The sequence below is a fragment of the Neoarius graeffei genome, chromosome 9 (genome assembly GCF_027579695.1).
Source record: "Neoarius graeffei isolate fNeoGra1 chromosome 9, fNeoGra1.pri, whole genome shotgun sequence".
Taxonomy (NCBI): domain Eukaryota; kingdom Metazoa; phylum Chordata; class Actinopteri; order Siluriformes; family Ariidae; genus Neoarius; species Neoarius graeffei.
Window position 1 is genome coordinate 6,972,245 of NC_083577.1, and position 144,179 is coordinate 7,116,423.

The 144,179-nt window shown below is 43.8% G+C and overlaps 1 protein-coding gene across 2 annotated transcripts; it reads left to right on the forward strand.

The window, feature by feature from the left end:
- Positions 1-41,533: 41,533 nt before the first annotated feature.
- LOC132891444 (CASP8 and FADD-like apoptosis regulator) lies at positions 41,534-89,183 on the forward strand. 2 transcript variants are annotated; one of them, XM_060928993.1, is made up of 10 exons: positions 41,534-41,585; positions 60,120-60,410; positions 60,739-60,844; positions 67,417-67,552; positions 71,878-71,942; positions 72,147-72,210; positions 75,478-75,524; positions 76,461-76,542; positions 76,625-77,138; positions 88,710-89,183. In XM_060928993.1, the coding sequence occupies exons 2-10, from the start codon at positions 60,124-60,126 to the stop codon at positions 88,837-88,839; spliced, it is 1,431 nt and encodes a 476-aa protein (XP_060784976.1). In that variant the 5' UTR covers positions 41,534-41,585; positions 60,120-60,123; the 3' UTR covers positions 88,840-89,183. The 2 variants fall into 2 exon arrangements, with proteins under 2 accessions (XP_060784976.1, XP_060784977.1); XM_060928994.1 differs by lacking the exon at positions 41,534-41,585 and adding an exon at positions 54,138-54,219.
- Positions 89,184-144,179: the final 54,996 nt, after the last annotated feature.

Consider the following 144,179-nt stretch of genomic DNA (forward strand, 5'->3'; position numbering starts at 1 on the left):
AATGAAAAGCATTAGATCAGATTACATGACACAGTCGTGGCCTTGTAGGGGGATCCGGGGGAATGCTCCATGTAATTTTATTTTATTTTTTAATTGTGTAAAATGGTGCATTCTCCTGCATTCCCAGTGCTGTATTTGAAGAAGATTGCGCGGGAAATCGGATTGAAGTACTTCACAAAGTGCATGCTTCTCACCTTGCCTCAGTGCTTTGATGCTGGATGATCTGACGACCAAGTCGCCTTGAACTTGTTGCCATAGCAAATCTTATTTTTTCTTCGGAGTTTTTGTTGTTCACGATCACCAGAACGTGTTTGGTTTTTACAAATAGTGACGCAGTTTGTTGTAATACAGTGGCGCTTGAAAGTTTATGAACCCTTTAGAATTTTCCATATTTCTGCATAAATATGACCTAAAACATCATCAAATTTTCACACAAGTCCTAAAAGTAGATAAAGAGAACCCAGTTAAGCAAATGAGACAAAAATATTATACTTGGTCATTTATTTATTGAGGAAAATGATCCAATATTACATATTTGTGAGTGGCAAAAGTATATGAACCTTTCAGTATCTGGTGTGACCCCCTTGTGCAGCAATAACTGCAACTAAACGTTTCCGGTAACTGTTGATCAGTCCTGCACACTGGCTTGGAGGAATTTTAGCCCATTCCTCCATACAGAACAGCTTCAACTCTGGGATGTTGGTGGGTTTCCTCACATGAACTGCTTGCTTCAGGTCCTTCCACAACATTTCGATTGGATTAAGGTCAGGACTTGGCCATTCCAAAACATTAACTTTATCCTTCTTTAACCATTCTTTGGTAGAACAACTTGTGTGCTTAGGGTCATTGTCTTGCTGCATGACCCACCTTCTCTTGAGATTCAGTTCATGGACAGATGTCCTGACATTTTCCTTTAGAATTCGCTGGTATAATTCAAAATTCATTGTTCCATCAATGATGGCAAGCTGTCCTGGCCCAAACCATGATATGACCACTAACATGTTTCACAGATGGGATGAGGTTCTTGTGCTGGAATGCAGTGTTTTTCTTTCTCCAAACATAACACTTCTCATTTAAACCAAAAAGTTCTATTTTGGTCTCATCCATCCACAAAACATTTTTCCAATAGCCTTCTGGCTTGCCACGTGATCTTTAGCAAACTGCAGACAAGCAGCAATGTTCTTTTTGGAGAGCAGTGGCTTTCTCCTTGCAACCTTGCCATGAACACCATTGATGCTCAGTGTTCTCCTGATGGTGGACTCATGAACATTTAACACTAGCCAATGTGAGAGAGGCCTTCAGTTGCTTACAGGTTACCCTGGGGTCCTTTGTGACCTTGCCGACTATTACATGCCTTGCTCTTGGAGTGATCTTTGTTGGTTGACCACTCCTGGGGAGGGTAACAATGGTCTTGAATTTCCTCCATTTGTACACAATCTGTCTGACTGTGGATTAGTGGAGTCCAAACTCTTTAGAGATGGTTTTGTAACCTTTTCCAGCCTGATGAGCATCAACAATGCTTTTTCTGAGGTCCTCAGAAATCTCCTTTGTTTGTGCCATGATACACTTCCACAAACATATGTTGTGAAGATCAGACTTTGACAGATCCCTGTTCTTTAAATAAAACAGGGTGCCCACTCACACCTGATTGTCATCCCATTGATTGAAAACACCTGACTCTAATTTCACCTTCAAAGTAACTGCTAATCCTAGAGGTTCACATACTTTTGCCACTCACAGATATGTAATATTGGATCATTTTCCTCAATAAATAAATGACCAAGTATAGTATTTTTGTCTCATTTGTTTAGCTAGGTTCTCTTTATCTACTTTTAGGACTTGTGTGAAAATCTGATGTTGTTTTAGGTCATCTTTATGCAGAAATATAGAAAATTCCAAAGGGTTCACAAACTTTCAAGCACCACTCTATGTGAGCTCATTGCCGATTGGCTAGAACCATAATGAAAACCAATGGAATGGTCCGATAGAGTGATACAATTTAGATTCAATATCATTATTGCGCCGTTTCATTGGCTCTCGGCTTCACATAATGACTATTTGATACTATATACTTGTATCCCATGTGCCAAAAACAGCTGTCACGAAATCAGAAGAGTGAATCCAACAATGTTCGCTAATTATTTTGTAATGCAGTAGTTTTTAGAACTAAAATCGGTCGGCAGTATTCACCTCCAACTACTGCGTGAATCGGTAGAGTTGGCAAGTATGCTAACATTATGCATGGGGGGGTATTTATATACTGACTGATATACAGTACTGTGCAAAAGTCTGATGTGCATGTAAAGAAATGCTGTAGACCAAGAATGGCTTAAAAATAAAGAAATTAAATGTTTCAACACAAAAAAATACTATAAACAGCAGTAAGCCATAATAAATGAAACAAAGTCAATATTTGGTGTGAGACGACCCTTTGCTTAAAAAAAAAAGTAGTCTCTGGGACAATGAGTGCAGTTTTATAAGGAAATGATCTGTAGGTTTTACTGAGCATCTTACAGAACCAGCCACAGTTCTTCTGGACACTTTGACTGTCACACTTGCTTCTTAATTTTGCAGCAAAACCCAGTAGCCTTCATTATGTTTTCTTTTTTAATCTGAAAAGTGCTCTCTTATGGAATATGCTGCTCAGATACAAACATTTTTTTTCTGTAACATTTAATTTTGTGGGGCGGCACGATGGTGTAGTGGTTAGCACTGTCGCCTCACACCAAGAAGGTCCGGGTTTGAGCCCCGTGGCCGGCGAGGGCCTTTCTGTGCGGAGTTTGCATGTTGTCTGCGTGGGTTTCATCTGGGTGCTCCAGTTTCCCCCACAGTCCAAAGACATGCAGGTTAGGTTAACTGGTGACTCTAAATTGACCGTGAGTGTGAATGGTTGTCTGTGTCTATGTGTCAGCCCTGTGATGACCTGGCGACTTGTCCAGGGTGTACCCCGCCTTTCGCCCGTAGTCAGCTGGGATAGGCTCCAGCTTGCCTGCGACCCTGTAGTACAGGATAAAGCGGCTAGAGATAATGAGATGAGATTTAATTTTGTGCTGGAAAATGAACGTTTGTTACTCTAAAATGTTTTTGTACTGGCTTGATAATGTAGAAGTCATAAAATAGAAATCTATAATAAAGTTTGTATGAAATAAAAACATAGGGTGCCTAAGACTTTTGCACAGTACTATATATGGAGTTTCACTTGACTTGACTGGGGATGCGAGGGAATGTCTTACACACTACAAAACAATGACAACAAAACAATCATTCCCTTTGAAAAATGCCACCCTACTTTTCTATTATTCCACATTGCTATTGAATTCTCAAATCTGATTGGTCAGAAGGTGTTAATTCATGTTCTAGAACAGCATCTCTGATAGCAGTGCCGGCTGTGAGGTTTATATTAACACCCTCATTCTAATACCTTATCATTCCCACAGCTCACACTGGGACAACAGCTCCACAAACAGATTTTTAAAAAGTGTGTAATTGTAGATATGGTGATGTTTTCTCTTAGGAGACTTTTTTTTTTTTGGAAGTGCCAGGGTCGGAGTTAGAAGTAAACCTATAACTTTAAGACCAAGAAAAGTCTTCAAGATGGAAGACTTTGTGCTTTACAGTTTCTCTGTAACATGGCAAACTGTGTTTGTTGTTGTTGTTGTTTGTCTTATTCACTTCAAGAAAGTAAAGAAGAAGAAGAAGAAGAAGTTGATGAAGACAGGAACTGACTTGTTTCATGGGTGTGCCGTAATATGAAATGTAACCATAACTGGATCAAAAGAAAATGTTGGTCTTTAATATTTTTAAAGGGTTAGTATAGAAACATTGGGATGTGCAGGTACTGGAAAGTGCATCAACTTAATCAATTACACTAAACAGCTTGTCCTGTCATTTGTTGTTCTTTTATGTATATGTCACATTAATTACCGTATGCTAGTGTATACGTTATGTAGACTAGCTAGCTGTGTAGCTAACTGGAGTCTATGTTTTTACTCCTAGATTTTTTTATGTCCATTGGGAATGATGGGTGCCCTGTATTCTGATCCCATTGTCCCGCCATAAAAACCTTTTTACAATCTTATAGCCTTCATAGTTCGGCTGGTAGTTTGCATGATGTCATACTGTCTTTTGTCTGCACTGTTTTTGCAATTTCATTTTATGTTATGATGTGTCATGTTGTTTTATGTTAGGTTGTGGTATATTATGTTATGACATATGGCTGATTTACAGCGCTGAGCGTAAATGAGTGCACCCCCTTTGAAAAGTAACATTTTAAACAATATCTCAATGAACACAATTTCCAAAATGTTGAAAAGACAAAGTTTAATATAACATCTGTTTAACTTATAACGTGAAAGTAAGGTTAATAATATAAACTTAGATTACACATTTTTCAATTTTACTCAAATTAGGGTGGTGCAAAAATGAGTACACCCCACAACAAAAATTACTACATCTAGTACTTTGTATGGCCTCCATGATTTTTAATGACAGCACCAAGTCTTCTAGGCATGGAATGAACAAGTTGGCGACATTTTGTAACATCAATCTTTTTCCATTCTTCAACAACGACCTCTTTTAGTGACTGGATGCTGGATGGAGAGCGATGCTCAACTTGTCTCAGAATTCCCCATAGGTGTTCGATTGGGTTCGGATCAGGAGACATACTTGGCCACTGAATCACTTTCACCCTGTTCTTCTTCAGAAATCCAACAGTGGCCTTAGATGTGTGTTTAGGATCATTGTCATGTTGGAAAAGTGTACAATGACCAAGGGCACGGAGTGATGGTAGCATCTTCTCTTTCAGTATAGAGCAATATATCTGTGAATTCATGATGCCATCAATGAAATGCAGCTCCCCGACACCAGCAGCACTCATGCAGCCCCACATAAGGACACTGCCACCACCATGTTTCACTGTAGGCACCATGCATTTTTCTTTGTATTCCTCACTTTTGCGATGCCATACAGTTTTGAAGCCATCAATTCCAAAAACATTTATCATGGTCTCATCACTCCAGAGTATAGAGTCCCAGTAGTCTTCATCTTTGTCAGCATGAGCCCTGGCAAACTCTAAGCGGGCTTTTTTGTGCCTGGGCTTTAGGAGAGGCTTCTTTCATGGACGGCATCCATGCATGCCATTCCTCTGCAGTGTATGCCGTATTGTGTCACGGGAAATAATCACCCCAGTTTGGCTTTCTACTTCTTTAGATAACTGCAGTGAACTTGCATGCCAATTTTCTTCAACCCTTCTCATCAGAACACGCTCCTGTCAAGGTGTTAACTTCTGTGGACGACCTGGACGTCTCTGTAAGATGGTTGCAGTTCCATCTTTCTTAAATTTTTGTACCACTTTTGCTACAGTATTCTGACTGATAAGTAAAGCTTTGCTGATCTTCTTGTAGCCTTCACCTTTGTGGTGGAAAGAAATTATTTTCTTTCTCAGGTCTTGTGTCATTTCTCTTCCATGTGGTGCCATTACTGACAGCATGAAATGGGAAGGGGTTTTCTTTGAGTAGAAGAAGAAGAAGCTTTATTGTCATTGTACAAGAATACAACGAAATTCTGTTTGGCAGCATCTCTCTTATAGCAGCTACATGTCACAGTCACAAGAAAATATCTCATCTCATTATCTCTAGCCACTTTATCCTTCTACAGGGTCGCAGGCAAGCTGGAGCCTATCCCAGCTGACTACGGGCGAAAGGCGGGGTACACCCTGGATAAGTCGCCGGGTCATCACAGGGCTGACACATAGACACAGACAACCATTCACACTCACAGTCAATTTAGAGTCACCAGTTAACCTAACCTGCATGTCTTTGGGGGAAACCAGAGCACCCGGATGAAACCCACGCGGACAACATGCAAACTCCGCACAGAAAGGCCCTCGCCGGCCCCGGGGCTCGAACCCAGGACCTTCTTGCTGTGAGGCGACAGTGCTAACCACTACACCACCGTGCCACCACAAGAAAATATATTAAACATAAATAGTAAAAACAGTAAAGTGCAGATAAAATGTTATATATAAATAGTCTGTATTAAAGGTGCAGTCTATATTTGAGGTGCAAGAGTTATTGTCCATTGACTAGGAGGTAGTAATGTGTGTGTGTGTGTGTGTGTGTGCATGCGCGTGTTGGGTGGCGGGTCATGATTCCTGCAGCAGTCTCTTCACAGCCATGGGGAAGAAGCTGTTCTTCAGTCTGTTGGTGCGGGATCTCATGACTCTGAGTCTGCCAGAGGGGAGGTTGGAAAATAGAGAGTGTCCTGGATCTTTGTGGCCCATTGGAGAAGCAGGCTCAAGTAGATCTCTTCTAGGCATAGGAGTGGGAAGCCGATGATTCACTGAGCAGTCTTGATGGCCCGCTGCAGTTGTTTCTTCTCAGGCGCAGTGCAGCTGGCATACCACACCGTACATCCGTAGGTCAGGACACTATCTATTGTGCAGTGATAAAAGTTTTTCAGCAGAGGTGGATGGAGTTTGTTCCTCTTCAGCATTCTCAGGAAAAAGATACGCTGCTGGGTCTTTTTAATAATGTGGGTGGTGTTCACAGTCCAGCCCAGGTCCTCTGAGATGTGCAGTCCAAGAAACTTGAAGTTTTTGACCCGCTCCACTTCTTCCCCATTGATGCTCAGGCCTGAGTGTAGTGTGGTCCTTGTCTTCCGGAAGTCAATGATGAGTTCTTTTGTCTTCTTGGTGTTGAGGTGGTTGTCACTGCACCAGGCCACCAGTGCTCGGACCTCCTCCCTGTATGGTGCCTTGTCATCATTGTTGATCAATCCAACAACGGTTGTATCGTCTGCAAATTTAATGAGGGTGTTGGAGCCATGGGTGGCAACACAGTCATGGGTGTACAGCGTGTACAAGACTGGACTCAGAACACAGCCCTGAGGAACATCGGTATTGAGGACGATGTGGAGGTGCCCATCCTGACATGCTGGGGTCTGTTAGTCAGGAAGTCCTTGATCCACAGACAGAGGGAGGTTCCAAGTTGCAGTGTCTGCAGTTTGGTGATCAGTCGGCTGGGACTGATGGCGTTAAATGCCGAACTGAAGTCAACAAACAGCATCCTGATGTATGTTTTGGGACTTTCAATGTGGCTGACAGCAGTGTGGAGGGCGATGGAGATGGCGTCATCTGTGGATCTGTTGGACCTGTAGGCGAACTGATGTTGGTCAGAGCCAGGTGGAATATGGGCCTTGACATGCTGTAACACCAGTCTTTCCGTACATTTCATAATCACTGGTGTCAGGGCCACAGGCCGGTTTGCTGTCCTCTTCAAAGCGGGAGAAAAAGATGTTAAGTTGGTCTGGAAGAGAAATGTCAGTGGGGGAGGGGGTGTTGTGGCATTGTTTGTAGTCTGTAATGTTCTGGATGCCTTTCCACATGGAGCAGGGGTTGCTTTCCCTGAAATTGGCCTCTATCTGCTCTCTGTATTTTGTTTTAGCAGCCTTGATGCCTCTGTTCAGGTCCACTCTAGCCTTCCTGTAGGCCTCCCTGTCTCCTGACCTCAGTGCTGAATCCCTGGCCTGGAGTAATGCTCTAATATTGGTGTTAAACCAGGGTTTCTGGTTGGGGAATATTTTCCCCATTTCCTTGTTGTTACATTGTCCATGCAGAAACTGATGTATGACAGTACAGAGGAGGTGTGGAGCTCAATGTCTGGTTCCTCAAAGAGCTCCCATATGGTTTCCTCAAAACAGTCCTGCAAGGATAGTGTGGCCTCCCCAGTCCAGCACTGCATGGACTTGTACTATGGCTTAGACCTGCAGATGAGGGGCTTGTAAGCTGGTGTTAGGAACAGGGAAAGGTGGTCTGAGTGTCCGAGGTGAGGGGAGGGGCAGGCTTTGTAGGCTCCAGAAATGTTGGTGTAGACCTGGTCTAGTGTTCTGCTCTTCCTTGTTTTAATGTCCACATTCGTATAGAATCTTGGGAGCACAGTCTTTAAATTGGTGTGGTTTAAGTCCCCAGCCACGATGAAGAAGGCCTCTGGGTGTTTGTTCTGCTGCCTGCTGATGCTATCATGCAGCTTGCTCATAGCTACATTAGCATTAGCTCGCAGGTGGATATACACAGCAGCTACAAACACTTGAGTGATTTCCCTGGGCAGATAAAAAGGTCTGCACTTTAACAGTAGAAACTCTAAGCCTGGACAGCAGTGTCTGTCAATAACGGCATTGTCTGTACACCAACCGTTGTTGATATAGATGCACACACCTCCTCCTCTCATCTTACCCGAGTCTGATGTACGGTCCGCCCGGAAGATTGTACAACCTGCTAGCTCCACAACTAGGTCCGGGTTTGTTTTCATGCAGCCAAGTCTCCGTTATCACCATGATACAGCTGTCTATCCAGTTGTTAACGTCCCGTAGTTTAATCTCGTCCATCTTGTTGACCAGGGAGTGGACGTTGGCGAGAAAAATGCTTGGAACTGCTGGTTTATGCGGAGTCTTGGTTAGCCGAGCTCTGATGCCGGCTCATTTGTCCCGCTTCAGGGGTCTTTCGCAGCGCCGCCATCGCCTCGTCTCTGTCCGTTCTCGCCGGCGTATCCTCTCCGGGAACGAGTCGAACCCTTCTGGGGTCCAGCCAGTCCAGTGTTGTTTGAGGCTGATAAGTTCAATTCAGGTATAAGTCCTTCTCAATGTGTAGCTGCTAACTAAAGAGGAGCACCGGGTCGCTGCGTCTACACGCGCCGCCATGAGTAGGGGAAAGCGGGGTATGTTGTCACTCCTAAGTGTAATAAGTAACACCCTTTTATAGTCAACTGTCTGCTGGACACCTGTGTAATGACTAATTAGACTCACCTGTGATTGTATTCTTGTTAAATTAGACTTTTGTAGTCTACAATTTAGCTTTGCTCCAGAGACTTTCAGTGGGGAGTACTCAATTTTGCACCACCCTAATTTGAGTAAAACTGAAAAATGTGTAATCTAAGTTTATATTATTAACCTTACTTTCACGTTATAACTTAAACAGTTGTTATATTAAACTTTGTCTTTTCAACATTTTGGAAATTGTTTGTGTTTATTGAGATATTGTTTAAAATGTTACTTTTCAAAGGGGGTGTACTCATTTATGCTGAGCACTGTATGTCAGTTTGTTATTTAACGGTTATTCCATGAAATCGAGTCATACATGAGCTGATAGCCATCCTTGGCCAATCCCTGCACAGGAATTTTTTGATGAGGGATATAAAATGGAAATATTCAAAACTCCCATATAATGAAAGTCTAAGTCAAATGAAATGAAATGAAAGTCTAAGTTGTTGAATTATATTGTAACAACTTTTGAGCTTGGGGAAACAGAGGAACAGGAAGCAGGCTTCAGAACAGGTGAGTTCTTTTATTTTAATACACTTTTCAGTGTCAAACATGCACAACTGGGGTGTCACAACTCTGTTTCTCATTCCTGACTGCCTGAAAGACACACAGAGACACAGGTTAATAGGCAGCCAGTAATTTGACACAGGTGCACCTCATAAGATAAGATAAGACAAGATAAAATAAGATGAGAAGACCTTTATTATCCCACAATGGGGAAATTTCCTGTTTGCAGCAGCACAGTGGAACATATCAAGCCACATAAGTTAAAAAAAATTATATATATATATATATATATATATATATATATATATATATATATATATATATATACACACGGTGGTGCTTGAAAGTTTGTGAACCCTTTAGAATTTTCTATATTTCTGCATAAATATGATCTAAAACATCATCAGATTTTCACTTTTCACACAAGTCCTAAAAGTAGATAAAGAGAACCCAGTTAAACAAATGAGACAAAAATATTATACTTGGTCATTTATTTATTGTGGAAAATGATCCAGTATTACATATTTGTGAGTCTACTGTGAGCAGTGCTGGTTGTACAGTCTAACAGCTGCAGGAAGGAATGATCTGAGGTAATGCTCCTTCACACCCTTAGGGTGGCGCAATCTCCTGCTGAAGGAGCTCTGCAGTCCAGTGAGTAATGCTGTAGGGGGTGGGAGTCGTTATCCATCATATATGACAGCTTAGTCATCATCATCCTCCCACCCACTACCTCCTGCTGGTTCAACCTGCCTCCTTGCTGTTCACAGCCGACGCTCGACCACAGCCCTGCTGCTACATACCCCTACCGCCTGACTCAGATGTCCGGTCTGCAGCTGACTCCCCCCCCCCCGGCGGGAGAGGTAATCTGCCACCACCATCTGCACCCCTGGCCTGTGGACCACTTCGAATTTAAGGAGCTGAAGGGCCAGATACCCACAAGTGATCCATGCATTGGCATCCTTCATGCAGTGGAGCCACTGGAGCAGGGCATGGTTGGAACAGAGGGTGAATGGGCATCCTAGCAGGTAGTAGCGGAGAGTGAGAACTGCCCACTTGATGGCCAGACACTCCTTTTTTATTGTGCTGTACTTCAACTCATGCATGGAGAGTTTGTAGCTGATGTACAGCACTGGACACTCCTCCCCCTCCACCACCTGGGACAAAATGGCCCCCAGCCCTCTGTCCGATGTGTCAGTCTGTAAAACAAAAGGGAGAGAAAAGTCAGGAGAATGCAACAGTGGACCCCCCACAAAACTGCCTTTACCTGAGCAAAAGCCCGTTTGCATGGCTCTGTCCACTGGACTGGATCTGGCACCCCCTTTTTAGTGAGGTCAGTCAGCGGGCTGGTGATGTCTGAAAAGTTAGGCATGAACTGCCTATAATAGCCAGCCAGCCCCAGGAACCGCCTCACCCCCTTTTTGGTCTTGTGTCGCGGGCAGGCTGCAATCTCTGCAGTCTTATCAACTTGGGGATGCACCTGCCCATGACCCAAGTGGAAGCCCAGATACCATACTTCCAGCTGCCCAATTGCACATTTCTTAGGGTTTGCTGTGAGCCCCGCACACCTCAGCGACCTCAGAACCACCCTCAGATGGACAAACTGATCAGGCAGGCCGGCTCTGTGGTCGGCATGAAGCTGGACTCTCTGGTGACGGTGGCAGAGAAGAGGACTATGGACAAACTATTGAACATCATGGACGATACCAGTCACCCTCTACACACCGTCATCAGCAACCAGAGGAGCCTGTTCAGTGACAGAATGCTCCTTCCCAAGTGCAGGATGAACAGACTTAAAAACTCCTTTGTCCCTCATGTCATCAGACTGTACAACTCCTCTCTGGGGGGGAGGAGGGGTAACAGGAGGACAGAGGATGGGAAGGAGCAGTAGCCTAGCCTAACAATAAGCAATACTGGACAATGTGCAATATTATGTGCAATATAAAGTGCAATATCTCTCCTGCTGGCCCCTTCCTCTCTTCATCCATATCTTATTCTTTTTATATTTGTATATGTAAATACTTAATTTAATTTAATTTAATTTATCTAGGAGTTTTTTTTCTCTATTTTCTGTTCTCTGTTTATCCTGTAATGATGCTGCTGGAATCCTAATTTCCCTGAGGGAACCCTCCAGAAGGGATCAATAAAGTTCTATCTAATCTAATCTAATCTAATCTAATCTAATCTAATCTAATCTAATCTAATCTAATCTAATCTAATCTAATCTAATCTAATCTAATCTAAGATGTTTTAGATGCTGCTCCCAATCATTACTATAAATGATTATATCATCCAAGTAGGCTGCCACATATGCATTGTGGGGATGGAGGATTCGGTCCATGAGACACTGAAACGTCGCTGGAGCCCCAAACAAACCGAAAGGAAGGGTGACAAACTGGTGTAAGCCAAACGGAGTGGAAAAGGCTGTTTTCTCGTGGGATAATGGAATCAAAGGGATCTGCCAATATCCCTTTGTCAAATCCAGTGTCAAGTAAAAGCGAGCTGCACCTAACCGAACGAGCAGTTCATCAATGCAGGGCATCAGATATGTATCAAATTTAGACACCACATTTACTTTTCTATAGTCCACACAGAACCGGACTGACCTGTCAGTCTTGGAAGCCAAGACCATCAGGCTGCTGCTCCAGTTGCTGTGTGACTCCTCAATTACTCCCATCTTAAGCACTGCTTGAAGTTCCTCCAGAACCAAATTTTTCTTGTGTTCGGGGAGCTGATACAGGTGGCTCTGCACCACCACCCCTGGGGGAGTTTCAATGTGGTGTTCTATGAGGTTAGTGTGACCAGGGAGGGGCAAGAACACATTGGAGGATTCCTCCTGCAACCTAATTACCGGTGCTCTCTGGGATGGTGAGAGGTGGTCTCCACAGGGGACTGGGTTGAATTGGGCTGCGCTTTTTTGACCTCTGGTCCCAGCTCTGCCTTCTCTGGAATTACTGTCACCAGAGCCACAGGAACCTCCTCTCTCCATGGTTTCAGGAGATTGAGGTGGTAAATTTGGCATGTGTTGCCCCATCTGGCTGTTTGACCTCATAGTCGACCTCCCTAATTTGCCATGTGACCTCAAAGGGCCCTTGCCACTTGGTGAGCAATTTTGAACTTGAGGTGGGCAGTAAAATGAGGACTTTATCTCCCGGTGAAAATTCCCTTAGCCATGGCCCTCTGTTGTATAAGCGAGCTTGATGTTCTTGGGCCTGTAGCAAATTCTCCTGGATTATGTGACTCAGTGTGTGGAGTTTTGCTCTCAGGTCAAGAATGTACTGAATTTTATTTTTACTTTGAGAAGGCCCCTCCTCCCAGTTTTCTTTGATGATGTCTAAGACACCGCAGGGCTTGTGCCCATACAGCAATTCAAACAGGGAAAACCTGGTGGAGGCTTGTGGGACCTTGTGCACCGCAAACAACAGAAGGTCGAGCCACCTGTCCCAATTTTTAGCATCCCTGTGAATGAACTTATGAGTTATGTTCTTAATTGTTTGGTTAAATCATTTGACCAGCCCGTGCATTTGCAGTATGAATCGATTTAATCCCCAATAATTTGTATAATTCATGCAGTGTGCATGACATAAATGTAATGCCTTGATCAGTCAGGATTTCTTTCAGAATCCTGACTCGGGAGATAACGTAGACGAGTGCCTCTGCAACACTGCATGCTGAGATATTGCAGAGAGGCACTGCTTCTGGGTATCATGTTGCATAATCTACAATGACTAATACAAAGCAATACCCATGTGCAGATCAATCTAATGGCCTGATGAGGTCCATGCCAATTCTTTCGAAGGGGATCTCAATTAATGGCAATGGGCGCAATGGCACTTTTGGTGTGGCTGCTGGATTTACCAGCTGGCATTTGTGACAAGCTGCACACCACTTGTGGACATCAGCACAAATCCCTGGCCAATCGAAATGGGCCATGAGATAATTCAGTGTTTTATCCTGCCCCAAATGCCCAGCCATAGGATTATGATAAGCTGCATGGAATAAAAATTCCCTGCAGCTCTTTGGAACCAGCAATTGTGTCATCTTTTCTTGAGTTTGAGTGTCCTGCATCACTCAATACAGCCTATCCTTAATAATAGAAAAATATGGGAAGGAAAGCACAATGTTAGGCTGGAGAATTTGGCCATCAATTACTTTCACTTGGTCCAAGGCATGTCTCAGAGATTCATCACATGCCTGCTCCAATGGGAAATCCCCTAAGGGGTTCACCAGAGAGAGAGGAGGGCTCTCCCCACTCTGTGTCATCATGATGCAGAGCTGATGCGGGTGTGCCTGAGGTCGCTTCCCCAGCTAACATTGCAGCAGGATTCCCCCGTGATGTGTTACTGCAGGACTCACCCACTACTATTTGTTTCATTAATGTCAAATCAAATCAAATCAAGTTTATTTGTACAGCGCTTTTAACAATAAACATTGTCGCAAAGCAGCTTTACAGAATTTGAACAACTTAAAACATGAGCTAATTTTATTCCTAATCTATCCCCAATGAGCAAGCCTGTGGCGACGGTGGCAAGGAAAAACTCCCTCAGATGACATGAGGAAGAAACCTCGAGAGGAACCAGACTCAAAAGGGAACCCATCCTCATTTGGGCAACAACAGACAGCCTGACTATAATATTAACAGTTTTAACAGGTATAACCCTCAACTGTCCTCATGGGGCCGTCCTTCACAGGAGTGGGGCGATAAAACTCCGACCAGACACAGGGCACCAGGATGGATCAAGCAGGTCCGAGGGGCAGAAGAGGCCAGCATCTCAATCCCAGGATCAACATGTAACTCAGAGGGACAGATGGGGGGGGGGGAAGAGAGAGAGAGAAAGAAAACACGTTGTTAGGTATGCCCTAAAAATGACAAGTATTAAATCTGTGTGGTAGGCTCGCAGAGACGAGAGTCTTTACATCAGGCATAACACACAATGGCATGTTAATATGGTAAAAAATATATCATGACCTGCTCTGGCTGGATGCTTGATTGGGTGATGGGAGCACACTCCTCAGCAATGATGAGATGCAGATGGGACCCTTAGGCCTGGCCAAGACAATTCAGTTACATTTCACCGGGTCTGGGACATGCGACAGAATGTCTGACGGCCGATTCCCTGCAGGCTACGATAGCCAGTCGAGGTCCCCACCGTCTCCACCAAAAGATTTCCTGTTGACTCCATGTAACTCAGAGGGACAGATTTGGGGTGGGGGGGAGAGAAAGAAAACACAGGTGGTTAGGTATGCCCAATGTCACCTGAATAAGTAGGAACAGTATACATATTGCACTGAGTACAAGCAGGGACTCCGGCAACTAACTATGACAGCATAACTAAAAGGAGAGAGCCAGAAGGTAACACAGGCATGAGGGAGCCCCGGGACATAAAGCAGCCAGCCACTACACCGTCAACAAACTTGAGTGAGCAAGCGAGTGGGGACTGACAGCATCCATACATCCCAGTTCACCAAAACACTCTATGTCTGAGGACCCTCCAGATCTACTCCTTTACCTCATAAACACCATTAACAAAAGGCTTGACTAAACAGATATGTTTTCAGCCTAGACTTAAATGCTGAGACTGTGTCTGATTCCCGAACATTACTTGGAAGGCTGTTCCATAACAGTGGGGCTTTGTAAGAAAAGGCTCTGCCCCCGATGTAGCCTTCACTATACGAGGTACCAGCAGATAGCCTGCACCTTTTGATCTAAGTAGGCGTGGCGGGTCATAGAGGAGCAGAAGTTCACTCAGGTACTGTGGTGAGAGACCATTTAGTGCTTTAAAGGTCAATAGTAGTATTTTATAATCAATACGAAATTTGATTGGGAGCCAATGCAGTGTGGATAAGACAGGCGTGATGTGGTCATATTTTCTAGTTCTAGTAAGGACTCTTGCTGCGGCATTTTGAACTAACTGGAGCTTGTTTATGCACTTATTGGAACATCCAGACAGTAAGGCATTACAATAATCCAACCTGGAGGTAACGAAAGCATGGACTAGTTTTTCTGCATCATGCAATGACATTAAATTTCTTATCTTTGCAATATTTCTGAGATGAAAGAAAGCTATCCGGGTGATGTTATCAATGTGAGTTTCGAATGAAAGACTGGGGTCAATAATCACTCCGAGGTCTTTTACTGCTGCACGTGAAGAAACAGAAAGGCCATCCAGAGTTACTGTGTAATCAGAAAACTTACTTCTAGCTGTATGTGGTCCTAGCACAAGTACTTCAGTCTTGTCAGAGTTAAGCAGAAGGAAATTTATAAGCATCCAGTGTCTAATGTCCTTAACACATTCCTCAATTTTATTAAGCTGGTGTCTCTCATCAGGTTTTGCAGAGACATACAACTGTGTGTCATCAGCATAACAGTGGAAACTAATACAATGTTTACGAATAATATCGCCCAGAGGTAACATATATAGAGAAAAAAGCAGTGGACCCAAGACAGAACCTTGTGGAACACCAAACTTTACCTCGGTACGTCTAGAAATATCACCATTTATATCAACATACTGATAACGATCAGTTAGATAAGACCTGAGCCAGGAGAGGGCCATTCCCTTAACTCCCACAACATTTTCTAGTCTATCCAGAAGAATGGAATGATCAATGGTATCAAATGCTGCACTAAGGTCAAGCAACACAAGTAGCGAGACACAGCCCTGATCAGACGCCAACAGTAGGTCGTTTACTACTTTAACCAGTGCTGTCTCTGTGCTATGATGAGGTCTAAATCCTGACTGATACATTTCATGGATGTTATTCCTATGTAAATATGAGCATAACTGCTGTGCCACAGCTTTTTCAAGGATCTTGGAGATAAAGGGGAGGTTTGATATTGGCCGATAATTGGACAGCTGACAGGGATCAAGGTCAGGTTTTTTAATCAGGGGTTTGATAACTGCTAGTTTAAAGGATTTGGGTACATAGCCAATCATAAGAGAAGAATTTATTATTTTTAGAAGCGGTTCAATTACTCCAGGCATTATCTGTTTGAATAGATGTGTCGGTAAGGGATCTAGTACGCAAGTTGAGGCTTTTGATGTAGAGATTAATGAAAGTAATTCAGTTTCTTTTAGGGGAGTAAAACATTCTAACTGATGATCTGATACAGTTATATTGTTAACTACAAGGTCACTTTCATTGTCTAACCTTAAATTAGTAGTTTGAATTTTTTGTCGGATATTCTCAATTTTGTCATTAAAAAAATTCATGACGTCGTTGCTACTACATACTGCAGGTGTGCATGTGTTGATAGTGGACATATTCCTGGTTAATTTTGCTACAGTATTAAATAGGAATCTAGGATTATTTTTGTTATCTTCTATTAGGGAGGAGAAATATGTTGATCTCGCAGCACTAAGAGCTTTTCTATACTTCAGGAAGCTCTCCTTCCAAGCTAATTTGAACACTACCAATTTTGTTTGACGCCATTTACGTTCCAATTTTCGAGTGGTCTGTTTTAATGTGCGAGTGTCATCATTATACCAGGGTGCTAATTTTTTGTCTCTGACCATTTTCCTTTTTAGAGGAGCTACATTATCTAAGGTATGGCGGAATGTTGACTCTAAGCATTCAGTTGCCTGATCAAGTTCTGCAGGGGCTGACAGTGACCCAATCAAAGTTGACAGCTCTGGGAGATCATTTATAAAGCTCTGTGCAGTAGTTGACGTGAAAGTACGTTTAATACAGTAGCGTGGTGAGGTGCATATATTATTACTCAGACATATTTTGAATGAGATGAGACAATGATCTGAGATAACTTCAGACTTAATGTCTTAAACCCTGGCCAGTCGGTTCCCAGGATCAGTGGATGAGTGAGACTCAGACTAACTGTGATCTCTACGTGATGCTTTTCTCCCTGGAAGTGGATAGTGATGGGCACCAGCGGATATTAGTGTATATCACCATGCACACATTTCACCTTCACCAAACATGCATTTTCCCGTACCCTGCATTGAGTCAGGCTTTGATGTATGGAGGTCTGATTACAACCTGAATCCACTAAATTCTGATTTGTACCCCCTTGAATACTCACAGTTATCCTGTACACCCCTGCTCGATCAGGGGAAGCCTGAAGCACATTGGGGACGTGAACCAGCAGCCCCACCTCCTTGCAGAAGTGCTGATTCCCTGCCTTCCCTCCACGCTCACAGACCTGCCCAGGCCCACTCACGGTTCTGGTGGGCATGGATGAGTTCAACTGTGGAGAGAGAAAGGGGGTTAATGGTGGCACAGACACAGGAGAAGAAGGGAGAGTAGAAACACGAGGATAAACACAGGTGCGGGGAGCGGGTTTTGGGGGCGTTAGCCCCCGTTTCCATGGGGCTGGGGTAGGGGTGAGGAGAGGCAGGGGAAGAAGGAGAAAGCAAAAGTGAGAGAGATGAAGTAATAGCACAGCCTGCTTCCAGATATGCTATCAGATGATCCTTGGCCAATTGACCGCCTCCTCCAGTGACGTTGGTCAGTGACACTGGATCCACGCTGACATCCTGCTCAGCAGCTGGGCAGCAAACCGCTCCAGTGTCATTTGCTTGATGATGGAATGGAAGTTGCCCTTGCTGGCCAACAGCCACTGCCAGCAGGCATCTCGGAGCTGTTGGGTGAATGCGAACAGGCGGCCCCCTTCACCGTAGGCCAGCGAACAGAAGCGCTGGCGCTGCTCTTCTGGGCAGTGTCTGACCCGCTCCATGATGGCTCACTTCAGGTGGGGGTACTCCAGTATGTTGCTGGCTGGGAGCTTTCGAGCCACGAGCTGGGCTTCCCTCGACAGGAGTGGCAGAAGACAAGCCACCCACTGAGAGGTTGGCCATGAGCTCGCCTCTGTGACATGATTAAACAGCTCGAGGAAGGCATCAGGGTCATCCTGTGGGCCCATCTTCACCAGATGGATGGGCACGTTGGCCATAGGAACGACTGCTGGAGCACCCACGGACTGGCTCCAACTCTGTATCACCTGCCGGTCCTCTGCCTGGGCTTTGAGCAGAGCCTTGAAACACCCGTCCTGATCTACTGCCAGTATGACGAGGGTGTGCTCCTGGCACTGGAGGTCATCGACAATCGTTTGGAGGAGCTCTTTGACTGGTTTGGATCCCAAGGCGGCGTATGTTCCTCAGTCCTGAGTTTCAGCACCAGTGTAACAACTTTCGAGCTTTGAAAAACAGAGGAACAGAAATCAGGCTTCAGAACAGGTGAGTTCTTTTATTTTAATACACTTTTCAGTGTCAAACACACACACACACATGCATGACCAGGGTGTCACAACTCTCTTTCTCATTCCTGACTGCCTGAAAGACACACAGAGACACAGGTTAATAGACAGTCAGTAATGTGACACAGGTGCATCTCATCACATGTTACCTGCTGGTTCAACCTGCCTCCTCGCCATTCACAGCCAGTGCTCGATCATGCCCCTGCTACCACAATATTTAAAAATAAAAAAACAAGGTAAAATGTGCCCTCTTTTTTTTGGTAAAACACTAATGAATTCTGGGTGGCACGGTGATGTAGTGGTTAGCGCTGTTGCCTCACAGCAAGAAGGTCCTGGGTTCGAGCCCCATGGCCGGCGAGGGCCTTTCTGTGCGGAGTTTGTATGTTCTCCCTGTGTCCGCGTGGGTTTCCTCCGGGTGCTCTGGTTTCCCCCACAGTCCAAATACATGCAGGTTAAGTTGACTGGTGACTCTAAATTGACCGTAGGTGTGAATGTGAGTGTGAATGTGTCTGTGTCTATGTGTCAGCCCTGTGATGACCTGGGGACTTGTCCAGGGTGTACCCCGCCTTTCGCCTGTAGTCAGCTGGGATAGGCTCCAGCTTGCCTGCGACCCTGTAGAACAGGATAAAGCGGCTAGAGATAATGAGATGAGACTAATGAATTCTTCATTTAGGTGTAAAACAGTCTCTAAAATTGTATAATTTTTATATAATTTGTCTGTGGATGCAGAAAAAAAGCATAAAAGTTGGGGGAAAGCATACACATCTGAAATGACTTATTATTGTGTTGCTGCAATGTTGGAAAGTTGGATATAAATGTGATCAGCTGTGGTAAAGACTTTCTCTCATGTCTGTTTATCTTTACTGTTTTTGTAAAATAGATATAATATTGAATTTGTGTTATTTGAAATGTTTATTGGTGAAATCAAGCAGCAGCCCTTAGACTATGAGTTCAGTGGTGAGAGGTTTTCTCAGTGAAACATTCTTATCTGTAGTCATCACATTAATGCTACAGATGCTGCAAGATAGAGATTAGACTGAAAAACACTGCTTTAAATGGTACCTTTTTTTATGTTGAACATGTAGAACTGTAATTCTGAGTAGTACTCAAACAGCCAGTGAATCATTTTGTCTGGATCAACATCAGACGTTTCTTCAAAACCGTGCAAAGCTCAGCTGTGGATACTGTTTGTTATTCGACTCACATATCCACCTCTGGGCGGCACGGTGGTGTAGTGGTTAGCGCTGTTGCCTCACAGCAAGAAGGTCCAGGTTCGAGCCCCGTGGCCACTATGAGTCCACTATCAGGAGAACAGTGAACAACAATATTGTTAGTTTTTTTTCTTTTTTATCAGACATCTAATTTTTTAGGTTTGTTTACCTGACATGTTTCGACGTATGACTGTCGTCTTCCTCAGAGTGTCACCGGATGTTATGGGTGACGCATCTTTTATCAGCTGATGTTTCCGAAGGCGTGGCCTTCCTGTCTGGATTGACAGGTCGGTCACGCCTTCTACTGTCAGTTCGTCCCCTGCAAGATGGCACTCCAGGTATGGGAGAGCATGTATGCTCCCTCATCTCGGTTGATGGTCCTCGGGCTTCGCTTACGGATCTCCATGGCCTCCCTGATCCAGTGCTGATGTTTATTATCTTCTGTGCGAATGACTCTGGCATTCCGCACAGAAGGCGTGACCGACCTGTCAATCCAGACAGGAAGGCCACGCCTTCGGAAACATCAGCTGATAAAAGATGCGTCACCAATAACATCCGGTGACACTCTGAGGAAGACGACAGTCGTACGTCGAAACATGTCAGGTAAACAAACCTAAAAAATTAGATGTCTGATAAAAAAGAAAAAAAACTAACAATATTCAATATAAGACATAATGAACGTAATCGAAAGATTAAGAATAAGTTATGGAGATGAAAGCATCAAGGAGTTTCGCCGCCTTGAAAGTTTGACACGGAAACGGGCACGCTACAGGAATCACCTGAGGTTCAATCTGCGCTGCCGGGATGAGGAAGTCGTACCGGCCAGCCTGAACATCAAGAACCCGATTCCAACCAGAAACGCGGAAAAGGTGATCAGGAAAGTGCGGATGACTCTGGTAAAAGAACGGATACGATGCACAACTGACAAACTCAAAAATATCAATAGAGAACTACATAGGGAGACGGAAACTTTCAAACGCCGGTTTCCCCAAAACAAGGAAATGAAAATAGCAATACACGGACATTTGGTAGACATACACGAGCAGGAATTCACAGAGACAAAAACCCGACAAATCCGAAAACTGGACAGACTCATTGCACAGAAAAAGAAGGCAGAACCGGAGCACGCACACATCAATGAAAAAAATGGATTCACAACATATCAAGGTACAAACTCTCACAAGCAGAACGCAGTATATTAGCAAAAGGACTCAACTACGCTGTCACACCGAACAACATACCACACGACGAATTCATTCTGGCAACTGAATTAGCATGTGAAAAAATACAGGATCAGGGACAAAAAGCAGCACTAAGAAACGCAATAGCTGGTATATTGAAAACGGCCAAACCACCACCCAGTAACATCACCAAACAGGAAGCCAAAGCCATGAAAACGTTAGCAAAAAATAAAGACATCACAATCCTCCCAGCAGATAAAGGCAGAACAGTAGTTATCATGGACACCAAAGAATATGAATACAAAATGAGGGAATTACTCAGTGACAATGCCTTCGAGATATTAAGAAAAGACCCAACAGAAGACAAGAAAAAGAAACTAAAAGCATTACTCAAACCACTACTCGATGAAAATAAAATAGATAAACAGGCATATAATCATTTAGTACCCACAGCCAATGTCATCCCCAGGATTTACGGCACACCAAAAATACACAAACCAGGAACACCATTACGCCCCATAGTAGATAGCATTGGTTCAGTTACATACAACTTATCAAAAGCACTCACCGAAATAATTAAACCATTACTAGGACTCACAGACCAACACTGCAAAAACTCAAAACAACTGGCAGAAGAACTAAAAAACATAAAAATGCAACAAGACGAAGTTTTCATTTCACATGATGTCATATCTCTTTTCACCAGAACACCCACGGAAGCCACCATACAGATAGTACAAGACAAATTAAAAACAGATAGGACGCTCAAGAAACGCACAAACCTCACCGTACAAGACATCACTCAGCTCCTTCAATTCATCGCCACATCCACATACTTTCAGTTAAGGAACACAATTTACAGACAAAAGGAAGGGTTTGCCATGGGAGACCCACTATCAGCCATCATGTGCGGCTTTTTCATGGAAGACCTGGAGCAGAAAGCACTCACTACAATACCAGTGGAATACAGGCCAACACTCTGGAAACGGTATGTGGACGACATATTGGAAAAAGTAAAGAGGGGACACACTCAACAACTCACCGACCATCTCAATACTATAGACAATACCGGCAATATAAAATTTACACATGAAGAGGAAACGGAGCAGTCAATAGCATTTTTGGACTTAAAAATACATCACACAGAAGAGGGGGATATCAAAATAAAAGTACACAGGAAATCCACACACACCGACCAATATTTAAACTGGACTTCCAAACACCCCATAATGCACAAAATATCAGTAGTTAGAACATTGCATGAACGCGCAGCAATAATTACAGATGCACAGGACAAAGAACAGGAAGAACAACATATACAACACGCACTGAAGGCATGTCAATATCCACAATGGGCAATATCCAAAGGGGAGGAACAGGTCAAAAACAATAAAACACAGAAGAAAGAGAAAAAACAAACCAACAAACAAGAACACAGGGGAGTAGTGACATTACCATACATCAGAGGAATAACGGAACGCATTCAAAGAGCAATGAGGAAATACAACATTAACACACCTGTCAAACCATACACAACACTCCATCAGATCCTGGTTCATCCCAAAGACAGAATACATCCGGACAACAGATGCAACACCATATATGAAATTCCATGCCAATTATGCAATAAAACTTACATTGGGGAGACAGGAAGGAGTTTCAACACAAGAAAAAATGAATATAAGAAAGAGTGCGAAAAGGAGACAGCTACAAGACAAACCCGAACAATAAAAGAAAAGGCACAACAGGAAAATTATAAGTCAGCCATAACAGATCATTGCAAAAGGGAAAATCATGTTATGGACTGGGGGAATGCCAGAGTCATCCGCACAGAAGATAATAAACATCAGCGCTGGATCAGGGAGGCCATGGAGATCCGTAAGCGAAGCCTGAGGACCATCAACTGAGATGAGGGAGCATACATGCTCTCCCATACCTGGAGTGCCATCTTGCAGGGGACGAACTGACAGTAGAAGGCGTGACCGACCTGTCAATCCAGACAGGAAGGCCACGCCTTCGGAAACATCAGCTGATAAAAGATGCGTCACCCATAACATCCGGTGACACTCTGAGGAAGACGACAGTCGTACGTCGAAACATGTCAGGTAAACAAACCTAAAAAATTAGATGTCTGATAAAAAAGAAAAAAAACTAACAATATTCAATATAAGACATAATGAACGTAATCGAAAGAGTGAACAACAATGGTGTGCATGGCAGGGTTGCAAGGAGAAAGCCACTGCTCTCCAAAAAGAACATTGCTGCTTGTCTGCACTTTGCTAAAGATCACATGGACAAGCCAGAAGGCTGTTGAAAAAATGTTTTGTGGATGGAGGAGACCAAAATAGAACTTTTTGGTTTAAATGAAAAGTGTTATGTTTGGAGAAAGGAAAACGCTGCATTCCAGCATAAGAACCTTATCCCATCTGTGAAACATGGTGGTGGTAGTATCATGGTTTTGGCCTGTTTTGCTGTATCTGGGCCAGGACGGCTTGCCATCATTGATGGAACAATGAATTCTAAATTATACCAGCAAATTCTAAAGGAAAATGACAGGACATCTGTCTATGAACTGAATCTCAAGAGAAGGTGGGTCATGCAGCAAGACAACGACCCTAGGCACACGAGTCATTCTACCAAAGAAAGATTAAAGGAGAATAAAGTTAATGTTTTGGAATGGCCAAGTCAAAGTCCTGACCTTAATCCAATCGAAATGTTGTGGAAGGACCTGAAGCGAGCAGTTCATGTGAGGAAACCCACCAACATCCCAGAGTTGAAGCTGTTCTGTATGGAGGAATGGGCTAAAATTCCTCCAAGCTGGTGTGCAGGACTGATCAACAGTTACCGGAAACATTTAGTTGCAGTTATTGCTGCACAAGGGGGTCACACCAGATACTGAAGGCAAAGGTTCACATACTTTTGCCACTCACAGATATGCAATATTGGATCATTTTCCTCAATAAATAAATGGCCAAGTACAATATTTTTGTGTCATTTGTTTAACTGGGTTCTCTTTATCTATGTTTAGGACTTGTGTGAAAATCTGATGATGTTTTAGGTCATACTTATGCAGAAATATCAAAAATTCTAAAGGGTTCACAAACTTTCAAGCAGCACTGTATGAGGACTCCATAAGCTTTAGTACCAGAAAACACCAGAACTGGTTTGATGAAAATGATGGTGCAATCAGTGACCTCATAACTGAAAAGAGGAAAGCTTTCTGCGCCTGGCAGTGTGACCCAGCCAACAAGGGAAAAAAGAGAGCCCATCAGACTATAAAGGCTGACGTTCAAAGGGAAATCTGTTAGATCAAAGACCAATGGTGGGCTAACAAATCCCAGGAGATTCAAGATCTTGCTGACAAGGGTGACCGTCATGGCTTTTTCTTCAGTCCATGCTCTCATGGTGTAACATCTGTGAAGGATAAAGATAATTCTCTCTTGAGAGACGCAGGCAGCGTAAACCACCATTGGAAAGAACACTTCTAAGAACTCCTAAACCCCAAATCTTCTGTAGATGAGTCTCTATTCCTGGAGATCCCCCAGCTGTCAGTAAATATCGAGCTGGGTGTGGAACCCAGTTTCACCGAAGTTAAAACTGCAATCAAACAAGAAATGGTAAGGCACCTGGTGGTGACAACATTCCGGTCAAAATTTTCAAGCATAAAGGAGATGAGTTGGCTTGTTGTCTTCATCACTTCATCCTTCTCATCTGGCAGAGAGAGGAGATAATGCTGGATTTAAGAGATACAGATATCATTAGAATATTCAAGAAAGGAGATCAATCAGACTGTGGTAATTACCGTGGCATTTCCCTCTTTGCTCTTGCTGGTAAGATTATTGCTCGAGTCCTAGCCAATCATCTACACCCTTATGCAGATGAGCTTCTCCCAGAGTCCCAATGTGGTTTTAGACCCAATAGAGGAACGATTGATATGATCTTTCCTGCCCACCAACTACAGGAGAAGTATTGGGAGCAAAGCCAACCGCTCTATATGGCCTTTATAGACCTGACTAAGGCCTTTGACTCAGTCAACCGGGAAGCTTTGTGGTGAATCCTAGCAAAATACGGTTGTCCTGAGAAATTTATCTCTATACTTAGACTTATTCATGATGGCATGACTGCTAAGGTCCTCAGTGATGCTGGTGACAGCGAGACTTCTGAGGTGCGGACAGGGGTCAAGCAAGGCTGTGTGATTGCTCCCACTCTGTTCTCCATATTTATATCAGCTATCTTTCACCTGCTGAAGAACAGACTCCCAGGCAGTGTGGAAGTTGTTTATTGAACAGATGGAGGCATTTTCAATCTGAGGAGACTAAAGGTGAAAACTAAGACATACACTACATCTGTGATTGAAATTCAGTATGCTGATGATAACTGTGTCTGTGCCACCACTGAGGATGATCTTCAAGCTATTCTGGACGCCTTTGATCATGCATACCAGAGACTCAGCCTTTCCATCAATGTGAAGAAGACAGAGGTCCTCTACCAACCAGCCTGTCAAGTATCAGCCTGGTCAAGTATCAGCCTGTCCTTCTCTTAAGGTTGACGGGACTGTACTGAGGAACATTCAGAGTTTCCCCTACTTGGACAGCTTTCTCTCAGTGAAAGCAGACATTGATGCTGAAATCCAACATCATCTTCAGGCAGCCAGCTATGCTTTCAGTCCTTTGCATGACAGAGTCTTTGAGGAAAGGGGCATAAGAACTGATACTAAGATATGGATGTACAAGGCAGTTGTATTACCATCTCTCTTTTATGGCTCAGAGTCCTGGACTACTTACAGGCGCCATCTGAAGACCCTTGAAAAGTACCATCAGCGCTGTCTCCGCTGTATCCTAGGTGTCTGCTGGCAGGATCGATGAACGAATGTCAGCATTCTGGAGGAGGTCAACTGCACTAGGATTGAGGCCATGGTGATTCAAAGTCAACTCCACTGGTCATGATACGTATGTCAGAATGGAAGATTTTTGTCTTCCAAAGCAAGTCCTCTATGGTCACCTCGGTTCAGGGACAAGGTCCAGAGAAAACGTTGTAAGGACAATCTAAAAGCTTCTCTGAAATCATGCAGCATCAGTATTGACAACTGGGAGGACATTGCCTGTGACAGAGCAGGATGCCAAAGGGCTGTCTGCGAAGGCGTTGGTTGCTTTGAGCTTGAGAGATGCTGAAAAGCTGAAGAAAAGCAATCATAGCACAAGGAACGTGAAAGGGCTCCTTTGCCAGCTGCTGCCAATTTTATCTGTGCCATGTGTGGAAAAGTCTGTGCATCCTGCATTGGACTAGTCAGTCACCTTAGGGTACACAAGGATTGACCTATAGTGGGCAATCTTACTCATCTTGAGGGATTCCTGAAGATGATGATGATGATGAGGTTGCTCGCTGTCCATGCTCACAGCTCCAAGATTCCTGGGTCGATCCTGAGCTCAGGTCACACCCCCACCCTCCCCTAATATCCATCCGGGTTTCTTCCGGGGTCTCTGGTTTCCTCCTTGTAACAGGTGTCTAAGTGGGTGGAGCACAGAAGCACGGCAGGTCAGAACTGAGTTCTCAACAGACTCTTTTATTACAGCTTTTCAGCTTACTATATCTCTCACACACGCACACACGCATATCAGTATCCAGGTTGGGGAGAAGCTCCCTTCCTCTGCTCTCCCTTTCCTCTTATAGGGCGCGGTCACTGGGGAAGACACACAAACACAGGTTAATTCCCGTCAGGTGCAGTGATTCCGCCACTTACCTTCCCTGACTCCGCCCTCCATTCACAGACCAACGCTTGACCACGCCCCCGCTGCCACATACCCCCACCGCCCGACTCAGGCTGGGCAGCCGTCCAGCCTGCAGCTGACTCCCCCCCTTGACGGGAGAGGAAGTCCACCACAACCATCTGCGCCCCCAGCCTGTGGACCACCTCGAACTTAAACGCCTGGAGTGACAGATACCAACAGGTGATCCATGCGTTGGCATCCTTCATGCAGTGGAGCCACTGCAGGGGTGCATGGTCTGACCAGAGGGTGAAAGGGCGCACCAGCAGATAGTAGCGGAGGGCGAGAACTGCCCACTTGATGGCAAGGCATTCCTTCTCTATGGTGCTGTACCTGCCCTCGTGCACCGACAGCTTGCGGCTGATGTACAGCACTGGACAGTCCTCCCCCTCCACCTCCTGGGACAGAACAGCCCCCAGCCCTCTGTCCGATGCGTCCGTCTGTAAAACAAAGGGGAGAGAAAAGTCAGGGGAGTGTAACAGTGGCCCCCCACACAGTGCAGCCTTTACCTTAGAAAAAGCCTGCTGGCATTGCTCCGTCCACTGGACCGGATCTGGTGCCCCCTTTTTAGTGAGATCAGTCAGCGGGCTGGTGACGTCCAAATAATTAGGTATAAACCTACGATAGTAGCCAGCCAGCCCCAGGAACTGCCTCACCCCCTTTTTGGTCTTGGGCCTCGGGCAGGCTGCAATCGCTGCTGTCTTATTGATTTGGGGATGCACCTGCCCATTGCCCAAGAGGAAGCCCAGATACCGTACTTCCACCCGCCCAATCGCATGCTTCTTCGGGCTGGCTGTGAGCCCCGCTCGCCTCTGCAACCCCAGGACGGCCCTCAGGTGTTTTAGGTGCCGCGGCCAGTCATTACTATAAATAATAATGTCATCTAAGTATGCAGCCGCATAGGTGGCGTGGGGGCAGAGGACCCTATCCATAAGCCGCTGGAACATAGCGGGCGCCCCAAACAGCCCAAATGGAAGTGTGACAAACTGGTGTAAGCCAAATGGTGTGGAAAAGGCAGTTTTCTCTCGGGATAGTGGAGTCAAGGGGATCTGCCAATATCCCTTTGTCAAATCCAGTGTTGAATAAAAATGAGCCGTGCCTAGTCGATCGAGCAACTCGTCAATACGAGGCACTGGGTACGCGTCAAATTTAGACACCGCGTTGACTTTTCTATAGTCCACACAGAACCGGCCCGACCCGTCGGCCTTGGGAACCAAGACCACCGGACTGCTCCAGTCACTGTGGGACTCCTCGACAATGCCCATTTCGAGCATGGCCGTGAGTTCTTCCTGAACCACCTTTTTCTTGTGTTCGGGCAGTCTGTGCACTACCACCCCCGGGGGCGTCTCAATGTGGTGTTCTATGAGGTGGGTGCGGCCGGGCAGGGGCGAGAACACATCAGAAAATTCTGTTTGCAACCGGGCGACCTCCGCGAGCTGGGTCAGGGAGAGGTGGGCTCCACAGGGGACCGGAGCGGTGGGTGATGCCGATTTTCCCTTTTGAACCTCCGGCCCCAGCTCCACCTTCTCTGGAACCACCGACACCAGTGCCACGGGGACCTCCTCGCTCCAACGTTTTAACAGATTGAGGTGGTATACCTGTAACGCCCCACCCCTGCCCGTTCGCCTCACCTCATAGTCGACGTCCCCGACTCGCCGTGTGACCTCAAAGGGTCCTTGCAACCTGGCGATTAATTTAGAGCTCGACGTGGGCAATAACACGAGTACTATGTCTCCCGGTGTGAATTCCCTAAGGCGCGTGCCCCTGTTTTACAGGCGGACTTAACATTCTTGAGCCTGCCGCAAATTCTCCTGGGTTAGGTATGTGAGTGTGTGGAGTTTTGCGCGCAGGTCAATAACGTATTGAATTTCATTTTTGCACGGGGAAGGTCCCTCCTCCCAATTTTCCCGCAGCACATCTAGGATGCCATGCGGCTTACGCCCATATAATAATTCAAATGGGGAGAACCCTGTGGAGGCTTGTGGGACCTCTCGCACTGCGAAAAGCAGGGGTTCGAGCCATTTATCCCAGTTATGTGCATCCTCGCTTACAAATTTTTTAATTATGTTTTTGAGGGTGCTATTAAACCATTCGACTAAGCCATCCATTTGTGGGTGAAAAACACTGGTGCGGATCGGCTTGATTCCCAATAACCCATACAGTTCGCGCAGTGTGCGTGACATGAACGTAGTGCCTTGATCAGTCAGAATCTCTTTGGGGATTCCGACTCGGGAGATGACGTGGAAGAGTGCTTCCGCAATACTACGTGCAGAGATATTGCGAAGCGGCACTGCTTCCGGATATCGCGTTGCATAGTCCACCAGAACTAAAATAAAGCGATACCCTCGTGTTGACCGATCTAATGGCCCGATGAGATCTATCCCAATTCTTTCGAACGGGGTCTCGATTAATGGTAGAGGGCGCAAAGGCATTTTTGGGATGGCCGCTGGATTTACTAACTGGCATTCGCGGCATGCCGTACACCACCTACGGACATCGCCGCTAATCCCTGGCCAATAGAACCGGGCCATTATTCGGGCTAGTGTCTTATCCTGCCCTAAGTGTCCAGCCATGGGATTAAAGTGAGCCACCTAGAATACCAATTCCCGGCAGCTCTTTGGGATCAAAAGTTGGGTTATTTGTTCCTTAGTTTGAGTGTCCTGCGTCACTCGATATAACCTATCCTTAATAATGGAAAAATAGGGGAAAGACGGGGTGGCGTTTGGCTGGAGCGTTTGACCATTGATTACTCTCACTTGGTCAAATGCATGCCGCAGAGGCTCGTCTCGCGATTGCTCTAACAGAAAATCCGCGAGGGATTCCCTGAGAGAGGGAGGAGGAGCCTGCTGCTTCTCACTCTGCCATGGTGATGACGTAGATGGCTCTGTGACAGCTGCTCCTGCCAATGCCACTCCGGGACCTCCCCCCACTGAACTATGGCAGGACCCACTCTTCACTAAGTGCGTCATTAAATCCCGAAATCCCTGCCAATCAGTCCCCAAAATTATAGAGTGGGTGAGGCGAGAATTAACCGCCGCCTGTACTCTAAATTTCTCCCCTCAAAACAGAATGTGGACCGACACTAAAGGGTAGTTGTGAACATCCCTGTGCACACACAACACCTTCACCAATTGTGCTCTCCCCAATGCCTCGTTTTGCACCAGGCTTTGGTGGATTGAGATCTGATTACAGCCGGAGTCCACCAAAGCCTGATACGTATCCCCTTGGATACTCACTGGTATGCGATACACTCCGGCCCGATCGAGGGCGGTTCCTGGCGCGTCGGGAATCTGGACCACCGCGCCCACCTCCATCGCCGAGCACTGATGCTGGAGGTGCCCCGGCTCCCCGCAGCGCCAGCACACCGGCCCAGGCTCTCTCTCTGCACCGGTGTTCTGGATATCACTCACCTGAGGGGGGGAAGACACAGACATGGAAGTAGGAAACGGTAGGACACCACAGGTGCGGCGGGCCAGCTGGGGTGGAGCCGGGCCCTGCCTCCGCGGTGGGGGAATGGGGCGAGGGAGAGGAACAGAAGGGGAGAGAGAGGGAGAGGGGAGTGGAGAAGGGGAGACACGCTGTCCTGCCATTGGAACGGCCGCCATATGGTCCTCTGCCAGCTCAATGGCCTGATCCAGCGACACCAGGCGATGGCACTGGACCCACTCCGCAGTTTCTTCTGGAAGTCGAGCGACGAACTGCTCCAGCGCCACCCAATCGATGATCTCCTCGGCGTCGCGGTTGTTGGCCCTCAGCCACCGGTGGCAGGCGTCCCGGAGTTGCTGGCCAAACGCGAATGGCCGGCTGACCTCCTCCAGGCGCAGATTGCGGAAGCGCTGCTGCTGCTGCTCCGGAGTGAGACCCACGCGCTGGAGGATGGCCCTGCGGAGGTCCGCGTAGACAAGCCGGCTGTTGGCGGGGAGCTGTAGCACGGCCAGCTGCGCCTCCCCCGTGAGCAGGGGGAGGAGGCGCGCCATGCGCTGTTCCACCGGCCAACCCCACGCCTCTGCTGCCTGCTCAAAGAGAGCAAGGAAGGCCTCGGGGTCGTTGTGCGGGCCCATCTTCGTTAGGGTGAGGTGGGAAGGGCCCGCGGCGGTGGAGGCGGTGGACCCCGCCAATGCGAGTAGGTGCCGGAATGCCTGGCGGTCTTCCTGCTGCGCCAGCACCAGGGCCTCGAACCTTTACTCCTGTTCTTCCTGGAGGGTGACCAGCACCTGGTGCTGGCTCTGTTGGGCCGTGGTGAGGGCATGGATCAGGTCCTTGAAGGGGGAGGACTCAATGGGGCTGTTCTTTCTTGCGCTCCCCCGGGTTTCGGCACCACTGTAATAGGTGTCTAAGTGGGTGGAGCACAGAAGCACGACAGGCCAGAACTGAGTTCTCAACAGACTCCTTTATTACAGCTTTTCAGCTTACTATATCTCTCACACACACGCACACATGCATATCAGTATCCAGGTTGGGGAGAAGCTCCCTTCCTCTGCTCTCCCTCTCTTCTTATAGGGCGCGGTCACTGGGGAAGACACACAAACACAGGTTAATTCCCATCAGGTGCAGTGATTCCGCCACTTACCTTCCCTGACTCCGTCCTCCATTCACAGACCGACGCTTGACCACGCCCCCACTGCCACACTTCTGTTTCCTAAAAACATGTCGGCTGGTGAATTGCTAACTCTCTATCGCTCCCTAGTTATGTGTGTGTGTACATATGGTGCCCTGCAGTATACTGGTGCCCCATTCAGGGTGTGTTCCTGCCTCACTCCCAGTGTTCCCAGGATAAGCTTGGGATCACCCGTGACCCTGAGCAGCACTGAGTGCAGACGCAGGAATGACGCAGATCCTGCACGTGACCACATTAAACATCTTGCTAGGAAAATTTAATGCAAAATTTGGGATATATTAATATTAAAATACACTTTTCTGATAATTCTGGGTATTATCAAGTGCATTCATTTTCATAAAATCACACTTTCTTATCATAAAGTAACTGATTGGATGCCAAGTTACAATTTTGTCTCATCTCTAAATGCTTTATCCTGTTCTACAGGTTCACAGGCAAGCTGGAGCCTATCCCAGCTGACTACGGGTGAAAGGCGGGGTACACCCTGGACAAGTTGCCAGGTCATCACAGGGCTGACACATAGACGCAGACAACCATTCACACTCACACCTACGGTCAATTTAGAGTCACCAGTTAACCTAACCTGCATGTCTTTGGGGGAAACCGGAGCACCCGGAGGAAACCCATGCGGACACGGGGAGAACATGCAAACTCCGCACAGAAAGGCCCTCGTCGGCCACAGGGCTCGAACCCAGACCTTCTTGCTGCGAGGCGACAGCGCTAACCACTACACCACCGTGCTGCCCCTACAGTTTTGTAACAATGGAAATATTTTATAATTAACAATTATTCACCAATATTCGCTGAGCCTGAGGCAGATAATTGTTTTCATAGAAATACACAGGTCATTACTTAATTGTTTTTTAAAAAATCATATACATTTTTTTAATTTCAATCTTCAAAAGTAATAAAACTGAGGTGCTGACAAATCCTTTGTTTTGAAATGGATAAAATAAATCACTATTCCATCTTACCTTTGAATAGTTTTAGACCAAACTTCGTAGCATCTTTAGTGCTTTTCGGAACATCATTTTTTTTCATAATTTGTAATTCTTCCTCACTTACAATGACAAAGCGATTTTTGGCTGCCATTTTGCCACTTTGGCTGCCATTTTGCTAAGTTGCTCAAGGTTATTATCGAGAAATAGTCTGAATTTCTCAACCAATCAGCATCCACGATTTTCTAGAATCACCTGTGTATTTATACTAAGTACAAATAATCTATAATTATTTGTAAATTATATAAAATATCTAAATGTCTTTTTTTCATAAACTAGTTCTGTCTTGTCGGTCTGTCATTCCCAAGACAAATAAAAGAAAAACAAGTGTATACTGGGCGGTGTAGTGGTTAGCGCTATCGCCTCACAGCAAGAAGGTCTGGGTTCGAGCCCCATGGCCGGTGAGAGCCTTTCTGTGCGGAGTTTGCATGTTCTCCCCGTGTCCACGTGGGTTTCCTCCGGGTGCTCCGGTTTCCCCCACAGTCCAAAGACATGCAGGTTAGGTTAACTGGTGACTCTAAATTGACTGTAGGTGTGAATGTGAGTGTGAATGGTTGTCTGTGTCTATGTATCAGCCCTGTGATGACCTGGCGACTTGTCCAGGGTGTACCCCGCCTTTCGCCTGTAGTCAGCTGGGATAGGATCCAGCTTGCCTGCGACCCTGTAGAACAGGATAAAGCGGCTAGAGATAATGAGATGAGAGAAGTGCATACTGTAAATTGATATGATGTATTGTGAAGGTGTAACTTTTTTTTTTACCATATCATGCCTTTGATCTGCTCAGGAAGAAGAGTTGACAGTGTGTTTGTATCAGTCATTTCACACTTCAGTCAAAACCCAGAACTTTTTATACTGTCATATCAAAAAGAAAAGAGAAAGTGACCTCGATGGCGTGTTTGTCCACAGTAAACAGTCATGGGTGGGGATCACGGCCACGGCAAGCTGTAAATGCTGCACTACAAGACATGGAAATGGGAAGGGACTCCTCTGGAGTTGACCCAACAGTGGCTCACTCGGAGAGGACTGAAGGATCCTTGGGCAAGATTAGATGCTCTGTTGGAGTAGGAGGGTAAACCTCAAGCTTCCATACAATTCAGTATTTGACAACAACACTGAAACTGCTACTGTATGATTCAGTTTGGTAGCCTTTGTAGGCCTTGCGTTTTGTTTTGTTTTTTCTTGAATGATGACAATGTAGATATAAATCACCGAGTGTATTTGCACAACAGTTAAAAGAATATTTTTTACACAACAGTTAAAACATTTTACACAGCAGTTAGAAATTTTTACACAACAGTTAATTTTTTTTAATATCTCATCTCATTATCTCTAGCCGCTTTATCCTGTTCTACAGGGTTGCAGGCAAACTGGAGCCTATCCCAGCTGACTACGGGCGAAAGGCAGGGTACACCCTGGACAAGTCTCCAGGTCATCACAGGGCTGACACATAGACACAGACAACCATTCACACTCATTTTAGAGTCACCAGTTAACCTAACCTGCACGTCTTTGGGGGAAACCCACGCGGAGAACATGCAAACTCCACACAGAAAGGCCCTCGCCGGCCACGGGGCTCGAACCCGGACCTTCTTGCTGTGAGGCGACAGTGCTAACCACTACACCACCATGCCGCCCACACTAGTCATCTGTCCTTTTTTTGATGATAATTGATTTTATGATTGTTTCATCATTTCATTTCAATCGTTGTCTTTTATAAATCTCTGCATTGATCCAAATTGTGTGATCATTACACTCTGTTGACTGTATCTGTCAGGATGGATTTTTTTTTAAGAGTAATTTCCAGAATCGCAAAAAACTGCAAGGTATCATGCCTGAGTGCTCAACTCCTCCCCCACCAGATGGCTCTAGAGGTCTGTCTGAGTAATTCACAAGATCTTTTAGCCCTAAAAGCGAATCCTCCAGCTGTAATCCAGTTTAGGGGCAATCCAGAGGATGCCCATGTGAAACAGTTCACAAAACTTCATGCAGCTGTCAGCATTCGTGGGGTGCGAAGGTGAGTCAGAAGAAAGCCTGAGATCTTTGTATCTTACAAAAAGGTGTCGATGAGTCATTTTTTTTCCGCCACATAATCCGTTTTGTTTAGTCACTTGTGTGGATGGGGAAAATGTTTTATCATTTTTGCCTATTTGACTGTTTCAGTTAAACCTTGAACAGCTGTGGTTCTACACATTGCATAATAATCATTCATGGCTTAAAATAAAGAATACAATTAGGCCCTCAACTGCAGTCACTTAAATGTTTTACTGTGTTCACTTTAGATTCAATTTCAGAGCAGAAATGAAAAAAAGTCATAATCATAAATGCGGGCGGCACGGTGGTGTAGTGGTTAGCGCTGTCGCCTCACAGCAAGAAGGTCCTGAGTTCGAGCCCTGGGGCTGGCGAGGGCCTTTCTGTGTGGAGTTTGCATGTTCTCCCCGTGTCCGCGTGGGTTTCCTCCGGGTGCTCCGGTTTCCCCCACAGTCCAAAGACATGCAGGTTAGGTTAACTGGTGACTCTAAATTGACCGTAGGTGTGAATGTGAGTGTGAATGGTTGTCTGTGTCTATGTGTCAGCCCTGTGATGACCTGGCGACTTGTCCAGGGTGTACCCCGCCTTTCGCCCGTAGTCAGCTGGGATAGGCTCCAGCTTGCCTGCGACCCTGTAGAAGGATAAAGCAGCTAGAGATAATGAGATGAGATAATCATAAATGCCTATTTATTTATTTTAATGGAGTTTAGGACTGGGCTTTGAGCGGCCTAGCAATCTAAAAATTACATTTCCTGATTCAACATCTTGACAGATCGAGTGCAACGTGTGTCCAGATTTGACTCCACTTCGTCTATATTAAATTACAGCCCCGGTGTGGGACAGCATGTTCCCAACTCGTCTCATTATCTCTAGCCGCTTTATCCTGTTCTACAGGGTCACAGGCAAGCTGGAGCCTATCCCAGCTGACTACGGGCGAAAGGCGGGGTACACCCTGGACAAGTCGCCAGGTCATCACAGGGCTGACACATAGACACAGACAACCATTCACACTCACACCTATGGCCAATTTAGAGTCACCAGTTAACCTAACCTGCATGTCTTTGGACTGTGGGGGAAACCAGAGCACCCAGAGGAAACCCACGCGGACACGGGGTGAACATGCAAACTCCGCACAGAAAGGCCCTCGCTGGCCACGGGGCTCGAACCCAGGACCTTCTTGCTGTGAGGCGACAGCACTAACCACTGCACCACCGTGCCGCCGGACAGCATGTTGAAAATTAAATTAAAACTGAAAATGATTTGTCAATAATCTTTGACCTGTATTGCACTCAAAACAATACAACAGCACATTATTTGATGTTTTTACCTCATTAAATGTATTGTTTTTTCAAAATAAACACATTCCAATTTTGATTCTTGCCAAAATAAAAAAAAAAAAAGTTTGGACAGTAAAGCGTTTACTAATTTTTATCATTGCCATTCCTTCTCACAACACTTAAAAGATGTTCAGGGACTGAAGACACCAAGTGATGAAGTGTTTCAGGTGATATTTTGTCCCATTCCTCCTGCAAACAGGTCTTAAGGTGTGTAACAGTATGGGGTCGTCGTGGTCATATGTTTTGTTTCCAAATTCTCCACACATTCTTTATTGGGGACCGAGGAGACACACCCTCTTCTTCCACAGCCACGCCTTTGTAATGTGTGCAGAATGTGGTTTTGCATTGCCTTGTTGAAATCTCCCTGGAAAAGATATCGTCTTGAAGGCAGAATATGTTGCTCCAAAATCTCAGTGCACTTTTCTGCATTAATGCTCCATCACAGAAGTGTAAGTTACGTTTCCCAAGGGCACTGACACAATCCCATACCATGACAGACCCTGGCATCTGGACTTGTTCTTGGTAACAGTCTGGATGGTCTTTTTCGTCTTTGGTCCGGAGCACACAGTGTCCATTTCTTCCAAAAAGATCTGGAATATTGATTCATCTGACCACAATACATGTTTCCACTGTGCGATGATCCATCCCAGATGCGTCCGAGTCCAGAGAAGTCAACGGCGCTTCTGGACACAGTTAACATAAGGCTTCCTTTTTTCATAGTAAAGTTTTAGCTGGCGTTTGTGGATGTAACTCCATATTGTAGCTTGACAAAGGTTTTCCAGAGTAATCCCGAGCCCATGTGGTTCTATCAGCTATAGATGAATGACGGTTCTTGATGCAGTGCCGTCTGAGGGATCGGAGATCATGGGTGTTCAGCTTAGGCTTGTGCCCTTGCCCTTTACACACATAAATTACTCCAGATTCCTTGACTGGTTTAATGATATTATGAACCATAGAGGGTAAAATATCTAAATCCCTTCCTGTCTTTCTTTGAGGAATACTGTTTTTCAACATTTCAATAATTTTCTCATGCATTTGGAGACAAACTAGACTCTCAGCACATCTTTGCTCCACATGAGGGAAAAAGAAAGTACACTCTCGCTCAAGTCCAGGTTTTTATTTATGAGGGATTAAATAACAATTGTGTGGTGCTCACCAACTTATATAAATGAACAAATAACCTTAGGTGATGGAGGGAAAAAAACCCAATAGATTTCAATATATAGTTATTATTTTTTGCCCCAAAAGTAAACCAATATTCAGAAACCAGGTCGGGAAAAATAAACTACACCCTATATTTCACTTACACATAGAACCACCTTTAAGTAAACATTTCCTGTAGGAGTTTTGGGGAAATTTTGACCCACTCTCTCACAGTAACATCTGCCTTCTCACAGTAACATCTGCCTTCTCTTATTGATTAGCAGATAAGTAGGATATTATAGATATTTTATGCATGGTATATTATATTGTATGTTATAGCTATTGTTTGTTATAGATAGATATTTAGATTATAGATAGATATTGTATAATACAGATAGTTTAGACATATTGTATATAATATAGGTATTGTATATTATGTATATTGTATATAATAGTTATTGTAGCTTGGATATTTTATATTGTGTAATGTCTTTTTGTTGTCACCTGACCTTATTTGTTGGTTTACAGATCTTAGTGAGGACCACACAATTTCTCTCTAGGCCCTGATGAATAAAATCATGAAATTACAGCAGGGTGTACTTTTAGATTAGATTAGATAGAACTTTATTGATCCCTTTGGGCAGGTTCCCTCAGGGAAATTAAAATTCCAGCAGCATCATTACAGGATAAACAGAGAATAGAAAATAGAGAAAAACTTCTAGATAAATTAAATTAAGTATTTATATTGCACATTGTCCAGTATTACTTATTGTCAGGCTAGGCTAGGCTACTGCTCCTTCCCTTCCCATCCTCTGTCCTCCTGTTACCCCCCCCCCCCCAGAGATGAGTTGTACAGTCTGATGGCGTGAGGGACAAAGGAATTTTTAAGTCTGTTCATCCTGGACTTGGGAAGGAGCATTCTGTCACTGAACAGGCTCCTCTGGTTGCTGATGACGGTGTGCAGAGGGTGACTGACATCGTCCATGATGTTCAGTAGTTTGTCCATAGTCCTCTTCTCTGCCACCGTCAGTAGAGAGTCCAGCTTCATGCCGACCACAGAGCCGGCCCGCCTGATCAGTTTGTCCAGCCTGGATGTGTCCTCCTTGGATGTGCTGCCCCCCCAGCACACTACGGTGTAAAACTTTTATCACATGACTGCATTCTCAGAATAACAGATTAATGTGTCACAGGGTTACAGTATGCAAATCATTGTGATCTTATTGATTTGAGCAAAAAGAATAAACAGGATCAAAGAAGATTCAAACCTCGTTGTCGACTGGGGTGGAGTTTGGATGTTCTCCTCATGCCTGTGGGTTTCCTCTGGGTGCTCTGGTTTCTTCCCACAGTCCAAAGACACATAGATTTGTTCAACTGGCTTCTCTAAATTGCCTATAGGTGTGAATGTGAGTGTGGATGGTTGTTCATCTCTGTGTTAGCCCTGTGATAGATTGGGGAGCTCTCCAGGGTGTACCCTGCCTCTCACCCGAGGCCAACTGGGATTGGCTCCAGCTTCACTCTTGACCCTGATGGATAAATGGGATAGATGATGGATGATGGCCGCACGGTGGTGTAGTGGTTAGCGCTGTCGCCTCACAGCAAGAAGGTCCTGGGTTTGAGCCCCGGGACCGGCGAGGGCCTTTCTGTGCGGAGTTTGCATGTTCTCCCTGTGTCTGCGTGGGTTTCCTCCGGGTGCTCCGGTTTCCCCCACAGTCCAAAGACATGCAGGTTAGGTTAACTGGTGACTCTAAATTGACCGTAGGTGTGAATGTGAGTGTGAATGGTTGTCTGTGTCTATGTGTCAGCCCTGTGATGACCTGGCGACTTGTCCAGGGTGTACCCCGCCTTTCGCCCGTAGTCAGCTGGGATAGGCTCCAGCTTGCCTGCGACCCTGTAGAAGGATAAAGCGGCTAGAGATAATGAGATGAGATGATGGATGATTCAATACTTCATATCCTTCTGTATTAAATGTTAATTTAATTAATATCTATTAGTGTATAATGTTTATTTTATTCATTTTTTTATTCCTGTATTTGTTGTTATTGTTCGTCTATAGAATTTTTATATTCGTTTGCTTTGGCAACGTTGTTAAAAACAGTCATGACTTTAAAGCACAGTGAACTGGAAGTGAGAGAGAGGGAGAGGAAAAGGAGAAGAAGCTGCTGGATAATCACATGATTAGCATAATGACTACAGTACAGTTAAATTTTATGATTTTTTTTAAATGCATGTGTTCAAGGTGATTTTTGAAATTGGGTGAATCTGGATTCACCTTGGTGATTCTAGTGGAATATTTCATTTCTTTGTGGCCCCCGTCGGCCACTTGCTGTGAGGCTACAGTGCCAGCCACTACATCACCTTGACACTGCTTGTAACACATGCAGCAGCAGCAGCAAAAAAAAAAACACATTACTTATTTTTGATTTTCGCCATTCCTGTACATGTGCATCAGTGAGAATGGGGATGAGAGTGTAGTGAAGAGGCAAGGAGTAGACATAAAGAAAGTTGATGAATTCAAGTACCTGGGGTCAACTGTGCAGGAAAATGGGGGCTGCGATAGTGAGGTGAGAAAGAGAGTGCAGGCAGAGAAGGATTTCAGGAGTCATTTGTGATCGGAAAATCCCAACAAAAGTGAAAGGTAAGATGTATAAGACAGTAGTGAGACCAGCTGTGATGTATGGATTGGAGACCGGACCCTTAACGAAGAGACAGGAAGCAAAGTTGGAGGTGGCGGAGTTGAGGATGTTAAGGTTTGCGATGGGAGGTTGGACAGGATAAGGAACGAGCACATCAGAGGGACAGCACATGTAGAGAGCTTGGGAATGAAGCTAAGAGAGATGAGACTGAGATGGTATGGGCACATCCTGAGAAGAGATGCAGAGCATGTTGGAAGGAGAACGTTGAGGATGGAGCTGCCAGGCACACGAAAACAAGGAAGGCCAAAGAGGAGATACATGGATGTGGTGAGAGAGGACATGAAAGTGGTAGAGAAGGATGCAGAAGACAGGGAGCAATGAAGATGAAAAATCCTCTGTGGCGACCCCTAATCGGGAGCGGCCAAAAGAAGAAGAAGAGGAGCCATTCCTGTCTCTCTCTCTCTCTCTCTCTCTCTCTCTCTCTCACACACACACACACACACACACACACCCATGGGGAAACCCGCCCTTAGCAAAAAGAAGTGTATTCAAGGGTACTATGAGTATACTTATTTTTTACTAAAACTGAGGAAGTATACTTGAAGCTGACTTTTTATAAACTATATTTTATATACTTAAGAATAGTATAGTGAAGTATACTTGGCTTATACTGAAAAGTACATTAATACTAAGACTTACACTTATACTTTAATACTAAAACTTATACTATAGTATACTTTTTACGTTTTTCTGCCACAAAGTACTAATACTTAGTATATCTTGCTCCAAGTGCATAATAAGGTCAAGTCATTGACTCATCTCATTATCTCTAGCCGCTTTATCCTGTTCTACAAGGTCGCAGGCAAGCTGGAGCCTATCCCAGCTGACTACGGGCGAAAGGCGGGGTACACCCTGGACAAGTCGCCAGGTCATCACAGGGCCGACACATAGACACAGACAACCATTCACACTCACAGTCAATTTAGAGTCACCAGTTAACCTAACCTGCATGTCTTTGGACTGTGGGGGAAACCGGAGCACCCGGAGGAAACCCACGCGGACACCATGCAAACTCCACACAGAAAGGCCCTCGCCGGCCACAGGGCTCGAACCCGGACCTTCTTGCTGTGAGGCGACAGCGCTAACCACTACACCACCGTCATAATATAATGCTGGAGTTTAAAACTTTACAGTATATAGTATGTGTGCTCAATTGCATTATCTTTATGTACCTTAAAATCATACACAAAACCAGAAAAACTTTTGACTTGACTTTATTGATCAAGAGACCATTATGTTTACATTTTTAGATGCAAATGTGCACTTTTTCCTTCCATTTTCTCCAGTAAGGAAGGACTTGATTTCATAGGTCTTTGTTTTTGAAATGTTTGAAAATATATCAAACTTGTTTTCAACATTCTGTCTTGTGATTTTGTAAATGCATCACACTCTTGTGTACATACAGTATGAGTAAACTTTAAGAATACTTTAAGGAGTCAGGTGGAAAATGCGCTATACCATAAATCCGGAGACCTGGGTTCGATTCCGACCCGAGGTCATTTCCTGTCTCTACACTGTCCTATCCAATAAAGGTGAAAAAAAAAAAAGTAATATGCCAAGCAAACTTAAAGTATAACTAACTAGTGAAATAACCAACGTTTATAACAGTATACTTAAAGTATACAATAATAAACTAGGGTTAGTGTACTCGAAGTATATAACTAGTCCAATGGCAGTATATCAATAAGTGTACTTGTGGTATACTTTAAGCATACGAGAGGGATATACCAAGTACATTGATAGTATATAGATGAGTGTACTTGTTGTATACTTTAAAGTGTACTTTGGCAAACTTAAAATGAACTTTAAAGTATACTTTTATAAACTTGAAATATTCCAATTTAGTCCGAAAAAGTATTAAATTTGTCTACTTTCTAGTACACTAAAAGTACATGATCCGTAGTATACTTGCTATACTTATCCTGAAGCATACTTAATAAGATGAACTTTAAGTATACTACTTTTTGCTGAGGGCGAAGCTTAACTGGATTACGTCACAGAGGGAAGGCTCTTCCATGATGACTCTTTCTGTTTCCATCTTACACAAGGGTCAAATTTTACTCTGTTGTCCACCGTCTGGAGGTAAGACGTATGTTTATGACACTTCGGGGTTATTATTATTATGATTATGATTATTATTATTATTATTATACTTGAAAGGTGAAGGCTAGTTGTCGCTTGTTTACTTTCTGTGCAGGAGAATAGTGCAGCTCTGTGTAAAGCTTTAAAGTGAAAGTCGCACTTTATGTTTTATATATATATATATATATGCTACATAAACATAAACACGTGCTTCTGTGTAGAAAAACGAGAATGTAATGATATTCCTGAAGTCATAAACAGATTACATGCTTTTTGTTGTTGCTGCTGTGTTTTGTTTTGTCTTTTTTTACTAGTAAAGAGAAACAGTAATAAGAAAATGTTCGCGAATTCAGTTATGATGTTATTATAGGGGAGAGTGGGGTAAGATGAGCCACTTTTTACATTTTTCATCATAACTACATGTTAAAGCCATTTTTGCTTCCAGTCTACACACCATACCAAATTTCAAAGTGTACTGTTACTATCTGAGCAAAACATAATTGATAAGCTCTTATGGTTAGAGTGATATTACCTCTTGAAAAAAAAATGTCAAGTGGCTCAACTTACCCCATGCACGGGGTAAGATGAGCCACTGTGTGGGGTAAATTGAGCCAACACAAAACATGTTAGGTTAACAAAGTAAACAACTTTTATTATTAGAAATGCAATCAGTGAATCAAGTCAAGTCAATCAAGTGGGGGATAGGGCCGTTGCATAGAGAAGGGGAGATGAAGAGAGAGGTGATAGAACGAGATGGGATAGGGAGGGATAGATAGATGGATAGAGAGAGATATATGCGTAGATAGATAGAAAGAGGGATGGTTAGAGAGGGAATGAGAGATATACTATATTATAGAAATTACTAAAACAGTAGAACAGTGCCAAAAGAATCTTATTTCTTTCAGTAGGTTAAAACATTGCTAAAACATGCAGCAATCATTCCATCAATCATTCAATCATTTCATCATTATTCAATGTTCCAAGCGTTCAGATGGCAAGGGAACACCATTTGCCTCTCCCTCCGTGCTGTCCCCCCAACAGTAAAGGGGCGGGGCAATTTTTTCACAATATCCTGTCTTGACAGGACAGCCTTATCTTTCTCTTTGAAGACAAAGGTTGGCTTTCTTGCAGAGCCATGGCATGACCGGCTTCTTTTGAGAAATCTTGCCTCTATTTCGAAGACATCCAATTTGATTATCTGGCCAATGAAGAAATGCACTTTCTTCTTCCCCGTGTATTTTGCCACAACATAATCCCCCACATCTAACAACTGGTCTTCCTCATCTGATGTCATATATATATATATATATATATATATATATATATGTTGTTGTCATATATGACCAGTAAATGTGAAAACTTAAGTGTCATCCATATTGGGTAAGCTCAGCCACCAATGGGGTAAGTTGAGCCAGTGGCTCAACTTGCCCCACATCTAATGGCTCATCTTACCCCATGGCCACCATTTTGTAGAAAAATGCTAATAAAGGGGATTAGGCTAATCAAAATTATTTTTATTAGCATTCATATCATAGCTTAGAAAGCCACTAACTTAACCCTAATGTGTCTAAATATTATTCTACTTTTGTCTTCTCTAAATCATCTTCACTGTGGACAAACATGGAATTGACTTAGAAAGCACAAAAACACATTTTTATAAATATCTCCCTCACCTAGTTTGACATGTGGTGCTCCTCTCCACAAGTGTAAGTAAATGGTCCCGGCCCCCTTTGAATGTGGTCACATGGTCACATTTGTTTACTGTTTCTTAGAAACAAGGGGTGGCTCATCTTACCCCCTGGCTCATCTTACCCCACTCTCCCCTAAATGTTTTTATGAGCATTTATGAGTAAATGAAGGATTTAGTGGGCAGAACCCCATTTCATAAAGGTCTGAGCATACAGTATATAACTAAGTACATGTTAACTAAAGTATGCTGAATTCAAAAACCAACTTTTTCCAACTTCGATTTTCAAGTGAAGGCTATGTTTTTAAGCATATAAAAAATATGTCAAAATCGGACATGAAAACGAGGCTAAAAGATTTGTACTGTAACGTTTGGCTCTCTACAGGGACATCTGGAATTGACTTTTGAGCAATTCCAGCGTTATGGACGTGACACTTGAACTCAAAATGGCAACAAATGACCCAATGCATGTTTTATTGTCTCCCAGTATTTAAACAGGTGTTGCATATTTTAAGTCTGTGCCATACTGGAGAAGTGATAGAACAAGAACAATCCCCATAGTACATCTAGGGCATGCCAGAAAACGCCAATAAAAGATGCGTTATGGATGTGACAGAAAAAGTATCACTTTTCTTGGGTGACTGTACATTTTTATCAAACTCTGTGAAATTGTAAACCTAATGTCGAAATGGAGATATCCATTTGATAGAGGGGTCCAAGGTGAATATTAAAAAATCTTTGTTTAAAATATTTTATATTTCATGCAGAGTTTCGGAAGGAAAAGTCAGCGTTATGGATGTGACGAAATTCCGTTATGGATGTGACGCGTCTGAAATAGACATGGCATATGTTTAGAAAATCAGTAATTTAACCACCATAACCCTTTGAAAAACTCTCTAAATATCAGCTAAAACTATCAAAGTTCTTAAATAATATTTAGGATGGCTATTGTTTTGCTGTTTTGTGGATTTTAGCATACATTTCTGTGGCTTGTGGCAATAATACAGAATTGTACATGATCAAAGTTGATTTTAGCTTGGGTTTTACATTATAAGAAAGAAAGACTGACAGTGACGTATTAGGTTGGTTACAAATTGGTTCAACTTATTCACATCTGTAAAATACAGGCCTAGGTGAGATCTCTGGGAGTGGTTTTGATATATTACATGCTGCTTTATTTTTGCATGGTGAGGTTGACATTTACATGGAATTGGCCTTTTATGGACTGGTCATAAAGATTGTAATCATTCTTAACGACATCAAAGGGTTTGAGGTGGAATTGGCACATCATATTTGATTTGGCATTGGTTTTCCACCTGACACAACCCTCCTGTAGCTATCTGGGCACTGTCTTGTGCAACCCCAGTGGTTGGGTATTTTACCCAATCTGCATGTCTTTGGGCTGTGGAGGAAACCCACACAGACTCCACACAGAAAGGCTCCCATTGGCTGTGAGGTTCAAACCTGGAACCTTCTTGCTGTGAGGTGACAGTGCGAACCACTCCATCACTGAACGTCACGTGACTAGCAATGATAATCTAAGATTGAAATGTAATCTGCATACATTGGCTATTTCTTAGGCAGAATCGAAATTTATTTACTATTTTTGAAAGTAGTGACCTTTACTAACATTCAAAAGTTGATTATTGGTAGAATTAGTGCATCAAGTAACACATCTCGTTCTGAAATATTAATAACTGTAATTCTTATTCAGTGCAAAATTCATGCAAATATGATCTAATTTGCTAACACGATGCACACTGTCCATCCATCCATTATCTGTAGCCGCTTATCCTGTCCTACAGGGTTGCAGGCAAGCTGGAGCCTATCCCAGCTGACTATGGGCGAGACACAGGGTACACCCTGGACAAGTCACCAGATCATCACAGGGCTAACACATAGACAAAGACAACCATTCACACCTACAGTCAATTTAGAGCCACCAATTAGCCTAACCTGCATGCCTTTGGGGGAAACTGGAGCACCCAGAGGAACCCCACGCGGACACGGGGAGAGCATGCAAACTCCACACAGAAAGGCCCTCACTGGGCTCGAACCTGGGACCTTCTTGCTGTGAGGCAACAGTGCTAACCACTACACCACCATGCCGCTCTATCTATCTATATCTATAAAATTTTAAATGTAATATATAGACTATCCTAAAATGATTATTTAAAGGAAATAGCAAACAATAATGTTATAAATCATAGGCTATCCTATGACTTATAAGAGCCTATGGGAGCCTATCCCAGCTTACTATGAGTGAGAGGCGGGGTACACGCTGGACATGTCACTAAGTCATTGCAAGGCTGACACATAGAGACAAACAACTATTCACACCTACAGTCAATTTAGAGCCACCAATTAGCCTAACCTGCATGTCTTTGGACTGTGGAAGAAACCAGAGCACCCAGAGGAAACCCACACAGATACAGGGAGAACATGCAAATTCCACGCAGAAAGGCCCTCATCGGTCACTGGGCTCAAACCCAGGACTTTCTTGCTGTGAGGCAACAGTGCTGACCACCACACCACCATGCTGCCCCCAAAGCGGATTTAAAATGATCTAAACTAGTATCAACTCCAAGCTGGCTGGGTAATGATTTCCACAAGACTGGCACAGCTGCAGCAAAAGCCCTATCTCCTCTAGTCTTCTTTGTCCTTAGTGCAGGAGGTGCAAGCAACCTGTTTGTTATTTGAGCGTAGTGCATATCTTGACGCTACTTTAAGGCATAGAAGGTCAGTGATGTATGACTGCATGGCCCAGTAAAGCCTTAAAAGTAATTAAAATAATTTTAAACATAATCCTGTACTTTACCGGTAGCAAATGTAACTTGTACAATACAGGTGAAATGTGGCAAAAACGCGGGGTGTTGGAAATCAGTCTAGCAGCTGCATTTTGTACCCGTTGTAGCTTATTTATGTGTGTAGCAGGCAATCCATAAAGTAGGCTGTTACAATAATCCAGTCTACGAATGACTAATGCATATATTAGCACTTGGGTGGCACGGTGGTGTTGTGGTTAGCGCTGTCGCGTCACAGCAAGAAGGTTCTGGGTTCGAGCCCAGCAGCCAACGGGGGCCTTTCTGTGTGGAATTTGTAAGTACTCCCTGTGTCTGTGTGGGTTTCCCCCACTGTTCAAACACTACGTTCACACTGCAGGCTGAAGTGACTCAAATCCGATTTTTTCGCCCATATGTGACCTGTATCCGATCTTTTATTGACAATATGAACGACACAGATCCGATTTTTTCAAATCCGACCCAGGCCGTTTGGATATGTGGTCCTAATTCCGATTCCTATCCGATCTTTTCATATGCGACTTCAGTCTGAACCGCCAGGTCGCATTCATCCGACTTACACGTCATCAACAAGCCACAAACGTCACTATTCTGCGCTGAAGTAGGCGGCGGGTCTCTCAAAAAAAGTTACAACAACATGGCGCATGACATCAATGCGACTCCGCACCCACACGTTCCTTTGAACGGAGGTTGCAGTCACTACCCCGCAGAACGCCTGAGCCAAAACCCTTCCTTCTCAACCTCCTCCTTAACATCAGGCTATTGTGCATGTTCTGGCTCCGTCGCAACAACAACTGCATCATTGCCAGGTACTCCATGCTGGCTACTGTCATACACAGGAAACTTTAGGTTACTTCCATAAACGCTGGCCATGCTCACTGCGTGTGACGTCATCGTATCCTGCAATGCGCATGCGGAACACTTTTAGGTCGCTTTTCGTTCATACTGAGGATCACATAAAAGTCGCATATATTTGTTAATGTGAACAACCTCACAAAAAAATCGGATTTCACAAAAAAATCGGAATTGAGCATTAAGCCTTGCAGTGTGAACGTAGTGTAAGACATGCAGTTAGGTTAACGTGAGGCAGCCATGGCCTGAGGTTGGGCTGAAGTGCCCTTGAGCAAGGCACCTAACCCACAACTTCTCCCTGGGTGCTGTAGCATAGCTGCCCACTGTTCTGGGTATGTGTGTGTGCTCATTGCTCACTTGTGTGTGTTCACTGCTTCAGATGGGTTAAATGCAGCGGTTAAATTTCACTGTGTGTTTAAGTCTGTGCTTGAGTGTATGTGTGGCAAATAAAGGCTTCTTGGCTTGTGTGGACTGTGGCGTAAGATATTTCCTAATGCATGGAGTAAAAGGCTAAATTACACAACTTAGTTATACGTATGGGTGGCCTGGTGGTGTAGTTGTTAGTGCTGTTGCCTCACAGCAAGAAGATCCGGGTTCGTGGCCAGCGAGGGCCTTTCTGTGCGGAGTTTGCATGTTCTCCGCGTGGGTTTCCTCCGGGTGCTCTGGTTTCCCCCAAAGACATGCAGGTTAGGTTAACTGGTGACTCTAAATTGACCGTAGGTGTGAATGTGAGTGTGAATGGTTGTCTGTGTCTATGTGTCAGCCCTGTGATGACCTGGCGACTTGTCCAGGATGTACCCCGCCTTTCACCCGTAGTCAGCTGGGATAGGCTCCAGCTTGCCTGCGACCCTGTAGAACAGGATAAAGCAGCTAGAGATAATGAGATGAGTTATACGTATGGGTGCTAAAATTAAAATTTCTGTTGAGCTAAACTCCAAGATTTCTCGCCGCATTAATGGGAGCAACACCAATGTTTACAACAAATAATTAATTAATGCTAATTTTAGTAAGTTGTTGGCGAGCTCCAATTATTAGGCATTCAGTTTTTCTTCATTTAACTTTAGTTTATCAACAGCCATCCATACCAGTATTGCACTAATGCACTGTTCTATTGCATTCAATGCCTCCGTTTCACTCATGGAGCCATCTGGCGTAAACGCTAAGTATAGATGAGTATCATCAGCATAGGCATGCGTGTGCGGTAGGTGAGCCTTAATGACTTCAAAGAGCTTGCTGGCATAGACTGTGAAGCGCAATGGCCCAAGACATGACCCTTCTGGAACACCAAATGGAAGGGTAAAACTGACTGACATTTCTCCTTTGGCTAAAACACGCTGAGGTCGTCCAGACAGGTACAATGCAAACCATTCAAGGGCAGCCCCAGTGATGTCAAATGAAATCTCCAGGCAATGCAACAATATGTTGTGATTTACAGTATCGAATGCTGCACTTAAATCAAGCAGCACTAACAACAAGATGCCTAGTCATGTTGAAGAGAATGTCACTGACAACTCTTAGCAGTGCTGTCTCAGTGCTGTGAAACTTTCTGTATGCAGACTGCAATATAGGAAATCGCCCATTGCTAGACATGTGGGTGCATAGTTGATTAATCACTGCTCTCTGTCACTTTGGAAACAAACTGGAGGTTACTGACAGGATGCAAGTTCTTAAAAGCTTAGCACCCTTTTTCAGAATCGCTCAGAATCATTTCTTTCCAGTCCACAGGGAAACTGAGTAGTCAATAGGGATGCATTCACCATTTTGATAATCACTGGAAGTACAGTGCAATGCAATAATGAGTACACCCCCCCTGAAAAACGACATTTTTCACAGTATTAAAATGAACACAAACAATATGTCCCAAACAGTTCCTTGATGATGTTTATTGCACTATGTTCTTACATTATAACTCAAGCAGAAAGGTGAAAAGATGCCTTAAATTACATATTTTTCTGTTTCCGTGAAAGTGGGGTGGAGCAAAAGTGAGTACACCCCACAACAAACTCAATTACATCCAGTACATTTAGTACTTTGTATGGCCTCCATTATTTGCAATGACAGCCCCAAGTCTCCTTGGCATGGAGTGCACAAGTTGACAACATTTGGCTACATCAATCTTTTTCCATTCTTCAAGGATGACATCTTTCAGAGCCTGGATGTTGGATGGAGAGTGATGCTCAACCTGCCTCTTCAGTATTCCCCAAAGATGCTCTATAGGGTTCAGATCAGGTGACATACTTGGCCATGGAATCACTCTCACCCTGTTCCTCTTCAGAAAGTCAGCAGTGGCCTTAGATGTGTGTTTTGGGTCATTGTCATGCTGAAAAATGGCACAACGACCAACGGCCCGAAGTGATGAAAGCATCTTAGCTTTCAGTATAGAGCAGTACATTTGAGAATTCATGATGCCATCAATGAAATGCAGTTCTCCAATACCCGCAGCACTCATGCAACCCCACATAAGAACACTACCCCCTCCATGTTTCACTGTGGGCACCATGCATTTTTCCTTGTACTCCTCACCCTTGCGACGCCAGACTGTTTTGAAGCCATCAGTTCCAAAAAGATTGATTTTGGTCTCATCACTCCAGAGTATAGAGTCCCAGTAGCCTTCATCCTTTTCAGCATGTGCCCTGGCGAACTCTAGACAGGCTTTTTTGTGACTGGGCTTTAGGAGAGGCTTCCTTCGGGGACGACACCCATGCAAGCCATTCCGCTGCACTGTACGGCATATTGTGTCACGCGACACATTCACTCCAATTTCAGTCTCTACTTCCTTAGATACCTGTTGTGCACTTGCATGCCGATTTTCCTCAACTTTTCTCATTACAAGCCGCTCCTGCCTGGGTGTTAATTTTCTTGGCCGGCCTGTACGTCTCTGTACTTTGGCTGCAGTTCCATCTGTCTTGAATTTTTGGATCACTTTTGCAACCGTGTTCTTACTGATAAGTAAGGCTTTACTGATCTTCTTGTAGCCCTCACCTCTCTTGTGTAAAGCAATAATCCGCTTTCTCAGATCCAGAGACATTTCCTGGCCATGAGGTGCCATTGCTGACAGCAGGAAATGGGAAAGGGTGGTTTGCTTTAGGTAACAGCCTTTTGTAGCCAACTGCCTAATTAACACCTGTGTAATGACTAATTAGACTCACCTGTGGTTAATTGTTTGTTCAGGTCCACATTGGTAGCCTAAAAAGTTGCTTTACTCAGAGCCCTTCAGTGGGGTGTACTCATTTCTGCACCACACAAATTTCACTAAAACTGAAATAAAAATCATTTAAGTTATATTATTAGCCTTTGTTTTGAGTTCAAAAGCTCAACAGAACCTGTGTTTAACTTAGTCTGGGAACATTTTGGAAATATATCTTTGTGTTCCTTGTCATATTGTGTGAAATGTTACTTTTCAAAGAGGGTGTACTCATTATTGCATTGCACTGTAGAACATCAAGAGAGTCAGATACCAATGTATCAGCCATAGGGTTTAACATGCATGACTTTTTGGCTGACTTATTGATGAGATCGCAAACATCGCTTTCACTTAAGTTCCTAAAGAAGCACAGCATTTGATTTGTATCCGTCATGGACTTGTCATCTGGTACAATGTCTCGGTCCGATTGACCTAAGCAAGTAGAATCAATATCATGTCGAATACATGCAACCTTCTGGGCAAAAAACCCTGCCAATATCCTTTGCAAGCGCAGCTTTGTTTAGGTGGTCAGGAAAAGACAGTTCATCTTTCATGCCCAGCAGCTTTTTAGCTGCACCAAACAGCTTCATTTCTTCAACACTGTTTTCTTCCATAAACTTGGAGTAGACCTCCTGCCTGGCTGTGTTCATTAAATAAGTCGTGTGATTTTTCTTAGGCTTAAAATCAAGGAGATCATCAACAGCCTTAGTCCTTCGTCATTTACGCTCCGCTTTCCTGCGCAACCACTTAGTACGATCGAGAACCTCATTATACCAAGGAACAACAAGCCTGGTCACCCTTGTTTTCAGTGGTGTATGATGGTCAAGGAGTGCTGAAAGAGTGGTATTATATTCACACATACATGCATCCAGATCATCAGCAGTGACTAGTTGCTTGTCCATACACAATGCTGTAGATTGCAAGTCTCGTCTCAGTCTATCTGAATCGATAGATTTAATTTTCCTATAGTTGATGCTTTTCACGGAGAGACCAGGTCTGGTTAATGCTAACCTGCATGATACTGTAGCATGATCAGATATAAATTGACCAACCAGTGGCGGCCTGTCTACGACTGTTTCAGACGTACGTGTGATGGTCAAGTCAAGTATGTGACCATCATGGTGCGTAGGTTGTGTGACATGTTGTTTCAGTCCTAATGTCTTTAATAAGTCCATGAACTTCCAATCATCTGGGTCATGGCTGTCGTCCACATGGATACTGAAGTCGCCAGTTATCAGCAGTTGCTCTTTGCAAAGTAAAAGGGACTCAAGATATTCTGAAAATTCGGTGAAAAAAAAACACTTGTTGGAATGCGGTGTGCCTCTGAGTAAGTTGGTCTGTAGATCACAATGACCCGTATACTCTGCAATTTAACAATCCACTCAGAAAACGCATAGGAATCCTGCACACTTTCACCTGCATCAACCTTCCTGACATCAAGCAACTCACAGTAAATGAGCCAAGTCCCCACTCTGCGTCGATCTGATCTTGGGTGGCCAAGAAATTTTATAGCCATCTGGGCATAATTCAGTTCTCATAGCAGTGTCACTAACTGATCAATGTTCTGTAATAGCTACTAAATCTGGCCTGTATTCACAAATATAATCAAAGATTTCAGCAGTCTTGTTCCTAACAGAGCGTGTGTTGATGTTACACAATACCATTTGTTGTTTTCGGCAGTTAGTGATAATTCAACCATAACATTCAATGTTGATCAGGTTATCATGCGAAGGTGGCTGATGAGGATGGAAATGACAAGCACTCTGACGATGGAAACAACGAGCACATCCAAGATTGTATGGAATGTTGCTACTGAGTTCACAGACTTTTATGCCACCTGATCTTGACTGTCAATGGTCCAGAACAAGCATTTAAAGATGCCAAATAAACAAACACACCCAAAAGAATGTTGTTTGAATTCCTTGACTCCAGGAACAATGGATTCCAACCAACACCCCCATAGTCACCAGAGTATAAACCGGAACAAGATCTTGAACTCCAAGCAGCAAACTTTCAAATTTCTCCTGGAGAGTACCATTTCCCAGGTCCAAACATAGTTTGAAGCAAGGACAAGATGTTTAGATGTCCAGTAGAAAGATTTTCTGAGCCAGAATTGGGTTGAGAGAATATTTAAATAGACAAAAAGTTGGACAAGAAAACAGCGTGGCCGCCAGAGCTGCGCATGATTGAACCAGCAATCGGAAATATACCGGTTGATAATATTGATATATTAGTACTTATTTCACACAGATAACGCTGATATACAGGGTGTCCATAAAGTCTCTTTACAATTTAAAATAAAATTATTACAAAGGCAGTTGTTGAGATATTGTAACTAGATTTATTTTATTTTAATCAGTGTTTATTAATTTTTTTTTCAACTGCAGTTAATAGACCTCTATATGGGCACCATTAGTTGCACGAAGCACATCAAGACGGTATACTCAAACCAGGATACACATTGTGCCTTTTCTTGAGGAGTAGCCATTTTATAGGGGTTCGGTTTCCATCAACACAGTATCTGAAGCACAAAGTTGTAATGTGAATAACAACTTTAATCAACACTGATTAAAATAAAATAAATCTAGTTACAATATCTCAACGGGCGGCATGGTGGTGTAGTGGTTAGCGCTGTCACCTCACAGCAAGAAGGTCCGGGTTCGAGCCCCGTGGCCGGCGAAGGCCTTTCTGTGTGGAGTTTGCATGTTGTCCGCGTGGGTTTCCGCCGGGTGCTCCAGTTTCCCCCACAGTCCAAAGACATGCAGGTTAGGTTAACTGGTGACTCTAAATTGACCGTAGGTGTGAATGTGAGTGTGAATGGTTGTCTATGTGTCAGCCCTGTGATGACCTGGCGACTTGTCCAGGGTGTACCCTGCCTTTTGCCCGTAGTCAGCTGGGATAGGCTCCAGCTTGCCTGCGACCCTGTAGAACAGGATAAAGCGGCTAGAGATAATGAGATGAGATGAGACAATATCTCAACAACTGCCTTTGTAATAATTTTCTTAAATTGTAAAGAGACTTTATGGACACCCTGTAGTTCTGCTTACCCACGGTACCTTTAACTTATGTAATTTATGTTACATTGATGCATACGTTGGTTGTAGATTTGTTGCAGCTACAAAGTCCAGTGCACATAATTTTTGACTTGCGACATTTGTATTGCTGTGTTGCACAGCCGGTCTTGCAATTGCAGGAGATCATTTCAAACCATGCCTTGGGGATTGGATCTAGTATCATTAGGATCAGCACTAGGTCAAAGTCAAAAGTCAAAGTCCTTCCCGCGCCTACAGTACCTGGTATTCCTAGGCAGTCTCCCACTCAAGTACTAACCAGGCCCAACTCTGATGGTGGCGCATCGGGCGGCGCCGATCTCCGTTTCCATAGCCCTCGGCCTCTCACATAGCTAGGGTTACAGTGGGGGGCTAGTCCTCTGGTAACCACGAGAGTTTAACTCACCATGCACATCTGTATTGCAGCGTGCCTTGCCAGATGATAGCAGGTACCATTTTTATAATGGTCTTTAGTATGACCCGACCATGAATAGAACTCACGATCTCACGATCAAGAGGCGGACACGCTACCACTAGGCCACTATCAGCACTAGGTAGTCATCTTTTATTATCCATCCAGACTCCTCTGGTTTGGGTAAGACTGGCCTTGCGATGTGAGCTTGACGCCATATCATAGCTTGATAATGTGCTCTCATCACATCACATTGTGCTTCAATGCGTCACTGGTAGGTGGAAGCTTGTCAAGGCACGCGGCTTTAGGAAATAGGATAAAGCAAGCTACTGGTATGTCAGTTGAATCTACTTCTTGATTTTGATGTTGATACTATGTGGCTTGGCAGAGGAATGCACTCTACTGAGTGTTCTTCTAGTTCTTGTATTTACTTTATGCTTTTAGCAAAACCTTGACATGTCCACATTACATGTACATGTTGTTAGTTTTTTTCTTTTTTATCAGACATCTAATTTTTTAGGTTTGTTTACCTGACATGTTTCGACGTACGACTGTCGTCTTCCTCAGAGTGTCACCGGATGTTATTGGTGACGCATCTTTTATCAGCTGATGTTTCCGAAGGCGTGGCCTTCCTGTCTGGATTGACAGGTTGGTCCCATACCTGGAGTGCCATCTTAATCAAAAACTAACAATATTCAATATAAGACATAATGAACGTAATTGAAAGATACATGTACATGTGTTTAAAAGGTAATACTGATACTTAGTCAGTATTGGGTCACTGGGATCTGATACTGGCGTGTGGTTAATATTAGGCTGTGTTTGTCATGTTTTCTTTTCCAGTCCTTTGACAAAGTTAATGTCATGAGTGTGTTATTGTTTTATTGACACTAGACCTAGGTAATATGACACTGATATCATGCTAAATTCTGATATATTGCATCTTTTCTGGTGTATTATAAGTTTTGCAATATTATTTTTTCATAATTCAGTGCAGCTCATTTTATGTTAATTGTACTAAATAGTAGTAAAAATAACCTTGAGCTGAATTTTTCACAGATTTTTCAACAATGCATTGCTACTATTGTACAGGAATAGTTTGGTACAGGAATACATTGGTAGAGCAGCATGGTGGTGCAGTGGTTTGTACTGTTGCCTTACAGCAAGAAGGTTCTGGGTTTGAGCCCAGTGGCTGACAGGAGCCTTTTTGTGTGGATGTTCTCCCCGTGTCTGTGTGGGTTTTCTTTGGTTTCCCCTGCAGTTCAAAGACATGCAGTTAGGCTAACGGGCTGCTCTAAATTGTCCATTGATCAAGCTTGGAGAGGGATGGGCTCCACCAAGTTTAAAGTGAATGTAATGCCCCTAAACCACACTTTTTTCCTTGTACAAAGCAATAATCATTATGTTGATTGACCATGTGTTTTCGAACCAAAGCTGATCCAAAAGGCCATAATCAGAAGATCCCGCTAAGATTGTTACACGTGTGACGTCACGTCACACGTGTAACAATCCAGGTATCAATTTCGTTCATGTGCGCAGCAGTGGTTAGACCAGTCTTGATATGGAATCACGCTTTGGAGAGAATTCTGATAGTGATCATGTCGGATGAAGGGGCAGATGATTATCAAGGATACTCTGGAGTAAATGGTTATCTTTTCAAGCCCCCAAGATGAGAAACTTCCAGTTCACGACAGTCCCACTCACTGCCGACAACGCAGCACCAGCCAGAGAGAATTGTAAACACATATTGGTTTGTGGATTTTTATTCTAAGCTGGCCGCTGCAAAATATAGGGAAAATATTTACATGTACCTCAATAAATGCAGAAATATAATCTTTTAAATGTACACTTATTCAGTGTACTTACTGAAAGAAAATATGAAATGGACGATAATAGGGGAATTGACGAACTGTTCAAATGTCAGCTCAAATGTCATTTATTAAATAAACGGGTTTCTTTTTTGCTCCAATAATTCTCATGTGGTCATTCTGGTGGTGATGAACACCTGATGAATCAGATTTATTAGTAGTAGTTTACACGAAATCTGCCTGCTTCGTTTGCACAAACTTCGCCCACTGTAGCTTCAGATTAGTGTCATTTCTCAGAAATTTGTGAACTGAATGACCTGTTGTATATTAATTTGAACATCCAAACACAACACAGCAGTTTCCTATCATTATTTTTGTAAGATTTCAACAAAAATATCCAATTTCAGCGGATAAACAAGCATGGAGTCAGATGAACGAAAATGACCCAGATAACCGGGGTTCCACATGTGACATCATGTGAGATTAGCCCTAGGGCAAGGCTGCCTTTTTCCGGGATCCGGAAGCTGCGATTTATCAATAGTTGTATGCTTGATAATAAAATAACATAATTAATATTATTTTCCCCCTGCTTTATTAATTCATTTTGGTCATTACTAATGATATATATTAATTTTAAAGCATTGCAATAAGGCATTACATACACTTTAAATGCTCTAGACACACTTGGTACAGGTATAATTTGGTGCAGGTGTAATTTGGTACTACTGGATCCTTTCATCCATCCATTATCTGTAGCCACTTATCCTGTTCTACAGGGTCGCAGCCAAGCTGGAGCCTATCCCAGCTGACTACGGGCGAAAGGCGGGGTACACCCTGGACAAGTCGCCAGGTCATCACAGGGCTGACACATAGACACAGACAACCATTCACACTCACATTCACACCTACGGTCAATTTAGAGTCACCAGTTAACCTAACCTGCATGTCTTTGGACTGTGGGGGAAACCGGAGCACCCGGAGGAAACCCACGCGGACACGGGGAGAACATGCAAACTCCACACAGAAAGGCCCTCGTCGGCCACGGGGCTCGAACCCGGACCTTTTCAGCCAACTATCTTTTCATCTTTTCAGCCAACTGCACCACCAGTGCACACTCACTCTCTCACACACACATTTCTGGTCGGGAGAGAGACCTCTTCCTCTGCTCTCCCTCTCCTCTTTATAGGGCGCGGTCATTGGGGAAGACACACAAACACAGGTTAATTCCCATCAGGTGCAATGATTCCACCACTTACCTTCCCTGACTCCGCCCTGCATTCACAGACTGCCGCTTGGCCACGCCCCCACCGCCATAGTGCCATGATACACTTCTACAAACATGTGTTGTGAAGATCAGACTTTGATAGATCCCTGTTCTTTAAATAAAACAGGGTGCCCACTCACACCTGATTGTCATCCCATTGATTGAAAACACCTGACTTTAATTTCACCTTCAGATTAACTGCTAATCCTAGAGGTTCACATACTTTTGCCACTCACAGATATGTAATATTGGATCATTTTCCTCAATAAATAAATGACCAAGTATAATATTTTTGTCTCATTTGTTTAACTCGATTCTCTTTATCTACTTTTAGGACTTGTGTGAAAATCTGATGTTGTTTTAGGTCATATTTATGCAGAAATATAGAAAATTCTAAAGAGTTCACAAACTTTCCATCACCACTGTACCTAAGCCAGCTTTGAATCAGAATCTAATCAATCCTTACCCCATGGATCACCTTTCCACCAAATTTCATCAAAATCCATTCACTACTTTTTGAGTTACATTGGGAACAGACAAACAACCCTTGGTAAAATTTTCTATAGATTTCTATAGAAAAAAAATCTATAAAAATTCTATAAAATTTCTAAATGAAATTTTATAGAATTTTTATAGACTTTTTGTAGAAATTTTATAGTTTTAATAGAAATTTTATAGAGTTTTAATAGAAATTTTATAGAGTTTTAATAGAAATGTTATAGAGATTATACATAGAAATCTTATAGAATTCCTATAGAAAGTCAACAGAACGATTGGTTCTTGAGAATGGTTTATATTTTGTATCTGAACATTTAAAGCATAAGAAACAAGAAAGAAATAATTCCTGCTTTCACTTAAGAGATGGTCGGATTGGGACCCTGCAGTTAGTGGTTGCAGTGTGTAAAAATGAATCTCATCTCATTATCTGTAGCCGCTTTATCCTTCTACAGGGTCGCAGGCAAGCTGGAGCCTATCCCAGCTGACTACGGGCGAAAGGTGGGGTACACCCTGGACAAGTCGCCAGGTCATCACAGGGCTGACACATAGACACAGACAACCATTCACACTCACATTCACACCTACGGTCAATTTAGAGTCACCAGTTAACCTAACCTGCATGTCTTTGGACTGTGGGGGAAACCGGAGCACCCGGAGGAAACCCACGCGGACACGGGGAGAACATGCAAACTCCGCACAGAAAGGCCCTCGCCGGCCACGGGGCTCGAACCCAGGACCTTCTTGCTGTGAGGCGACAGCGCTAACCACTACACCACCGTGCCGCCCGTAAAAATGAATGTGAAGATGATATATGTAACTGTAAAAAAGAATTGTACTGTATATTTCGACATTTAACATCTACTCGAATAATGTTTCAATTAAATACAGGTATATATAAAGTTAAGGGGCATCAAATTAGAGAGGTTGAAATCACTAATGAATTGATAGCATGTAATTTATCTGATATAGCAAATAAGTATATTTACATGAAAATACAAAGAAAGACGTTTGTTTCACTTCTTCCAAATGCCATTGAGCTTGACTGAAAATTAATGTATAGCATATATCAGCGTTTATTTTGGAAGTACATTTATTAAATTATCTCTTAAACTGTAATTTACATTTGGATCAATTGAGTTGTTGATCAGAAGTGTTATTATGTGAGATAAAGTAAATGAAATAAAGAACATTTTTATTGGAGATAAGTACTAAAGTTATTCTTTGGATGCAAGGCCTTTTGTCTCAGACTGGAATTTCTGTAGGGTCTTTAAAATCCACCAAGTTGTGTTTTTATGGAAATAACCATTATGAAATTTATAAAATTCTGTTGGCCCTAATAAAGTAGAGCTTCTATAGAACTCTGTATCAATTCTATAGAAATCGTTTTCTATAGACTACTATTTATATAGAATTCTGTTGAGATTCTATAGAAGCTGTTTTCTATAGAGTACAACTTCTATAGAATTTATACTATTTCTATACAACTTCTATAGAAACTATTTTCTATAGAGTATTAGTTCTATAGCGTTCTATAGAGATTGCATAGAAAGAGGGGTTTCTATAGGATTTTCTATAGAGTTTCTATAGAATTCTAAAAAACATTTTGACAAGGGAAACAAACGTAGGCGAAAATATAACCTCCTCCAACAAAGTTGGTGGAGATAATAAAAAAAGATAAACATTTAAGGTTCACTTTATTGTCAAAAAAACCCACATCACTTTTGGATTTGTAAGTTTGTCTACTGTTAAAGGAACAGTCCACCGTACTTCCATAATGAAATATGCTCTTATCTGAATTGAGACGAGCTGCTCCGTACCTCTCCGAGCTTTGCGCGACCTCCCAGTCAGTCAGTCGCAGTCAGACACGCTGTCACGCCTGTTAGCAATGTAGCTAGGCTCAGTATGGCCAATGGTATTTTTTGGGGCTGTAGTTAGATGCGACCAAACTCTTCCGCGTTTTTCCTGTTTACATAGGTTTATATGACCAGTGACATGAAACAAGTTCAGTTACACAAATTGAAACGTAGCAATTTTCTATGCTATGGAAAGTGCGCACTATAATGACAGGCGTACTAACACCTTCTGCGCGCTTCGACAGCGCATTGATATCTGAGCTCCGTATCAGTGCGCTGCCGAAGCGCGCAGAAGGTGTTAGTACGCCTGTCATTATAGTGCGCACTTTCCATAGCATAGAAAATCGCTACGTTTCAATTTGTGTAACTGAACTTGTTTCATGTCACTGGTCATATAAACCTATGTAAACAGGAAAAACGCGGAAGAGTTTGGTCGCATCTAACTACAGCCCCAAAAAATACCATTGGCCATACTGAGCCTAGCTACATTGCTAACAGGCGTGACAGCGCGTCTGACTGCGTCTGACTGACTGGGAGGTCGCGCAAAGCTCGGACAGGTACGGAGCAGCTCGTCTCAATTCAGATAAGAGCATATTTCATTATGGAAGTACGGTGGACTGTTCCTTTAAATTCTGAATCATTGACTGTATAGATACTTTCACACCAATTGGCAGACCGAGTGCTCAAAAAATACTGAAGCAGAAAAACAACTAGGGTTTTCATCTGAAGCATTTCAGCTTTTTAGAGTCCATGGTGCTTGTCAACGGACGTAACATGAAACACTGGTGCAAACAAGGAATTTTATGTAACTAGTCTTTCGTAAATTGTGTAAATTTCGTAAAGAAACCCTGATTGTGAAATACTGACTGTGCAACTTACCATGCACAATACGAGTTTAATGCTAATTAATTTCGATGTATGGTTTAGGATCAGCTGATTCAGTTTCTCATCTTCTCCTGCAAGACTTGCTTTTCATATTAGAGATGGAAAAAGATGGAGCTTAGGAATCCTAAAAGCTTCACACCTTGGATTAAAGTGAATTTGATGTATATTGGGTGATTGTATTTGTTTTTCTTAGTGTAAGCTCGTGTAAATTGTTTAGTTTTCCTTTACTCTCCATTCTAGGAGGATGTCTTTGTCGAAAGCAGCTCTCATCAACCAAATAGTAGAGAAGCTCAGTCTGGAGGAGTGTAAGCGTTTGTTGTACCTGTGTGGAGAGTTATACACCGAGCAGTGCACCAGCAACGTCAAGGAAATCCTACAATCTTGCATGGTCCAAGTACAAACAGAGGAGGCCTTTCTGATGGAGCTGATGCTCAGGATGAGGCGGTATGACTTACTCTTGAACGTGTTGGGCATCAATAAGACCAAGGCTGAGCAGCTTTTGGAAAACGGCCATGCTCTGTCAGATTACAGGTACTTTAACTGTCATCATTCGCATCAAACTCATTTCAAAGCACATTAAGTAATTACAAATCTATTCATCAGATTCATGAGAAATATGCTGCTATGAATTTATCAGCTCATAGAGAATATACTCATAGAGTCTCAGCGTATACTAGTGCTTCAGAGAAAAAAATATATATCTATTGTTTGAATCTCAGTATTTTCACAGCCCAAGTAATTTATTCAGCAGCAAATAATTAAATGGATCTCAAGGCAACAATGATGACTCCGATTTAAATCTAAATGCTCCTACAATGTACAATCAGGTCTCTCAGACAGGTGTTTTTCTGTCTTTAAGGGTGCTAATGGCTGAATTGAACGAGGACATCGGATCGGACGATTTGGGGTCGTTAGTTTTCCTGCTGAGAGGCACCCTGCCTAAAGAGAAAGTGGAAAAGTTTGAGGTAAAATGGCAAGAAATTGAACTCTATCTGTGTCTGATCTCGATGGATGTCATTTATCTGCACCTGGTTTTAATGTATAGAATTTCTGAGACTAATGCCGCTTTTCCACTACAAACGCGGCTGAGTCGGGCTGAGCCGTGCCGTGCTGAGTTGGGCTGAGTCGAGCTGAGCGGGGCTGTTGGAGTTGCATTTCGACTACCACCGCGCTGAACCGTGCTGGCTGGAAGTGGGTGGACACATTGGGTGGAGTTAGCGAAAGTGGGTGGACGTCACGTGATGTCGTTAAGCGGCGCAAACAGTGACATCAGTGATCTTTTAAGCGGTAGTCTCACGACCCGGATAGTAAACAATAAACATGGAGGACATGGAGTCGTTAGTGTTGCTGGTCTTGGTGCTGTGGCTTGTTGTCACCGACAACGCCAACAGATACTGGCAAGAGCGTATAGATGAGGCGAGGCGCATAAGGCTTCAGAATTCTCGTTATTCTCCTTCTTCCAGGTTTACGGTGTTTACAGATCCCAGCGCGCTCGCGGGGCGTGTGTGGGCATGTGAGGACACTCCTCCTCACCAATCAGTGCACAGGGGAGTGTCTGCTCACGCCCCCAGCCTCACTCAGCTCGGTTTGGCTCGCTTCAGCCCCACTCCAAAACGATGCGAGTTTTGGGTGCTAAGCAGGGCTGAAGCGAGCTGACTCGTGCTGTTTTGAGATAGTCGAAACGCGAGCCGTGTCGGGCTGAAGTGAGCTGAAGCGAGCTGAAAAAGGGTAGTGGAAAAGGGCCATAAGTACTGCTCTAGAAAGAGTTTCCTGCTGCTCAGGAAGTCTGATGAAATATAAACCGACTTATCAGTCTTGCTTTCGTGTCATGGCCTTGTTTTGGAAATATCATCAAAACTCCCCAGGGTCATGGCAGTTATGTGCTCATTTAACGTCAGCAGGACCTATTTATTTATAGCCACGTTTTTAATTTTGTTTTTAGCATTCTCACGAACTGACTAAAACAGAGCTATAAAAATTGGGAGTAAAAATACAATCATGGGCCCTGAGTCCTGCTGTGTGGGGGGGATTTTTTTTTTAAACATCTGCCTGAGTGGTACAACTTGTTGGGAGACTGCGAGATGTCAATCAAAAAACAAGCCATGTTGTCATTTCACTAACGGGACCAGAGAAGGTAAATGAAACACAAAATCTATGAAAGTCTGTGAAAACACTTTCCTTTCCTGATGAGCTGCCTTCAGTGAAATAATTTACAACCCCGATTCCAAAAAAGTTGGGACAAAGTACAAATTGTAAATAAAAACAAAATACAATGATGTGGAAGTTTCAAAATTCCATATTTTATTCAGAATAGAACATAGATGACATATCAAATGTTTAAACTGAGAAAATGTATCATTTAAAGAGAAAAATTAGGTGATTTTAAATTTCATGACAACAACACATCTCAAAAAAGTTGGGACAAGGCCATGTTTACCACTGTGAGACATCCCCTTTTCTCTTTACAACGGTCTGTAAACGTCTGGGGACTGAGGAGACAAGTTGCTCAAGTTTAGGGATAGGAATGTTAACCCGTTCTTGTCTAATGTAGGATTCTAGGTGCTCACCTGTCTTAGGTCTTTTTTGTCATATCTTCCGTTTTATGATGTGCCAAATGTTTTCTATGGGTGAAAGATCTGGACTGCAGGCTGGCCAGTTCAGTACCCGGACCCTTCTTCTACACAGCCATGATGCTGTAATTGATGCAGTATGTGGTTTGGCATTGTCATATTGGAAAATGCAAGGTCTTCCCTGAAAGAGACGTCGTCTGGATGGGAGCATATGTTGCTCTAGAACCTGGATATACCTTTCAGCATTGATGGTGTCTTTCCAGATGTGTAAGCTGCCCATGCCACATGCACTAATGCAACCCCATACCATCAGAGATGCAGGCTTCTGAACTGAGCGCTGATAACAACTTGGGTCGTCCTTCTCCTCTTTAGTCCGAATGACACGGCGTCCCTGATTTCCATAAAGAACTTCAAATTTTGATTCGTCTGACCACAGAACAGTTTTCCACTTTGCCACAGACCATTTTAAATGAGCCTTGGCCCAGAGAAGACGTCTGCGCTTCTGGATCATGTTTAGATACGGCTTCTTCTTTGAACTATAGTTTTAGCTGGCAACGGCGGATGGCACGGTGAATTGTGTTCACAGATAATGTTCTCTGGAAATATTCCTGAGCCCATTTTGTGATTTCCAATACAGAAGCATGCCTGTATGTGATGCAGTGCCGTCTAAGGGCCCGAAGATCACGGGCACGCAGTATGGTTTTCTGGCTTTGACCCTTATGCACAGAGATTCTTCCAGATTCTCTGAATCTTTTGATGATATTATGCACTGTAGATGATGATATGTTCAAACTCTTTGCAATTTTACACTGTCGAACTCCTTTCTGATATTGCTCCACTATTTGTCGGCGCAGAATTAGGGGGATTGGTGATCCTCTTCCCATCTTTACTTCTGAGAGCCGCTGCCACTCCAAGATGCTCTTTTTATACCCAGTCATGTTAATGACCTATTGCCAATTGACCTAATGAGTTGCAATTTGGTCCTCCAGCTGTTCCTTTTTTGTACCTTTAACTTTTCCAGCCTCTTATTGCCCCTGTCCCAACTTTTTTGAGATGTGTTGCTGTCATGAAATTTCAAATGAGCCAATATTTGGCATGACATTTCAAAATGTCTCACTTTCGACATTTGATATGTTGTCTATGTTCTATTGTGAATACAATATCAGTTTTTGAGATTTGTAAATTATTGCATTCCGTTTTTATTTACAATTTGTACTTTGTCCCAACTTTTTTGGAATCGGGGTTGTGCAATAATGTACTGTACACGATTGTCCGCAATCGAAGGATCTGCTCTGGAATCTCAGATGGTTAATTTTTAGAAAAAAAAAGGCAATAAGTGACCATTTTTTAAATATGTTGATCAGTTCTACCGCAGTATTTTCCAAGGGACTTGGTTTAATCCGTAGTCCTCCAGTGTATGACCTTTGATCTAGACTGTGGACTACACATAAACTTTGTTTCGAATAATGCTGTTTGTGTATGTTTTAATCCACATGAATTCTTTACCCAGAAATGCAGTGTATTTTTAATACCCATGTATTAGAACTACCAGAAAGTGCACCATGGGACATTTTCTGCACTAAAATGTTGTACCTTGCTCTTTGTAATGGAAGAGACGGGGCTGACAAGGGTGTGTACTTGAATTGACCTGAAATGGGAGAGAGGATGCAAATGAGAAGCAAAATATCTAATAATCAGATATCATTTCTGCCTAGTATTTCAACTGAGATGTTTCTACACTACAAATATTAGATGCTCCATGCTCACAGATATTTAACAGTTATTCCACAAAATTGAGTCGTACATGAGCTGATAGCCGACAAGGTGCATGGCACCGAGTTCCCTATAAGCCATGTACAATGAGATTGAGTGGAAAAACTGTTTTATTCTATCCACATTCACTGGATATTGAGAAACAGAGCATTTTTATTTTTATTTTTTGCAAATTTGATAAATAAAAACTTTATACAAAACATCCAACAAAATAATTTCCGCTGAGAATGTAAAGAAACCGGAGAAATGACAGGAGCAATTTGTGAAAAATGCTACAATAATAATTCTTGAAAAATTATATATATATATATATATATATATATATATATATATATATATATATATACTAGTGCATCTAAAAAAATTAGAATATTGTGAAAAAGTTCAATATTTTCCATCAGTTATTTAAGAAAGTGAAAATGTTATATATTATAGACTCATTACACATAAACTAAAATGTTTCAAGCATTTTTCTATTTTAATTTTAATCAATATGGCATACAGTACAAAAACATAAAAAAACCCATCTCAAAATATTAGAATATTTCATTTCGAGTTTGAGTAAAACAGTATGAACACAGTGTATCTCTCGGTCTAGTTCAGTACACACAACCACAATCACGGGGAAGACTGCTGACTTGACTGTTGTCCAGAAAATGATCACTGATGCCCTCCACAAGGAGGGTAAGCCACAAAAGGTCATTGCTGAAAAGGGTGGCTGGAAAAGGTGCACAAGCAACAGGGATGGCCGCAGTCTTGAGAGGATTGTCAAGAAAAGTTGATTCAAGAACTTGGGAGAGCTTCACAAGGAGTGGACTGAGGCTGGTGTCAGTGTATCAAGACCCATCACGAACAGACATCTTCAAGAAAGGGGATACAACTTTCGCATTCCTAATATCAAGCTACTCCTGAGCCAGAGACAATGTCAGAAGTGTCTTATCTCGGCTAAGGAGAGAAAGAAATGGACTGTTGCTCAGTGGTCTAAAGTCCTCTTTTCAGATGAAAGTACATTTTGCATTTAATTTGGAAATCACGGTTCTAGAGTCTGGAGGAAGAGTGGAGAGGCACAGAATCCAAGGTGTTTGAAGCCCAGTGTGAAGTTTCCACAGTCTGTGATGATTTGGGGTGCCATGTCATCTGCTGGTGTTGGTCCACTGTATTTTATCAAGTCCAAAGTCAACACAGCCATCTACCAGGAGATTTTAGAGTACTTCATGCTTCCATCTGCTGATGAGCTTTTTGGAGATGCTGATTTCCTTTTCCAGCAGGACTTAGCACCTACCCACAGTGCCAAAACTACTACCAAATGGTTTGCTGACCATGATATTACTGTGTTTGATTGGCCAGCCAACTTGCCTGACCTGAACCTCATAGAGAGAACCTATGGGGTATTGTCAAGAGGAAGATGAGAAACATCCGACCCAAAAATACAGATACGCTGAAGGCCACTATCAAAGCAACCTGAGCTTCAATAACACCTCAGCAGTGCCACAGACTGATCACCTCCATGCCACACCGCACTGATACAGTAATTCATGGTAAAGGAGCCCCAACCAAGTATTGAGTGTATAAATGAATATACTTTTCAGAAGTTGGACATTTCTGTATTGTAAATCCTTTTTTTGATTGATCTTAGGGAATATTCTAATAATTTGAGATACTGGATTTCTGATTTTCATGAGCTATAAGCCATAATCATCAAAATTAAAACAAAAAAGGCTTTAAATATTTCACTTTACATGTAATGAATATAGAACAGTGGTTCTCAACCGGGGGGGCGCGCCCCCCTGGTGGGGCGCGGAGGTACTCCAGGGGGGTCGCGAGTAGGCTTCATGTATGGAGGAAAAAAAAAATCTGGGGCTAACAGGCTATAGTAGCTAAGCAGATGCAACACATTTACCCATGTCAAAATGCAGGACATTGGACTATTACATATAAATCAATACTATTATAAAATCTATCATCAATCTATCATAAAATCTTGTGTGTAGGTTATTTTAAGCCCGTGACGCGAACATGACGCAACGTCACGTGAGTGAGTCTGCATACCGTGGCCACCGTGTGAGTGCTTGCCACACACACACTAGTCTGGTTTCTTGCCGAGTTAACTCGTGCCGACTCTCGCTAGTCTACTATCATCAATCCATCGATACAGCGCAAAACCCAAACAGTCTTTTTAAAGACTACTACCCCACACTGTATTTTTGCTTTCCCCATTTCAGCTCTACCCAAATAATTTGTTGTTTTTGTTGTTTTCTTACTGCTAGTCTACTATGGATAATGCTACTACTGCTGCTACTGCTACTACTACTACTATTACTACTACTACTCCTACTACTACTACTACTAATAATAATAATAATCTAGCCCAGGGCTATCTATCTATCTATCTATCTATCTATCTATCTATCTATCTATCTATCTATTGGTCGATATAAGGTGCTGTAGGTCGGGTGGCGTCACTGCGGGTGAGTGTGTTTGGGGGGGGGATGGGGGCAGGGCGAGAAGAGGGGCCCCCAACTGCAATGAACCAGCTTTGGTGGGGCCCAGGTTGCAAAAGGTTGAGAACCCCTGATATAGAATATATGAAAGTTTACCTTTTTGAATTAAATTATGAAAAAAAGGAACTTTTTCATGGTATTCTAATTTTTTGAGATGCACTAGTATATATATGTTCTTACCATCAAATACTTTCATTCATATTTTGTTGCTTTCTTTTTTATTTTTTGGGGTTTTATTTTCGAGTAAAGTTTTTATTTCATCTTCGGTTGGTTCAGCAATATGCTCTGCCATGTTCTTCTTCGTCCTTCTTCTTCTTCTTCTTCTTCTTTAGAGTTTTTTGGCAGTTGGCAAACCAATTTAAAGGTGCATTACTGCCACCGGCTGAGCTGGAGTGTGGAACAGGAGCTATTGGGGAACAAAAAAAAACTATATTCTTTTAGCTATTTCTGTTTCTTTTAAATACTTGATAGCAAAGCTGCCATTTTGTTTTTCTCCGCTCGTGGTATATGAGCTTATATCCTAGGAGTAGAGTAGCCAATCAAAGTGCACGATTGCTCATATCCAGTGAATGTGGATAGAATAAAGTGTATTATAAGTATATAGTACATAGTGCACAGTGTATCATTACCATTTAAGGCGCCGCTCTGGTGACAAAAATAATAACCACTGTGATCACATGATCTTCTCTGTAGTGCTTCCTGGATGTGGTCATGGAACTGGAGAAGTTGGATCAGATCTCCAGCACCAGGATGGACATGATGGTGAAATACCTGAGAGCCATCCACCGTGTCGACCTGGCCAAGAGACTCAGCCAGTACCAGAGCAGAGGTGGGAAATACCATTACATCATGACATCATTGTAATCCTCAGAGTCAATCACAGACAGTGGTTTGCTCCGTCACATGGGGAAAAATATCACTACTGTACTGAGTGGACTCAGTTCCCTTTTCTGTTGTGTGAGTTCCTCATTCCAGGATAAATGTGAAAGTGCATTGCATTGTATTTATAAAGAAAGAAACCTTCATTATTCGTCACATGCACACTTCAAGCACAGTGAAATTCATCCTCTGCATTTAATCCATCTGAAGCAGTGAACACATGCACACACACCCAGAGCAGTGGGCAGCCCAGAGCTCCCGAGGAGCAGTCAGGGGTTCGGTACCTTGCTCAAGGGCACCTCAGCCCAAGGCCGCCCCACGTCAACCTAACTGCATGCCACGGTCAAAGTCACCGAGATCGCAATTCTCCCTCCAATTCCACCCCCTACCCTCCCGATTCTGATGCTTAATGCCAACATTAAGTGAAGCACTTGATTGACCTGCATGATTTTATTCATTGCGCTGCTCTCACATTACATGCTGAATAGCACACTCGTCAGACTCTATCATGTGTAGTTTGAAGAACTGCACTCCAACCATTTTGTTTTCTCGAAATAGTTTTTGGCATGTAGTTTAGATTTAGTTTTAGAAAAATAAGTTATCAGGAGGGCGGCACGGTGGTGTAGTGGTTAGCGCTATTGCCTCACAGCAAGAAGGTCCGGGTTCGAGCACCATGGCCGGTGAGGGCCTTTCTGTGCGGAGTTTGCATGTTGTCCGCATGGGTTTCCTCTGGGTGCTCCAGTTTCCCCCACAGTCCAAAGACATGCAGGTTAGGTTAACTGGTGACTCTAAATTGACCGTAGGTGTGAATGGTTGTCTGTGTCTATGTGTCAGCCCTGTGATGACCTGGCGACTTGTCCAGGGTGTACCCCGCCTTTCGCCCGTAGTCAGCTGGGATAGGCTCCAGCTTGCCTGCCACCCTGTAGAACAGGATAAAGCGGCTAGAGATAATGAGATGAGATGAAGTTATCAGGATGAACATTATGCTTCCAGGAATGCTTGAGTACACACTCGTTTCCTTGGCTTGCATGCAATAGCAAAATATTTCCATTTTTGCTGAAAGCCAGTAATTTGTGTAAGACAACTAATATTGTTTTTTTTCCAAGGCTTTTGAAAAATCATAGTTTAATGTCAGCCTTGTGCAGTTTATATATATATATATATATATATATATATATATATATATATATATATAGAGAGAGAGAGAGAGAGAGAGAGAGAGAGTTAAGGAATGGATATTTGAAATTACTCTATCCATATTCACTGGATATGAGCAATCGCGCACTCTGATTGGCTACAATACTACTCGGCTATCAGCTCATATATTGTGAGTAGAGAAAAACAAAATGGCGGAGGATGTTGCTGAACCAACCGAGGATGAAATAAAAACTCTACTCGAAAACAAACCCCCTCCAAAATACAAAAAAGCAACAAAATATGGAATGAAAGTATTTGATGTTAAGAACATATCTTTGTTTTTTGTTTTTTTTAATTTTTCAAGAATTATTATTGTAGCATTTTTCACAAATTGCTCCTATCACTTTGCCGGTTTGTTTACATTCTTCATCTTTAAGAATTTTTTTTTTTTTTTTTTAGACTGGTTCAAAACCTCAAAGCACTTTGAAAATTAAATAACTGAAATGCCCAAGGAAGAATTAAATAAATATCTAAAGCTATTCTATATTTCGGCACGACAGCAAGATGGCACTTTCTCCAAAAAAACAAAAAACACTGAAGTCAATTTGTGCAGCCATCGATAGGTTTTTAAGAAGTCCGCCTCAGCGGAAATGATTTTGTCGGACGTTTTGTATAAAGTTTTTATTTATCGAATTTGTAAAAGATAAAAATAAAAATGCTCTGTTTCTCAAAATCCAGTGAATATGGATAGAATAAAACAGTTATTCCACTCAATCTCATTGTACGTGGCTTATAGGTCTATCAGCTCATGTACGACTCGATTTTGTGGAATAATTGTTAAATGTCTGTCTTTAATGGGACATAATCAGGTATCATTTTATCCACATCAATTATTCTACATACAGAAAAGTAATGAACAGATTAAATGTTACAACCCATTTCACGTTTAACGTGCATGGCATATCAGTGCAGCAAAATACTGGCACACAGCTTTTTTGACAAAGTACTGTAGACGAATGAATGCATAAAGAATACACCCCCCCAAATAAATAAATAAAATTAAATTAAAAATTCAGGATTTGAACACTGGTCTCTCAAACAGTTAACCAGGAATTTGTCTGCTCTGCTCTTGCATGTCCATATTTGGTAGTCTGATTTATTTTGGTATTCTCTTTCCACATTCCTTCCCCCATGGTTTAATCAGTAAGCATTAAAAAATAGGGTGTGTTAAAGAAACAAGATGTGATAAAGTTCAACAAGAAGTCAGAAATGTTGGTATATAATAATAATAATAATAATAATAATAATAATAATAATGATAAGTCTCCAAGGACCCCAGCATTTCATCACTGGATCTACAGGTAATTCTTGCAACTGTTGGTGTGAAAGTGCACATATCTACAATCAGAAAGAAATTGGACAGATTTGACCTGTATGCCAGGAAAAAAGCCTTTGATGTCCAAAAGGAACGTTAAAGCAAGACTACAGTTTGCCAGTAAACATATTTTGGATTAACTTGCTCTGGACAGATGAATCAAATGTGTGGCACAGACCAAAGATGGCTTTTCAGGAGCAGAACCTCATACCAAACTATGAAGCGTGGTGGTGGAAGTGTTATGGTTTGGGGTTGCTTCGCTGCTTCAGGCACTGGGAAGCTTGCATTCATTGATTTAGCTATAAATTCTGAATTATATCAAAGAGTGTTTGAAGATAACCTGAGGCCATCTGTTCAAAAGTTGAAGTTGAATCAGAGGGGGACCTTTCAACAAGATAATGATCCTAAGCACACAAGCAAATCCACCAACAAATGGCTCAAAAAGAAGAAATGGAGGGTTATGGCATGGCCAAGTCAAAGCCCAGTTTTGAACCCAATTGAAATGTTATAGGGAGATTTGAAAAGGGCAGTACATGCAGGAAAACCCTCAACCATCCTGTAACTGAAGGAATTTGGCATGGAAGAGCAGTCAAAAAGTTCAACAGTCTGATGTCAGAGAGTGGTGGACAATTATCCAAAATGCCTACAAGAAGTTCATCTCATCTCATTATCTCTAGCTGCTTTATCCTTCTACAGGGTCGCAGGCAAGCTGGAGCCTATCCCAGCTGACTACGGGCGAAAGGCGGGGTACACCCTGGACAAGTCGCCAGGCCATCACAGGGCTGACACATAGACACAGACAACCATTCACACTCACATTCACACCTACGCTCAATTTAGAGTCACCAGTTAACCTAACCTGCATGTCTTTGGACTGTGGGGGAAACCGGAGCACCCAGAGGAAACCCACGCGGACATGGGGAGAACATGCAAACTCCGCACAGAAAGGCCCTCGCTGGCCACGGGGCTTGAACCCAGACCTTCTTGCTGTGAGGCGACAGCGCTAACCACTACACCACCGTGCCACCCCCTACAAGAAGTTATTTCTGTTAAAGGGGCCAATACTGGCTTCTGAAACCAAGGGTGTACTTACTTTCTCCACAGAAGGAGATTACATCTATTGATATTTTTGTTGAATAAATGATTGAAAGAGATGATTTTCCTTCTTGTTTTGTTCAAGTATATCACCTTTTATCTGAAGGCACTGCGTCAAAGAGAGTGAAACATTTGCTTGTTTAAATATGTTGGGAAAAGTCTACAATTTCCATAGGATATACTTATTTTTTTCATATGACTGTATGTTTGTAAACTGATATATTTATAAAACTAACATTATTATTATTATTATTATTATCATCATCATGGGGCGGCATGGTGGTGTAGTGGTTAGCGCTGTCGCCTCACAGCAAGAAGGTCCTGGTTCGAGCCCCGTGGCCGGCGAGGGCCTTTCTGTGCGGAGTTTGCATGTTGTCCGTGTGGGTTTCCTCCGGGTGCTCCGGTTTCCCCCACAGTCCAAAGACATGCAGGTTAGGTTAACTGGTGACTCTAAATTGACCGTAGGTGTGAATGTGAGTGTGAATGGTTGTCTGTGTCTATGTGTCAGCCCTGTGATGACCTGGCGACTTGTCCAGGGTGTACCCCGCCTTTCGCCCGTAGTCAGCTGGGATAGGCTCCAGCTTGCCTGCGACCCTGTAGAACAGGATAAAGCGGCTACAGATAATGAGATGAGATTATTATTATTATTATTATTATTATTATTGCAGCTGAAACACAAAGACCTGCTGCAGTAAATCCGAGAGAGGAGCGGCGGCCTTGTAGAGCCCCATTGGTGAGTAAAACACCATCCCTGTGATTTCCCCCTGAGCTTATCGTACCCCAAGCCTCAAAGTGGCTGCTTTTTATATGATTTTATTATTGACTGTATCTTGGTATTATATTGACATATAAGCGGTATTATCATTTTAAACTCAGAGCTGTAGATCAACATGTGCAGTTGTGGTTAATCCTTGCCTTTCCTCCCTCTGCCCTTCAGCCTCACACTTCAACTGCGTTTCCACCCACATCCTGCTGTGAAAGGAAGCACACCACACCCTGCAGTGAGTTTAAAGTTTTATGCATCAAATAAATGTAATGGTGTCGTACTTTATCCTATTAATTATTGTATTATTTTGAATGGTTGGATTTTTTTTTAAATGTAATAAATGCACAATAATTCCAGTAATAATTAGTTAAATAATTAAAAATAACTCCATTAACATTTTAGACAGTATACTATCTGTGCAATATTATTCTACAATGTTCACTACAATAATCTATAGAGGATATTACATGGTTGTGTGAAGATATGAAGTTTATCTTTGAGTGGTGAACATATTTCATGAGTGAAATATTTTTCAGCATGAGAAGATAAACTTCATATCTTCACGCCACCGTGTAATGTTCTTTATATTGCATCCATAAAAAAATACGCAAGTTAATCAAAAGAATTTTAATTTTGAACCGGTTCGCCATTTTGAGAACACATGTCCAGTCAGCAGGAAAACACTGCGAGTGACATCATCGGACTGAAATGTCGGGAATTATTATACATACTGGACACTTTTTCCATGGAATAAAAACATGTATTCTGTTCTCTTCTAGTGGGTTTATTGATAGCATGCAATATTGTTATCATATCACTTATCCGCTGGGTATTACACCACTCTACCCAATGGAGAATGAACGTGCAATATTGTTATAATATTGCACGTTGCCAAGACAACATGACATCATACGTCAGAGACGTAAAACGTCCGTGTTAGCAATTTGTAAACAAACATGGCTGCCAGGTTTGCTTCATTAAAAATGGAAGATTTTGAGAGAATGTTGGCTGCCAGGTAGCTCCATTGTGTGTAGCTGTTGATGTTGATTTTAAAAGTAACTAAGTAAATTCTCATCTCATCTCATTATCTGTAGCCGCTTTATCCTGTTCTACAGGGTCGCAGGCAAGCTGGAGCCTATCCCAGCTGACTACGGGCGAAAGGCGGGGTACACCCTGGACAAGTCGCCAGATCATCACAGGGCTGACACATAGACACAGACAACCATTCACACTCACACCTACGGTCAATTTAGAGTCACCAGTTAACCTAACCTGCATGTCTTTGGACTGTGGGGGAAACCGGAGCACCCGGAGGAAACCCACGCGGACACGGGGAGAACATGCAAACTCCACACAGAAAGGCCCTCGCCGGCCACGGGGCTCAAACCCGGACCTTCTTGCTGTGAGGCGACAGCGCTAACCACTACACCACCATGCCGCCACTAAGTAAATTACACAGGGAAAATAATAATAATAATCAGCTTGACTGTGCAAACATTGGCCTTCACTAACACTACACTGGCTGGAAGGTAACTGGACTGCCATGCTAACAGCACCGAGTCGCGGGTAAGCTCGCGTCGACCTTCCCTAACGCTACTGCGACACCGGCTGGAAGGTAACTAGACTGCTGCACTAACAGCACCGAGTCGTGGGTAAGCTAGCATTGTCCTTTGAGAATGCTGATATGAAGAGTGTGTATGTATTATAAAAATAATAATTTTGGCTGGCTCTTTTTTCATGGTCTATCAGATATATTCCATTCAGCTAGCATGGTACTGAATTCGTCTTTGACCTGTTCAATATCATGCAAGCTGAATGGAATATATCTGATAGACCACTCAATGCCAGCCAGTATTATTTAATTATTATACATACAGGATACTTTTTTGATTGGATAAAAACATGTATTCCATTCCCTTCTAGCAGTTTCATTCATTTGGTTTGGTTGCATGCAAAATTGTTAGCATATCGCTTATCCTACGTGTATTACATCACGCTACCCAATGGAGAATGAGCATTGAATATGGTATACGATATTGCATGGTTGTCAAGACAACATGATGTCACACATCAGAGCTGATACAAATATTCAAGTAGAATTTTCTGCTGCATATGTATGTGCAGAAGGATTTCTTTGTTCACCGGGAAAGAGAAAGACGCGTTGAACATCCAAAAGGCTACCAAAACTTCATTAGATATTCTTCACGCATATTTACAAGAGAAAAATATACCAGTGGACATCGGAAGACTGGAAAAGAGACACGCTGGAGACATAAAACTTCCATGCGAGCAAGCAACTTTGACAGTTTGTAAACAAAAATGGCTGCCAGGTTTGCTTCATTAAATACGGAAAATTTTGAGAAAATTTTGAAAGAGAAAGATGCATTGAACACCCAAAAGGAATGTGTATGTATAATAATAATAATCCATCCATCTATCCATTATCTGTAGCCGCTTTATCCTGTTCTACAGGGTCGCAGGCAAGCTGGAGCCTATCCCGGCTGACTACGGGCGAAAGGCGGGGTACACCCTGGACAAGTCGCCAGGTCATCACAGGGCCGACACATAGACACAGACAACCATTCACACTCACATTCACACCTACGGTCAATTTAGAGTCACCAGTTAACCTAACCTGCATGTCTTTGGACTGTGGGGGAAACCGGAGCACCCGGAGGAAACCCACGCGGACACGGGGAGAACATGCAAACTCCACACAGAAAGGCCTTCGCCGGCCACGGGGCTCGAACCCGGACCTTCTTGCTGTGAGGCGACAGCGTTAACCACTACACCACCGTGCCACCAATAATAATAATAACAACAATTAAAAAAAATATTGGCTGGCTTTTTTGTGGTATATCAGATATATTTCATTCAGCTAACTCATCTTCAACTTGATCAGTATCATGCTAGTTGAATGGAATATATCTGATATACCACTCAACACCAGCAAATATTATTTAAATTTATCACTCAGATCCACGATGTAGATAAACTTCATATCTTCAAGCCAACATGTGATTTTCTTTTTATGGTATCGACACAAACACAAACAAAAAGTACCTAAATTTATCAAAACAATTCATCAATTTCATTACGAGTGACATACAGAGATTTATGTCACGTTTTTTTTTCCTCCATGTCCCGGATGGCGCTTGTATGACAAATACGAATGGCGTATTTCCGAATAAAGCACTCGTGTTTATGTTACGTAATATAATATACAATACTTTATTATATACAGCATCTAATGCATTTTGTTAACTTATTATATTTGTCCTTCATTAAAAATTGCTTTTATTTTGATAACACATTTCTCACATTCAGTGTTGCTTTTAAAATAGAATAGAGAGGGAAAACATATTAGCACGTCACCTAATAAAATGATTTCATGCATTGTTCTGTCATGAGCTTTCTCCCTGGAGCACATTTTAGTCACTGCTTCAGTGAGGGTATTTTTGTATTATTAAAATGCTGAATATTTGATACTTTTATTTTCCAGTTAACACCATAGTACCCCAGTGTGTCTCACCCAACAAAGCCTATGAGGTAATAAATTCTACATTTTGAACATGTCTACATTTTTCAGCTTTTTTAAATTATTATTATTTAGTAGTGCTGTCAAGCGATTAAAATATTTAATCGCGATTAATGTCGCGACTGTCATAGTTAACTCGCGATTAATCGCAATTTAATCGCACATTTTTGTCACATGAAAAACCATGTAATTCTCTTATCAGCATAAAAAAGTGAATGGGCTTGCTCACCGTTCGAACTACGGGGGTACTCGGGGGATCTGAGATCCCCTGAAACAGACATGAGATCCCTTGAAAACATGATTTGGGAAATGTTGGGGGGTCTCTAAAATATTGGCAAAATGATGTTTATTGACATAGCAATCGTGTGTAACGGGAAGCATTTGCATATCCGAAGTGAGCGCGCGATGGAGAGCCGCGCTCTGAGCCAAGCGCAAGCACCCCCCCAAGGGAAAAAAAAAGGGACCCCCCGAAAATATCGGCATAGCTCGAACACTGGTTGTACCAATGTGTTTTTTTTTTTTTTATTGCAGAGCATAACACGTCTTGTCACAGCCACTGCAAAATGGGGCTGGAGCCGCCGATGGGAAAACGAAACCTAAGCCGAGCACCGTGGCTCTTCGGGGGAGGGCAGAGGACTCTGGCTGTGCGGGGCGTGGCATCATGTCACAGAGCGTTAATCTCACGATAAAAAAATTATCGCCGTTAAAATTGAGTCAAGTTAACGCGTTAATAACGCAACATTTTTGACAGCACTATTATTTAGTTTAAATTACAGAAGTTTAAATAGTTTAAAACTGGAAAATCTAGCTAAGTAATATGTAGAGTGAATAGAAAAACTGTTAAAGACTTCCCTGACCTGTTAGCTCTTTGTGTAGTTACAACAGCTTGACGATGCATTTGTACCCAAAATGCACTGCACTCACACCATTCTGCTCTGTTTAATCAGCAGCGGCAGGAGGAAGTGTACTGGATGCAGAGCGAGCCTCGGGGACTGTGTTTGATCATAGACTGTGTGGGGAATGAAGGAGGTGAGGAATTATGAATTATGTTGTATTACCAGATACTGGACCATAAATAGGTGCTGAAGCTTAATAAATTCTCTCCCTACAGCCCACCTTGAGCAGTTATTTTCAAGCCTTCACTTCCGTGTGAACCTTCACATGCTCCTGAGCGTCAGAGAAGTCTTTTCCTGCCTGGAGGACATCTCTAGACAGATTGAGCATTACAGCATGGACGCCTTCGTCTGCTGCATCATCAGCCGTTCCCACTCATCCCAGCTCCTCGGCACTGATTCATACGGTCATATGGGACTCCACCTGAACACCATCCGTCAGCTGTTCATGCCTAACTCCTGCCCGAGACTGACAAGAAAACCCAAACTGTTCTTCATTCAAGGCTATGAAATCTCAGAGTCTTCAAATTTCATAGGGTTCTGTGATTACGAGGATGGAGAGCTGGAGACGGACAGCCCCGTCCACTATCCCTGCAGGGTGGAGGATGTGCCGGAGGAGGCAGACTTCTTCTGGAGTCACTGCTGGACTAATGCAAAGCAGCTTGAGGACATCGACCATCACTCAGTTTATTTACAGTCCCTGAAAGAGGCCTTAGTCAGTGGACAGAAGAGGTAAGCGTGTGGAGTTGTGTGCCAACTGTTCCTTAAAAAAAACACATTTTAAATTTTAAACACTTGAAAGATCTTCTAATGGCACTGCAGGGCTTTCTCCAGAAAAAAAATATCAGAGCAGTGCTACTGATGCAGAACCCAGTCCATAAGATAGACAGATAGAGATAAACAACCAAATAAATAAATTAAGTATTAAGATGGTAGTCCTAGAGATGCAGATTAACTTTATCGTTCATTCAATATTAGTCAATCATATTATAATAATAACTATAATAAGTCTCTGGCAGATATTCAGTTTTAGTTTCAAGATTGTCTACTGCCAGTACTGGCCAGCTGCTTCACCTGGGACACAATTATTTCTTTTGCACATCAGAACCACACTCCACAGCAACTGTCACAGAGCACAGTGTGCAATGGGAGACGGTACCCCATGTTGTTGTATGCTAATGCCGTAGACGTAGTGTGCTATTTTTATCACCCACGTGTGTCTGAACTGACAGCAGCAGTAAACAGCCCCAATTTTGCCACCTAATCATGAATGGATCTAGCATGAAACAGGTCCGTATACACGTGACGTCTTGGCTACTGAATACGGCCCTGATAATAAGAGTGTCTAGTGTACTTACTTGAAATGCTCAGTGATTTTGGGCAGCTTTGTAGTACACCTCTTCATTTTCCAATTCCAGGATGCCAGTAATAGAATCGAGGTCAAATCATGCAACAGTGCCATGTAGCAACCAGCGCCTAGAACGTGGTTTTATGTGTGGTTGCGAATGGCAGTCAGTGCACTCAGCAAAACCCTTTATTTTCACTTCTGGGTTGAGTACCAGAATAGTCTAGACCTATATATTACAACCCCGATTCCAAAAAAGCTGGGACAAAGTACAAATTGTAAATAAAAACGGAATGCAATGATGTGGAAGTTTCAAAATTCCATATTTTATTCAGAATAGAACATAGATGACATATCAAATGTTTAAACTGAGAAAATGTATCATTTAAAGAGAAAAATTAGGTGATTTTAAATTTCATGACAACAACACATCTCAAAAAAGTTGGGACAAGGCCATGTTTACCACTGTGAGACATCCCCTTTTCTCTTTACAACAGTCTGTAAACGTCTGGGGACTGAGGAGACAAGTTGCTCAAGTTTAGGGATAGGAATGTTAACCCATTCTTGTCTAATGTAGGATTCTAGTTGCTCAACTGTCTTAGGTCTTTTTTGTCATATCTTCCGTCTTATGATGCGCCAAATGTTTTCTATGGGTGAAAGATCTGGACTGCAGGCTGGCCAGTTCAGTACCCGGACCCTTCTTCTACACAGCCATGATGCTGTAATTGATGCAGTATGTGGTTTGGCATTGTCATGTTGGAAAATGCAAGGTCTTCCCTGAAAGAGACGTCGTCTGGATGGGAGCATATGTTGCTCTAGAGCCTGGATATACCTTTCAGCATTGATGGTGTCTTTCCAGATGCGTAAGCTGCCCATGCCACACGCACTAATGCAACCCCATACCATCAGAGATGCAGGCTTCTGAACTGAGGGCTGATAACAACTTGGGTCGTCCTTCTCCTCTTTAGTCCGAATGACACGGCGTCCCTGATTTCCATAAAGAACTTCAAATTTTGATTCATCTGACCACAGAACAGTTTTCCAATTTGCCACAGTCCATTTTAAATGAGCCTTGGCCCAGAGAAGACGTCTGCGCTTCTGGATCATGTTTAGATACGGCTTCTTCTTTGAACTATAGAGTTTTAGCTGGCAACGGCGGATGGCACGGTGAATTGTGTTCACAGATAATGTTCTCTGGAAATATTCCTGAGCCCATTTTGTGATTTCCAATACAGAAGCATGCCTGTATGTGATGCAGTGCCGTCTAAGGGCCCGAAGATCACGGGCACCCAGTATGGTTTTCCAGCCTTGACCCTTACGCACAGAGATTCTTCCAGATTCTCTGAATCTTTTGATGATATTATGCACTGTAGATGATGATATGTTCAAACTCTTTGCAATTGTACACTGTCGAACTCCTTTCTGATATTGCTCCACTATTTGTCGGCGCAGAATTAGAGGGATTGGTGATCCTCTTCCCATCTTTACTTCTGAGAGCCACTGCCACTCCAAGATGCTCTTTTTATACCCAGTCATGTTAATGACCTATTGCCAATTGACCTAATGAGTTGCAATTTGGTCCTCCAGCTGTTCCTTTTTTGTACCTTTAACTTTTCCAGCCTCTTATTGCCCCTGTCCCAACTTTTTTGAGATGTGTTGCTGTCATGAAATTTCAAATGAGCCAATATTTGGCATGAAATTTCAAAATGTCTCCCTTTCGACATTTGATATGTTGTCTATGTTCTATTGTGAATACAATATCAGTTTTTGAGATTTGTAAATTATTGCATTCCGTTTTTATTTACAATTTGTACTTTGTCCCAACCTTTTTGGAATCGGGGTTGTACATAAGTCATTCAAAGTGTTTACGATACATTAAGAAAGAGACTGGATTTCAAGATTTATTCATTAATTTGATATTTGTATTTATGTTAAAGAGTTACTGAAGGTAGCCTAGTGCTATGATTAGTACCATTGATTAGTTCCAACAGTAACATTGTAAGCGATTCCTAATTACCTAAATTAGTGCATTAGTTAACTCTAGAGAGAGAGCGAGAGAGAGAGAGAGAGAGAGAGAGAGATCTCGCCACACATGGATTCGGGGAGTGCACTCCAACACATAGCCAGGCCAGTGAGGGGGCGCTACATTTTCTTTTTTTAATCTGAAATGTGGTCCCTTATGGAAAATGCTGCTCAGATACAAAAAAAAATGTTCTGTAACATTTAATTTTGTGCTGGAAAACGAACGTTTGGAACTCTAAAATGTTTTTGTACTGACTCAATGCAAAAGTCATAAAATAGAAATCTATAGCAAAGTTTGGATGAAAAAAAACAGGGTGCCTAAGACTTTTGTACAGTACTGTATAGTTCTTCCTAGTTCTAGTTTGCTGATGGCCTGTTTTCTGTGTATAGACTTTGCTTACCTATTACTGAATTTATGGCTGCAGAGCTGCCCGTGTACTTAACCATCCTGTCTGTTCAGGGAACAATTCCTGGAAAATCCTTCAGAAATTCACTAAGTGCTTGTATCCTACTACCTCTGGCTGTCAGAAATTACAGTCTGTTTTACGTTTCATGAGCTATATTTGAGTCTGGTGATATAAGAGTTAAAGCACTTCAGTAAAACCAAATTATTTTGTTGCTTTGATAATATCTCTCTTTTTAGTTCTGTACCTGCTGGGCTCAGGTGGATCATACAACCACAGGACCAGGGAAAATCAAATATGAGATACGGTATCTATTGGATGCAACTGGTTTGTCCTAGTCTGGTTAACACCAGACCATATCACAAGTGAAATATGGTCTGGAATCCGCCTATTGAATTTCTCGTAGGGGAGGTGTGGTTTACGATTGTCAACAGCCGTTTATTGGACGTTGCGAATGTCTGTCATTTGGCGTATACGTAGCCCATGGCCAATCATGGCAGTTGTACCCGGTGACGTAGTTAGAGCGACGAAGAGGCGAAGAAGAGAAGGAAGGAGAAAGAGAAAGCAAAACAAAAATAGGAAAACAATGGCACCGAACGATTACTGCCGTTTGTGCAAGACAAAGCTTGATCGAAAGTTTGGTTCGTATCGCTCGCCGCCATGTTAAATGTGATCCGTAAACAGTCCCAAATAAACTACAAGCTTCCGTTTGTCGAGTAGTACGCGTCACCGTCTTTCCACCCCTCCCCACTCTCTGATTGGCTCCCTAACTCAGGCGAGCCTTTAGACCATAGTTTCCATGCTGTCTTTTCAGATCGGAGCAGGAAATGGGAGCTGTACATGATGGGCATCTGTTTGTCCTTAACTGCCCTATGCAAAAACAACAGATCTCAAGTGGACCAGAAATAAAGCTAATGGAAAAATCTTATTAATCTCAGTTTGACCTTCTAGTTACAAGTTTTTCGTTTTTTGTTAAAGCAACCAGATCAAAATTCCTCTCAATTTATGTTACATTACAGGCATTTTGCAGACACTCTTACCCACAGCAATGTACAACGTTGCTACATTTCATGCCAATATTTGGCATGAAATTTCAAAATGTCTCACTTTCGACATTCGATATGTTGTCTATGTTCTATTGTGAATACAATATCAGTTTTTGAGATTTGTAAATTACTGCATTCCGTTTTTATTTACAATTTGTACTTTGTCCCAACTTTTTTGGAACCGGGGTTGTACAATATCTTCCTATTTCTATAGTTATTACTCATTTTCAGAGGGGAATAGGAAATATTTAGGTGTGGAATGTACTCTGCATTGTTCAATTTATGGTACTGGTTTTTTTTTTTTGTGCAAGTGACAGCACTGCACTGACGTCGCACAGAATGGCAGAGCGCCACGTATCCATACTTTGGGGAAAGCCCTGCTCTGAATATTAAAGTGGTAGTGCACACTTAAAGGTGTGTTTTTGAGCTATTAAACTAAATGATAGGACTGTATTGTGATGAAACACATCAAGGCTGGTGTTAATATTGTCATTGATAAAAATCGCCATTTTATGGGTTGAAAATGGCTCAAAACACCATGTACTGGTTAAAGTCATCCTGAGCTTTGTAAGGCTGATGGTGATGTTGAGTTGACCGTTTAGTACTTCTCTATGTCATGAAAAAAATATGTTAATGCGGCCCACCTCTCCCAACCCCTGACCTTGTGTGGGAGTTTGTGAAACCACATTCAGTTTCAAATATGTACTGATCGAGACTTGTTATTCACAGGAGTTTATGCCCACCTCCACCCACCAACCCCCACTGCACCCCCCTCCTCAATTTTTGCCCCAATTTTAATGTCTAGCATGTTTTTGTTTTCAGCTTTGGTTTCTCAAGTTCGTTATTTGGAAAGCTGTACAGAGATACCAATTTCTTTTCAAATTCTCCCTAAGTTGGTCTTGGATAATCTTTAAGGAAAGCGCTATCTACCCTCTTCCACATACCTGAGCTCACAGACAATTGGCTAGTGGGAGAGAGAGTATGCCATCCCTCCCACCTAGAGAGCACAGCCAGGTTTACACTCCTGGACTCCCTGCATTGTCTTGCAATCTCTGGAGGATAGAACACTTTTGTTACGCTACTTTGTAACCAAAGAAAACAGAAAACTAAACACAAAGTAGAAATTTGGTCATAAGTGCTAATATATTGCTGTATTGCAAATGCAGAAATAGGGTTTATTAGGTATAAATACAGGATTTGTAGTTGGTACTCCATTGAGGTGGTGGGTGAGAGGAGGATGTTAGCCAAGCTGACCTCTATCATGGATAACCCCTCTCATCCCCTACATGAGGCTGTGGGGGCTTTAAGCAGCTCGTTTAGTAGTAGACTGCTACACCCACGGTGTAAGAAGGAGAGATACTGCAGGTCATTCATACCTACTGCTGTCAGACTGTATAACACCCACAACTTGTAATGTAGCACCAATAACCTGTTTGTCGTTTATTTTGCACTACTTCACCACTACTACCTCTGCCATCTCTCATCGATGCAATTATGTGCAATAATATAGGCCCTAAACTATTTTTATGCATACTTATATATAATTTATAGCGCTGTCGCCTCACAGCAAGAAGGTCCGGGTTCGAGCCCCGTGGCCGGCGAGGGCCTTTCTGTGCGGAGTTTGCATGTTCTCCCCGTGTCCGCGTGGGTTTCCTCCGGGTGCTCCGGTTTCCCCCGGGTGCTCCGGTTTCCCCCACAGTCCAAAGACATGCAGGTTAGGTTAACTGGTGACTCTAAATTGAGCGTAGGTGTGAATGTGAGTGTGAATGGTTGTCTGTGTCTATGTGTCAGCCCTGTGATGACCTGGCGACTTGTCCAGGGTGTACCCCGCCTTTCGCCCGTAGTCAGCTGGGATAGGCTCCAGCTTGCCTGCGACCCTGTAGAACAGGATAAAGCGGCTACAGATAATGAGATGAGATATATAATTTATGTATATATGTGTGTATATATACAGAGTCTACCTGTAATGTGCAATTTTTCCGAGCCTCTCAATAAGGCAATTTTTCTATACTTTTTCACGGTAGATAATGCAAATAGCCCTCTGTATTTAATCCTTCGTTTGTCTAATTTTTATTTCAGTTTTATTTGTTATCTGTTTGACATTTTCTTGTTACTGTAACACGTGAATTTCCCCGATGTGGGATGAATAAAGTGCATCTAATCTAATCTAATCTAGTCTAATCAGGCAGGGGTCAAAACAGTGAGGGGGAAAATCACAATCAAAGTGTAGAATTGTGAGGACTTAAAAACCAAAACCCTGAAACATAAAACATGAAAATAAAGACTGAGTGATGACACAGGCAAAACTTTTAGGGAAATACCAAGATTAAAATTACAAAATTGACATCAAAACAGGGCGGCACGGTGGTGTAGTGGTTAGTGCTGTCGCCTCACAGCAAGAAGGTCCTGGGTTTGAGCCCCATGGCCGGCAAGGGCCTTTCTGTGTGGAGTTTGCATGTTGTCCGTGTGGGTTTCCTCTGGGTGCTCTGGTTTCGTCCAAAGACATGCAGGTTAGGTTAACTGGTGACTTGTCCAGGGTGTACCCCGCCTTTCGCCCGTAGTCAGCTGGGATAGGCTCCAGCTTGCCTGCGACCCTGTAGAACAGGATAAAGGTGTAGAGATGATGAGACGAGACATCAAAAAAGTGAAACTTTTTGAGAACAGGCAACACTTTGACCATATAAGGATAGTGGCAGGAGAAGTTAGGACAAATTGTGTACAGATAGTCTATGAAAGGTCAACAGAGCCCAAATCAGGGCAGATATGACAAGTACAACTGCATAAATAAGTCCATAATATAATAGTGCGTATGGTATGACTAATCGAAAGCAGCATGAAGCTTAAAACACAAATAGGAGATTAATGAGAGTCGGTATCAGGTGCAAGACGTTTATTGTTTTTGTTATATGTGTTTATTTAATTTAAAAACAACAACAACACTGTGGATCAAGAATTTGAAGAAAATGCTTATCAATTTTAGTTTCTCATATACACTCACCAGCCACTTTAATAGGAACTTGTTCTTGATTCTAAGATTCCTGTTCTTGGCTGGCAGGAGAGGAACCCAGTGTGGTCTTCTGCTGTTGCATGCTGAGATGCAGTTACTATATCCTTCCTGGCAGATCGAACCAATCTGCCCATTTTCCTCTGACCTCTCTTATCAACAAGGCGTTTCAACCCACAGAACTGTTGTTCAGTCAGTGTTTTTTGTTTTTCGCACCATTCTGTGTAACCTCTAGAGACTGTTGTGTGTGAAAACCCCAGGAGATCAGCAGTTTCTGAAATACTCAAACCAGTCCATCTGGTGGGCGGCACGGTGGTGTAGTGGTTAGCGCTGTCGCCTCACAGCAAGAAGGTCCTGGGTTCGAGCCCCGGGGCCGGCGAGGGCCTTTCTGTGTGGAGTTTGCATGTTCTCCCCGTGTCCGCGTGGGTTTCCTCCGGGTGCTCCGGTTTCCCCCACAGTCCAAAGACATGCAGGTTAGGTTAACTGGTGACTCTAAATTGACCGTAGGTGTGAATGTGAGTGTGAATGGTTGTCTGTGTCTATGTGTCAGCCCTGTGATGACCTGGCGACTTGTCCAGGGTGTACCCCGCCTTTTCGCCCGTAGTCAGCTGGGATAGGCTCCAGCTTGCCTGTGACCCTGTAGAAGGATAAAGCGGCTAGAGATAATGAGATGAGATGAGTCCATCTGGTACCAACACCCATGCCACAGTGAAGGTCACACTTTGAGATCACAATTTTTCCCATTCTGATGTTTGAAGTGAATATAAACTGAAGCTCTTGATTTGTATCTGCATGATTTGACGCATTATGCTGCTGTCAAGGGATTGGCAGACGAGATAACTGCATAAAACAGCAGGTGGATGGGTGTTCTTAATAAAGTGGTCCAATTTTTGCTGAAGAATATGGAACTCAGTTTAAATAATCAAGTGACGTTGTTGGCATTTAGACTGTCAGTATGTAGTTCTCGATACATAAGGAACTTGAAGGGCACTTGGTACAGTGCATACCTCTGCCAAGCCACATATCCGGGTTTGCATCAAAATCTAATTAATTGTTTCTTGACCCATGACCCACCTTTCCTCAAAATTTCATTAAAATCCATTTGCTGCTTTTTGAGTTTAGGTGGGAGCAAACAAACAAACGGAGGCAAAAACATAACTTCCTCCAACAATGTTGGCGGAAGTAATGGAACACTTTGAGATCTCATTTCATTATCTCTAGCCGCTTTATCCTTCTACAGGGTCGCAGGCAAGCTGGAGCCTATCCCAGCTGACTACGGGCGAAAGGCGGGGTACACCCTGGACAAGTCACCAGGTCATCACAGGGCTGACACATAGACACAGACAACCATTCACACTCAAATTCACACCTACGGTCAATTTAGAGTCACCAGTTAACCTAACCTGCATGTCTTTGGACTGTGGGGGAAACCGGAGCACCCGGAGGAAACCCACACAGACACGGGGAGAACATGCAAACTCCACACAGAAAGGCCCTCGCCGGCCACGGGGCTCGAACCCGGACCTTCTTGCTATGAGGCGACAGCGCTAATCACTACACCACCATGCCACCCGCGTAAACCTATGCTCCAATTAATATGACGTGGCCCAGTAGGGTCCACATGGACCCCGACCTGGCAATAGTGCTGGACAAGGAGAAATAATAACAATAAAAAGCACAGCTTATGTTACTGACAAACGAGAACTCATGAAGGACAGCAGCGGAAAACTTACCGACTGTTATAAAGTGCTGACACTGGAGGCTTCTTCCTACAAATGATAAATAAACATCTCCTTCAAGAAACTTTCACCATATCAACCATTATATGCTTTTCTTTGTTAAATAGCAGCACATATTTTTATTATTGGGCCTAGATTACGTGAACTTACAATATATAAGGTCTGTATGGGAAGCCTGAAGGTTAGGGAAGCAGCTTTGGGCCCAAAGGATCGCTGGCTTGATTCCCAGGACCGGCAGGAAAACCGTGAGAGGAGTTGAGTGAATGAACAGCACTTTCCCCTCCGTCTGTATCATGGTTGAAGTGCCCTTGAGCAAGGCACCTAACCCCCAACTGCTCCCCTGGCACTGTAACATAGCTGCCCTCGACTCTGGGTATGAGTGTGTGCTCATTACTCACTTGTGGGTTAAATGCAGAGGAGGAATTTCATTGTGCTTGAGTGTGCATGTGACAGTTAAAGGCTTCTTCTTCTGTATTTGAACAAATGCATTCATATAAACCTGCTGCTCATCTCATTCATCTCATCTCATCTCATCTCATTATCTCTAGCCGCTTTATCCTTCTACAGGGTTGCAGGCAAGCTGGAGCCTATCCCAGCTGACTACGGGCGAAAGGCGGGGTACACCCTGGACAAGTCGCCAGGTCATCACAGGGCTGACACATAGACACAGACAACCATTCACACTCACATTCACACCTATGGTCAATTTAGAGTCACCAGTTAACCTAACCTGCATGTCTTTGGACTGTGGGGGAAACCGGAGCACCCGGAGGAAACCCACGCGGACACGGGGAGAACATGCAAACTCCACACACAAAGGCCCTCGCCGGCCGCGGGGCTCGAACCTGGACCTTCTTATTGTGAGGCGACAGCGCTAACCACTACACCACCGTGCCGCCCCATTTGTTCAAATACAGAAGAAGAAGCCTTTAACTGTCACATGCTGTAGTAGAAAATTAATCGCCACATTTCAGCCACGGGTGATTGCTCTAAGACAGCGAGGGAGGCTCAGCCTCCTCTAAAAATGATGAACATCGTGTAGGATGAATTGCGCTAGGCTTATGTTATAGCCGACCTTATAACATTGCTATTTCAGATCCAGAATCATAGAAATATATGTGCTCAACCCACTACAGTGCGAAATCATTCCGTTATAACTTTCCCCAGTTCGTCTAATGTGTGCGTGAGTTTTTCCCCCTTGTGACAGCGCGATGCAGCCCAGCCTCAGTGAACTTCAATGGCATTTGGGAGCTATGCGCTTTTCAATATCAAAATGCAAGACGATTATTGGACAAATACTGCGAAAACACCCTCCCATGGACTCCCAGCCTCACAGTGGGAGGGGCATGGCAAAGCTTTCCGCGAGGAGACTGGTGATTGGTGAAAGCAGCCGGATATTTTCTTTGATTGACAGCTCATTTCAAATATAGACAGGCAGCGGTGAATTTCAGTTCAGTCCCATGCGGATTCGCAAGTGCTGTGGTGTATTGTAAGAGATCAGCTTACATTTCGATTTCATTCATTACATAGGGTTTCTACCAGCTTTTTTAGTTTGTATATATTTTCATTGTAAATAAAGTGTAAATATAGTGTTGTCAAGTTTGCTATCTTAGTTCCAGAAATTTCGTTTATTTGAGTGACTGAACTTGAACTTGAGGGGGCTAGTCAGCTAGCAAGAAAGCTGCGCATGGATGCCAAGCATTGCTGATTTAATTTTGGCGAAGCCATTTGCCAGTCTTCCTTTCGAGGAAAAAATTAAAATTAAAGAGCAGGGTAGACCAACGCCTCAAATTGACTTGGTGAAAAAGACCCACATCAACAACAGTAAATAGGCTACTTTAGTAATATGTCATGGATGGACCAAAAATATAGAATCTATTTAAAATGTTTATGCTGAGTATATTATATTGGAATATATATTTCTCTGGATATGAATTAAACACAGCTACAATTTGGAAAACATTTTTAAACAAAAACACAGCCGAGAACATTTCACACTACAGACCTGGATTAAAAGTGAAGGGTTATCAAAATTGTCAATAAAACATTTCTCAGTCAAAATAAGTAAAATATAGGGAAAGCGTCATTGAATGAAATGTGTGGCACCCAGCTCTATGTTTGGCTCCCCAAGGTCAGTGCTTGTGCCTATTCCAGAACACTCTGCTGTTACTGCTGAGGTTCCTGACAAAGAGCTGCTTTCAATAATGATCAATTTTTAAACAACATGCCACAATTTTAAAATATAAAATGTTAAAATATACCCCCCCCCAACACCACCATCATGTATATTGGACAGTAGGCTAATGGGCCAAAAGAACCTGTTATTTCACAGTTTGTGACCCTGCCAACAATCAGCCAGATCAGAGGCAAGAGTATGGGCAAAATTGATGTGTTTTTTCTTTTAAAATCTGGAAATATCGTAACTGACCAGCCTCCCCTGTTTGAAAGACTACCAGCCGCCACTGATTTCAGCCAATCAGATTCAAGAAATCAATAACACTGTGGTATAAGCAACAATAATAATACAACAGTAACTGGAATTGTATTATATGGTGTGTTACAGTAGTGCTTGAAAGTATGTGAACCCTTTAGAATGTTTAGAATCTACTTTTAGGACTTGTGTGAAAATCTGATGATGTTTTAGGTCATATTTATGCAGAAATATAGAAAATTCTAAAGGGTTCACAAACTTTCAAGCACCGCTGTATACACTCATGATGGTATTAAATGTGTTCTGTTGCAGGAGGACTCATCTGGTGGACCTGCACATGGCGGTGAATCGAGCAGTGTACACTCATAACCACAGCCATCCAGGATCAGAATATCACATCAATCTCAGACACACGCTGCGGAAAAACATCTATCTTTCATGAGACGTATGTTCACCTAACGAGGCTCTGTAGTATTTTTTAATGACCAAAACACAGAGTGAACTGTGATCATTGCAGATTGGGTTAATTGTATCAATTAGGGTAAATTTAGTTGACCAGTTGACTTATATCACCAAAAAATTCTAAACTCTGGTGTTGCTTTGAGTTAGAGGAGTACGGTGATCATGTAGTGCTCTATAGCCACATGAGGGCAGCATTGGACTTACATTTAGTTTTAAACCTACTGACGTACGAAAGAACATTTCAACAAAACAGTCGTAGCTTGTGAATTTTTGTTCACATTGTAATTAGTCATGCAACGTTACTGACTTTTTTTACATTTAAATTATTTATTTATTTGCTTTATGCTTTTTCAAATAAAATACTCATATTTAATGTGAATATATTTTTTTATAGTTAATTAAAAAATTATAATTATTATTTTTTTAAATCATTGCATTACTATGCAAAATACAATACAATATAAATTAGATTTAATGCATTCACTGGCTTTGTTTCAAAATAATATTATTAGCAGGATAAAATGATCTTCTGTGCAAAGCCATAAGTGTTTTCTCACCTTAACATCAAGTTCATAAACGTTGCTCAGTGCTTTTCCTGAAGGGCATGTGTTTTATCATGCTAACAATAATACTATGTAATAACTCACAAGCTTATTGATTGTAGATTATGATGTGATCTCCCCAACAGAAATAATATAAACAGAATGTAATTTAATATATTATAAGGACACATTTTTTTTTAACTGAAAAATACACCACTCATATTTTTCATATATGCTGCATCTGAGACATGGAGAACTACAACTGTGACATAAATCTCTATATATCACTCATGAGGAAATCGATGAATTGTTTTGATAAATTTGGGTACTTTTTGTTTGTGAATGTTAGCTTGAAAATATGAAGTTTACCTTCTCGTGTTGAAAAACTCGCATTTTTCATACAAAATACATTGTGGATCTGAGTGGCATACTTCAATAACATTGGCAGGCGTTGAGTGGTATCTCATCTCATTATCTCTAGCCGCTTTATCCTGTTCTACAGGGTCGCAGGCAAGCTGGAGCCTATCCCAGCTGACTACGGGTGAAAGGCGGGGTACACCCTGGACAAGTCGCCAGGTCATCACAGGGCTGACACATAGACACAGACAACCATTCATACTCACATTCACACCTACGGTCAATTTAGAGTCACCAGTTAACCTAACCTGCATGTCTTTGGACTGTAGGGGAAACCGGAGCACCCGGAGGAAACCCACGCGGACACAGGGAGAACATGCAAACTCCACACAGAAAGGCCCTCGCCGGCCACGGGGCTCGAACCCAGACCTTCTTGCTGTGAGGCAACAGCGCTAACCACTACACCACCATGCTGCACGGGCTGTTGAGTGGTATATCAGATATATTCCATTCAGCTAGGATGATACTGAACGAGTCGAAAACAAGTAGCTGAATGGAATATATCTGATATACCACGAAAAAAAGCCAGCCAACATTATTATTATTATTATTATTATTATTATTATTGTACATACACATTACTTTCGGATGTTCAACACGTCTTTCTCTTTCAAAATTCTCTCAAAATCTTCTGTATTTAATGAAGCAAACCTGGTGGTCATGTTTGTTTACAAATTGTCACAGTTGCTCGCCAGCGTGGAAGTTTGACGTCTCCGACATGTGACGTCATGTTGTCTTGACAACCATGCAATATCGTAAACCATATTCAATGCTTATTCTCCATTGGGTAGAGTGATGTAATACACATAGGATAAGTGATATGCTAACAATATTTCATGCTATCAAATTAAAAGAATGGAACCTGCTAGAAGGGAATAGAACACGTTTTTATTCCATCAAAAAAGTGTCCTGTATGTATAATATTTCCCGATATTTCACTCCAGTGATGTCACTCCCACTGTTTTCCCACTGACTAGACATGTAGTGTCAAAATGGTGAACCGGTTCAAAATTAAAATTATTTTGATTTGATTAACTTGCGTATTTTTTGTGGATGTGTCCATATAATATTCAGAGCATTACACAGTGGTGCGACGATATAAAGTTTATCTTCTCATGTTGAAAAATATTTCACTCATTTGCTTCACTCAGTCATGATAAACTTCATATCTTTGCATGACTGTATAATATCCTCTCTCTATATATTTTGGATTTTTTTTTAGCCCTAAAAAGTGAAAAAGCATCCTGAATAATAATTTGTAATAACAACACATTCCAGGAAACTTTAATAAATATTTTAAATTTCTGCACCATGGTATATCAGCACACATCTAATTTGGACATATTAAAATCGTATATATGATTTAAATGCAAATTTAAAAGTTATAAAGTTAAAAGAAAGTTACTAAAAGTTAAATAATATATAAAAACAGCAAAACATATAGAAATCTTTTTTAATTGAAAAAAGGGGAAAAAAGAAAAGATGTTTTATCATGACACTTTCCAGATGTAGTTTAAACAATGCAGATGGTTCTAAGCCATTACATAACTGTAGGTAACACAGTCCGTCTAAGAACTACAACACAGTCCCTTTAAGGACTACAACTCCCATCCCATCTTTCTACAGACGTGACTCACGTGCTCTACAACGGTGAAACTCCAAAAGTCTCGGAACATCTCTTCATAATTTTGCGTAGAGGCAAAATACTGAGTAAGACTGGCACTTTTTGGGCAAAAAGACTAGTCTTAGAAATTAGTTTATTTACTTAGTGTGAATTTAAACTCAGGAACTGTTTAAGTGTGCACACTGATTTTGTGTTCCATAATTGTTATATGATCTCTCAGTTTTGTTTAATAGATAGATTGCATGCTCTTTCTCTTTCTAACACTTTAATTTCATTAATTACACATATCTTGACCGCATCAAGATTTCAGTGGATTTAGTACTGTTATAAGCTAGTGAGATTAGCCTATGGCTAATTCTTTTGTCCCATTAGCATCCAGAGCTAACTGCATTGTCTCAAGGGACTGTAAGGCCTTACCACGTGGTCACCCTCCCCCACACCTTAGATAACATTCTTTGGTCTTAACTCCACGAGGTAGGATCCTTGGGCCTTAGCTAGCCACATGGCTAATTCTTTTGTCTCATTAGCAAGTTAGGCTAACCTTTTGTTTACCACAAACACACCTTAGCTAGCAATCCATGCTAACTTTTGCTTAGGCCACACACACACACAAACACACCTTAGCTAGCATTCCTTTGTCCTAGCTAGCGACACAAGGCTAATCTGTGCCTCCACACGTGGTCAACACATCTCAATTAGCAACCAAAGCTAACTCTCTTGTGTTACTCAGAAACACGTGGTCACCAGGCCTCACACACACAAACACATCTTAGTTGGCTACCAAAGCTAACTCTTTTGTTCTACTTAGAAACACGTGGTCACCCCCCCACGTGGTGACCCCCAACACACTCACACACATACACACACACACACACACACACACACACACACACTCATCCAGTATATATCATATTTGTATATATTTCAACTGCCATTATCCATTTTTATCTTTGTTATAATAAATTCATTTATTATTGAAACTGTGTTTGTGTTCCGATATTTCTGAAGTCATCCAATCTCAAAAGAATTCAAAGGTGCATATGATTTATGTAATATGGGAAGTGATCATAATAATTTGGAATATACCATAATTTAGCTGTTTGGTAATTTATTATTAAGCACCAAAATTAATAGTATTAATTAATGAGACTGATCCAATGAGACTGATTCCATGAGTGATTTAATGATATGAGACTGATTCAATGAAAACAATTCAATGAGACGATTCAATGAGAATGATTCAATGGTATGATTCAAATGAGACTGATTCAATTTAATGATTTAATTATTAACCTTCAGATTTAATGAGATTGATCACTCAATTACCCAATTGCACCTACATAACGCACAATGAAGTTATTACAAGTTATTACAGCTGGTCATGCTATTAGATGTGAGGCTGAAATCGAATCTATCAATAGTCCATAATGACAGCAATTGTGTTGAGCATGTGTGATTATGTACGATATGTACGTGTGATTATTTCCTCTTTGTTTATGTATTGTACAGTATGTGTGTTTATATCGTCTATATTTATGTGCGATGATACAATTTTGTTGATTCACTGGGAGAGGAATGGATACAATAAGAATTTATTGACTTATCATGGGATTTGTCATGAAACCGTCTTTATTGTGCCATAACATTGACAACAACTATAATGATGGTATTGATGATGAGGATGATGATGATCATGATGATTACCATTGTATAGATTATGAGGAAAATTGTGATGATGACAATTATTACTCTAGTAATGATATGTATATTTAGTCATATGTGCCCATGTATACATTCACACACACACACCCTACCAATAAAATGTTCTTTTATCTTTTTTACACATACATTGCATGTATTTATACACCTTTCGACACCAGCTATGGCATGTTAATTAATATGATTTATATAATTATTGACAAACTATCTGGATACTAATGTCAATCAGATTCGTTAGCTGGAACACCCATGGTGTTAACTCACAGCCAAAGAGAACAAAGGTATTAAACCATCTTACTAATTTCTAAGCACATATTTGTCTGTTACAAGAGACACATCTTTTGCAATCCGACAACACAAAATTAAAAACCTCAGTCTGCACTCGTCTGCTCTGCTGTCTGTGATTCCAAAAAACAAGGCGTCTCTATATTAATCAATAAAAACATACAATTAATTTATAATTCAACTATTACTGACCCAGAAGGGTGATATGTTATAATCCATGGTTCAATCAATAATAATGAGATGACAATAGCCAGCATGTATGGTCCAAACAATGACGGTCCAAACAATGACGATCCAACATTTTTCCATAACTTCTTTTCATCACCACTTGATTTCTCATCCACTACACTGATAATAGGGGGAGACTTTAATACAGTCTTACACCCAGTAATTGACCAATCTAACACTATAGAAAATAAAAGATCCTGGAACTCCACTGTGGCAGCGGGGGCGTGGTCAAGCATCGGTCTGTGAACGGAGGGCGGAGTCAGGGAAGGTAAGTGGCAGAATCACTGCACCTGATGTTAGTTAACCTGTGTTTGTGTGTCTTCGCCAGTGACCGCGCCCTATAAAAGGAGAGAGATAGCAGAGGAAGGGAGCTCTCTCCCCAACCAGAAGACGTGTGTGTGTGTGTGTGCGTGCGTGTGTGGCTGGGAGAGTAGTAACAGCTGAAAAGCTGCAAATAAACAGAGTTTTTGAACTGAGTTCTGGCCTGCCGTGCTTCTGTGCTCCACCCACCCGCTCTGATTCTTACAGTGGTGCTGAAACCCAGGACGGAGTACAGAAGAGAACAGCCCCATGGAGTCCTCCCCCTTCAAAGACCTGATCCATGCTCTCGCCACAGCCCAACAGAGCCAGCACCAGGCGCTGGTCGCCCTCCGGAAGGAGCAGGAGTAAAGGTTCAAGGCCCTGGTGCTGGCGCAGCAGGAATATCGCCAGGCGTTCCGGCACCTACTCGCATCGGCGGGGTCCACCACCTCCACCGCCGCAGGCCCTCCCCACCTCACACTAACGAAGATGGGCCTGCACGACGACCCCAAGGCCTTCCTCGCACTCTTTGAGCAGGCAGCAGAGGCCTGGGGCTGGCCGGTGGAACAGCGCGCAGCTCGCCTCCTCCCCCTGCTAACGGGCAAGGCACAGTTGGCCGCGCTACAGCTCCCCGCCGACAGCTGGCTGGTCTACGCAGACCTCCGCCGGGCCATCCTCCAGCGTGTGGGGCGCACCCTGGAGCAACAACGGCAGCACTTCCATGCTCTGCACCTGGAGGAGGTCGGCCGGCCGTTCGCGTTTGGCCAGCAACTCTGGGACACCTGCCAGTGGTGGCTGAGGGCCGACAACCGCGACGCCGAGGGAATTGTCGACCTGGTGGCTCTGGAACAGTTCATCGCCCGACTTCCCGAAGGAACCATGGAATGGGTCCAGTGCCATCGCCCGGCGTCGCTGGATCAGGCCATCGAGCTGGTGGAGGACCATTTGGCAGCTGTTCCGATGGCAGGACAGCATGTCTCCTCCCCTCTCCTCTCTCCCCCTCCCCTTCTGTTCCTCGTCCTCGCCCCGTTCCCCCACCGTGGAGGCGGGGGCTGGCTCCACCCCAGCCGGCCCGCCGCACCCGCGGTGCCCTACTATTTCCCACTTCTATGTCTGTCTCTCCCCCCCTTCAGGTGAGTGAGCTCCGGAACACCGGTGCAGAGAGAGAGCCTAGGCTGGTTTGCTGGCGCTGCAGGGAGCCGTGGCACCTCCAGCATCAGTGCTCAGCGGAGGTGGGCGCGGTGGTCCGGATCCTCGACGATCCAGGGACCGCCCTCAATCGGGCCGGAGCGTATCACATACCTGTGAGTATCCAAGGGGATACGTTTCAGGCTTTGGTGGACTCCGGCTGTAATCAGACCTCAATACACCAAAGCCTGGTGCAAAACGAGGCATTGGGGAGAGCACAATTGGTGAAGGTTTTGTGTGTGCACGGGGATGTTCACAACTACCCTTTAGTGTCGGTCCACATTCTATTTCGAGGGGAGAAATTTAGCGTAAAGGCGGCAGTTAATCCTCGCCTTACCCACTCGATAATTCTGGGGACTGATTGGCATGGATTTCGGGAATTAATTACTCATTTAGTGAAGAGTGGGTCCTGCCATAGTTCAGCAGGGGGAGGTCCCGGTGTGGCATTGGCGGGAGCAGCTGTCACAGAGCCGTCTACGTCATCACTGCGTTAGAGTGAGGAGCAGCAGGCTCCTCCTCCCTCTCTCGGGGAATCCCTCGCGGATTTCCCGTTAGAGCAGTCGCGAGAGGAGACTCTGCGGCATGTGTTTGACCAAGTGAGAGTAATCGATGGTCAAACACTCCAGCCAAACGCCACACCGTCCTTCCCCTATTTTTCCATTATTAAGGATAGACTATACCCAGTGACGCAGGACACTCAGACTAAGGAGCCGATCACACAGCTTTTGATCCCAAAGAGCCGCCGGGAATTTATATTCCGGGTGGCTGACTTTAATCCCATGGCTGGACACTTGGGGCAGGATAAGACACTAGCCCGAATAATAGCCCGGTTCTATTGGCCAGGGTTTCACGGTGATGTCCGTAGGTGGTGTACAGCGTGCTGCGAATGCCAGTTAGTAAATCCAGCGGCCATTCCAAAAGCGCCTTTGCATGCTCTGCCATTTATCAAGACCCCGTTCAAAAGAATTGGGATGGATCTCGTCAGGCCATTAGATCGGTCAACACGAGGATATCGCTTTATTTTACTTCTGGTGGACTATGCAACGTGATATCCGGAAGCACTGCCTCTTCGCAATATCTCAGCACGTAGTATTGCGGAAGCACTCTTCCGCATCATCTCCCGAGTTGGAATCCCCAAAGAGATTCTAACTGATCAAGGCACTACGTTTATGTCACGCACACTGCGCGAACTGTATGGGTTATTGGGATTTAAGCCAATCCACACCAGCATTTATCACCCACAAATGGACGGCTTAGTCGAATGGTTTAATCACACCCTCAAAAACATAATTAAAAAATTTGTAAGCGAGGACACATGCAACTGGGATAAGTGGCTCGAGCCCTTGTTATTCCAGGGCTGTGAAAAATCCGCGGAATTCCGCGAATTTGGCCGCCCAAAATATAATTTTAGTAAATCATCTAATTTTGCAATAACAAATTGGGGGGGTAGGGGTTGTTGTCTACCGACCGCTAGTAGTCTCATACAGCGAGTGTCACCGAGCCGGCGGGTCTGGGAAAGAGCCTACCGCAAATTGTTCTTTCTGTAACGACATTGTAATTTTTTTGGTATCTTTTTTTCTTTTGCGACAATGACAGACCAGTTTACGGCATTTGTGCCATGCTTACAAACCATGGCGCAAATCTTGTGTTCTTTTCGTTTTACCATTGTGCTGTTTAAACACGCTTTCGATATCAACGGTTTTGAAATGGAGAATTTCGCGGTATGTCCGCGTCACAGAGGGACATCGTTCAGAGGGAGGACGGTGAGACCGACGATGTCAAAAACATTGACAAGGAAAACGGCATCAAAAATCCTTGGAATTGGTGATGGCTGGAGTTTAAAGCCGATAGTGAATATCTCCATGAGCACATGTGGAAGATAAAAGAACCAGGGAAAGCTTACTGCATCTTGTGCCATCAGGATGTGAAGTACGGTTCTGGTGGAAGAACACATTTGGTTGACCATGTTAAAGGAAAAAAACATGCGGAATTGGTGAAATTGAAGCTGTTGAACTATAGATTACCAGGTAGACCATCTTGTTCACATTTATTATTTATGTAGTTTTAACTTATGTTATTGTTCATAATATTCATTGTTATCATGAATATGTAATGAAAGAGAGACCAAAAGAGCAAGGAAAAGCCATATAGAAAGTCAGAAACAAAAGAGTAGGCTTTCTAAGCTGAAGAAACTGCTAACAAAGAAAAGGAAATAAATATAAATATTGACTTGTAAATAGTTGTTTAAAGTTTTTGACTAGAATCTGTCTAACATGAACAAGAAAGACATTTTGGTATTGAATCAGTTCAAAAACAAGAACATTAGTGACTATTATTTAATAGTCAGTCTAGAATTTCCCCCCTGGAAAAGACATGGTACCCAATGAATTGATACAAATCGACACAAGAATATAAGTGAATTTACAATATGAGGTATGTTATTGATATATTTTCATTCTTCAAGTGAACCCTTATCAGTTAAAAGGTAAATCAGTTCAAATTGTTTTATTTCAACATAATAATAACAGTTCAAATTAAATGGCATGGTTGAGAAAATATTTGCTTTCAGGAGATGCTTCAAATCTATCAATATACACAAAATCTGTTCAGCTTCTGGGGCCCTGTGGCCCCCAGGCCCACGGCTCCTGGGGAGCTGCGCCCCCCAGACCCCCTGCTAAAATTGTTTCCTCGGATTTTGTCATTTCTATTTCACAGTCCTGTTATTCGCAGTGCGAGAGGTCCCACAAGCCTCCACGGGGTTCTCCCCGTTCGAATTATTATATGGGCATAAGCCGCAGGGCATTCTAGATGTTCTGCAGAAAAATTGGGAGGAGGGACCTTCAACGAGCAAAAACGAAATTCAATATGTTATCGACCTGCGCGCAAAACTCCACACACTCACACACCTAACCCAGGAGAATTTGCGGCAGGCCCAAGAACAGCAAATCTTTTAGCACATACTTTTAACATCAGGTGCAGTGATTCTGCCACTTACCTTCCCTGACTCCACCCTCTGTTCACAGACCGACACTTGACCACGCCCCCACTGCCACATACCCCCATCGCCCGACTCAGGCCGGGGAGCCGTCCGGCCTGCATCCGACTCCCCCCCCCCCCCCCCCCCTTGACGGGAGAGGAAATCCGCCATGACCATCTGTGCCCCCGGTCTGTGGCCCACCTTGAACTTAAATGGCTGGAGTGCCAGATACCAACAGGTGATCCACGCGTTGGCATCCTTCATGTGGTGGAGCCACTGGAGGGGTGCGTGGTCTGAACAGATGGTGAAAGGGCGTCCCAGTAGGTAGTAGCGGAGGGCGAGGACCGCCCACTTGATGGCAAGGCACTTCTTCTCTATGGTGCTGTAGCAGCCCTCACATACCGACAGCTTCCTACTGATGTACAGCACTGGACGATCCTCCCCCTCCACCTCCTGGGACAGAACAGCCCTCAGCCCTCTGTCCGATGTGTCCATCTGCAAAACAAAGGGGAGAGGAAAGTCAGGGGAGTGTAACAGTGGCCCCCCACACAGTGCAGTCTTCAGCTCAGAGAAAGCCCGCTGGCACTGCTCCGTCCACTGGACCGGATCTGGTCCCCCCTTTTTAGTGAGATCAGTCAGCGGGCTGGTGACGTCCGAATAATTAGGTATAAACCTACGATAGTAGCCAGCCAGCCCCAGGAACTGTCTCACCCCCTTTTTGGTCTTGGGCCTCGGGCAGGCCGCAATCGCTGTTGTCTTATTAATTTGGGGACGCACCTGCCCATTGCCCAAGTGGAAGCCCAGATACCGTACTTCCACCCGCCCAATCGCACACTTCCTCGGGTTGGCTGTGAGACCCGCTCGCTTCAGCGACCTAAGGACGGCCCTCAGATGTTGCAAATGCCGCTGCCAGTCATTACTATAGAGTATAATGTCGTCCAGGGGTGCGGCCACATAGGTGGCGTGGGGGTGGAGGAGCCTATCCATAAGCTGCTGGAACGTAGCGGGTGCCCCAAACAGCCCAAAAAGAAGTGTGACAAACTGGTGTAAGCCAAACGGTGTGGAAAAGGCCATTTTCTCTCTGGATAATGGAGTCAAGGGGATCTGCCAATATCCCTGTGTCAAATCCAGGGTCGAATAAAAGCGAGCCGTGCCTAGTCAATCAAGCAACTCGTCAATATGAGGCATTGGGTACGCATCTAATTTAGACACCGCGTTGACTTTTCTATAGTCCACACAGAACCGGCCCGACCCGTTGGCCTTGGGACCCAAGACCACCGGGCTGCTCCAGTCACTGTGGGACTCCTCGACGATGCCCATGTCAAGCATGGCCTCGAGTTCTTCCCGAACCACCTTTTTTTGTGTGTTCGGGCGGCCTGTAAGGGCAGGTGTGCACTACCACCCACAGGGGCATGTCAATGTGGTGTTCTATGAGGCGGATGCGGCCGGGCAGGGGCGAGAACACGTCAGAAAATTCTGTCTGCAACTGGGCAACCTCCGTGAGTTGGGTCGGGGAGAGGTGGTCTCCACAGGGGATCAGAGAGGTACGCGATGCCAATGTTCCCTTTTGAACCTCCGGCCCCAGCTCCGCCTTCTCCGGAACCACCGACACCAACGCCACGGGGACCTCCTCATTCCAGAGTTTAAGCAGATTGAGGTGGTAAATCTGTAGCGCCCCACCCCTGTCCGTTTGCCTCACCTCATAGTCAATGTCCCCGACTCGCCATGTGACCTCAAGGGGTCCTTGCCACTTGGCGATCAATTTGGAGCGCGACGTGGGCAACAGTACGAGTACTTTATCTCCCGGTGCAAACTCTAAGGCGCGTACCCTTGTCGTACAGGCGGATTTGCCATTCTTGGGCCTGCCGCAAATTCTCCTGGGTTAGATGCGTGAGGGTGTAGAGTTTTGCATGCAGGTCAATAATGTATTGAATTTCGTTTTTGCTTGGTGAAGGTCCTTCCTCCCAATTTTAAAATTTTTAGAGACAGTCCTTTCGTGTCACCATGGGGGAAAGTTGTGTTAAGGCACCCAGACCGGACCCCGAGGAAACCCCACAGGATTGGATGAATCGCTGTGGTTTAGCATTCTACACCAGTCCGTGGTTAGACGATTTGGCCGGCTGGACTGAATCCCAGCCTCAGTTTTTGACTTATCCTCGTGCAGGAACTTTTAAACCAGAGTATCTCGCTTCGGCACATAGACAAATATACGAGGGATTGGGCGACCCAGAATGGGATTATGATTATATGACTAAAGGCTATTTAGAATGGGTCAGAATGAAACCAGTATGGGACGATTTTCATGGAATTAAAGAAACTAAGGAACAAAGAAAATCAGTACCACGCCCTAAGCCTGAAGACAAGGCAAAACCCGTTTCATCTACACCTCCTGTTACTACACCACCTACAGCCTCCGCCCTACCACCGCTGTATGAGGGATCGAATAACGTTCCCACTCCTGCATCCACACCGGTCCCTCAGGGTCCATTACCGGTCCCAAAACTATATCCAGATTTAAGTAACCTTTCATGCCCTGCTGATAGTGCTCCCAGCGCGCCTGCATCTCTTGAGACAGGTGCTAAACCTGAGAAACCCAAGGCAGGTAAAAAACCCTCTTTAAGCTCAAATAGGCCGGTACTAAAAAATGAGACTGATGACTCTGATGAGGATGACAGTGATGATGTGGGACCAGATAGAGGTTCCCTTCTACCGCCGCCTTCCCCTGTGAATACCGCTTGCGTATGGGTTCAGAAGGGCAAGGGGCTAAAAATCACTCCGCCTTCTGCATCAGACCTGAAAGATATTATTAAAATGTTGCCTCCGTTAAACAAACCACTCAACTTCGTAGATATGCTCATAAAAATGTCACGACACTGCCAGCTGGTAGGAGCAGATTACCGTTTTATCCTTCATGCCGTCTGTGGCAGCGGGGGCGTGGTCAAGCGCCGGTCTGTGACAGGAGGGTGGAGCCGGGGAAGGTGAGTGGCAGAATCGCGACACCTGAGGATAATTAACCTGTGTTTGTGTGTGTGTTTTCCCAGTAACCGCTCCCTATTTAAGGAGGCAGAGAGAGAGGAGAGGGAGCGCAACCCGGGACCAGACGAGTGTGTGTGTGTGTGTGTGTGAATAAACGTATAACTAAGATTTTGAGACTGAAAAGTTATAAGAATAAATCACCTTGTCTGCCTCCAAACGCTGTCCTGCCGTCCTCTGTGCTCCACCCACACTCAATACGCGCTACAGTGGTGCCGAAACCCGGGAAAAGGTGGAGCACCAACACAGCAGCCCCATGGAATCCTCCCCGTTCACGGACTTGGTCCACGCCCTCGCCACGGCTCAGCAGAGCCAGCACCAGGCACTTGTCACGCTCCGAAAGGAGCAGGAGCGCCGCTTCGAAGCCCTGGTGCTGGCCCAGCAGGAAGATCGAGAGGCATTCCGGCGTCTCCTCGCGTCGGCGGGGTCCACCAGCGCCCCGGCCGCGGGCCCGTCTCCCCTCACCGTGACCAAGATGGGCCCGCAGGACGACCCCGAGGCTTTCATCACATTGTTCGAACAGGTCGCCGAAGCCTCGGGGTGGCCGATGGAGCAGCGCGCGGCGCGCCTCCTCCCCCTCCTGACGGGAGAGGCGCAGCTGGCCGCGCTACAGCTCCCTGCCGATCGCAGGCTGGCCTACGCCGACCTTCGCCGGGCTGTCCTCCAGCGCGTGGGGCGCACGCCGGAGCAGCAGCGCCAGCGCTTCCGCGCGCTGCGGATGGAGGAAGTCGGCAGCCCGTTCGTGTTCGGCCAGCAGCTCCGGGACGCCTGCTGGCGGTGGCTGAGGGCCGAAGATCGCGACGCCGAGGGAATCATCGACCAGGTGGCGCTGGAACAGTTCATCGCCCGCTTACCAGCTGGAACCGCGGAGTGGGTCCAGTGCCACCGCCCGGCGTCGCTGGATCAGGCCGTGGGACTGGCGGAGGATCATCTGGCGGCTGTTCCTGCAGCAGGACAGCGGACGACAGCATCTTCTTTCTCCTCTTCTCTCTCTCTTTCTCCCCCCCCCTCCTCCCGTGTCCCGTCCTCGCCCCATTCCCCCACCGCGGAGGCGGGGGCCGGCTCCACCCCAGCCGGCCCGCCGCACCCGTGGTGCCCTCCCGTTTCTCCCTTCTGTGTCTGTCTCTCCCCCCCCTCAGGTGAGTGAGCCCCAGAACACAGCTGCAGAGGGAAGGCCCGGGCCGGTTTGCTGGCGCTGCGGGGATCCGGGCCACCTGCAGCAACAGTGTGCAGAGATGGAAGTGGGGGCGGTGGTGCGGATCCCCGACGCGCCAGAGGCTGCCCTCGATCGGGCCGGAGCGTATCGCATACCGGTAAGTGTACAAGGGGCTACATATCAGGCGTTGGTGGATTCAGGTTGCAATCAGACCTCAATCCGCCAAAGCCTGGTGCAAGGCGAGGCATTGGGGGGAGCACAAGGGGTGAAGGTGTTGTGTGTGCACGGGGATATTCACAGCTACCCGTTGGTGTCGGTCCACATACATTTCAGAGGGGAGAAATCGATAGTGAAGGCGGCGGTTAATCCTCGCCTTACCCACTCTTTGATCTTGGGGACTGATTGGCCGGGATTTCGGGGTTTAATGGCACGCCTAATAAAGAGTGGGTCCTGCCGGTTAACAGGGGAGGGTCCCGGTGTCGCTTTGGCTGGAGCTGCGGTCGCAGAGCCGTCTACGTCATCTCCGCGACAGAGTGAGGAGCCACCGGCCCCTCCTCTTTCTATTGGGGAATCCCTCGCGGATTTCCCACTGGAACAATCGCGAGACGAGACTCTGCGACACGCGTTTGACCAAGTGAGAGTAATCGATGGTCAGACGCTCCCGCCGGGCGCCACCCCGTCCTTCCCCTATTTTGCCATTTTGAAGGATAGGTTATACCGAGTGACGCAGGACACTCAGACGAAAGAGCGAGTCACCCAATTGCTAATTCCAAAGAGCCGCCGGGAATTGGTATTTCAGGCGGCTCACTTTAATCCCATGGCTGGACACCTCGGGCAAGATAAGACACTCGCCCGGATAATGGCCCGGTTCTATTGGCCGGGGATTCGCGGCGACGTCCGTAAGTGGTGTACGGCGTGCCGCGAATGCCAGTTAGTAAATCCAGCGGCCATTCCAAAAGCGCCCTTGCGCCCCCTACCATTAATCGAGACCCCATTCGAAAGGATTGGGATGGATCTCGTCGGGCCATTAGATCGGTCAACACGAGGGTACCGCTTTATATTGGTTCTGGTGGACTATGCAACGCGATACCCGGAAGCGGTGCCTCTTCGCAATATCTCAGCACGCAGTATTGCGGAGGCCCTCTTCCACGTTATCTCCCGGGTTGGAATCCCGAAAGAGATTCTGACTGACCAGGGCACCTCGTTTATGTCACGAACACTGAGCGAACTGTATGGGCTACTGGGTATTAAGCCGATCCGCACCAGCGTTTATCACCCACAGACGGACGGTTTAGTTGAACGGTTCAACCGCACCCTCAAGAATATTATCAAAAAATTCGTAAGTGAGGACGCACGTAACTGGGATAAGTGGCTCGAACCCTTGTTGTTTGCAGTGCGAGAGGTCCCCCAAGCCTCCACGGGGTTCTCCCCGTTTGAATTATTATATGGGCGTAAGCCGCGCGGCATCTTAGATGTACTGCGGGAAAATTGGGAGGAGGGACCTTCACCGAGCAAAAACGAAATTCAGTACGTTATGGATCTGCGCGCAAAACTCCACACGCTCACCCACCTAACTCAGGAGAATTTGCGGCAGGCCCAGGAACGGCAAGCCCGCCTGTACAACAAGGGCACGCGCCTTAGAGAGTTCACTCCGGGAGATAAGGTACTCGTCCTGTTGCCCACGTCGAGCTCCAAATTAATCGCCAAGTGGCAAGGACCCTTTGAGGTCACACGGCGAGTCGGGGACGTCGACTATGAGGTTAGGCGAACGGACAGGGAGGGGGCGCTACAGATCTACCACCTCAATCTGCTGAAACTTTGGAACGAGGAGGTCCCCGTGGCGTTGGTGTCGGTAGTTCCGGAGAAGGCGGAGCTGGGGCCGGAGGTCCAAAAAGGGTCATTGGCATCGCGTACCTCTCCGGTCCCCTGTGGAGACCACCTCTCCCCGACCCAACTCACGGAGGTCGCCCAGTTGCAGGCCGAGTTTTCGGATGTGTTCTCACCCCTGCCCGGTCGCACTAACCTCATAGAACACCACATAGAGACGCCCCCGGGGGTGGTAGTGCGGAGCCGTCCTTATAGATTACCCGAACACAAAAAAAAGGTGGTTCGGGAAGAACTTCAGGCCATGCTCGAAATGGGCATCGTCGAGGAGTCCCACAGTGACTGGAGCAGCCCGGTGGTCTTGGTTCCCAAGGCCGACGGCTCGGTCCGGTTCTGTGTGGACTATAGAAAAGTCAACGCGGTGTCTAAATTTGATGCGTACTCAATGCCTCGTATTGATGAGCTGCTCGATCGACTAGGCACGGCTCGCTTTTACTCGACACTGGATTTGACGAAGGGATATTGGCAGATCCCCTTGACTCCTTTATCCCGGGAAAAAACGGCCTTTTCCACACCGTTCGGCTTACACCAGTTCGTCACACTTCCTTTTGGGCTGTTTGGGGCGCCCGCTACGTTTCAGCGGCTGATGGACAGGGTCCTCCGGCCCCACGCCACCTATGCCGCCGCTTACCTAGATGATATCATCATTTATAGTAATGATTGGCAGCGGCACCTACAACACCTGAGGGCCGTCCTTAGGTCGCTGAGGCGGGCGGGACTCACTGCCAACCCGAAGAAGTGTGCGATTGGGCGGGTGGAAGTACGGTATCTGGGCTTCCACTTGGGCAACGGGCAGGTGCGTCCCCAAATTAATAAGACGGCAGCGATTGCGGCCTGCCCGAGGCCCAAGACCAAAAAGGGGGTGAGGCAGTTCCTGGGGCTGGCTGGCTACTATCGTAGGTTTATACCTAATTATTCGGACGTCACCAGCCCGCTGACTGACCTCACTAAAAAGGGGGCGCCAGATCCGGTCCAGTGGACGGAGCAGTGCCAGCGGGCTTTCTCTGAGGTAAAGGCTGCACTGTGTGGGGGGCCACTTTTACACTCCCCTGACTTCTCTCTCCCTTTTGTGTTGCAGACCGATGCGTCGGACAGAGGGCTGGGGGCCGTTTTGTCCCAGCAGGTGGAGGGGGAGGACCGCCCGGTCCTGTATATCAGCCGGAAGCTGTCGGTGCGTGAGGGGCGCTACAGCACCATTGAAAAAGAGTGCCTGGCGATTAAGTGGGCGGTCCTCGCCCTCCGTTACTACCTGCTGGGGCGCTCTTTCACTCTCTGTTCGGACCACGCGCCCCTCCAGTGGCTCCACCGCATGAAGGATGCCAACGCGCGGATCACCCGTTGGTATCTGGCACTCCAACCCTTCAACTTCAAGGTGGTCCACAGGCCGGGGGCGCAGATGGTCGTGGCGGACTTCCTCTCCCGTCGAGGGGGGGGGGGAGTCGGCTGCCGGCCGGACGAGCGCCCGGCCTGAGTCGGGCGGTGGGGGTATGTGGCAGCGGGGGCGTGGTCAAGCGCCGGTCTGTGACAGGAGGGTGGAGCCGGGGAAGGTGAGTGGCAGAATCGCGACACCTGAGGATAATTAACCTGTGTTTGTGTGTGTGTTTTCCCAGTAACCGCTCCCTATTTAAGGAGGCAGAGAGAGAGGAGAGGGAGCGCAACCCGGGACCAGACGAGTGTGTGTGTGTGTGTGTGTGTGTGTGTGTGTGTGTGAATAAACGTATAACTAAGATTTTGAGACTGAAAAGTTATAAGAATAAATCACCTTGTCTGCCTCCAAACGCTGTCCTGCCGTCCTCTGTGCTCCACCCACACTCAATACGCGCTACACCGTCCTAGGCGACAGCTATGATGAAGCTGCATTGATAGTTGCAGTGCCATGTCTCGATCCCATAAATGATGAATACAAAGTGGTTAAAACCAAGACAGAAGTAGGTGACGGCAAAACCACCACAAGGAATGAGTTTAAGTTCTACTGGAAGGATACCACCAAAGCTATGAGGGAATTAAAGGAACAATTGACGCGTTATCTGCTCTCACGACAGCAGGCTAACCGCGATCTGTCACAGGTTACTAATTGTAAACAGGAAAGGGCTGAACTCACTTCAAAGTTTCTGATGCGTTTTAGCGAGACGTGGACTTGTCTGGGAAACATGCAATTAGATCAGCAGCAAGCCAACCCGCTCTTTACTTCGACATTTTTGAATAATTGTCGTCCTGACATACAGAAGGTTCTGAAATATCAGTTAAGTGACCGTAGCAATATGACAATAAGAACCCTAGGGGAAAGAATTAGAACTATGGAGGGAGATGGCATTCTGGATAGTAAGCAGGTAGCCTGCCTCTCTGTGGCCGGTGGGAACTCGTACTCACAGCCCCGTGGAGGCATGAATAGACGGCAAAGGAATAGGAACCCGAGCATCCGCCCACAAGGCAGGGGACACTCTGGAGCGTGCCACTATTGCGGCAAGGAAGGACATTGGCAACGTGAGTGTAGAAAGAAAAAGGTGGATGAAGCCAATCCAGTCAATAATGTTTTGAATTTCGTTTTTGCTTGGTGAAGGTCCCTCCTCCCAATTTTCCCGCAGTACATCTAGGATGCCGCACGGCTTACGCCCATAAAATAATTCGAATGGGGAGAACCCCGTGGAGGCTTGTGGGACCTCTCGCACTGCGAATAACAGGGGTTCGAGCCATTTATCCCAATTGCGTAAATTAGTCACTTACGAATTTTTTAATTATATTTTTGAGTGTGCGGTTGAACCGTTTGACTATGCCATCCATTTGTGGATGATAAACGCTGGTGCGGATCGGCTTAATTCCCAATAACCCATACACTTCGCGCAGTGTGCGTGACATAAACGAGGTTCCTTGATCAGTCAGAATCTCTTTGGGGATTCCGACTCGGGAGATGACATGGAAGAGTGCTTCCGCAATACTGCGTGCTGAGATATTGCGAAGAGGCACTGCTTCCGGATATCGCATTGCATAGTCCACCAGGACTAAAATAAAGCGATACCCTCATGTTGACCGATCTAATGGCCCGACGAGATCCATCCCAATTCTTTCGAATGGGGTCTCGATTAATGGTAGAGGGCGCAAAGGCACTTTTGGAATGGCTGCGGGATTTAGTAATTGGCATTCGCGGCACGCCGTACACCACCTACGGACATTGCTGTGAATCCCTGGCCAATAGAACCGGGCCATTATTCGGGTTAGTGTCTTATCCTGCCCCAAGTGTCCATCCATGGGATTAAAGTGAGCCGCCAGGAATCAAAAGTTGTGAGACCGTCTCCTTAGTCTGAGTGTCCTGCGTCACTCGGTATAATCTATCTCTCATAATGGAGAAATAGGGGAAGGACGGGGTGGCGTTTGGCTGGAGCGTTTGACCATCGATTACTCTCACTTGGCCAAACGCATGCTGCAGAGTCTCGTCTCATGACTGTTCTAACAGGAAATCCGCGAGGGATTCCCCGAGAGAAGGAGGAGGAGCCGGCGGTTCCTTGCTCTGACGCGGAGATGACGTAGACGGCTCTGTGACAGCTGCTCCCACCAATGCCACACCGGGACCTCCCCCTGCTGAAGGAAATCCACGAGGGATTCCCCGAGAGAAGGAGGAGGAGCCGGCGGTTCCTTGCTCTGACGCGGAGATGACGTAGACGGCTCTGTAACAGCTGCTCCCACCAATGCCACACCGGGACCTCCCCCTGCTGAACTACGGCAGGACCCACTCTTCACGAAATGAGTCATTAATTCATGAAATCCCGGCCAATCAGTCCCCAAAATTATCGAGTGGGTAAGGCAAGGATTAACCGCCACCTTTACACTAGATTTCTCCCCTCGAAAAAGAATGTGGACCGACACTAAAGGGTAGTTGTGAACATCCCCGTGCACACACAACACCTTCACCAATTGTGCTCCCCCCAATGCCTCACCTTGCACCAGGCTTTGGTGGATTGAGGTTTGATTACAGCCGGAGTCCACCAAAGCCTGATACGTATCCCCTTGGACACTCACCGGTATGCGATACGTTCCGGCCCGACCGTCGGGGATCCGGACCACCGCGCCCACCTCCCTTATCGAGCACTGATGCTGGAGGTGTCCCGGCTCCCCGCAGTGCCAGCAAACCAGCCCAGGCTTTCTCTCTGCACCGGCACTCTGGGGCTCACTCACCTGAGGGGGGGAGAGACAGACACGGAAGCGGGAAATGGGAGGGCACCGTGGGTGCGGCGGGCCGGCTGGGGTGGAGCCCGCCTCCGCGGTGGGGGAACGGGGCGAGGATGAGACACAGAAGGAGGGGGGAGAGAGAGAGGAGAAGAGGAGATCTGCGATCCTGCTGCGGGAACAGCCGCCAAATGATTCTCCGCCAGCTCAATGGCCTGATCCAGCGACGCCGGGCGATGGCACTGGACCCACTCTGCTGTTCCTTCGGGAAGCCAGACGATGAACTGCTCCAGTGCCACCAGATCGATGATTCCCTCGCCGTCGCGGTTGTCAGCCCTCAGCCACCGCCGGCAGGCATCCCAGAGTTGCTGGCCAAACGTGAACGGCCGGCCGACCTCCTCTAGGCGTAGAGTGCAAAAGTGCTGGCGTTGTTGTTCGGAGGTGCACCCCACACGCTGGAGGATGGCCCGGCAGAGGTCTGTGTAGACCAGCCGGCTGTCGGCGGGGAGCTGTAGCGTGGCCAACTGCGCCTTGCCCATTAGCAGGGGGAGGAGGCGCGCCGCGAGTTGTTCCACCGGCCAGCCCGAGGCCTCTGCTGCCTGTTCAAATAGTGCAAAGAAGGCATCAGGGTCATCGTGCGGGCCCATCTTCGTTAGAGTGAGGTGGGGTGGGCCCACGGCAGTGGAGGTGGTGGACCCCGCCGACGCGAGGAGGTGCCGGAATGTCTGATGATCTTCCTGTTGCACCAGCACCAGGGCCTCGAACCGTTGTTCTTGCTCCTTTCGGAGGGCGAGCAGCACCTGGTGCTGGCTCTGTTGGGACGTGGCAAGGGCGTGGATCAGGTCTGCGAAGGGGGAGGACTCCATGGGGCTGTTCTCCTCAATGCTCCGATCCCGGGTTTCAGCACCACTGTAAGAATGAGAGCGGGTGGGTGGAGCACAGAAGTACAGCAGGCCAGAACTGAGTTCCAAAACTCTTTCATTTCGTACTTTTCAGTCACAATTTCACTCTCCCAGCCACACACACACACACACACACACACACACACACACACACACACACACACACACACACAAGTCGTCTGGTTGGGGAGAAAGCCCTCTTCCTCTGCTCTCTCTCCTTATATTGGGCATGGTTGCGGGGAAGACACACAAACAGGTTAATTAACATCAGGTGTAGTGATTCTGCCACTTACCTTCCCTGACTCCGCCCTCCGGTCACAGACCGACACTTGACCACGCCCCCGCTGCCACAGAATGCTTCTTCAGACACATCACCCACACTCCTCCGGGAAACAGCTAAGGTAGTACTGAGAGGCAAAATCATTTCATTTTCAACATAAAAAGCAAAAAGAACAAACAACTGAACATGAACTGGAACAAAAAAAAAAACATTTAACAAATTTATATTCTTCTAATCCTTCCGACTAAATTGACAGTGAACTCAAAAAAGCAAAATTCCTTCCTGAAAAAATACTGAACAAAAAACAATTTCTAATCCAAAAATCAAGAAATGATAATTTTGAATTTAGTAACAATCAAGCTGATTTTTAGCAAATCAACTCAAAAGAGACAAAGAAAAATCAATAATTCCAGTAAGTAAGGACTCACAAGGCAACATCTTACATTCCTCAGAAGACGTCAACACTGCATTTCAGACATTCTACAGTCAACTATACACTTCTGTCAAAGACCCAAACCCATTTGACATCGAAAGTTTTCTAAATAGCATTAACCTCCTAAAACTCACTTCAGAACAGGTAGAAATGCTTGATAAACTCATACATGTCAACCTTTGGTCAATCAAACCTGTATAACCAACCTCCAAAATCCGTATTTCCCTTATAAAATCCGTATAAGGATTTTAATCCGCAAATTAAAATAATTTACCTAAAATTTGAATGATAATTAACAAAGATATATCCAAGTTACTTTTTATTCAATATTAATAACAATAAACCTTCAGAATGAATACAAAGCTCCAATGTTTGACAAAAACACAAAGCGTCACTCTAATATTCTGAATTGTACTCCATGACATCTTTTTTTAGCAGTCTGCACCAATACCTCACGAGGCTGCATGTCACAGCAAGTATCTGTGTTGATCTTGCCGGAGTGCCCATTCAGAATCTTTTCAGTCGCTACTGAAAGTCGCTCAGGTGGAAATACGCTTTTCAAACAAAATGTTACTTCACGGTTAGCGGGATTCTCGCAATGCGGTGTGCGCATGATCAGAAGTGGAACGAAGTCTCGCTACCACAAGATAACGTGTGATTTCATAAGACTCTTTACTGGCTGTCTGTGCTTTGTGTGGTGTACAGTATGTTTGTAAATGTTATGCGCTCTTTTATCATCGTGGGAATTGATTATAGCTCTAAATAAATATTGAAGTTTTTTTAAAGAATCCGTATAACTTTATTTGTACGCCTATATACTACGTTTATTGAATCAAATCCGTATAAAATACGGACATTCTGTATAGGCTGACATGTATGTAAACTACTCTCACCAATAGAACTGGAGAAATCTGTACATTCAATGACCAACAATAAAGCACCAGGCCCAGATGGTTACCCTGCTGAATTCTATAAACACTTCTGGCATACTATCTCAAGATCCTACCCTCTGTTCTAGCTACCACCCCGTATCACTCACATATTAACACAGACCTGAAAATCATAAGCAAAGCACCAGCCACCCAAATTGAAGGTATCATTCAATAACTAATCCACCCAGATCAAACTGGCTTCATAAAAGGTACAACCCCGATTCCAAAAAAGTTGGGACAAAGTACAAATTGTAAATAAAAACGGAATGCAATAATTTACAAATCTCAAAAACTGATATTGTATTCACAATAGAACATAGACAACATATCAAATGTTGAAAGTGAGACATTTTGAAATTTCATGCCAAATATTGGCTCATTTGAAATTTCATGACAGCAACACATCTCAAAAAAGTTGGGACAGGGGCAATAAGAGGCTGGAAAAGTTAAAGGTACAAAAAAGGAATAGCTGGAGGACCAAATTGCAACTCAGTAGGTCAACTGGCAATAGGTCATTAACATGACTGGGTATAAAAAGAGTATCTTGGCGTGGCAGCGGCTCTCAGAAGTAAAGATGGGAAGAGGATCACCAATCCCCCTAATTCTGCACCGACAAATAGTGGAGCAATATCAGAAAGGAGTTCGACAGTGTAAAATTGCAAAGAGTTTGAACATATCATCATCTACAGTGCATAATATCATCAAAAGATTCAGAGAATCTGGAAGAATCTCTGTGCGTAAGGGTCAAGGCCGGAAAACCATACTGGGTGCCCGTGATCTTCAAAATTTGAAGTTCTTTATAGAAATCAGGGACACCGTGTCATTCGGACTAAAGAGGAGAAGGACGACCCAAGTTTTTATCAGCGCTCAGTTCAGAAGCCTGCATCTCTGATGGTATGGGGTTGCATTAGTGCGTGTGGCATGGGCAGCTTACACATCTGGAAAGACACCATCAATGCTGAAAGGTATATCCAGGTTCTAGAGCAACATATGCTCCCATCCAGACGACGTCTCTTTCAGGGAAGGCCTTGCATTTTCCAACATGGCAATGCCAAACCACATACTGCATCAATTACAGCATCATGGCTGTGTAGAAGAAGGGTCCGGGTACTGAACTGGCCAGCCTGCAGTCCAGATCTTTCACCCATAGAAAACATTTGGCACATCATAAAACGGAAGATATGACAAAAAAGACCTAAGACAGTTGAGCAACTAGAATCCTACATTAGACAAGAATGGGTTAACATTCCTATCCCTAAACCTGAGCAACTTGTCTCCTCAGTCCCCAGACGTTTACAGACTGTTGTAAAGAGAAAAGGGGATGTCTCACAGTGGGAAACATGGCCTTGTCCCAACTTTTTTGAGATGTGTTGTTGTCATGAAATTTAAAATCACCTAATTTTTCTCTTTAAATGATATACATTTTCTCAGTTTAAACATTTGATATGTCATCTATGTTCTATTCTGAATAAAATATGGAATTTTGAAAATTCCACATCATTGCATTCCGTTTTTATTTACAATTTGTACTTTGTCCCAACTTTTTTGGAATCGGGGTTGTAGACAATCATCCAGTAACACACGATGCCTGTTCAAGCTGATGCATATCATCCAACAAAAAAGCATCAATGCAACAGTCACCTCACTAGATGGTGAAAAAGCATTTGACAAAGTAAACTGGAGATTTTTATTCACCACCTTGGAAAAGTTTGACTTTGGAGAATCATTCATTCACTGGATAAGGATAGGGGAGAGCGGGGTAAGATGAGCCAGGGGGTAAGATGAGCCACCCCCTGTTTCTAAGAAACAGTACACAAATGTGACCATGTGACCACATTCAAAGGGGGGGCAGGACCATTTACTTACACTTGTGGAGAGGAGCACCACATGTCAAACTAGGTGAGGGACATATTTATAAAAATGTGTTTTTGTGCTTTCTAAGTCAATTCCATGTTTGTCCACAGTGAAGATGATTTAGAGAAGACAAAAGTAGAATAATATTTAGACACATTAGGGTTAAGTTAGTGGCTTTCTAAGCTATGATATGAATGCTAATAAAAATAATTTTGATTAGCCTAATCCCCTTTATTAGCATTTTTCTACAAAATGGTGGCCATGGGGTAAGATGAGCCATTAGATGTGGGGCAAGTTGAGCCACTGGCTCAACTTACCCCATTGGTGGCTGAGCTTACCCAATATGGATGACACTTAAGTTTTCACATTTACTGGTCATATATGACAACAACATACATATATATATATATATATATATATATATATATATATATATATATATATATATATACACACACACACACACACACACATATATATATATATATATATATATATATATATATATATATATATATATATATATATGACATCAGATGAGGAAGACCAGTTGTTAGACACATCTAACAACTGGTCTTCCTCATCTGATCATATATATATATATATATATGTGTGTGTGTATATAGAGAATTGGGGATTATGTTGTGGCAAAATTCACAGGGAAGAAGAAAGTGCATTTCTTCACTGGCCAGATAATCAAATTGGATGTCTTCGAAATAGAGGCAAGATTTCTCAAAAGAAGCCGGTCATGCCATGGCTCTGCAAGAAAGCCAACCTTTGTCTTCAAAGAGAAAGATGAGGCTGTCCTGTCAAGACAGGATATTGTGAAAAAATTGCCCCGCCCCTTTACTGTTGGGGGGACAGCACGGAGGGAGAGGCAAATGGTGTTCCCTTGCAATTTGAACGCTTGGAACATTGAATAATGATGAAATTATTATGGATGGAATGATTGCTGCATGTTTTAACTTACTGAAAGAAATAAGATTTTTTGGCACTGTTCTACTGTTTTAGTAATTTCTATAATATAGTACATCTCTCATTCCCTCTCTAACCATCCCTCTTTCTATCTATCTACGCATATCTCTCTCTATCCATCTATCTATCCCTCCCTATCCCATCTCGTTCTATCACCTCTCTCTTCATCTCCCCTTCTCTATGCAACGGCCCTATCCCCCACTTGATTGACTTGACTTGATTCACTGATTGCATTTCTAATAATAAAAGTTGTTTACTTTGTTAACCTAACATGTTTTGTGTTGGCTCAATTTACCCCACACAATGGCTCATCTTACCCCGTGCATGGGGTAAGTTGAGCCACTTGACATTTTTTTTTCAAGAGGTAATATCACTCTAACCATAAGAGCTTATCAATTATTTTTTGCTCAGATAGTAACAGTACACTTTGAAATTTGGTATGGTGTGTAGACTGGAAGCAAAAATGACTTTAACATGTAGTTATGATGAAAAATGTAAAAAGTGGCTCATCTTACCCCGCTCTCCCCTACTTTACAAATCACCCATGGCTATAGTTACAACTAACAGTATTACTTCTCAACACTTCACAATACAACAGGGGCCCAGACAAGAATGCCCTCTCTCTCCCTGCTTCTTTGCAGTCTTTATAGAACCCTTAGCTACTACTAGCCGTCAAAATGACAACATTAGTGGAATCTCAATCCTGAACTCAAGCCATAAAATTAATCTTTATGTGGATAGCATACTGCTATGTACACAAAGCCCATCAATATCCCTTCAAGAAGCTTTCAAACTCATGAATTGGTTTTCAGACAAATCAGCCTACTCTGTCAATTGGACAATGTCAGTAAATCTACCCCTCAATGAAGCTAAGTGGGATGATGCATTCCAGAACCAAATCTCACTACCCCTCACCATTTGCAATATCAAATACCTTGGAATTAACATCTCCCCCAGGCTGTCAGAGTTGTTTCAGCTTAATTTCACCCTCTTGCTAAAAACAATAGAAGAGAGTTTAAAATGTTGGAATAATCTCCCGCTTTCCCTTATGGGATGAATCTCTACAGTAAAAAATGAATATAAAGAAAAGAAAGCACAACTTTATTCATCACACACTTGTGAAATTCCTCTCTGTATTTAACCCATCTGAAGCAGCGAACACACACATAGCAGTGGGCAGCCATGCTAACAGTGCCCAGGGAGCAGGTGGGAGTTCAGTGCCTCGCTCAAGGGCACCTCAGCCCAAGGCTGTCCCATATTAACCTAACCTGCATGTCTTTGAACTGTGGGGGAAACCAGAGCACCCGGAGGAAACCCACGCAGACACGGGGAGAACATGCAAACTCCACACAGAAAGGCCCCCGCTGGCCTTGAACCCAGAACCTTCTTGCTGTGAGGCGACCGTGCTAACCACGACACCACCATGCCACCCACGCGCAATATCATAACTCAGAATTAGTTTTAGTCGCCTTTGCTATCATCAAGAAAATACTCATGAACTGGAACACTATACATAAACTCAGTACATCATTATGGACTCAATTAATTACAGAACACATTTTAGAAGAAAAAAATGACAGCTTCTTTAAAAAACTCATCCGAGTATTTTTTGCAAACTTGGAAACCAATTATTCCCTTTTTAAATTTGCCTGTGAACTGGCACTACTCCTACATGCTCATGTGTGCTCATGCACATGCAGATACACATATACACATACTAACATACACCTTGATCCCTGTGCACACAATAACATACTCTTAATTTATTACCACAATTCATTATTTTTTCTTTCTCTCTTTATCCTTTTTTCCTTTTCTCTCTTTTCATTTGAAAAACAAATTACACCACTGTGGCAGCGGGGGCATGGCCTAGTGTCGGTTTGTGAATGGAGGGAGGGGCCAGGGAAGGTGAGTGGCAAAGTCAATGCACCTGTGTCTAATTAATGTGTGTCTGTGTTGCAGTGACAGAAGATAGAAAAGGAGGGAGAGCACAGAGAGAAGGGAGCTCTCCCGACCAGAACGTGTGTGTGTGTGTGTGTGTGTGTGTGTGTGTGAGAGAGAGAGACTGGGAGAGTGTGAGTGTGTGACGCTGGAAAGCGGAAAAGAAAAGAAAATAGTGTGTGTGAACATCAATTCCCGCCTACCATGCTTCTGTACTCCACCCTCATCAAGGAACTGTTACAGTGGTTCCAAAACCCGGAACGTACAAAAGGGAGCCACCACATGGAGCCCTCCCCATTCCAAGAGCTCATCTGTGCCCTCACTACCGCCCAGCTGAACCAGCATCAAGCGCTGATCGCCCTCCAGAAGGAGCAGGAGCAACACTTCGAAGTCTTGATGCTGGCCCAGCAGGAAGATAGCCAGGTGTTCCGGCATCTGCTCATGTCAGCAGGGGCTTTGACCAGCACCACAGCAGACCCTCACGCCACCCTCATGAAGATGGGCCCGCAGGATGATCCGGAAGCTTTCCTCAGTCTTTTCAAGCAAGCAGCCGAAATGTAGGGGTGGCCGTTCGAGCAGTGCGCAGTGCACGTCCTCCTGCTTCTGACTGGCAAGGCGCAGCTTGCAGCATTGCAGCTCCCTGCTGACAGCTGGCTTAGGTACAGTGGTGATGGAAAGTTTGTGAACCCTTTAGAATGTTCTAGATTTATGCATAAATATGACCTAAAACATCATCAGATTTTCACACAAGTCCTAAAAGTAGATAAAGAGAACCAAGTTAAACAAATGAGACAAAAATAGTATATTTGGTCATTTATTTATTGAGGAAAATGATCCAATATTACATATCTGTGAGTGGCAAAAGTATATGAACCTCTAGGATTAGCAGTTACTTTGAAGGTGAAATTAGAGTCTGGTGTTTTCAATCAATGGGATGACAATCAGGTGTGAGTGGGCACCCTGTTTTATTTAAAGAACAGGGATCTATCAAAGTCTGATCTTCACAACACATTTATGGAAGTGTATCATGGCACGAACAAAGGAGATTTCTGAGGACCTCAGAAAAAGCGTTGCTGATGCTCATCAGGTTGGAAAAGGTTACAAAACCATCTCTAAAGAGTTTGGACTCCACCAATCCACAGTCAGACAGATTGTGTACAAATGGGGGAAATTCAAGACCATTGTTACCCTCCCCAGGAGTGGTCGACCAACAAAGATCACTCCAAGAGCAAGTCGTGTAATAGTTGGCAAGGTCACAAAGGACCCCAGGGTAACTTCTAAGCAACTGAAGGCCTCTCTCACATTGGCTAATGTTAAATGTTCATGAGTTCATCATCAGGAGAACACTGAACAACAATGGTGTGCATGGCAGGGTTGCAAGGAGAAAGCTACTGCTCTCCAAAAAGAACATTGCTGCTCATCTGCAGTTGGCTAAAGATCACATGGACAAGCCAGAAGGCTATTGAAAAATGTTTTGTGGACGGATGAGACCAAAATAGAGCTTTTTGGTTTAAATGAGAAGCGTTATGTTTGGAGAAAGGAAAAACACTGCATTCCTGCATAAGAACCTTATCCCATCTGTGAGACATGGTGGTGGTAGTATCATGGTTTGGGCCTGTTTTGCTGCATCTGGGCCAGGACAGCTTGCCACCATTGATGGAACAATGAATTCTGAATTATACCAGCGAATTCTAAAGGAAAATATCAGGACATCTGTCCATGAACTGAATCTCAAGAGAAGGTGGGTCATGCAGCAAGACAACAACCCTAAGCACACAAGTCGTTCTACCAAAGAATGGTTAAAGAAGAATAAAGTTAATGTTTTGGAATGGCCAAGTCAAAGTCCTGACCTTAATTTAATCTAAATGTTGTGGAAGGACCTGAAGCGAGCAGTTCATGTGAGGAAACCCAGCAACATCCCAGAGTTGAAGCTGTTCTGTATGGAGGAATCGGCTAAAATTACTCCAAGCTGGTGTGCAGGACTGATCAACAGTTACTGGAAATGTTTAGTTGCAGTTATTGCTGCACAAGGGGGTCACACCAGATACTGAAAGCAAAGGTTCACATACTTTTGCCACTCACAGATAAGTAATATTGGATCATTTTCCTCAATAAATAAATGACCAAGTATAATATTTTTGTGTCATTTGTTTAACTGGGTTCTCTTTATCTACTGTTAGGACTTGTGTGAAAATCTGATCATGTTTTAGGTCATATTTATGCAGAAATATAGAATATTCTAAAGGGTTCACAAACTTTCAAGCACCACTGTAAACTGACCTGAAGAAAGCCATCTTGCAGTGTGTCGGCCACTCCCCGGAACAACACTGCCAGCACTTCTGGACACTGATGCTGGAGGAGGTTGGCCGGCCGTTCGCACTTGGCCAGCAACTCCGGGACACCTGCCAGCAGTGGCTGAGGGCGGAAGACCGTGACATCGATGGGATTATCAATCTGATGGCACTGGAACAGTTCATCTCTCAACTTCCAGAAGGAACAGCAGAATGGGTCCAGTGTCATCACCCGGTGTTGCTGGGACGAGCCATCGAGTTGGCAGAGGACCATCTGGAGGCGGTTCTGATGGCAGGTGGATGAGGAGCCTCTCCTCATGTTCTTTCTCTCTCTCTTTTGTACCCCCCTCTTTCCCCTCTCTCTCTCCCTCTCACCCTGTCCCCCTACTGTGGAGGTGGCGACCAGCTCCTCCCCAGCTGGCCCGTCACACCCATGGAGTCCTCCCATCTCCCTCTATCATGCCTAAGTCTTCTCCCTCTCAGGTGAGTGACGCCCATAACGCCAGTGCAGAGGGAAAGCCTGGTCCAGTGTGCTGGTGCGGCGGGGAGCCGGAGCATCTCTTGAGCCCGGGCTCCGTAACGGAGGTGGGAGCTGTGATCCGCATCCCTGATGCACCAGAGACCACCTCTGATCGGGCTGGAACGTATCGCATACTGGTATGCATTCAAGGGGATACATATCACGCATTGGTGGATTCTGGTTGTAATCAGACCTCAATCCACCAAAGCCTGGTGCAAGGTGAGGCATTGGGGAGAGCACAAGCGGTGAAGGTGTTGTGTGTGCACGGGGATGTTCATAACTACCCTCCAGTCACTAGAGGGTAGTTATGATTTTATGGCCCGCGGGCCGCATCCGGCCCTTTGGTTCATTCTGACCGGCCTGCGTAAGGTTAATTAGAAATTACAAAATAAACGTATTTTCTAATTTTACCTCATGCATGGACTGAATGTGCATTGCTTTTATTTTGAAGTTGTGTTCAACAAAAACGCAATGCGCGCGACATGAACATGACATGAAATCCCACGAAATCTAATCCCGCGATAACTACTTCCGTAATTTGTCCAGACCAACCACAAACTTGCACGTCATCCTTCAAACGGTCCAGCCAATCACATAGTGTGACGTCACCAGCAGGCGCTGGAGCCCGAGCCAATCTGTAGATCCGATTCCTACTTTTTGGTGAATAATCTCATTATTTTTACAAAACATTACATACACAAGTGTCGATATGCCAAATCCCCCCCTTCATGGCCTGCTCTTAAGAATGAACTGTCCTTGTTACAAAAATGTCTCAAATATATAAACAATCCCCATGCAAATATACTGTACACATTCATAGCAGAAGTTAACCTTTCATAAACCCCTCTTTTTTCCATTTTACATATATTGTATATGTATTTGATAAGTTTTCTTTTTAGATTATATTTTCAGAGGAGGTGTGATTTTATGTTGTAATATAAAATAATTCAGTTTAGGTTTGAATTTAATAAAAAAAAAGATCTGATTCCTACACCGAATCGACTGATGATCATCTGTCAGCTGTGCTTCGCATCTCCACCTCAGACATTCAACCTGACTCTGATGCACTCGTTAAAGACCAACAGAGACTAGATTTTTCTCACTGAACAAATAAAAAACTGAAAAACACCAAATGAGGTGATTAGACTACAAATGTGGGCATCATTATTATAATATGATGTATCTTGCTTGATATTTGGAGTAGAAAGACAATATTGTGATGTCTTTATTGTGTTTTGGGGTGAATGTCACTGAAAAAAAAGGTACAAACATTCACATTTTGTTAACCATTGTTTTGGGAAATTTGATTGAATAAATGACATTTTTTGTAAGGCAACCTCGTTTTTTCCATACTCTTACCAGTCTTAGCAGCTTGTAAAAACAATGTTATTTATTGCTTTATATAAAGAAATACAATTAATATTATGCAGAATTTAGTTCAGCCTTTTGGTCCAGCCCTCCACAAAATTTTCTGTTTCTCATGTGGCCCTATGGAAAAAATAATTGCCCACCCCTGCTCTAGTGTCTGTCCATATTCTATTTCAGGGCCAAAAGCATAGAGTTAAGGCAGCAGTTAATCCCTGTCTCACCCACTCACTGATTTTGGGAACAGATTGGCCAGGGTTTCAAACGTTATTGGAACACATAGGAGTGGGTCCTGCCATAAAATACCATGGGGGGATCACAGTGTGGCATTGACTGGAGAAGCTGTCACAGAGCCGTCCACATCATCACTGCATCAGGACGATACGAAGAGTGAGGAGCAGCCCTCCCCTCCTCCCACCCTTGGGGATTCCCTCGAGGATTTCCCTTTAGAGCAGTCATGTGATGAGACTCTGTGGCATGTGTTTGACCAAGTGAGAGTAATCGATGGTCAAACCTTCCCATACTTCGCAATTATTAAAGATAGACTGTATCGAGTGACGCAGGACACTCAAACTGGTGAACAAATAACCCAGTTGTTAATCCCTAAGAGCTGCAGGGAACTCGTCTTCCATGTGGCTCACTTTAATCCCATAGCCGGACACTTAGGGCAGGATAAAACACTAACCTGAATAATGGCCCAGTTCTACTGGCCAGGGATTCGTGTAGATGTCCGTTGGTGGTATGCGGCGTGCTGTGAATGCCAATTAGTAAATCCCGCGGCCACTCCAAAAGCGCCTTTGCGCCCTCTCCCTCTAATCGAGACCCCCTTCGAAAGAATTGGTATGGATCTTGTCGGGCCATTAGATAGGTCAGCACGAGGATATCACTTTATTTTAGTTCTGGTGGACTATGCAACATGATATCTGGAAGCGGTGCCTCTCCACAATATCTCAGCACACAGTATTGCAGAAGCATTCTTCTGTATTTTCTCCCGGGTCGGGATTCCAAAAGAAATCCTGACAGACCAAGGCACTTCGTTTATGTCACGCACACTGCGTGAGCTATATGGGTTACTGGGGATTAAATCCATCCGCACCAGTGTTTATCACTCACCAACGGATGGTTTAGTAGAGAGGTATAATCAAACTCTTAAAAATCTCATTCAGAAATTTGTAAGTGAAGACGCACGTAACTGGGATAAATGGCTCGAGCCCCTGTTATTTGCAGTACGAGAGGTCCCGCAAGCCTCCACGGGATTTTCCCCATTTGAATTATTATATGGGTGAAAGCCATGTGGCAGCTTGGACATGCTACGGGAAAATTGGGCAGAGGGACCTTCACCTAGTAAAAACAAAATTCAATACATTCTCGAACTGCACGCCAAACTCCACACATTCACGCACTTAACCCAGGAGAATTTGCGGCGGGCACAAGAACGTCAAGCCCAGCTGTACGACAGGGGCACGTGCCTTAGAAAGTTCACTCCGGGAGACAAAGTACTCATATTATTGCCCATGTCGAGTTCCAAATTAGTCACCAAGTGGCAAAGGCCCTTTGAGGTCACACGGCGAGTTGGGGACGTTGACTATGAGGTGAGGCGAACGGATAGGGGCGGGGCTCTACAAATATACCACCTCAACCTATTAAAGCGTTGGAATGAGGGGGTCCCTGTGGCATTGGTAGTTCCGGAGAAGGTGGAGCTGGGACCGGAGGTAAAAATAACCAAAACCACAACCCAAACCACTCCGGTCCCTTGTGGAGACCACCTCTCACCAGCCCAACTCACAGAGGTAGCCAAGTTGCAGGAGGAATTTTCTGACGTGTTCTTGCCCCTTCCTGGCCGCACCCACCTCATAGAACACCACAGTGAAATGCCCCCAGGGGTGGTGGTGCATAGCTGCCCGTACCGCTTACCCGAACACAAAAAAAGGTGCTTCGGGATGAGCTCAAGGCCATGCTCAATATGGGCATAATCGAGGAGTCACACAGTGACTGGAGCAGCCTGGTGGTCCTGGTACCCAAGGCCGACGGGTTGGTCCAGTTCTGTGTGGACTATCGAAAAGTCAATGCAGTGTCTAAATTCAACACGTACCCAATGCCTTGCATTAATAAGTTGTTCGATCCGTTAGGTGCGGCTCACTTTTATTCGACACTGGATTTGACAAAGGGATATTGGCAGATCCCCTTGACTCCTCTATCCCAAGAGAAAACAGCTTTTTCCACACTGTTTGGATTACACCAGTTTGTCACACTTTCTTTTAGGTTGTTTGGGGCTCTCGCTACGTTCCAGCGGCTCATGGACAAGATCCTCTGCCTTCACACCACCTATGCAGCAGCCTATTTAGATTACATAATTATATACAGCAGTGACTGGCCGCAGCACAAAGAACACCTTAGGGCCATCCTAGAGTTGCTGAGACAGGTGGGCGGGTCTCACAGCCAACCCGAAAAAGTGTGCAATTGGGTGGGTGGAAGTACAGTATCTGGGTTTCCACTTGGGTCATGGGCAGGTAAATTGACAAGACAGCAGCGATTGTGGCCTGCCCGAGGCCTAAGACCAAAAAGGGGGTGAGACAGTTCCTGGTGCTGGCTGGCTATTATCGTAGGATTATACCTAATTATTTGGATGTCACCAGCCCGCTGACTGATCTCACTAAAAAGGGAACACCAGATCCGGTCCAGGAGACAGAGCAGTGCCAACAGGCTTTCACCAGGGTAAAGGCTGCACTGTGTGGGGAGCCACTCTTACACTCCCCTGACTTCTCTCTTCCCTTTATTTTGCAGATGGATGCACTGGCCAGAGGGCTGGAGGCCGTTTTGTCCCAGGAGGTGGAGGGCGAGGAACACCCCGTACTGTACATCAGCCGCAAACTCTCGATGCGCAAGAGTAAGTACAGCACCATCGAGAAAGAGTGCTTGGCCATCAAGTGGGCAGTCCTCACCCTCCGATACTACCTGCTGGGGCGCCCTTTTACCCTCTGTTTGGACCACACACCCCTCCAGTGGCTCCACTGCATGAAAGATGCCAATGCACAGATCACCCATTGGTATCTAGCCCTCGAGCCATTTAAATTCGAGGTGGTCCACAGGCCAGGGGTGCAGATGGTAGTGGCAGACTTCCTGTCCCATCGGGGGGGAGTCCACTGCAGGCTGGGCAGCTCCCCAGCCTGAGTCAGGTGGTGGGGGTATGTGGCAGCGGGGGTGTGGCCTAGCATCGGTTTGTGAATTGAGGGCAGGGTCAGGAAAGGTGAGTGGCAAAGTCAATGCACCTGTTTCTAATTAATGTGTGTCTGTGTTGCAGTGACAGAGGATAGAAAAGGAGGGAGAGAGCAGAGAGAAGGGAGCTCTCCCGACCAGAACGTGTGTGTGTGTGTGTGTGTGTGTGTGTGTGTGTGTGTGTGAGAGAGAGAGATAGACTGGGAAAGTGTGAGACACTGAAAAGTGGAAAATAAAAGAAAATAAAGAGTGTGTGTGAACATCAATTCCCACCTGCTGTGCTTCTGTACTCCACCCTCATCAAGGAATTGTTACAGCCACATAAGGAAAATATACCAATTTTTAAGTGTCCTCCCCGATTCCTCTTCTTAACCATACACACATATTATGCAATAAAAATGTCCTTGTACATCCATCCATCCATTATCTGTAGCCGCTTATCCTGTTCTACAGGGTCACAGGCAAGCTGGAGCCTATCCCAGCTGACTATGGGCGAGAGGCAGGGTACACCCTGGACAAGTCGCCAGATCATCGCAAGGCGTCCTTGTACACTCAAATACAAAAATATCCTTTTGTGCACGTGTGTGTGTGTGTGTGTTTATACAGGGTGTTTCAAAAAATTTTATATTATTTGAGATGTAAATATCCTAGAAGCTACATAGTCTAGGCAAATGAAACTGAACAGGCTCCATGTGAGCAATATAAGATTTCTCATCTCATGTCATTATCTGTAGCCGCTTTATTCTGTTCTACAGGGTCGCAGGCAAGCTGGAGCCTATCCCAGCTGACTACGGGCGAAAGGCGGGGTACACCCTGGACAAGTCGCCAGGTCATCACAGGGCTGACACATAGACACAGACAACCATTCACACTCACATTCACACCTACGCTCAATTTAGAGTCACCAGTTAACCTAACCTGCATGTCTTTGGACTGTGGGGGAAACCGGAGCACCCGGAGGAAACCCACGCGGACACGGGGAGAACATGCAAACTCCACACAGAAAGGTCCTCGCCGGCCCCGGGGCTCGAACCCAGGACCTTCTTGCTGTGAGGCGACAGCGCTAACCACTACACCACCATGCCACCCCGCATTTACAATCACAAATGAAAATTCAAGATTTTGCCACATGCCTTCTTGTGCTAGGACAATTGGTAGTGAAATGTGTGATGTGACTGCTAATAAATCATAGAAAAAGTTTTCTACCCACCATCAAAATACCTATGGAAATCCCATGGATTGTTATGTGTTAGGTAGAAAGCTGTGTGTACTGTTCTGCAAAAAGGGAATATGTTCAAAGCAAAGTGTGTCTAGACGTATTTCTTCATATGTTGTAACCTCTATCCCTCTTTTATGTGTGCTGTGCTTTCTCCAGCTCCTCAATTTGAAACCAATGGTTTAGAACGTGTGAACATTCCACACACGTAACCATGTCAAACACTTGACTGGTGTCCGTTATTAGCAACACTTTAATCTAGCAAACTGTATATGGCGCTCGCTCATTAAAAACTTCAATCCTAAAGCATTTATGGGTTGTATTGCTGCTTACCTCCTTCTCCAAAGGGGGGGTTCAGTGGTTTGGTAGGGCGGAGGTCCCGCTGAGGCTGAATCTGTGCATATTTAGGGCACCCCATTAGTTATGAAACTGGTTATTAGCACTGGTTATTAGCACTAGCATAACGTAATATTTCATCTTGTTTATCACACAAGTCAGTTCAGCTATTAAAATGGAAAAAATGTCACTGTACAAACTGTAAAAGTGTTCTCTTGATAGGCTAATCCAACCACGTTCATACTGTTCATTTACCATTCGCTAATATTTTGAACACACATGTGAGCGATAGCTACCTTTCTTTGGGAAAAACTGAGTGGCCAGTTGTCTGCCTCTCCGGTCCCTCTCAGCTTTCAGCTGCCTTTCTTTACGTTTTTGACAGCCACTCTTCATATTTAGCGATCATAGACTGTACGCACTCCACTGCTGGCTGGCTGGCTGCTGCACCAGGACACAGCAGCAAGTAGTGTTGCATTGATCAGCACACAGATTTAACGCATCGCGCTTCTACCAGAACTGGACTGTACCATTTCGCAAAAGGGGGAGGGTTAAATGACAATATGTTGAAGAACTCAAGAAATAGACAACCTTGTTCAATTAGCTTATTTTACCAGATGGAATATTGCATTGTTGTTATTTCAAAAGTCTTATTAAAATCATTAAAAGAATATTATCAGCCCCTTAAAGGGCCCCATGGCAGTGTTGGGACCCTAGAATTGTTCTAACCTTTCCCCCCCGGCGGCCCCCATGGACTCCAGCCAGATACAGGGCACCAGGATGGATCAGGCAGGGACTTGTTCGACTGCGTTCAACTGATCAGGGAGGGAGGGGTCGACTGTAGAGGGTGGGCAGGGGTTCTGTTTGTAGTTAGTAATTGTTATGATCCCCTGCCACATGCTGTGGGTGTTGTTGTCTTTGAAATGCTGTTCAATTTGCATTTTATATTTGTTTCTGGCAACAGTGATCCCCTTCTCAGATCTGCTCTGGATCTCCTGTAGGTTTCCCGGTCACCTGATTGCAGTGCCACATTCCTGGCTTTCAGAAGACTGTAAACAGTACTGTTGAACCAGGGCTTTTGTTTTTTGGGGCACTCTGATGTTTTTGGTTTTGGTGGAAGTCTCAACACAGAACCTGATATAGTCCATTACTATGGAAGCATATTGTTCTGTGTCTTCCTGACCAAAGATCTCCCACCTTGTGTCATCAAAACAGTCTTGCAGTGTACAATCAATGCATTATACCAGTGATGGTGTATGGAAGCAAGACATGGGCTCTTTACCACCATCATATTAGAAATCTAAGCAACAGCAACAGCATCTCAGATCTATTCTCAAACTCAAATGGGATGATTACAAATACAAAGATACCATCAAGGACATTCTGAAGCATGGTGGAGTACTGCACAAGTGGAAGGATATTGTAACTGAGAGGCCACAGTGGCAGAGGTGCATTTATGATACATGCAAAAAGATCGACACTGCCAGGAAGATAACAGGAAGAAAAGAGCCAAGCAACATGAAAAGAGAGCTTTTGAAAGGACATAAACAATGAATTTTGATATGAAAAGAGAGAGCCTTAAGAGGACTCAATTAATGACCTATAATAAACGTAACTTAATATACATTTATTGCCATATACAGTATATGTGATTTACTATAATGTCTCCTGCAGCCATCTTGTAATCTGTATTTACCTGTGTCGGGTTTAAGGTGAATATATATATATATATATATATATATATATATATATATATATATATATATATATATATATATATATATATATATATATAATAGATGGGGTGCATTGCTGGCCCCAGCCAAAAATAAATCTTCACATTACACAAGTTTCTACTCATTTGCCTCAAACGAATCTTTTGTCAAAATTCAAGTTCCTCCAAATACTCATGCTATTGTATCCTGCCATAATTTGTGCTAACACATACAATCCCGGGGCGGCACGGTGGTGTAGTGGTTAGCGCTGTCGCCTCACAGCAAGAAGGTCCGGGTTTGAGCCCCGTGGCCGGTGAGGGCCTTTCTGTGCGGAGTTTGCATGTTCTCCCTGTGTCCGCGTGGGTTTCCTCCGGGTGCTCCGGTTTCCCCCACAGTCCAAAGACATGCAGGTTAGGTTAACTGGTGACTCTAAATTGACCGTAGGTGTGAATGTGAGTGTGAATGGTTGTCTGTGTCTATGTGTCAGCCCTGTGACGACCTGGCGACTTGTCCAGGGTGTACCCCGCCTTTCACCCGTAGTCATAGCAAGAAGGTTCTGGGTTTGAGCCTAGTGGCCAACGGGGGCTTTTCTGTATGGAGTTTGCATGTGCTCCCTGTGTCTGCATGGGTTTCCCCCCACAGGTCAAAGGCATGTGGTTAGGTTAACATGGAGCAGCCGTGGCCTGAAGGTTGGGCTGAAGTGCCCTTGAGTGTAATGTTACCTGACATGGACACTGCACAGCAGGAAGAATGAGTAGTTACATGGTTGGAGGGTTAACTGTAAGTTCATGAAAGACTGAAACAAACAAAAAATATTTTATACAAATAAGAATGAATGTTATTGATCTCACTAGAGCAGTTTGCACTCGTAGAAAATTCATTTTAAATACTCACAATTATACTGTTATCATAGACTTGCTAATATTATATATTAATTATAAACCTAACAAATCAATATAATTTATATTGATTCAAGTCAGGTCACCTTCTTCTGGAGTAGGAAATCAAATCAAGAAAAAAGAGAGTCTGGAGTAGGATTTGCCATCAGGAATAGTATAGCTGACAGACTTGAAGAGGAACCATTACTTATCAGCGATCGCATCATGACCTTGAGACAACCATTGCAGAACAAGGTGCATGCTATTATCATCAGTGTATATGCTCCAACCATGACCAATCCAGATGAGGTGAAGGAGGATTTCTACAGTGAGCTTAGAAATACAATCAGGAAGGTATCAGCTGAAGATAAGCTTATTCTTGTTAGGGATTTCAGTGCAAGAGTTGGAGCTGACACTGACAAATTGCCAGGGGTAATTGGAGGCCACAGAGGTGGGATGTGCAATTCAAATGGAGCACTCTTACTTGCGCTCTGTTCGGAGAACAATCTTGTGATTACCAACACCATCTTCAAACACAAGGATGCGCATAAGGCTACATGGATGCACCCGAGATCTAAACATTGGCACTTGCTAGACTACATCATCGTCAGACAAAGAGACAGGAAGGATGTGCTGGATACCAGAGCCATGAGAGGAGCTGACTCAGTGCGTTTACATGCACATCCAAATCGAGCTGCTGTCGGTAATCGAGCTAAGGGTCCCAGCAGGGGTGCCAGAGAAATCCAATCCTACATGCACACAAGGAAATCGAGCTATTGTGTGAGGTACATTGTGCACCCAAGCCACAGGTGGCGCTACATGCCCCATCGTGTTGGTACACTTCCGGTTGTCGTCATGAAGAAGAGCTATTCAAGAGTATAAACAAAGTTATCTGTTCCGTGTTCACAAGAAGAACGACAACGAGGACAGCAACATCGATATATATATATATATATATATATATATATATATATATATATATATATATATATATATTCAACTCCTTAAACTGAATGAGCATGAACTCTATCTCCTCATTGCTTCAGAAGTGCACGTTTCTACTACTGTTGTCATGCCGACCGAGGCTGTTGTGTTTCCCGCTTGTGGTCTCGTCACTCGTCACTTCCAGAAGGGGCAGTGCTGAAGTAAGTAGCTCGACTACGTAGCTCGATAGGGTTTACATGCACTAAGTAGCTTGGCTACAATTGCATAATCTAGGTCGCGTAGCTTGATTACAAGAAATCCAGTTCGGTTTGATTTCAGCCGAGCTAAGGTGTTTCCATGGCATTTAGAACTTTGATTTCAGTCAAGCTACAGCAGAAATTCGATTTTCTCTATGAGCATGTAAACGCACTGACTGTGGTACAGATCATCACATGTTGAGAGCTAGGATCAGGTTTATTTCCAGGAAAAGATACAACAAAACAGGAGCAAAACCACCAAGGAAGATAGCCACAAGAGCTTTAGTAATTAATAAGACCAGAGAAACACTGAGTGAGGAAATGAGCAAAGAGCTTGAAGACTGTGAAAACTTGAATGAGCAGAAAGGAGTAGAAGAGAAATGGACATCCATGAAGTCAACATTGAAGGGGTTTGTATCCAGACAAGAAAGGAAGCTGACCTGTTCAACGTCTCTCACTTCAAAGTGTTGCTGGCCTCAGGCCTAGGGCTACCTGGACCGGTGACAAACCTGCTATACGGCTGTGATACAGAATAGAAGAGACACACACGTTCAGCTGGTGTTAACTTCATGGCAGGAGAATTTATTCTTTCTCCGTGTGTGTGATATTATTCTATACCACGCAAGCATAGTGTGCCAGCAACCTGTTTTAGTATCGTAAGCGTAACAAGTATAGCACAATGAAAGTGGTCTTTAGTCACTGCTTAGGATACAATAAAAATCAAAATAAAAAAGATATATGGGTGTCTGTTTTTAAACGTACTTAACTTATTTTATTCATGAACTGTGCCATAGTCCCAGAATGAACTGTAATGTCTTTTAATACCATTCTTTATTCCTGTATACATTTTTAACCCTTTACACTCTCCCGTTTTTTTTTTAAATGTCTCCTGACATTTGCTATATGTGAGAAGTGTACTTGAGTCTGTAACTTGTCAACATGCCTGAGTGAAGCAGTTGTAGTAGTAAGGGTATGGAAGGTGAACAGCACCAAGATAACTTGGGAGAGGGTAGCTTGGCAGTAGTGAGACACAGATTTGTGGATCCAACCTACTGTATGTCTAGGAGATTTTGCACATGCTCTTTCACCTCCTTGTACAGAGGTTTGGGTATAGAGTTACAGTGGTGCTTGAAAGTTTGTGAACCCTTTAGAATTTTCTATATTTCTGCATAAATATGACCTAAAACATCGTCAGATTTTCACACAAGTCCTAAAAGTAGATAAAGAGAACTCAGTTAAACAAATGAGACAAAAATATTAAACTTGGCCATTTATTTATTGAGGAAAATGATCCAGTATTACATATCTGTGAGTGGCTAAAGTATGTGAACCTTTGCTTTCAGTATCTGGTGTGACCCCCTTGTGCAGCAATAACTGCAACTAAATGTTTCCGGTAACTGTTGATCAGTCCTGCACACCGGCTTGGAGGAATTTTAGCCCATTCCTCCGTACAGAACAGCTTCAACTCTGGGATGTTGGTGGGTTTCCTCACATGAACTGCTCGCTTCAGGTCCTTCCACAACGCTTCGATTGGATTAAGGTCAAGATTTTGACTTGGCCATTCCAAAACATTCACTTTATTATTCTTTAACCATTCTTTGGTAGAACGACTTATGTGCTTAGGGCCGTTGTCTTGCTGCATGACCCACCTTCTCTTGAGATTCACTTCATGGACAGATGTCCTGACATTTTCCTTTAGAATTTGCTGGTATAATTCAGAACTCATTGTTCCATCAATGGTGGCAAGCCGTCCTGGTCCAGATGCAGCAAAACAGGCCCAAACCATGATACTACCACCACCATGTTTCACAGATGGGATAAGGTTCTTATGCTGGAATGCAGTGTTTTCCTTTCTCCAAACATAACGCTTCTCATTTAAACCAAAAAGTTATATCTTGGTCTCATCCGTCCACAAAACATTTTTCCAATAGTCTTCTGGCTTGTCCACATGATCTTTAGCAAACTGCAGATGAGCAGCAATGTTCTTTTTGGAGAGCAGTGGCTTTCTCCTTGCAACCCTGCAATGCACACCATTGTTGTTCAGTGTTCTCCTGATGGTGGACTCATGAACATTAACATTAGCCAATGTGAGAGAGGCCTTCAGTTGCTTAGAAGTTACCCTGGGGTCCTTTGTGACCTCACTGACTATTACACGCCTTGCTCTTGGAGTGATCTTTGTTGGTCAACCACTCCTGGGGAGGGTAACAATGGCCTTGAATTTACTTCATTTGTACACAATCTGTCTGACTGTGGATTGGTGGAGTCCAAACTCTTCAGAGATGGTTTTATAACCTTTTCCAGCCTGATGAGCATCAACAATGCTTTTTCTGAGGTCCTTGGAAATCTCCTTTTTCGTGCCATGATACACTTCCACAAACATGTGTTGTGAAGATCAGACTTTGATAGATCCCTGTTCTTTAAATAAAACAGGGTGCCCACTCACACCTGATTGTCATCCCATTCATTGAAAACACCTGACTCTAATTTCACCTTCAAATTAACTGCTAATCCTAGAGGTTCACATACTTTTGCCACTCACAGATATGTGAGTGAAGTCAATCATTAAAGAGAAGTGTGCATGTACTTTTGGCCATATACTGTATCTTGGATTTAAATTTCTATTAATAAAATTGAATTATGGATATGAGAGTCGGGCGGCACAGTGGTGTAGTGGTTAGCGCTGTCGCCTCACAGCAAGAAGGTCCAGGTTCGAGCCCCGTGGCCGGCGAGGGCCTTTCTGTGTGGAGTTTGCATGTTCTCCCCGTGTCCACGTGGGTTTCCTCCGGGTGCTCCGGTTTCCCCCAAAGACATGCAGGTTAGGTTAACTGGTGACTCTAAATTGACCGTAGGTGTGAATGTGAGTATGAATGGTTGTCTGTGTCTATGTGTCAGCCCTGTGATGACCTGGCGACTTGTCCAGGGTGTACCCCGCCTTTCGCCCGTAGTCAGCTGGGATAGGCTCCAGCTCGCCTGCGACCCTGTAGAACAGGATAAAGCGGCTAGAGATAATGAGATGAGATGAGATGAGATGAGATGAGATGAGATATGAGAGTCAGGAACTCAATGTAAATATATGGTGATTCATGGCTAAGATATCTGCTGTATGGCTATTGACCAGTGTAAGCTCTCTTTGGGCATCACTGGAAAGAGACTCAAGAGGCACAGGTGCGGTGCAGAAAAAAGTGCTTTTTATTTTAAAAGTGAGGTTGCAGCAGGTGTGTACGTGTGGTGCTGTTGGTGCTGGAGCCTTGGGTGCATAGTGGAGGCTGGGTGGCTGGCTCTCTCTGGCTGGAGCATCTCTGAGGCATCCTAGAGAGCAGCTGGCCACAGCATGCAGGGTGCTCTCGTCTCCACTGTCTATAGGCACAAGACAGAGATGTTAGAACATACTGCATGATGAGAGTGAGTTTACTTGGTTGTGATCTGTAGCGTCACCTTTTTATCCTCCCTTGGCCACAAAGGATATTGCCTTCATTTTAAATAGACAGCCTGTGTAGAACATTTTCACTAACCTGCTGTAAATCAGCGTTCATGAAAATGAGGTTAATTATAGCATAATGCTCATGAAAAGATGTGATATAAACAAGCTGTGGGCAGTTTTGGAGTGAACATGAGATAGAGAATGTAGGATAATTTGTTACATTTCAATGGTTTTAAACTATTTGTGTTCTCAACTTTCATTATCCACTGCAATTCCACCAACTCTTACAGCCTACTCTGAAAGACTGCTTTTTTGTAAGGAAACAGGTCCTGAAGCTAAACATTAGCTAACAGGACCTACCTATTTAACAATAAATTATATTTTAAGAAATTAGGTTCATTCTACTTTGCCAGTATTATCAATGAAATGTCAGACACCAATTTGTTTGGCTGGAATGTGAGACCAAGCTTCATTTTTATACCTTGAAATGTGGGATGCAGACTTGTAGTACTTGAGTCCAAGACTCAGACTTGAGTCTGACTTGTGCCTTAATTTTAAGGACCTGTGATTTGACTAGGACTTTTGGCACTGATGACTCGGACTTGGACTCAGACTTGTACATTAACTACATTCTGACTCGTAAATTGCAGATTAGGACTCAGATTTTTTCTTTATTTTTTGTAACAGGCCATAATAATTTGGCATAAAATATTATTTGGCATAAGATATTTATATCTACATTAATTTTTATACTAATTTCATGCAAGAGAATGCACATTCACCTGTTCATACATCATGTTCAGGAACAAACTAATGTTAATGGCACTAAAATGCCTGGAGAGACGCCCCTAGGATTGTTCACTTTGCTTATGCAGACTTCTCATGCAGTGGGAAAAAATGCGCTGCTATGTGTTCCATATGTAGAAGAACTATCAAGGAGATGACGGGGACAACCTCGAACTTCAATCGTCATTTGACAAGACTCCACCCAGAGAAGAAAGTGACACACTATGTTCATTGTTCTGCTGATAGCAGGGCTTGCTTGCTGACCGATGAACTAGCTAGTGTTAACCCTGTCTCATGTTATTTGCCCTGTTTATAGTGGGGCTTACTGAGCAACGAACAAGCTTTTTATCTGTAGCCTATTAACCAAAATGGGGCAGTCAAGCAGTAACGTTAGTCTAACACAGTTAGCAGAGGCGGTTTCACATAAAGGCAGCAATAGCTATCGTCAAATGGTGCAGCTGGAGTCTTGTTCTCGGACTCGACTCAGGCCCTGTCCACACGGCAACGGATTCAGGTGAATCTGATAAAATTGTTTATCGTTTTGGCCTGGCGTCCACACGGCACCGGTGTTTTGGGTGCCCCAAAACGAAATCTTTTGAGAACGGGTTCCAGAGTGAAAAAATCTGGCAACGGAGCCGTTGCGTAGTCGTCTGGATGAGTAGAACGGATTTGTTTACGATGACGTCACAACCACATGTGCTTCACGCCGGGTAGAAGTGTAACGAACTCAATGCGAGTTGTCAACAAATCCTATAACTTGGTTCATGAAATGCGCTTACAAAATATTTTCACTGCGAATATTTATTGTGTAATGGTGCAAAGTGAGAGAGAGAGAGAGAGAGAGAGTGAGAGAATAGCCCTTAGGGCAGAGTCAATCCCGCCAGCAAAAATAGGGAAAAAAAAGGAGCGATCTCACCTCTTCAGATGTTGGTTTAAGTCCGACAATACATTCCTCAAAAAGGGCGTAGAAGAACAAAGTAATCCATCAATGTGTAGCATTCAATTTATTCCGGACCATTAAAGAATTCTGGAGGATATCAGAATGTTGGCGTACCGGCTTCCATCTACCCCCATTCATTCCTCTTTCCGCGTCTCCATTCAAAAAACAGGCATGTGATTTAAAGGGACTATATCCATAGGATAGGGAGTGAGAAAGTGTGTGCGTGTGACAGTGACAGGGATAGTCACTGTGCGCATGCGCAGTTATGCGCATGCGTCTACTTCTATTGTTCTGGTGTCTCCGATGGGACCGTCTTACAGCGCACGTAGAGGTGTGGCATGTGTATTGCATCGTTTTCAGCAAGCGTTGCGTTGCCATATGAACCTGATATTTTACTGATCCATTGCCCATGTGGACGCGATATTTAAAAAAAAAAAATCTCGTTGCCGTTGTCGTGTGGATGTAGCCTCAGATCAATAGTGGACTTGACTCTGTCTCAACTCAAAATTTTCTTCAAAGACTTGAACACTGGGGACTCGAGACTGGACTCACACTCAAGGTTTAGTGACTCAACTGCAACACTGGTTGAAGCAAGGTCACCCTACAGAAAAAGGTGATGAAATTTAGTGTTAAGTACTTGCAACTCACATTAAATGCTTACCTTAGTGTCTTCATGATGAAACCAAAGGATGCTGTAATCCTGTTGCTCTTGCTCCTGATCCTAAAATACAACAAAGAGGCAGATAAATGTTCAAACTTGAGTGCTTAATCTACACTGGGGTGTTTCACTTTTTTGGGTTGTATGATTATGATTCCATGAGTTTTTCATTACACAGATAGTGTTAAAAAGACAAAAGATAATAATAAATGATGACAGGCGTGCGGTCAATCAGAATTTCAGCCTGTATTAAAAAAAAAAAGCAGTGTCTGTCTGTGGAGTCCTTGTATTAATTTGAAATATGTTGCTTCATCCAAGGCTTTTTGACTTACTTTCAATATCTCATCACACATCCGTGGTGTCCCATAGTGTTGTCTCCTCAGCGCCTTCAATGAGACTTGCAGTGTTTTTATGTGTTACATCCGGTTGACATTCTCATGTTCCTGCTGAGCACTGGACTGCAGAGCATTCTGAGCACTCTCCTTAACTTTAATCAGGGCCACATGGAAGTGAAATGACCAAAGTGTATTTAATTTTACTTTATTTAATTTTACAGTAGAGATGGGCGGCAGCACGGTGGTGTAGTGGTTAGTGCTGTCGCCCCACAGCAAGAAGGTCCGGGTTCGAGCCCCGTGGCCGGCGAGGGCCTTTCTGTGCGGAGTTTGCATGTTGTCCGCGTGGGTTTCCTCCGGGTGCTCCGGTTTCCCCCACAGTCCAAAGACATGCAGGTTAGGTTAACTGGTGACTCTAAATTGAGCGTAGGTGTGAATGTGAGTGTGAATGGTTGTCTGTGTCTATGTGTCAGCCCTGTGATGACCTGGTGACTTGTCCAGGGTGTACCCTGCCTTTCGCCCATAGTCAGCTGTGATAGGCTCCAGCTCGCCTGCGACCCTGTAGAACAGGATAAAGCGGCTAGAGATAATGAGATGAGTAGAGATGGAACTAAAGATGAACATATTATTGAAATTGAACAGATATGTTCCAAGCAGATACAAAATACATATATGAATAAGAAGTATGCTTTTTTTGTGTGTGATTTCTTAAGAAGGTTGCCAGAAAGATCCACAGGGCAAAAAAAGAAAAGTCACACTAGTAGGAGGTTTTGCCTTTCATCTAAAAGCTAGTGCTCAGACTTCACAACCAGCACGCATGCTGTAGAGCATCTAGTCATCGCCTTGTGGAGCTGCACAAATTATGTCATGGAAGACCTGACCAACACCAAATGTGAGCACATCCTTAATAATAAAATAAAGCAGCAATTTTTATGCTATGACATAGTTTTCAGGTACACTTTAGCATTACTCCACCACCAAGGCCCGGCCTCCCAAAGCTTCATCAGAAAATGTGAAAAGGAGAATCAGCCACCAAACATGTCTTGTCTGTTCTCATCTTATTTGGACTAAAATGGCAATTGTGGAAATTTAAATTTTTGCCTGACTTAGTTCCTCCTGGGGCGGCACGGTGGTGTAGTGGTTAGTGGTGTAGTGGTTAGCGCTGTCGCCTCACAGCAAGAAGGTCCGGGTTTGAGCCCCGTGGCCGGCGAGGGCCTTTCTGTGTGGAGTTTGCATGTTCTCCCCGTGTCCGCGTGGGTTTCCTCCAGGTGCTCCGGTTTCCCCCACAGTCCAAAGACATGCAGGTTAGGTTAACTGGTGACTCTAAATTGACCGTAGGTGTGAATGTGAGTATGAATGGTTGTCTGTGTCTATGTGTCAGCCCTGTGATGACCTGGTGACTTGTCCAGGGTGTACCCCGCCTTTCGCCCGTAGTCAGCTGGGATAGGCTCCAGCTTGCCTGCGACCCTGTAGAACAGGATAAAGCGGCTAGAGATAATGAGATGAGATGAGTAGTTCCTCCTGAATGAAGCTTATTCGGATAACTATATTAGAATAGCTAGTTTAAACCATGATCTACATTGGAATGCAGGAATAATTTCCAGATTTTTTTTTGCGAAAGTCATAACATTGGCATTAATTTCTCATGTTTTTTATATTTAGGAAGGTCCACGAATAGATTCCAGCTCTGATGCCTCACTCCTGAATCCATTAATGAGTGAACAGCAGGTCATATTATTTTTCTGATGTTTTTTATCTCAAGTTGTTGTGTTTTTTTTTTGTACATTCGTGCTTTTCTTTACCAAGGATATGAATTAAAAATTTTAGGTCTGACATGAAGTTAAAAATATAAATTTTTAGATTTTTAAATACAATTTTAAAGAAATAATCTTTTTAAAAAGAAATTGCTGATAAATCTAAAATTATTTCAATTTCAAACAAGGTATATTATATCAATTCAGTGTCTTGCAAAAGTATTCATCCCCCTTGGTGTTTGTCCTGTTTTGTTGGATTAAAAGTATTGACTCTGGGAGGGGGTGAATACCTATGCACACTACAGATTTCTATTTTTTTTTCCTTCATCTTAATTATTGTTTGTGTCACAATAAAAAAAAAAACAACAATTTGCACATTTAAAGTGGTAGGCATGTTGTGTAAATCAAATGGTGCTAACCCCCCCAAAATCCATTTTAATTCCATCTTGTAATGGGACAAAATAGGACAAACACCAAGGGGGGTGAATACTTTTGCAAGACACTGTAACTTAAGCAGCGGGACTTAGAAATGTTAGCTATTTAGCTAAGTTCAATTGGAGTCTTTATTAGCTGTGCTGTCAGACATCAAGTGAAGCGCCTCAACCCAACTCTCCATGAGCACTTGCTTCGTCTACCAGGACACAGTTAGATGGAACAGCCACTATCCCTCCATCTTTTCTTTGGTTTCGGAAGCAAGTGCCACCAATTAGTAACCACTTAAAAAGTCCAGAGAGGTGAACCACCAGGGGACATTGACAATGTTGTCATTGTGGGGCAGTGAGTGGGGATTCATTTTGAACACAGTGTTGTGGTGCCTATAGTCCACATGGCACTGCAAGCTGCCATTCTTCTTTGAACTAACGCAGCTAGAACCCACACACTACACCACAGCTAGATAGGCTACAGTAGGTAAGATTGTCACCTTGTTATAAACGACAGTATAAGATCAGTAAACAAGACCGTCAATGATGGCATAGCTCACTCTGGCCCCGTCTAGTCCAGAAGGAATGATCTAAAGTGGGCCACCTTGCGCAATAAATGTTGCATGCTATATACACTATATACATGCTATAAATGGAAGCTATATACACCCTAGGAATACCTACCTATTTGCCAGAAAGAATCCCAAATGGTGAAGAATTGACCGAAAATAAATGATTTTTGTTGAACTGCTCATGAAGGCTTAATCTGCTCATATCACCCCCATTCTTTCTCAGCTTCACTGGCTAACTGTTCTGTCCAGAATTAAATATAAACTCATACTACTCACCTTCAAAGCTCTCCATAACCTTGCTCTGTCTTACATCTGTGATCTTCTGATCCCTTATACTCCATCCCGTTCTCTCAGATCCTCTAGCCATAATCTCCTTGCTGTTCCTCACACTAGACTCTCTACCCTGGGTGGCAGGTCATTCAGCACCATGGCCGCCAAGCTCTGGAATTCCCTTCCTCAACCCCTCCGTGACTGCTCTTCTCTTCTTTTCTTCAAATCTCATCTCATAACCTTTCTGTTTCATGAACACTTCTCCACCAGTGCATAAACTCACCAGTCTTTAGCAACTTTTTTTGTGTTGTTTTCTTTGACCTATGTAAAGTAACCTTGAGTTTGAGAAAGGTGCTATATTAAATGTAAATTATTATTATTATTATTATTATTATTAATTAGTCCATAACTTCATTAATTGTAATTAAGTAAATCTGGGTAGAAGTTATATGCACCCTAGGTAGCCAAATGCCAGAAAGGATCAAAATCAGTGAAGAAGAAACCTTTATTTGTCACATGTACACTCAAGCACAGACTTAAGCACACAGTGAAATTTAACTACTCACTGCATCATCTCATCTCATTATCTGTAGCCGCTTTATCCTTCTACAGGGTCGCAGGCAAGCTGGAGCCTATCCCAGCTGACTACAGGAGAAAGGCGGGGTACACCCTGGACAAGTCGCCAGGTCATCACAGGGCTGACACATAGACACAGACAACCATTCACACTCACATTCACACCTACGGTCAATTTAGAGTCACCAGTTAACCTAACCTGCATGTCTTTGGACTGTGGGGGAAACTGGAGCACCCGGAGGAAACCCACGCGGACACGGGGAGAACATGCAAACTCCACACAGAAAGGCCCTCGCCGGCCACGGGGCTCGAACCCGGACCTTCTTGCTGTGAGGCGACAGCGCTAACCACTACACCACCGTGCTGCCCGTATATATATATATATATATATATATATATATATGTGTGTGTGTGTATATATATATAATTTATAGTATATGTGTGTGTGTGTTCTATCCACATTCACTGGATATGAGCAATTGCGCACTCTGATTGGCTACTCCACTACTAAGCTATTAGCTCATATACTGTGAGTAGAGAAAAACAAAATGGTGCAGTGTGTTGTTGAACCAACCAAGGACAAAATCAAAACTCTACTCAAAAACAACCCCCCCAAAAAAAAATACAAAAAAAAATGGAATAAAAGCATTTAATGGTAAGAACATATTTTTTTTATTTTTCAAGAATTATTGTTACAGCATTTTTCACAAATTGCTACTGTCATTTTGCCGGTTTGTTTACATTCTAAGTGGAAAAGATTTTGTCATACAGTACGTTTTGTATAAAGTTTTGATTTATTGAATTTGCAAAAAAAAAAAATGCTCTGGTTCACAGAACCCAGTGAATGGATATAATAAAATAGTTATTCCATTCAATCTTGTCGTACATGGCTTATAGCCGACCCGGCGCGATGTGCCTCGTCAGCTATTAGCTCATGTATGACTCAATTTTGTGGAATAGCTGTTTTATTTACATATATATACACACACACACACACACACACACACACACACACACACACACACACAATTTTAATATTATATATAATAAAATTGTATATCTTAGTAAAATGTTTTGTGGTTTTAACATTATTTGGGTGTATTAATAGGTCTATTGTGCATTTGTGTGAGGGAGGGAATAATTGCTTTGCACTTTAGCTTGCTCTGCAGTCATTTGTGTAGCTCTGCTCATCAAAACTTCCCTCAGTTTCTATCTCTGTCTGTTACAGCACTCTCCTTACCGACAGATGGCAACATTGCCCAACATGATCATAGTCCTGATCTGAAGTACAGAATCATTTGTAATTTGTGGTGTGAAGAAACTAAGTGACATTTAGAGCAAACTCTATGATGGGCAAAGATTTACCTTGGCCAGAGATATTGCCAATGAGAAACAGTTTAGTAAGCAATAAAAAAATTCAGGGCCATGCAGCTATGGGAAAATAATCAACGACAGAGTGGTGATGGGGTGGCATGGTGGTGTAGTGGCTAGCACAGTAGCTACACAGAGCAAGAAGGTTCTGGGTTAGAGCCCAGTGGCTGACGAGGGCCTTTCTGTGTGGAGTTTGCATGTTCTCCCAATGTCTGTGTGGGTTTCCTCTGGGTGCTCTGGTTTCCCCCACAGTCCAAAGACATGCAGGTTAGGTTAATTGGTGGCTTTAATTGACCGTAGGTGTGAGTGTGAATGGTTGTTTGTCTCTGTGTCAGACCTGGTGACTTGTCCAGGGTGTACCCTGCCCCTTGCCCATAGTCAGCTGGGATAGGCTCCAGCTTGCCTGCGACCCTGTACAGGATAAGCAGCTAAAGATAATGGATGGATGGATGGATGGATGGATGGATGGATGGATGGATGGATGGAAGGGTGGTGATGTGGTCCAATGCAAAGTTACAGTACTACCCTGGTACTCCAATAACAGCATGCCTTGAAGTGTTGCATTCCTTTTATAGCAATTTGGCAGAATTTATCATTTTATTATTAAAATAACTTTAAAAATCAAACATTTAACCATTCATAGATACATTTACATGCAGCTGTCCCTATTTTCAGAGCTGCTGTTGTAGAAAGTTAATCCAATCAGGATTAAACAGGGTTGAAGTATAAAGAACCCCTTTAGTTTTAGATATAACCATGTAACCTACCTGACTGTGAGAAAAGTGGATGCTGCTGACAGACTCCTGCTGTCATTCTTCACTCATTGCGTGGAACTCCAAATTGGCAAAGCTATGACCTCACAAAGATATCTTTCTCTCTGTCTCTCTCTGTGCACTGAATTCACCATGTGCCAATAAAACTGTCCCTCAGAGGTTCACTCTGCCAACTGTGTCTCCGGGAGGATCACTTACATCTTGCAGACATTATAACAAAATTGAGAGTTTGGGCAAGGGCTTGTTGCAGCTTGATTTTGACAGTGGAACCCATTCACCAGGTGATATGATGCACCCAAAATCAACATGACATACTACACACATTCCAACAGGAGGGTAATAACAGCTCTTCATGTGTACTGGCCTAAAGTCCTAACTGACACAAATAATTCTAAACACATGAATTATGAAAATATCATAACATTGAGATATGTTGTAAGAGAAGCATGGATGTGTTGCAATGTATTCCTTCTTTAACGGTGTGGTAGTTGCACAGAACCACACTCAGAGTCCCAGACATTTATCCATACATCTCATCTCTCATCTCATTATCTGTAGCCACTTTATCCTGTTCTACAGGGTCGCAGGCAAGCTGGAGCCTATCCCAGCTGACTACGGGCGAAAGGCGGGGTACACCCTGGACAAGTCGCCAGGTCATCACAGGGCTGACACATAGACACAGACAACCATTCACACTCACATTCACACCTACGCTCAATTTAGAGTCACCAGTTAACCTAACCTGCATGTCTTTGGACTGTGGGGGAAACCGGAGCACCCGGAGGAAACCCACGCGGACATGGGAAGAACATGCAAACTCCGCACAGAAAGGCCCTCGCCGGCCACGGGGCTCGAACCCGGACCTTCTTGCTGTGAGGCGACAGCACTAACCACTACACCACCGTGCCGCCCTTTGTCCATACATACTCCACAAACTCTCACAGCACGGCATTCTGCATCTGCCATCTTTAGTTATGTATGCATGTCATTGTTTACACGCATACAACAGCATGTTGAATTCTTGATTCTGATTAGTTGGACGGCGTTGATTAATTTACTATAACAACAGGTCTGATGATAGTTCTGGTTTATATGATTGCACTATTGTAGATGCTAGAATTTGAATGTTCCACAACATTAATAACTAACGTTGGCTACTTTTAATCTGTTGTGTATTTACACATTTTTAGAGACACTTTTTTGGAGTGTTTTGTGCAGAATTGTATGATTTTGGATACACTTTGTGAGTCAGTGTTCAGTGTAGAAGTGTGTGATTTTGATAGACTCTGAGTCAGTGTTCAGTGTACACTTCTACACTAAACACTGACTCAGTCTATCAAAATCACACACTTCTACACTAAACACTGATTCAGTCTATCAAAATCACACACTTCTACACTAAACACTGACTCAGTCTATCAAAATCACACACTTCTACACTAAACACTGACTCAGTCTATCAAAATCACACACTTCTACACTAAACACTCACTCAGTCTATCAAAATCACACACTTCTACACTAAACACTGACTCAGTCTATCAAAATCACACACTTCTACACTAAACACTCACAGAGTCTAGCAAAATCACACTTCTACACTAAACACTCACTCAGTCTATCAAAATCACACACTTCTACGCTAAACACTGACTCAGTCTATCAAAATCACACACTTCTACACTAAACATTCATACACTTCTACACTAAACACTCACACACTTCTACACTAAACACTCACTCAGTCTATCAAAATCACACACTTCTACACTAAACATTCATACACTTCTACACTAAACACTCACACACTTCTACACTAAACACTCACTCAGTCTATCAAAATCACACACTTCTACACTAAACACTCACACAGTCTATCAAAATCACACACTTCTACACTAAACATTCATACACTTCTACACTAAACACTCACACACTTCTACACTAAACACTCACTCAGTCTATCTAAATCACACACTTCTACACTAAACACTCACTCAGTCTCAAAATCACACACTTCTACACTAAACACTCACTCAGTCTATCAAAATCACACACTTCTACACTAAACACTGACTCAGTCTATCAAAATCACACACTTCTACGCTAAACACTGACTCAGTCTATCAAAATCACACACTTCTACACTAAACACTCACAAAGTCTATCAAAATCACACACTTCTACACTAAACACTCAGTCTATCAAAATCACACACTTCTACACTAAACACTCACACACTTCTACACTAAACACTCACTCAGTCTATCAAAATCACACACTTCTACACTAAACACTCACTCAGTCTATCAAAATCACACACTTCTGCACTAAACACTGACTCAGTCTATCAAAATCACACACTTCTACACTAAACACTCACACACTTCTACACTAAACACTCACTCAGTCTATCAAAATCACACACTTCTACGCTAAACACTGACTCAGTCTATCAAAATCACACACTTCTACACTAAACACTCACACACTTCTACACTAAACACTCACTCAGTCTATCAAAATCACACACTTCTACACTAAACACTCACACACTTCTACACTAAACACTCACTCAGTCTATCAAAATCACACACTTCTACACTAAACACTCACTCAGTCTATTCACACACTTCTACACTAAACACTCACACACTTCTACACTAAACACTCACTCAGTCTATCAAACTCACACACTTCTACACTAAACACTGACTCAGTCTATCAAAATCACACACTTCTACACTAAACACTCACAGAGTCTAGCAAAATCACACTTCTACACTAAACACTCACTCAGTCTATCAAAATCACACACTTCTACACTAAACACTCACACACTTCTACACTAAACACTGACTCAGTCTATCAAAATCACACACTTCTACACTAAACATTCATACACTTCTACACTAAACACTCACACACTTCTACACTAAACACTCACTCAGTCTATCAAAATCACACACTTCTACACTAAACATTCATACACTTCTACACTAAACACTCACACACTTCTACACTAAACACTCACTCAGTCTATCAAAATCACACACTTCTACACTAAACATTCATACACTTCTACACTAAACACTCACACACTTCTACACTAAACACTCACTCAGTCTATCAAAATCACACACTTCTACACTAAACACTCACACAGTCTATCAAAATCACACACTTCTACACTAAACATTCATACACTTCTACACTAAACACTCACACACTTCTACACTAAACACTCACTCAGTCTATCAAAATCACACACTTCTACACTAAACACTCACTCAGTCTCAAAATCACACACTTCTACACTAAACACTCACTCAGTCTATCAAAATCACACACTTCTACACTAAACACTGACTCAGTCTATCAAAATCACACACTTCTACGCTAAACACTGACTCAGTCTATCAAAATCACACACTTCTACACTAAACACTCACAAAGTCTATCAAAATCACACACTTCTACACTAAACACTCAGTCTATCAAAATCACACACTTCTACACTAAACACTCACTCAGTCTATCAAAATCACACACTTCTGCACTAAACACTGACTCAGTCTATCAAAATCACACACTTCTACACTAAACACTCACACACTTCTACACTAAACACTCACCCAGTCTATCAAAATCACACACTTCTACGCTAAACACTGACTCAGTCTATCAAAATCACACACTTCTACACTAAACACTCACACACTTCTACACTAAACACTCACTCAGTCTATCAAAATCACACACTTCTACACTAAACACTCACACACTTCTACACTAAACACTCACTCAGTCTATCAAAATCACACACTTCTACACTAAACACTCACTCAGTCTATTCACACACTTCTACACTAAACACTCACACACTTCTACACTAAACA

Coding starts and splice junctions, on each gene's coding strand:
- LOC132891444 (XM_060928993.1), top strand. CDS start 60,124: ATGTCTTTGTCGAAAGCAGCTCTCATCAACCAAATAGTAGAGAAGCTC. Junction 71,943..72,146: donor GGCCTTGTAGAGCCCCATTG/GTGAGTAAAACA, acceptor TCTGCCCTTCAG/CCTCACACTTCAACTGCGTT. Junction 77,139..88,709: donor TTAGTCAGTGGACAGAAGAG/GTAAGCGTGTGG, acceptor GTTCTGTTGCAG/GAGGACTCATCTGGTGGACC.